This window comes from Calliopsis andreniformis, unplaced genomic scaffold (genome assembly GCF_051401765.1).
Source record: "Calliopsis andreniformis isolate RMS-2024a unplaced genomic scaffold, iyCalAndr_principal scaffold0004, whole genome shotgun sequence".
Lineage (NCBI taxonomy): Eukaryota > Metazoa > Arthropoda > Insecta > Hymenoptera > Andrenidae > Calliopsis > Calliopsis andreniformis.
The window spans coordinates 2,756,969-2,901,147 of NW_027480424.1; positions in this window are offsets into that span (position 1 = coordinate 2,756,969).

The following is a 144,179-nucleotide window of genomic DNA, read 5'->3' on the forward strand; positions in this document are numbered from 1 at the left end:
GTATTTTATGCTTCTGCCGTTGACTTCTTAGGCTCTATCTATTCCATCTGGTGGAACAACGCCCTAGGGTGAAGCCTAGGTTGCCCGGAAAGTAGAATTGACCATAACTTTCATACTGGTTGCAATTATTCGTTTTATATGATGGAAAAACTGTTCTATTTATATTGTATTTTATGCTTCTGGCAGTCACTGCTTAGGCCCTAACTATTCGATCTGGTGGAACATCGCCCTAGGGTAAAGACTAGGTTGCCCGGAACGTAGAAATGACCATAACCTTTACACTGGTAACAATTATTCGTTTTATACAATGGAAAAACTGTTCTATTTATTTTGTATTTTATGCTTCGGGCGTTGACTTCTAAGGCCCTAACTATTCGATCTGGTGGAGCAACGCCCTAGAGTGAAGCCTAGGTTGCCCGGAACGTAGAAATGACCGTAACTTTCACACTGGTCGCTATCATTCGTTTTTACGATGGAAAAACTGTTATATTTATATTGTATTTTATGCTTCTGGCGTTGACTTCTGAGGCCCCAACTGTTCGATCTGGTGGAACAACTCCCTAGAGTGAAGACTAGGTTGCCCGGAACGTAGAATTGGCCATTACTTTCACACTGTTTGCAATTATTCCTTTTATACGATGGAAAAGCTGTTGTATTTTTATTACATTCTATGCTTCGGGTGTTGACTTCTAAGGCCCTAACTATTCAATCTGTTGGAGCAGCGCCCTAGGGTGACGCCTAGGTTGCTCGGAAAGTAGAAATGACCATAAGTTTCATACTGGTTGCAATTATTCGTCTTATACGATGGAAAAACTGTTGCATTTATATTGTATTTTATGCTTCTGTCGTTGACTTCTAAGTCCCTAGCTATTCGGTCTAGTGGAGCAACGCCCTAGAGTGAAGCCTAGTTTGCCCGGAACGTAGAAATGACCATCACTTTCAAACTGGTTGCAATTAATCCTGTTATACGATGGAAAAAGTGTTGTATTTTTATTGCATCTTATGCTTCGGGCGTTGACTTCTAACGACCTAACTATTCAATCTGTTGGAGCAACGCCCTAGGGTGAAGCCTAGATTGACCGGAACGTTGAAATGACCATAACTTTCACACTGGTTGCAATTATTCCTTTTATACGATGGAAAAGCTGTTGTATTTATATCGTATTTTATGCTTCAGGCGTTGACTTCTGAGGTCGTAGCTATTCGATATGGTGGAGCACCGCCCTAGAGTGAAGCCTAGGATGCTCGGAACGTAGAAATGACCACCACTTTCACACTGTTTACAATTATTTATTTAATACGATGGAAAAGCTGTTGTATTTATATCGTATTTTATGCTTCGGGCGTTGACTTCTTAGGCCCTAACATTTCGATCTGGTGGAGCAACGCCCTACAGTGAAGCCTAGGTTGTCCGGAACGTAGATATGACCATAACCTTCTCACAGGTTGCAATTATTCGTTTTATACGGTGTAAAGGCTGTTGTATTTATTTTGTATTTTATTCCTCTGGTGTTGACTTCTTAGGGCCTAACTATCCGATCTGGTGGAACAACGCCGTAGAGTGAAGCCTAGGTTGCCCGGAACGTATAAATGACCATTACTTTCACACTGTTTGCAATTATTCCTTTTATACGATGGAAAAGCAGTTGTATTTATATCGTATTTTATGCTTCTGGCGTTGTCTTCTAAGGACCTAACTATTCGATCTGGTGGAGCAACGCCGTAGAGTGAAGCCTAGGTTGCCCGGAACGTAGAAATGACCATTACTTTCACACTGTTTGCAATTATTCCTTTTATACGATGGAAAAGCAGTTGCATTTATATTGTATTTTATGCTTCTGTCGTTGACTTCTAAGGCCCTAGCTATTCGATGTAGTGGAGCAACGCCCTAGAGTGAAGCCTAGTTTGCCCGGAACGTAGAAATGACCATCACTTTCAAACTGGTTGCAATTAATCCTGTTATACGATGGAAAAGCTCTTGTATTTATATCGTATTTTATGCTTCTGGCATTGACTTCTAAGGCTCTAGCTTATCAATCTGTTGGAGCAACGCCCTAGGGTGAAGCCTAGGTAGCCCGGAAAGTAGAAATGACCATAACTTTCATACTGGTTGCAATTATTCGTTTTATATGATGGAAAAACTGTTCTATTTATTTTGTATTTTACGCTTCGGCCGTTGACTTCTAGGGCGCTAACTATTCGATCTGGTGGAGCAGCGCCCTAGAGTGAAGCCTAGGTTGCCCGGTACGTAGAAATGACCATCACTTTCAAACTGGTTGCAATTATTCGTTTTATACGATGGAAAAACTGTTATATTTATGTGGTATTTTATGCTTCTGGCGTTGACTTCTAAGGCCCTAGCTATTCGATCTAGTGGAGCAACGCCCTAGTGTGAAGCCTAGGTTCCCCGGAACGTAGAAATGACCATTACCTTCACACTGTTTGCAATTATTTCTTTTATACGATGGAAAAGCTATTGTATTTATATCGTATTTTATGCTTCTGGCGTTGACTTCGAAGGACCTAACTATTAGATCTGGTGGAGTAACGCCCTAGAGTGAAGCCTAGTTTGCTCGGAATGTAGAAATGACCATAACCTTCACACTGGTTGCAATTATTCGTTTTATGGGATGGAAAAGCTGTTGCATTTATATTGTATTTTATGCTTCGGGCGTTGACTTCTAGGGCCCTAACTATTCGATCTGGTGGAGCAACGCCCTAGAGTGAAGCCTAGGTTGCTCGGAAAGTAGAAATGACCATTACTTTCACACTGTTTGCAATTATTCCTTTTATACGATGGAAAAGCTGTTGTATTTTTATTACATTCTATTCTTCGGGTGTTGACTTCTAAGGCCCTAACTATTCAATCTGTTGGAGCAGCGCCCTAGGGTGACGCCTAGGTTGCTCGGAAAGTAGAAATGACCATAAGTTTCATACTGGTTGCACTTACTCGTTTTATACGATGGAAAAGCTGTTGCATTTATATTGTATTTTATGCTTCGGGCGTTGACTTCTAGGGCCCTAACTATTCGATCTGGTGGAGCAACGCCCTAGAGTGAAGCCTAGGTTGCTCGCAAAGTAGAAATGACCATTACTTTCACACTGTTAGCAATTATTCCTTTTATACGATGGAAAAGCTGTTGTATTTTTATTGCATTCTATGCTTCGGGCGTTGACTTCTAAGGCCCTAACTATTCAATCTGTTGGAGAAGCGCCCTAGGGTGACGCCTAGGTTGCTCGGAAAGTAGAAATGACCATAAGTTTCATACTGGTTGCAATTATTCGTCTTATACGATGGAAAAACTGTTGCATTTATATTGTATTGTATGCTTCTGTCGTTGACTTCTAAGGACCTAACTATTCGATCTGGTGGAGCAGCGCCCTAGAGTGAAGCCTAGGTTTCTCGGAATGTTGAAATGACCATTACTTTCACACTGGTTGCAATCATTCGTTTTATACGATGGAAAAGCTGTTGTATTTATACTGTATTTTATGCCTCTGGCGTTGACTTCTAAGGCCGTAGCTATTAGATGTGGTGGAGCAACGCCCTAGGGTGACGCCTAGGGTGCTCGGAACGTAGAAATGACCATTATTTTCACACTGGTTGCAATTATTCGTTTTATACGATGGAAAAGCTGTTGTACTTATATTGTATTTTATGCTTCTGGCGTTGACTTCTAAGGCCCTAGCTATTCGATCTAGTGGAGCAACGCCCTAGAGTGAAGCCTAGGTTGCCCGGAAAGGTGAAATGACCATCAGTTTCAAACTGGTTGCAATTATTCCTGTTATATGATGGAAACACTGTTGTATTTTTTTTGTGTTTTATGGTTCGGGCGTTGACTTCTAAGGCCCTAACTGTTTGATCTGGTGGAGCAACGCCCTAGAGTGAAGCCTAGCTTGCCCGGAACGTAGAAATGACCATAACTTTCACACTGGTTGCAATTATTCCTTTTATACGATGGAAAAGCTGTTGTATTTTTATTGCATTCTATGCTTCGGGCGTTGACTTCTAAGGCCCTAACTATTCAATCTGTTGGAGCAGCGCCCTAGGGTGACGCCTAGGTTGCTCGGATTGTAGAAATGACCATAACCTTCACACTGGTTGCAATTATTCGTTTTATGGGATGGAAAAGCTGTTGCATTTATATTGTATTTTATGCTTCGGGCGTTGACTCCTAGGGCCCTAGCTATTCGATCTAGAGGAGCAACGCCCTAGAGTGAAGCCTAGGTTGCCCGGAAAGGTGAAATGACCATCACTTTCAAACTGGTTGCAATTATTCCTGTTATACGATGGAAACACTGTTGTATTTTTTTTGTATTTTATGGTTCGGGCGTTGACTTCTAAGGCCCTAACTGTTTGATCTTGTGGAGCAACGCCCTAGAGTGAAGCCTAGCTTGCCCGGAACGTAGAAATGACCATAACTTTCACACTGGTTGCTATTGTTCGTTTTATACGATGGAGAAACTGTTATATTTATATTGTATTTTATGCTTCTGCCGTTGACTTGTTAGGCCCTAACTATTCAATCTGTTGGAGCAACGCCCTAGGGTGAAGCCTAGGTTGCCCGGAAAGTAGAAATGACGGTAGCTTTCATACTGGTTGCAATTATTCCTTTTATACGATGGAAAAGCAGTTGTATTTATATCGTATTTTATGCTTCTGGCGTTGTCTTCTAAGGACCTAACTATTCGATCTGGTGGAGCAACGCCGTAGAGTGAAGCCTAGGTTGCCCGGAACGTATAAATGACCATTACTTTCACACTGTTTGCAATTATTCCTTTTATACGATGGAAAAGCAGTTGCATTTATATTGTATTTTATGCTTCTGTCGTTGACTTCTAAGGCCCTAGCTATTCGATCTAGTGGAGCAACGCCCTAGAGTGAAGCCTAGTTTGCCCGGAACGTAGAAATGACCATCACTTTCAAACTGGTTGCAATTAATCCTGTTATACGATGGAAAAGCTCTTGTATTTATATCGTATTTTATGCTTCTGGCATTGACTTCTAAGGCTCTAGCTTATCAATCTGTTGGAGCAACGCCCTAGGGTGAAGCCTAGGTTGCCCGGAAAGTAGAAATGACCATAACTTTCATACTGGTTGCAATTATTCGTTTTATATGATGGAAAAACTGTTCTATTTATTTTGTATTTTACGCTTCGGCCGTTGACTTCTAGGGCGCTAGCTATTCGATCTGGTGGAGCAACGCCCTAGAGTGAAGCCTAGGTTGCCCGGTACGTAGAAATGACCATCACTTTCAAACTGGTTGCAATTATTCGTTTTATACGATGGAAAAACTGTTATATTTATGTTGTATTTTATGCTTCTGGCGTTGACTTCTAAGGCCCTAGCTATTCGATCTAGTGGAGCAACGCCCTAGTGTGAAGCCTAGGTTCCCCGGAACGTAGAAATGACCATTACCTTCACACTGTTTGCAATTATTTCTTTTATACGATGGAAAAGCTATTGTATTTATATCGTATTTTATGCTTCTGGCGTTGACTTCGAAGGACCTAACTATTAGATCTGGTGGAGTAACGCCCTAGAGTGAAGCCTAGTTTGCTCGGAATGTAGAAATGACAATAACCGTCACACTGGTTGCAATTATTCGTTTTATGGGATGGAAAAGCTGTTGCATTTATATTGTATTTTATGCTTCGGGCGTTGACTTCTAGGGCCCTAACTATTCGATCTGGTGGAGCAACGCCCTAGAGTGAAGCCTAGGTTGCTCGGAAAGTAGAAATGACCATTACTTTCACACTGTTTGCAATTATTCCTTTTATACGATGGAAAAGCTGTTGTATTTTTATTACATTCTATTCTTCGGGTGTTGACTTCTAAGGCCCTAACTATTCAATCTGTTGGAGCAGCGCCCTAGGGTGACGCCTAGGTTGCTCGGAAAGTAGAAATGACCATAAGTTTCATACTGGTTGCACTTATTCGTTTTATACGATGGAAAAGCTGTTGCATTTATATTGTATTTTATGCTTCGGGCGTTGACTTCTAGGGCCCTAACTATTCGATCTGGTGGAGCAACGCCCTAGAGTGAAGCCTAGGTTGCTCGGAAAGTAGAAATGACCATTACTTTCACACTGTTAGCAATTATTCCTTTTATACGATGGAAAAGCTGTTGTATTTTTATTGCATTCTATGCTTCGGGCGTTGACTTCTAAGGCCCTAACTATTCAATCTGTTGGAGAAGCGCCCCAGGGTGACGCCTAGGTTGCTCGGAAAGTAGAAATGACCATAAGTTTCATACTGGTTGCAATTATTCGTCTTATACGATGGAAAAACTGTTGCATTTATATTGTATTGTATGCTTCTGTCGTTGACTTCTAAGGACCTAACTATTCGATCTGGTGGAGCAGCGCCCTAGAGTGAAGCCTAGGTTTCTCGGAATGTTGAAATGACCATTACTTTCACACTGGTTGCAATCATTCGTTTTATACGATGGAAAAGCTGTTGTATTTATACTGTATTTTATGCCTCTGGCGTTGACTTCTAAGGCCGTAGCTATTAGATGTGGTGGAGCAACGCCCTAGGGTGAAGCCTAGGGTGCTCGGAACGTAGAAATGACCATTACTTTCACACTGGTTGCAATTATTCGTTTTATACGATGGAAAAGCTGTTGTATTTATATTGTATTTTATGCTTCTGGCGTTGACTTCTAAGGCCCTAGCTATTCGATCTAGTGGAGCAACGCCCTAGAGTGAAGCCTAGGTTGCCCGGAAAGGTGAAATGACCATCACTTTCAAACTGGTTGCAATTATTCCTGTTATATGATGGAAACACTGTTGTATTTTTTTTGTGTTTTATGGTTCGGGCGTTGACTTCTAAGGCCCTAACTGTTTGATCTGGTGGAGCAACGCCCTAGAGTGAAGCCTAGCTTGCCCGGAACGTAGAAATGACCATAACTTTCACACTGGTTGCAATTATTCCTTTTATACGATGGAAAAGCTGTTGTATTTTTATTGCATTCTATGCTTCGGGCGTTGACTTCTAAGGCCCTAACTATTCAGTCTGTTGGAGCAGCGCCCTAGGGTGACGCCTAGGTTGCTCGGAATGTAGAAATGACCATAACCTTCACACTGGTTGCAATTATTCGTTTTATGGGATGGAAAAGCTGTTGCTTTTATATTGTATTTTATGCTTCGGGCGTTGACTCCTAGGGCCCTAACTATTCGATCTGGTGGAGCAACGCCCTAGAGTGACGCCTAGGTTGCTCGGAAAGTAGAAATGACCATTACTTTCACACTGTTTGCAATTATTCCTTTTATACGATGGAAAAGCTGTTGTATTTTTATTGCATTCTATGCTTCGGGCGTTGACTTCTAAGGCCCTAACTATTCAATCTGTTGGAGAAGCGCCCTAGGGTGACGCCTAGGTTGCTCGGAAAGTAGAAATGACCATTACTTTCATACTGTTTGCAATTATTCCTTTTATACGATGGAAAAGCTGTTGTATTTAAATCGTATTTTATGCTTCTGGCGCTGTCTTCTAAGGACTTAACTATTCGATCTGGTGGAGCCACGCCCTAGAGTGAAGCCTAGGTTGCTCGGAATGTAGAAATGACCATAACTTTCACATTGGTTGCAATTATTCGTTTTATACGATATAAAAGCTGTTGTATTTATATTGTATTTTATGCCTCTGGCGCTGACTTCTAAGGCCGTAGCTATTAGATGTGTTGGAGCAACGCCCTAGAGTAACGCCTAGGGTGCTCGGAACGTAGAAATGACCATTACTTTCACACAGGTTGCAATTACTCGTTTTATACGATGGAAAAGCTGTTGTATTTATATTGTATTTTATGCTTCTGGCGTTGACTTCTAAGGCACTAGCTATTCGATCAAGTGGAGCAACGCCCTAGAGTGAAGCCTAGGTTGCCCGGAAAGGGGAAATGACCATCACTTTCAAACTGGTTGCAATTATTCCTGTTATATGATGGAAACACAGTTGTATCTTTTTTGTATTTTATGGTTCGGGCGTTGACTTCTAAGGCCCTAACTGTTTGATCTGGTGGAGCAACGCCGTAGAGTGAAGCCTAGGTTGCCCGGAACGTAGAAATGACCATTACTTTCACACTGTTTGCAATTATTCCTTTTATACGATGGAAAAGCAGTTGCATTTATATTGTATTTTATGCTTCTGTCGTTGACTTCTAAGGCCCTAGCTATTCGATCTAGTGGAGCAACGCCCTAGAGTGAAGCCTAGTTTGCCCGGAACGTAGAAATGACCATCACTTTCAAACTGGTTGCAATTAATCCTGTTATACGATGGAAAAGCTCTTGTATTTATATCGTATTTTATGCTTCTGGCATTGACTTCTAAGGCTCTAGCTTATCAATCTGTTGGAGCAACGCCCTAGGGTGAAGCCTAGGTTGCCCGGAAAGTAGAAATGACCATAACTTTCATACTGGTTGCAATTATTCGTTTTATATGATGGAAAAACTGTTCTATTTATTTTGTATTATACGCTTCGGCCGTTGACTTCTAGGGCGCTAACTATTCGATCTGGTGGAGCAGCGCCCTAGAGTGAAGCCTAGGTTGCCCGGTACGTAGAAATGACCATCACTTTCAAACTGGTTGCAATTATTCGTTTTATACGATGGAAAAACTGTTATATTTATGTTGTATTTTATGCTTCTGGCGTTGACTTCTAAGGCCCTAGCTATTCGATCTAGTGGAGCAACGCCCTAGTGTGAAGCCTAGGTTCCCCGGAACGTAGAAATGACCATTACCTTCACACTGTTTGCAATTATTTCTTTTATACGATGGAAAAGCTATTGTATTTATATCGTATTTTATGCTTCTGGCGTTGACTTCGAAGGACCTAACTATTACATCTGGTGGAGTAACGCCCTAGAGTGAAGCCTAGTTTGCTCGGAATGTAGAAATGACCATAACCTTCACACTGGTTGCAATTATTCGTTTTATGGGATGGAAAAGCTGTTGCATTTATATTGTATTTTATGCTTCGGGCGTTGACTTCTAGGGCCCTAACTATTCGATCTGGTGGAGCAACGCCCTAGAGTGAAGCCTAGGTTGCTCGGAAAGTAGAAATGACCATTACTTTCACACTGTTTGCAATTATTCCTTTTATACGATGGAAAAGCTGTTGTATTTTTATTACATTCTATTCTTCGGGTGTTGACTTCTAAGGCCCTAACTATTCAATCTGTTGGAGCAGCGCCCTAGGGTGACGCCTAGGTTGCTCGGAAAGTAGAAATGACCATAAGTTTCATACTGGTTGCACTTACTCGTTTTATACGATGGAAAAGCTGTTGCATTTATATTGTATTTTATGCTTCGGGCGTTGACTTCTAGGGCCCTAACTATTCGATCTGGTGGAGCAACGCCCTAGAGTGAAGCCTAGGTTGCTCGCAAAGTAGAAATGACCATTACTTTCACACTGTTAGCAATTATTCCTTTTATACGATGGAAAAGCTGTTGTATTTTTATTGCATTCTATGCTTCGGGCGTTGACTTCTAAGGCCCTAACTATTCAATCTGTTGGAGAAGCGCCCTAGGGTGACGCCTAGGTTGCTCGGAAAGTAGAAATGACCGTAAGTTTCATACTGGTTGCAAATATTCGTCTTATACGATGGAAAAACTGTTGCATTTATATTGTATTGTATGCTTCTGTCGTTGACTTCTAAGGACCTAACTATTCGATCTGGTGGAGCAGCGCCCTAGAGTGAAGCCTAGGTTTCTCGGAATGTTGAAATGACCATTACTTTCACACTGGTTGCAATCATTCGTTTTATACGATGGAAAAGCTGTTCTATTTATACTGTATTTTATGCCTCTGGCGTTGACTTCTAAGGCCGTAGCTATTAGATGTGGTGGAGCAACGCCCTAGGGTGACGCCTAGGGTGCTCGGAACGTAGAAATGACCATTATTTTCACACTGGTTGCAATTATTCGTTTTATACGATGGAAAAGCTGTTGTACTTATATTGTATTTTATGCTTCTGGCGTTGACTTCTAAGGCCCTAGCTATTCGATCTAGTGGAGCAACGCCCTAGAGTGAAGCCTAGGTTGCCCGGAAAGGTGAAATGACCATCAGTTTCAAACTGGTTGCAATTATTCCTGTTATATGATGGAAACACTGTTGTATTTTTTTTGTGTTTTATGGTTCGGGCGTTGACCTCTAAGGCCCTAACTGTTTGATCTGGTGGAGCAACGCCCTAGAGTGAAGCCTAGCTTGCCCGGAACGTAGAAATGACCATAACTTTCACACTGGTTGCAATTATTCCTTTTATACGATGGAAAAGCTGTTGTATTTTTATTGCATTCTATGCTTCGGGCGTTGACTTCTAAGGCCCTAACTATTCAATCTGTTGGAGCAGCGCCCTAGGGTGACGCCTAGGTTGCTCGGATTGTAGAAATGACCATAACCTTCACACTGGTTGCAATTATTCGTTTTATGGGATGGAAAAGCTGTTGCATTTATATTGTATTTTATGCTTCGGGCGTTGACTCCTAGGGCCCTAACTATTCGATCTGGTGGAGCAACGCCCTAGAGTGACGCCTAGGTTGCTCGGAAAGTAGAAATGACCATTACTTTCACACTGTTTGCAATTATTCCTTTTATACGATGGAAAAGCTGTTGTATTTTTATTGCATTCTATGCTTCGGGCGTTGACTTCTAAGGCCCTAACTATTCAATCTGTTGGAGAAGCGCCCTAGGGTGACGCCTAGGTTGCTCGGAAAGTAGAAATGACCATTACTTTCATACTGTTTGCAATTATTCCTTTTATACGATGGAAAAGCTGTTGTATTTAAATCGTATTTTATGCTTCTGGCGCTGTCTTCTAAGGACTTAACTATTCGATCTGGTGGAGCCACGCCCTAGAGTGAAGCCTAGGTTGCTCGGAATGTAGAAATGACCATAACTTTCACATTGGTTGCAATTATTCGTTTTATACGATATAAAAGCTGTTGTATTTATATTGTATTTTATGCCTCTGGCGCTGACTTCTAAGGCCGTAGCTATTAGATGTGTAGGAGCAACGCCCTAGAGTAACGCCTAGGGTGCTCGGAACGTAGAAATGACCATTACTTTCACACAGGTTGCAATTACTCGTTTTATACGATGGAAAAGCTGTTGTATTTATATTGTATTTTATGCTTCTGGCGTTGACTTCTAAGGCACTAGCTATTCGATCAAGTGGAGCAACGCCCTAGAGTGAAGCCTAGGTTGCCCGGAAAGGGGAAATGACCATCACTTTCAAACTGGTTGCAATTATTCCTGTTATATGATGGAAACACTGTTGTATCTTTTTTGTATTTTATGGTTCGGGCGTTGACTTCTAAGGCCCTAACTGTTTGATCTGGTGGAGCAACGCCCTAGAGTGAAGCCTAGCTTGCCCGGAACGTTGAAATGACCATAACTTTAACACTGGTTTCTATTATTCGTTTTATACGATGGAAAAACTGTTATATTTATATTGCATTTTATGCTTCTGGCGTACACTTCTTAGGCCCTAACTATTCGATCTGGTGGAACAACACCGTAGAGTGAAGCCTAGGTTGCCGGGAACGTAGAAATGACCATTACTTTCACACTGTTTGCAATTATTTCTATTATACAATGGAAAAGCTGTTGTATTTATATCGTATTTTATGCTTCTGGCATTGACATCTAAGGACCTAACTATGCGATCTGGTGGAGCAGCGCCCTAGAGTGAAGCCTAGGTTTCTCGGAATGTAGAAATGACCATTACTTTCACACTGGTTCCAATCATTCGTTTTATACGATGGAAAAGCTGTTGTATTTATACTGTATTTCATGCCTCTGGCGTTGACTTATAAGGCCGTAGCTATTAGATGTGGTGGAGCAACGCCCTAGGGTGACGCCTAGGGTGCTTGGAACGTAGAAATGACCATTACTTTCACACTGGTTGCAATTATTCGTTTTATACGATGGAAAAGCTGTTGTATTTATATTGTATTTTATGCTTCTGGCGATGACTTCTAAGGCCCTAGCTATTCGATCTAGAGGAGCAACGCCCTAGAGTGAAGCATAGGTTGCCCGGAAAGGTGAAATGACCATCACTTTCAAACTGGTTGCAATTATTCCGGTTATACGATGGAAACACTGTTGTATTTTTTTTGTATTTTATGGTTCGGGCGTTGACTTCTAAGGCCCTAACTGTTTGATCTTGTGGAGCAACGCCCTAGAGTGAAGCCTAGCTTGCCCGGAACGTAGAAATGACCATAACTTTCACACTGGTTGCTATTGTTCGTTTTATACGATGGAGAAACTGTTATATTTATATTGTATTTTATGCTTCTGCCGTTGACTTGTTAGGCCCTAACTATTCAATCTGTTGGAGCAACGCCCTAGGGTGAAGCCTAGGTTGCCCGGAAAGTAGAAATGACGGTAGCTTTCATACTGGTTGCAATTATTCCTTTTATACGATGGAAAAGCAGTTGTATTCATATCGTATTTTATGCTTCTGGCGTTGTCTTCTAAGGACCTAACTATTCGATCTGGTGGAGCAACGCCGTAGAGTGAAGCCTAGGTTGCCCGGAACGTATAAATGACCATTACTTTCACACTGTTTGCAATTATTCCTTTTATACGATGGAAAAGCAGTTGCATTTATATTGTATTTTATGCTTCTGTCGTTGACTTCTAAGGCCCTAGCTATTCGATCTAGTGGAGCAACGCCCTAGAGTGAAGCCTAGTTTGCCCGGAACGTAGAAATGACCATCACTTTCAAACTGGTTGCAATTAATCCTGTTATACGATGGAAAAGCTCTTGTATTTATATCGTATTTTATGCTTCTGGCATTGACTTCTAAGGCTCTAGCTTATCAATCTGTTGGAGCAACGCCCTAGGGTGAAGCCTAGGTTGCCCGGAAAGTAGAAATGACCATAACTTTCATACTGGTTGCAATTATTCGTTTTATATGATGGAAAAACTGTTCTATTTATTTTGTATTTTACGCTTCGGCCGTTGACTTCTAGGGCGCTAGCTATTCGATCTGGTGGAGCAACGCCCTAGAGTGAAGCCTAGGTTGCCCGGTACGTAGAAATGACCATCACTTTCAAACTGGTTGCAATTATTCGTTTTATACGATGGAAAAACTGTTATATTTATGTTGTATTTTATGCTTCTGGCGTTGACTTCTAAGGCCCTAGCTATTCGATCTAGTGGAGCAACGCCCTAGTGTGAAGCCTAGGTTCCCCGGAACGTAGAAATGACCATTACCTTCACACTGTTTGCAATTATTTCTTTTATACGATGGAAAAGCTATTGTATTTATATCGTATTTTATGCTTCTGGCGTTGACTTCGAAGGACCTAACTATTAGATCTGGTGGAGTAACGCCCTAGAGTGAAGCCTAGTTTGCTCGGAATGTAGAAATGACAATAACCGTCACACTGGTTGCAATTATTCGTTTTATGGGATGGAAAAGCTGTTGCATTTATATTGTATTTTATGCTTCGGGCGTTGACTTCTAGGGCCCTAACTATTCGATCTGGTGGAGCAACGCCCTAGAGTGAAGCCTAGGTTGCTCGGAAAGTAGAAATGACCATTACTTTCACACTGTTAGCAATTATTCCTTTTATACGATGGAAAAGCTGTTGTATTTTTATTGCATTCTATGCTTCGGGCGTTGACTTCTAAGGCCCTAACTATTCAATCTGTTGGAGAAGCGCCCCAGGGTGACGCCTAGGTTGCTCGGAAAGTAGAAATGACCATAAGTTTCATACTGGTTGCAATTATTCGTCTTATACGATGGAAAAACTGTTGCATTTATATTGTATTGTATGCTTCTGTCGTTGACTTCTAAGGACCTAACTATTCGATCTGGTGGAGCAGCGCCCTAGAGTGAAGCCTAGGTTTCTCGGAATGTTGAAATGACCATTACTTTCACACTGGTTGCAATCATTCGTTTTATACGATGGAAAAGCTGTTGTATTTATACTGTATTTTATGCCTCTGGCGTTGACTTCTAAGGCCGTAGCTATTAGATGTGGTGGAGCAACGCCCTAGGGTGAAGCCTAGGGTGCTCGGAACGTAGAAATTACCATTACTTTCACACTGGTTGCAATTATTCGTTTTATACGATGGAAAAGCTGTTGTATTTATATTGTATTTTATGCTTCTGGCGTTGACTTCTAAGGCCCTAGCTATTCGATCTAGTGGAGCAACGCCCTAGAGTGAAGCCTAGGTTGCCCGGAAAGGTGAAATGACCATCACTTTCAAACTGGTTGCAATTATTCCTGTTATATGATGGAAACACTGTTGTATTTTTTTTGTGTTTTATGGTTCGGGCGTTGACTTCTAAGGCCCTAACTGTTTGATCTGGTGGAGCAACGCCCTAGAGTGAAGCCTAGCTTGCCCGGAACGTAGAAATGACCATAACTTTCACACTGGTTGCAATTATTCCTTTTATACGATGGAAAAGCTGTTGTATTTTTATTGCATTCTATGCTTCGGGCGTTGACTTCTAAGGCCCTAACTATTCAATCTGTTGGAGCAGCGCCCTAGGGTGACGCCTAGGTTGCTCGGAATGTAGAAATGACCATAAACTTCACACTGGTTGCAATTATTCGTTTTATGGGATGGAAAAGCTGTTGCATTTATATTGTATTTTATGCTTCGGGCGTTGACTCCTAGGGCCCTAACTATTCGATCTGGTGGAGCAACGCCCTAGAGTGACGCCTAGGTTGCTCGGAAAGTAGAAATGACCATTACTTTCACACTGTTTGCAATTATTCCTTTTATACGATGGAAAAGCTGTTGTATTTTTATTGCATTCTATGCTTCGGGCGTTGACTTCTAAGGCCCTAACTATTCAATCTGTTGGAGAAGCGCCCTAGGGTGACGCCTAGGTTGCTCGGAAAGTAGAAATGACCATTACTTTCATACTGTTTGCAATTATTCCTTTTATACGATGGAAAAGCTGTTGTATTTAAATCGTATTTTATGCTTCTGGCGCTGTCTTCTAAGGACTTAACTATTCGATCTGGTGGAGCCACGCCCTAGAGTGAAGCCTAGGTTGCTCGGAATGTAGAAATGACCATAACTTTCACATTGGTTGCAATTATTCGTTTTATACGATATAAAAGCTGTTGTATTTATATTGTATTTTATGCCTCTGGCGCTGACTTCTAAGGCCGTAGCTATTAGATGTGTTGGAGCAACGCCCTAGAGTAACGCCTAGGGTGCTCGGAACGTAGAAATGACCATTACTTTCACACAGGTTGCAATTACTCGTTTTATACGATGGAAAAGCTGTTGTATTTATATTGTATTTTATGCTTCTGGCGTTGACTTCTAAGGCACTAGCTATTCGATCAAGTGGAGCAACGCCCTAGAGTGAAGCCTAGGTTGCCCGGAAAGGGGAAATGACCATCACTTTCAAACTGGTTGCAATTATTCCTGTTATATGATGGAAACACAGTTGTATCTTTTTTGTATTTTATGGTTCGGGCGTTGACTTCTAAGGCCCTAACTGTTTGATCTGGTGGAGCAACGCCCTAGAGTGAAGCCTAGCTTGCCCGGAACGTTGAAATGACCATAACTTTAACACTGGTTTCTATTATTCGTTTTATACGATGGAAAAACTGTTATATTTATATTGCATTTTATGCTTCTCGCGTACACTTCTTAGGCCCTAACTATTCGATCTGGTGGAACAACACCGTAGAGTGAAGCCTAGGTTGCCCGGAACGTAGAAATGACCATTACTTTCACACTGTTTGCAATTATTTCTTTTATACAATGAAAAAGCTGTTGTATTTATATCGTATTTTATGCTTCTGGCATTGACATCTAAGGACCTAACTATGCGATCTGGTGGAGCAGCGCCCTAGAGTGAAGCCTAGGTTTCTCGGAATGTAGAAATGACCATTACTTTCACACTGGTTGCAATCATTCGTTTTATACGATGGAAAAGCTGTTGTATTTATACTGTATTTCATGCCTCTGGCGTTGACTTATAAGGCCGTAGCTATTAGATGTGGTGGAGCAACGCCCTAGGGTGACGCCTAGGGTGCTTGGAACGTAGAAATGACCATTACTTTCACACTGGTTGCAATTATTCGTTTTATACGATGGAAAAGCTGTTGTATTTATATTGTATTTTATGCTTCTGGCGATGACTTCTAAGGCCCTAGCTATTCGATCTAGAGGAGCAACGCCCTAGAGTGAAGCATAGGTTGCCCGGAAAGGTGAAATGACCATCACTTTCAAACTGGTTGCAATTATTCCGGTTATACGATGGAAACACTGTTGTATTTTTTTTGTATTTTATGGTTCGGGCGTTGACTTCTGAGGCCCTAACTGTTTGATCTTGTGGAGCAACGCCCTAGAGTGAAGCCTAGCTTGCCCGGAACGTAGAAATGACCATAACTTTCACACTGGTTGCTATTGTTCGTTTTATACGATGGAAAAACTGTTATATTTATATTGTATTTTATGCTTCTGCCGTTGACTTGTTAGGCCCTAACTATTCAATCTGTTGGAGCAACGCCCTAGGGTGAAGCCTAGGTTGCCCGGAAAGTAGAAATGACGGTAGCTTTCATACTGGTTGCAATTATTCGTTTTATACGATGGAAAAACTGTTGTATTTATATTGTATTTTATGCTTCTGGCGTACACTTCTTAGGCCCTAACTATTCGATCTGGTGGAACAACACCGTAGAGTGAAGCCTAGGTTGCCCGGAACGTAGAAATGACCATTACTTTCACACTGTTTGCAATTATTTCTTTTATACAATGGAAAAGCTGTTGTATTTATATCGTATTTTATGCTTCTGGCATTGACATCTAAGGACCTAACTATGCGATCTGGTGGAGCAGCGCCCTAGAGTGAAGCCTAGGTTTCTCGGAATGTAGAAATGACCATTACTTTCACACTGGTTGCAATCATTCGTTTTATACGATGGAAAAGCTGTTGTATTTATACTGTATTTTATGCCTCTGGCGTTGACTTCTAAGGCCGTAGCTATTAGATGTGGTGGAGCAACGCCCTAGGGTGACGCCTAGGGTGCTCGGAACGTAGAAATGACCATTACTTTCACACTGGCTGCAATTATTCGTTTAATACGATGGAAAAGCTGTTGTATTTATATTGTATTTTATGCTTCTGGCGATGACTTCTAAGGCCCTTGCTATTCGATCTAGAGGAGCAACGCCCTAGAGTGAAGCCTAGGTTGCCCGGAAAGGTGAAATGACCATCACTTTCAAACTGGTTGCAATTATTCCTGTTATACGATGGAAACACTGTTGTATTTTTTTTGTATTTTATGGTTCGGGCGTTGACTTCTAAGGCCCTAACTGTTTGATCTTGTGGAGCAACGCCCTAGAGTGAAGCCTAGCTTGCCCGGAACGTAGAAATGACCATTACTTTCACACTGTTTGCAATTATTCCTTTTATACAATGGAAAAGCTGTTGTATTTATATCGTATTTTATGCTTCTAGCATTGACATCTAAGGACCTAACTATGCGATCTGGTGGAGCAGCGCCCTAGAGTGAAGCCTAGGTTTCTCGGAATGTAGAAATGACCATTACTTTCACACTGGTTGCAATCATTCGTTTTATACGATGGAAAAGCTGTTGTATTTATACTGTATTTTATGCCTCTGGCGTTGACTTATTAGGCCGTAGCTATTAGATGTGGTGGAGCAACGCCCTAGGGTGACGCCTAGGGTGCTTGGAACGTAGAAATGACCATTACTTTCACACTGGTTGCAATTATTCGTTTTATACGATGGAAAAGCTGTTGTATTTATATTGTATTTTATGCTTCTGGCGATGACTTCTAAGGCCCTAGCTATTCGATCTAGAGGAGCAACGCCCTAGAGTGAAGCCTAGGTTGCCCGGAAAGGTGAAATGACCATCACTTTCAAACTGGTTGCAATTATTCCTGTTATACGATGGAAACACTGTTGTATTTTTTTTGTATTTTATGGTTCGGGCGTTGACTTCTAAGGCCCTAACTGTTTGATCTTGTGGAGCAACGCCCTAGAGTGAAGCCTAGCTTGCCCGCAACGTAGAAATGACCATAACTTTCACACTGGTTGCTATTGTTCGTTTTATACGATGGAAAAACTGTTATATTTATATTGTATTTTATGCTTCTGCCGTTGACTTGTTAGGCCCTAACTATTCAATCTGTTGGAGCAACGCCCTAGGGTGAAGCCTAGGTTGCCCGGAAAGTAGAAATGACGGTAGCTTTCATACTGGTTGCAATTATTCGTTTTATACGATGGAAAAACTGTTGTATTCATATTGTATTTTATGCTTCTGGCGTACACTTCTTAGGCCCTAACTATTCGATCTGGTGGAACAACACCGTAGAGTGAAGCCTAGGTTGCCCGGAACGTAGAAATGACCATTACTTTCACACTGTTTGCAATTATTTCTTTTATACAATGGAAAAGCTGTTGTATTTATATCGTATTTTATGCTTCGGGCGTTGACTCCTAGGGCCCTAACTATTCGATCTGGTGGAGCAACGCCCTAGAGTGACGCCTAGGTTGCTCGGAAAGTAGAAATGACCATTACTTTCACACTGTTTGCAATTATTCCTTTTATACGATGGAAAAGCTGTTGTATTTTTATTGCATTCTATGCTTCGGGCGTTGACTTCTAAGGCCCTAACTATTCAATCTGTTGGAGAAGCGCCCTAGGGTGACGCCTAGGTTGCTCGGAAAGTAGAAATGACCATTACTTTCATACTGTTTGCAATTATTCCTTTTATACGATGGAAAAGCTGTTGTATTTAAATCGTATTTTATGCTTCTGGCGCTGTCTTCTAAGGACTTAACTATTCGATCTGGTGGAGCCACGCCCTAGAGTGAAGCCTAGGTTGCTCGGAATGTAGAAATGACCATAACTTTCACATTGGTTGCAATTATTCGTTTTATACGATATAAAAGCTGTTGTATTTATATTGTATTTTATGCCTCTGGCGCTGACTTCTAAGGCCGTAGCTATTAGATGTGTTGGAGCAACGCCCTAGTGTAACGCCTAGGGTGCTCGGAACGTAGAAATGACCATTACTTTCACACAGGTTGCAATTACTCGTTTTATACGATGGAAAAGCTGTTGTATTTATATTGTATTTTATGCTTCTGGCGTTGACTTCTAAGGCACTAGCTATTCGATCAAGTGGAGCAACGCCCTAGAGTGAAGCCTAGGTTGCCCGGAAAGGGGAAATGACCATCACTTTCAAACTGGTTGCAATTATTCCTGTTATATGATGGAAACACAGTTGTATCTTTTTTGTATTTTATGGTTCGGGCGTTGACTTCTAAGGCCCTAACTGTTTGATCTGGTGGAGCAACGCCCTAGAGTGAAGCCTAGCTTGCCCGGAACGTTGAAATGACCATAACTTTAACACTGGTTTCTATTATTCGTTTTATACGATGGAAAAACTGTTATATTTATATTGCATTTTATGCTTCTCGCGTACACTTCTTAGGCCCTAACTATTCGATCTGGTGGAACAACACCGTAGAGTGAAGCCTAGGTTGCCCGGAACGTAGAAATGACCATTACTTTCACACTGTTTGCAATTATTTCTTTTATACAATGAAAAAGCTGTTGTATTTATATCGTATTTTATGCTTCTGGCATTGACATCTAAGGACCTAACTATGCGATCTGGTGGAGCAGCGCCCTAGAGTGAAGCCTAGGTTTCTCGGAATGTAGAAATGACCATTACTTTCACACTGGTTGCAATCATTCGTTTTATACGATGGAAAAGCTGTTGTATTTATACTGTATTTCATGCCTCTGGCGTTGACTTATAAGGCCGTAGCTATTAGATGTGGTGGAGCAACGCCCTAGGGTGACGCCTAGGGTGCTTGGAACGTAGAAATGACCATTACTTTCACACTGGTTGCAATTATTCGTTTTATACGATGGAAAAGCTGTTGTATTTATATTGTATTTTATGCTTCTGGCGATGACTTCTAAGGCCCTAGCTATTCGATCTAGAGGAGCAACGCCCTAGAGTGAAGCATAGGTTGCCCGGAAAGGTGAAATGACCATCACTTTCAAACTGGTTGCAATTATTCCTGTTATACGATGGAAACACTGTTGTATTTTTTTTGTATTTTATGGTTCGGGCGTTGACTTCTAAGGCCCTAACTGTTTGATCTTGTGGAGCAACGCCCTAGAGTGAAGCCTAGCTTGCCCGGAACGTAGAAATGACCATAACTTTCACACTGGTTGCTATTGTTCGTTTTATACGATGGAAAAACTGTTATATTTATATTGTATTTTATGCTTCTGCCGTTGACTTGTTAGGCCCTAACTATTCAATCTGTTGGAGCAACGCCCTAGGGTGAAGCCTAGGTTGCCCGGAAAGTAGAAATGACGGTAGCTTTCATACTGGTTGCAATTATTCGTTTTATACGATGGAAAAACTGTTGTATTTATATTGTATTTTATGCTTCTGGCGTACACTTCTTAGGCCCTAACTATTCGATCTGGTGGAACAACACCGTAGAGTGAAGCCTAGGTTGCCCGGAACGTAGAAATGACCATTACTTTCACACTGTTTGCAATTATTTCTTTTATACAATGGAAAAGCTGTTGTATTTATATCGTATTTTATGCTTCTGGCATTGACATCTAAGGACCTAACTATGCGATCTGGTGGAGCAGCGCCCTAGAGTGAAGCCTAGGTTTCTCGGAATGTAGAAATGACCATTACTTTCACACTGGTTGCAATCATTCGTTTTATACGATGGAAAAGCTGTTGTATTTATACTGTATTTTATGCCTCTGGCGTTGACTTCTAAGGCCGTAGCTATTAGATGTGGTGGAGCAACGCCCTAGGGTGACGCCTAGGGTGCTCGGAACGTAGAAATGACCATTACTTTCACACTGGTGGCAATTATTCGTTTAATACGATGGAAAAGCTGTTGTATTTATATTGTATATTATGCTTCTGCCGATGACTTCTAAGGCCCTTGCTATTCGATCTAGAGGAGCAACGCCCTAGAGTGAAGCCTAGGTTGCCCGGAAAGGTGAAATGACCATCACTTTCAAACTGGTTGCAATTATTCCTGTTATACGATGGAAACACTGTTGTATTTTTTTTGTATTTTATGGTTCGGGCGTTGACTTCTAAGGCCCTAACTGTTTGATCTTGTGGAGCAACGCCCTAGAGTGAAGCCTAGCTTGCCCGGAACGTAGAAATGACCATTACTTTCACACTGTTTGCAATTATTCCTTTTATACAATGGAAAAGCTGTTGTATTTATATCGTATTTTATGCTTCTAGCATTGACATCTAAGGACCTAACTATGCGATCTGGTGGAGCAGCGCCCTAGAGTGAAGCCTAGGTTTCTCGGAATGTAGAAATGACCATTACTTTCACACTGGTTGCAATCATTCGTTTTATACGATGGAAAAGCTGTTGTATTTATACTGTATTTTATGCCTCTGGCGTTGACTTATTAGGCCGTAGCTATTAGATGTGGTGGAGCAACGCCCTAGGGTGACGCCTAGGGTGCTTGGAACGTAGAAATGACCATTACTTTCACACTGGTTGCAATTATTCGTTTTATACGATGGAAAAGCTGTTGTATTTATATTGTATTTTATGCTTCTGGCGATGACTTCTAAGGCCCTAGCTATTCGATCTAGAGGAGCAACGCCCTAGAGTGAAGCCTAGGTTGCCCGGAAAGGTGAAATGACCATCACTTTCAAACTGGTTGCAATTATTCCTGTTATACGATGGAAACACTGTTGTATTTTTTTTGTATTTTATGGTTCGGGCGTTGACTTCTAAGGCCCTAACTGTTTGATCTTGTGGAGCAACGCCCTAGAGTGAAGCCTAGCTTGCCCGCAACGTAGAAATGACCATAACTTTCACACTGGTTGCTATTGTTCGTTTTATACGATGGAAAAACTGTTATATTTATATTGTATTTTATGCTTCTGCCGTTGACTTGTTAGGCCCTAACTATTCAATCTGTTGGAGCATCGCCCTAGGGTGAAGCCTAGGTTGCCCGGAAAGTAGAAATGACGGTAGCTTTCATACTGGTTGCAATTATTCGTTTTATACGATGGAAAAACTGTTGTATTCATATTGTATTTTATGCTTCTGGCGTACACTTCTTAGGCCCTAACTATTCGATCTGGTGGAACAACACCGTAGAGTGAAGCCTAGGTTGCCCGGAACGTAGAAATGACCATTACTTTCACACTGTTTGCAATTATTTCTTTTATACAATGGAAAAGCTGTTGTATTTATATCGTATTTTATGCTTCTGGCATTGACATCTAAGGACCTAACTATGCGATCTGGTGGAGCAGCGCCCTAGAGTGAAGCCTAGGTTTCTCGGAATGTAGAAATGACCATTACTTTCACACTGGTTGCAATCATTCGTTTTATACGATGGAAAAGCTGTTGTATTTATACTGTATTTTATGCCTCTGGCGTTGACTTCTAAGGCCGTAGCTATTAGATGTGGTGGAGCAACGCCATAGGGTGACGCCTAGGGTGCTCGGAACGTAGAAATGACCATTACTTTCACACTGGTTGCAATTATTCGTTTTATACGATGGAAAAGCTGTTGTATTTATATTGTATTTTATGCTTCTGGCGATGACTTCTAAGGCCCTTGCTATTCGATCTAGAGGAGCAACGCCCTAGAGTGAAGCCTAGGTTGCCCGGAAAGGTGAAATGACCATCACTTTCAAACTGGTTGCAATTATTCCTGTTATACGATGGAAACACTGTTGTATTTTTTTTGTATTTTATGGTTCGGGCGTTGACTTCTAAGGACCTAACTATGCGAGCTGGTGGAGCAGCGCCCTAGAGTGAAGCCTAGGTTTCTCGGAATGTAGAAATGACCATTACTTTCACACTGGTTGCAATCATTCGTTTTATACGATGGAAAAGCTGTTGTATTTATACTGTATTTTATGCCTCTGGCGTTGACTTATTAGGCCGTAGCTATTAGATGTGGTGGAGCAACGCCCTAGGGTGACGCCTAGGGTGCTTGGAACGTAGAAATGACCATTACTTTCACACTGGTTGCAATTATTCGTTTTATACGATGGAAAAGCTGTTGTATTTATATTGTATTTTATGCTTCTGGCGATGACTTCTAAGGCCCTAGCTATTCGATCTAGAGGAGCAACGCCCTAGAGTGAAGCCTAGGTTGCCCGGAAAGGTGAAATGACCATCACTTTCAAACTGGTTGCAATTATTCCTGTTATACGATGGAAACACTGTTGTATTTTTTTTGTATTTTATGGTTCGGGCGTTGACTTCTAAGGCCCTAACTGTTTGATCTTGTGGAGCAACGCCCTAGAGTGAAGCCTAGCTTGCCCGCAACGTAGAAATGACCATAACTTTCACACTGGTTGCTATTGTTCGTTTTATACGATGGAAAAACTGTTATATTTATATTGTATTTTATGCTTCTGCCGTTGACTTGTTAGGCCCTAACTATTCAATCTGTTGGAGCAACGCCCTAGGGTGAAGCCTAGGTTGCCCGGAAAGTAGAAATGACGGTAGCTTTCATACTGGTTGCAATTATTCGTTTTATACGATGGAAAAACTGTTGTATTTATATTGTATTTTATGCTTCTGGCGTACACTTCTTAGGCCCTAACTATTCGATCTGGTGGAACAACACCGTAGAGTGAAGCCTAGGTTGCCCGGAACGTAGAAATGACCATTACTTTCACACTGTTTGCAATTATTTCTTTTATACAATGGAAAAGCTGTTGTATTTATATCGTATTTTATGCTTCTGGCATTGACATCTAAGGACCTAACTATGCGATCTGGTGGAATAGCGCCCTAGAGTGAAGCCTAGGTTTCTCGGAATGTAGAAATGACCATTACTTTCACACTGGTTGCAATCATTCGTTTTATACGATGGAAAAGCTGTTGTATTTATACTGTATTTTATGCCTCTGGCGTTGACTTCTAAGGCCGTAGCTATTAGATGTGGTGGAGCAACGCCCTAGGGTGACGCCTAGGGTGCTCGGAACGTAGAAATGACCATTACTTTCACACTGGTTGCAATTATTCGTTTAATACGATGGAAAAGCTGTTGTATTTATATTGTATTTTATGCTTCTGCCGATGACTTCTAAGGCCCTTGCTATTCGATCTAGAGGAGCAACGCCCTAGAGTGAAGCCTAGGTTGCCCGGAAAGGTGAAATGACCATCACTTTCAAACTGGTTGCAATTATTCCTGTTATACGATGGAAACACTGTTGTATTTTTTTTGTATTTTATGGTTCGGGCGTTGACTTCTAAGGCCCTAACTGTTTGATCTTGTGGAGCAACGCCCTAGAGTGAAGCCTAGCTTGCCCGGAACGTAGAAATGACCATTACTTTCACACTGTTTGCAATTATTCCTTTTATACAATGGAAAAGCTGTTGTATTTATATCGTATTTTATGCTTCTAGCATTGACATCTAAGGACCTAACTATGCGATCTGGTGGAGCAGCGCCCTAGAGTGAAGCCTAGGTTTCTCGGAATGTAGAAATGACCATTACTTTCACACTGGTTGCAATCATTCGTTTTATACGATGGAAAAGCTGTTGTATTTATACTGTATTTTATGCCTCTGGCGTTGACTTATTAGGCCGTAGCTATTAGATGTGGTGGAGCAACGCCCTAGGGTGACGCCTAGGGTGCTTGGAACGTAGAAATGACCATTACTTTCACACTGGTTGCAATTATTCGTTTTATACGATGGAAAAGCTGTTGTATTTATATTGTATTTTATGCTTCTGGCGATGACTTCTAAGGCCCTAGCTATTCGATCTAGAGGAGCAACGCCCTAGAGTGAAGCCTAGGTTGCCCGGAAAGGTGAAATGACCATCACTTTCAAACTGGTTGCAATTATTCCTGTTATACGATGGAAACACTGTTGTATTTTTTTTGTATTTTATGGTTCGGGCGTTGACTTCTAAGGCCCTAACTGTTTGATCTTGTGGAGCAACGCCCTAGAGTGAAGCCTAGCTTGCCCGCAACGTAGAAATGACCATAACTTTCACACTGGTTGCTATTGTTCGTTTTATACGATGGAAAAACTGTTATATTTATATTGTATTTTATGCTTCTGCCGTTGACTTGTTAGGCCCTAACTATTCAATCTGTTGGAGCATCGCCCTAGGGTGAAGCCTAGGTTGCCCGGAAAGTAGAAATGACGGTAGCTTTCATACTGGTTGCAATTATTCGTTTTATACGATGGAAAAACTGTTGTATTCATATTGTATTTTATGCTTCTGGCGTACACTTCTTAGGCCCTAACTATTCGATCTGGTGGAACAACACCGTAGAGTGAAGCCTAGGTTGCCCGGAACGTAGAAATGACCATTACTTTCACACTGTTTGCAATTATTTCTTTTATACAATGGAAAAGCTGTTGTATTTATATCGTATTTTATGCTTCTGGCATTGACATCTAAGGACCTAACTATGCGATCTGGTGGAGCAGCGCCCTAGAGTGAAGCCTAGGTTTCTCGGAATGTAGAAATGACCATTACTTTCACACTGGTTGCAATCATTCGTTTTATACGATGGAAAAGCTGTTGTATTTATACTGTATTTTATGCCTCTGGCGTTGACTTCTAAGGCCGTAGCTATTAGATGTGGTGGAGCAACGCCCTAGGGTGACGCCTAGGGTGCTCGGAACGTAGAAATGACCATTACTTTCACACTGGTTGCAATTATTCGTTTTATACGATGGAAAAGCTGTTGTATTTATATTGTATTTTATGCTTCTGGCGATGACTTCTAAGGCCCTTGCTATTCGATCTAGAGGAGCAACGCCCTAGAGTGAAGCCTAGGTTGCCCGGAAAGGTGAAATGACCATCACTTTCAAACTGGTTGCAATTATTCCTGTTATACGATGGAAACACTGTTGTATTTTTTTTGTATTTTATGGTTCGGGCGTTGACTTCTAAGGACCTAACTATGCGATCTGGTGGAGCAGCGCCCTAGAGTGAAGCCTAGGTTTCTCGGAATGTAGAAATGACCATTACTTTCACACTGGTTGCAATCATTCGTTTTATACGATGGAAAAGCTGTTGTATTTATACTGTATTTTATGCCTCTGGCGTTGACTTATTAGGCCGTAGCTATTAGATGTGGTGGAGCAACGCCCTAGGGTGACGCCTAGGGTGCTTGGAACGTAGAAATGACCATTACTTTCACACTGGTTGCAATTATTCGTTTTATACGATGGAAAAGCTGTTGTATTTATATTGTATTTTATGCTTCTGGCGATGACTTCTAAGGCCCTAGCTATTCGATCTAGAGGAGCAACGCCCTAGAGTGAAGCCTAGGTTGCCCGGAAAGGTGAAATGACCATCACTTTCAAACTGGTTGCAATTATTCCTGTTATACGATGGAAACACTGTTGTATTTTTTTTGTATTTTATGGTTCGGGCGTTGACTTCTAAGGCCCTAACTGTTTGATCTTGTGGAGCAACGCCCTAGAGTGAAGCCGAGCTTGCCCGCAACGTAGAAATGACCATAACTTTCACACTGGTTGCTATTGTTCGTTTTATACGATGGAAAAACTGTTATATTTATATTGTATTTTATGCTTCTGCCGTTGACTTGTTAGGCCCTAACTATTCAATCTGTTGGAGCAACGCCCTAGGGTGAAGCCTAGGTTGCCCGGAAAGTAGAAATGACGGTAGCTTTCATACTGGTTGCAATTATTCGTTTTATACGATGGAAAAACTGTTGTATTCATATTGTATTTTATGCTTCTGGCGTACACTTCTTAGGCCCTAACTATTCGATCTGGTGGAACAACACCGTAGAGTGAAGCCTAGGTTGCCCGGAACGTAGAAATGACCATTACTTTCACACTGTTTGCAATTATTTCTTTTATACAATGGAAAAGCTGTTGTATTTATATCGTATTTTATGCTTCTGGCATTGACATCTAAGGACCTAACTATGCGATCTGGTGGAGCAGCGCCCTAGAGTGAAGCCTAGGTTTCTCGGAATGTAGAAATGACCATTACTTTCACACTGGTTGCAATCATTCGTTTTATACGATGGAAAAGCTGTTGTATTTATACTGTATTTTATGCCTCTGGCGTTGACTTCTAAGGCCGTAGCTATTAGATGTGGTGGAGCAACGCCCTAGGGTGACGCCTAGGGTGCTCGGAACGTAGAAATGACCATTACTTTCACACTGGTTGCAATTATTCGTTTTATACGATGGAAAAGCTGTTGTATTTATATTGTATTTTATGCTTCTGGCGATGACTTCTAAGGCCCTTGCTATTCGATCTAGAGGAGCAACGCCCTAGAGTGAAGCCTAGGTTGCCCGGAAAGGTGAAATGACCATCACTTTCAAACTGGTTGCAATTATTCCTGTTATACGATGGAAACACTGTTGTATTTTTTTTGTATTTTATGGTTCGGGCGTTGACTTCTAAGGCCCTAACTGTTTGATCTTGTGGAGCAACGCCCTAGAGTGAAGCCTAGCTTGCCCGGAACGTAGAAATGACCATTACTTTCACACTGTTTGCAATTATTCCTTTTATACAATGGAAAAGCTGTTGTATTTATATCGTATTTTATGCTTCTAGCATTGACATCTAAGGACCTAACTATTCGATCTGGTGGAGCAGCGCCCTAGAGTGAAGCCTAGGTTGCTCGGAATGTAGAAATGACCATTACTTTCACACTGGTTGCAATCATTCGTTTTATACGATGGAAAAGCTGTTGTATTTATACTGTATTTTATGCCTCTGGCGTTGACTTCTAAGGCCGTAGCTATTAGATGTGGTGGAGCAACGCCCTAGGGTGACGCCTAGGGTGCTCGGAACGTAGAAATGACCATTACTTTCACACTGGTTGCAATTATTCGTTTTATACGATGGAAAAGCTGTTGTATTTATATTGTATTTTATGCTTCTGGCGATGACTTCTAAGGCCCTTGCTATTCGATCTAGAGGAGCAACGCCCTAGAGTGAAGCCTAGGTTGCCCGGAAAGGTGAAATGACCATCACTTTCAAACTGGTTGCAATTATTCCTGTTATACGATGGAAACACTGTTGTATTTTTTTTGTATTTTATGGTTCGGGCGTTGACTTCTAAGGACCTAACTATGCGATCTGGTGGAGCAGCGCCCTAGAGTGAAGCCTAGGTTTCTCGGAATGTAGAAATGACCATTACTTTCACACTGGTTGCAATCATTCGTTTTATACGATGGAAAAGCTGTTGTATTTATACTGTATTTTATGCCTCTGGCGTTGACTTATTAGGCCGTAGCTATTAGATGTGGTGGAGCAACGCCCTAGGGTGACGCCTAGGGTGCTTGGAACGTAGAAATGACCATTACTTTCACACTGGTTGCAATTATTCGTTTTATACGATGGAAAAGCTGTTGTATTTATATTGTATTTTATGCTTCTGGCGATGACTTCTAAGGCCCTAGCTATTCGATCTAGAGGAGCAACGCCCTAGAGTGAAGCCTAGGTTGCCCGGAAAGGTGAAATGACCATCACTTTCAAACTGGTTGCAATTATTCCTGTTATACGATGGAAACACTGTTGTATTTTTTTTGTATTTTATGGTTCGGGCGTTGACTTCTAAGGCCCTAACTGTTTGATCTTGTGGAGCAACGCCCTAGAGTGAAGCCGAGCTTGCCCGCAACGTAGAAATGACCATAACTTTCACACTGGTTGCTATTGTTCGTTTTATACGATGGAAAAACTGTTATATTTATATTGTATTTTATGCTTCTGCCGTTGACTTGTTAGGCCCTAACTATTCAATCTGTTGGAGCAACGCCCTAGGGTGAAGCCTAGGTTGCCCGGAAAGTAGAAATGACGGTAGCTTTCATACTGGTTGCAATTATTCGTTTTATACGATGGAAAAACTGTTGTATTCATATTGTATTTTATGCTTCTGGCGTACACTTCTTAGGCCCTAACTATTCGATCTGGTGGAACAACACCGTAGAGTGAAGCCTAGGTTGCCCGGAACGTAGAAATGACCATTACTTTCACACTGTTTGCAATTATTTCTTTTATACAATGGAAAAGCTGTTGTATTTATATCGTATTTTATGCTTCTGGCATTGACATCTAAGGACCTAACTATGCGATCTGGTGGAGCAGCGCCCTAGAGTGAAGCCTAGGTTTCTCGGAATGTAGAAATGACCATTACTTTCACACTGGTTGCAATCATTCGTTTTATACGATGGAAAAGCTGTTGTATTTATACTGTATTTTATGCCTCTGGCGTTGACTTCTAAGGCCGTAGCTATTAGATGTGGTGGAGCAACGCCCTAGGGTGACGCCTAGGGTGCTCGGAACGTAGAAATGACCATTACTTTCACACTGGTTGCAATTATTCGTTTTATACGATGGAAAAGCTGTTGTATTTATATTGTATTTTATGCTTCTGGCGATGACTTCTAAGGCCCTTGCTATTCGATCTAGAGGAGCAACGCCCTAGAGTGAAGCCTAGGTTGCCCGGAAAGGTGAAATGACCATCACTTTCAAACTGGTTGCAATTATTCCTGTTATACGATGGAAACACTGTTGTATTTTTTTTGTATTTTATGGTTCGGGCGTTGACTTCTAAGGCCCTAACTGTTTGATCTTGTGGAGCAACGCCCTAGAGTGAAGCCTAGCTTGCCCGGAACGTAGAAATGACCATTACTTTCACACTGTTTGCAATTATTCCTTTTATACAATGGAAAAGCTGTTGTATTTATATCGTATTTTATGCTTCTAGCATTGACATCTAAGGACCTAACTATTCGATCTGGTGGAGCAGCGCCCTAGAGTGAAGCCTAGGTTGCTCGGAATGTAGAAATGACCATAACTTTCACATTGGTTGCAATTATTCGTTTTATACGACGGAAAAGCTGTTGTATTTATATTGTATTTTATGCCTCTGGCGTTGACTTCTGAGGTCGTAGCTATTAGATGTGGTGGAGCAACGCCCTAGAGTAACGCCTAGGGTGCTCGGAACGTAGAAATGACCATTACTTTCACACTGGTTGCAATTATTCGTTTTATACGATGGAAAAACTGTTGTATTTATATTGTATTTTATGCTTCTGGCGTACACTTCTTAGGCCCTAACTATTCGATCTGGTGGAACAACACCGTAGAGTGAAGCCTAGGTTGCCCGGAACGTAGAAATGACCATTAATTTCACACTATTTGCAATTATTTCTTTTATACAATGGAAAAGCTGTTGTATTTATATCGTATTTTATGCTTCTGGCATTGACATCTAAGGACCTAACTATGCGATCTGGTGGAGCAGCGCCCTAGAGTGAAGCCTAGGTTTCTCGGAATGTAGAAATGACCATTACTTTCACACTGGTTGCAATCATTCGTTTTATACGATGGAAAAGCTGTTGTATTTATACTGTATTTTATGCCTCTGGCGTTGACTTCTAAGGCCGTAGCTATTAGATGTGGTGGAGCAACGCCCTAGGGTGACGCCTAGGGTGCTCGGAACGTAGAAATGACCATTACTTTCACACTGGTTGCAATTATTCGTTTTATACGATGGAAAAGCTGTTGTATTTATATTGTATTTTATGCTTCTGGCGATGACTTCTAAGGCCCTTGCTATTCGATCTAGAGGAGCAACGCCCTAGAGTGAAGCCTAGGTTGCCCGGAAAGGTGAAATGACCATCACTTTCAAACTGGTTGCAATTATTCCTGTTATACGATGGAAACACTGTTGTATTTTTTTTGTATTTTATGGTTCGGGCGTTGGCTTCTAAGGCCCTAACTGTTTGATCTTGTGGAGCAACGCCCTAGAGTGAAGCCTAGCTTGCCCGGAACGTAGAAATGACCATCACTTTCACACTGTTTGCAATTATTCCTTTTATACAATGGAAAAGCTGTTGTATTTATATCGTATTTTATGCTTCTAGCATTGACATCTAAGGACCTAACTATTCGATCTGGTGGAGCAGCGCCCTAGAGTGAAGCCTAGGTTGCTCGGAATGTAGAAATGACCATAACTTTCACACTGGTTGCTATTGCTCGTTTTATACGATGGAAAAACTGTTATATTTATATTGTATTTTATGCTTCTGCCGTTGACTTGTTAGGCCCTAACTATTCAATCTGTTGGAGCAACGCCCTAGGGTGAAGCCTAGGTTGCCCGGAAAGTAGAAATGACGGTAGCTTTCATACTGGTTGCAATTATTCGTTTTATACGATGGAAAAACTGTTATATTTATATTGTATTTTATGCTTCTGGCGTTCACTTCTTAGGCCCTAACTATTCGATCTGGTGGAACAACACCGTAGAGTGAAGCCTAGGTTGCCCGGAATGTAGAAATGACCATTACTTTCACACTGTTTGCAATTATTCCTTTTATACAATGCAAAAGCTGTTGTATTTATATCGTATTTTATGCTTCGGGCGTTGACTTCTTAGGCCCTAACATTTCGATCTGGTGGAGCAACGCCCTACAGTGAAGCCTAGGCTGCCCGGAACGTAGATATGACCATAACCTTCACACAGGTTGAAATTATTCGTTTTATACGGTGTAAAGGCTGTTGTATTTATTTTGTATTTTATTCTTCTGGTGTTGACTTCTTAGGCCCTAACTATCCGATCTGGTGGAACAACGCTGTAGAGTGAAGCCTAGGTTGCCCGGAACGTAGAAATGACCATTACTTTCACACTGGTTTCTATTATTCGTTTTATACGATGGAAAGACTGTTATATTTATATTGTATTTTATGCTTCTGGCGTTCACTTCTTAGGCCCTAACTATTCGATCTGGTGGAACAACACCGTAGAGTGAAGCCTAGGCTGCCCGGAACGTAGATATGACCATAAGTTTCATACTGGTTGCAATTATTCGTCTTATACGATGGAAAAACTGTTGCATTTCTATTGTATTTTATGCTTCTGTCGTTGACTTCTAAGGCCCTAGCTATTCGATCTAGTGGAGCAACGCACTAGAGTGAAGCCTAGGTTGCCCGGAAAGGAGAAATGACCATCACTTTCAAACTGGTTGCAATTATTCCTATTATATGATGGAAACGCTGTTGTATTTTTTTTTGTATTTTATGGTTCGGGCGTTGACTTCTAAGGCCCTAACTGTTTGATCTGGTGGAGCAACGCCCTAGAGTGAAGCCAAGCTTGCCCGGAACGTAGAAATGACCATAACTTTAACACTGGTTTCTATTATTCGTTTTATACGATGGAAAGACTGTTATATTTATATTGTATTTTATGCTTCTGGCGTTCACTTCTTAGGCCCTAACTATTCGATCTGGTGGAACAACACCGTAGAGTGAAGCCTAGGCTGCCCGGAACGTAGAAATGACCATTACTTTCACACTGTTTGCAATTATTCCTTTTATACAATGGAAAAGCTGTTGTATTTATATCGTATTTTATGCTTCTGGCGTTGACATCTAAGGACCTAACTATTCGATCTGGTGGAGCAGCGACCTAGAGTGAAGCCTAGGTTGCTCGGAATGTAGAAATGACCATAACATTAACACTGGTTGCTATTATTCGTTTTATACGATGGAAAATCTGTTATATTTATATTGCATTTTATGCTTCTGGCGTTCACTTCTTAGGCCCTAGCTATTCGATCTGGTGGAGCAACGTCTCAGAGTTAAGTCTAGGATGCTCGAAACGCCGAAATGATCATTACTTTCACATTGGTTGCAATTATACGTTTTATACGATGGAAAAGCTGTTGTATTTATATCGTATTTTATGCTTCTGGCGTTGACATCTAAGGACCTAACTATTCGATCTGGTGGAGCAGCGCCCTAGAGTGAAGCCTAGGTTGCCCGGAATGTAGAAATGACCATTACTTTCACACTGGTTGCAATTATTCATTTAATACGATGGAAAAGCTGTTGTATTTATATCGTATTTTATGCTTCGGGCGTTGACTTCTTAGGCCCTAACATTTCGATCTGGTGGAGCAACGCCCTACAGTGAAGCCTAGGTTGCCCGGAACGTAGATATGACCATAACCTTCACACAGGTTGAAATTATTCGTTTTATACGGTGTAAAGGCTGTTGTATTTATTTTGTATTTTATTCTTCTGGTGTTGACTTCTTAGGCCCTAACTATCCGATCTGGTGGAACAACGCTGTAGAGTGAAGCCTAGGTTGCCCGGAACGTAGAAATGACCATTACTTTCACACTGGTTTCTATTATTCGTTTTATACGATGGAAAGACTGTTATATTTATATTGTATTTTATGCTTCTGGCGTTCACTTCTTAGGCCCTAACTATTCGATCTGGTGGAACAACACCGTAGAGTGAAGCCTAGGCTGCCCGGAACGTAGATATGACCATAAGTTTCATACTGGTTGCAATTATTCGTCTTATACGATGGAAAAACTGTTGCATTTCTATTGTATTTTATGCTTCTGTCGTTGACTTCTAAGGCCCTAGCTATTCGATCTAGTGGAGCAACGCACTAGAGTGAAGCCTAGGTTGCCCGGAAAGGAGAAATGACCATCACTTTCAAACTGGTTGCAATTATTCCTATTATATGATGGAAACGCTGTTGTATTTTTTTTTGTATTTTATGGTTCGGGCGTTGACTTCTAAGGCCCTAACTGTTTGATCTGGTGGAGCAACGCCCTAGAGTGAAGCCAAGCTTGCCCGGAACGTAGAAATGACCATAACTTTAACACTGGTTTCTATTATTCGTTTTATACGATGGAAAGACTGTTATATTTATATTGTATTTTATGCTTCTGGCGTTCACTTCTTAGGCCCTAACTATTCGATCTGGTGGAACAACACCGTAGAGTGAAGCCTAGGCTGCCCGGAACGTAGAAATGACCATTACTTTCACACTGTTTGCAATTATTCCTTTTATACAATGGAAAAGCTGTTGTATTTATATCGTATTTTATGCTTCTGGCGTTGACATCTAAGGACCTAACTATTCGATCTGGTGGAGCAGCGACCTAGAGTGAAGCCTAGGTTGCTCGGAATGTAGAAATGACCATAACATTAACACTGGTTGCTATTATTCGTTTTATACGATGGAAAATCTGTTATATTTATATTGCATTTTATGCTTCTGGCGTTCACTTCTTAGGCCCTAGCTATTCGATCTGGTGGAGCAACGTCTCAGAGTTAAGTCTAGGATGCTCGAAACGCCGAAATGATCATTACTTTCACATTGGTTGCAATTATACGTTTTATACGATGGAAAAGCTGTTGTATTTATATCGTATTTTATGCTTCTGGCGTTGACATCTAAGGACCTAACTATTCGATCTGGTGGAGCAGCGCCCTAGAGTGAAGCCTAGGTTGCCCGGAATGTAGAAATGACCATTACTTTCACACTGGTTGCAATTATTCATTTAATACGATGGAAAAGCTGTTGTATTTATATCGTATTTTATGCTTCGGGCGTTGACTTCTTAGGCCCTAACATTTCGATCTGGTGGAGCAACGCCCTACAGTGAAGCCTAGGTTGCCCGGAACGTAGATATGACCATAACCTTCACACAGGTTGAAATTATTCGTTTTATACGGTGTAAAGGCTGTTGTATTTATTTTGTATTTTATTCTTCTGGTGTTGACTTCTTAGGCCCTAACTATCCGATCTGGTGGAACAACGCTGTAGAGTGAAGCCTAGGTTGCCCGGAACGTAGAAATGACCATTACTTTCACACTGTTTGCAATTATTCCTTTTATACGATGGAAAAGCTGTTGTATTTATATCGTATTTTATGCTTCTGGCGTTGTCTTGTAGGGACCTAACTATTCGATCTGGCGGAGCAACGCCCTAGAGTGAAGCCTAGGTTGCTCGGAATGTAGAAGTGACCACAACTTTCACATTGGTTGCAATTATTCCTTGTATACGATGGAAAAGCTGTTGTATTTTTATTGCATTCTATGCTTCGGGCGTTGACTTCTAAGGCCCTAACTATTCAATCTGTTGGAGCCGCGCCCTAGGGTGACGCCTAGGTTGCTCGGAAAGTAGAAATGACCATAAGATTCATACTGGTTGCAATTATTCGTCTTATACGATGGAAAAACTGTTGCATTTCTATTGTATTTTATGCTTCTGTCGTTGACTTCTAAGGCCCTAGCTATTCGATCTAGTGGAGCAACGCCCCAGAGTGAAGCCTAGTTTGCCCGGAACGTAGAAATGACCATCACTTTCAAACTGGTTGCAATTAATCCTGTTATACAATGGAAAAACTGTTGTATTTTTATTGCATCTTATGCTTCGGGCGTTGACTTCTAACGACCTAACTATTCAATCTGTTGGAGCAACGCCCTAGGGTGAAGCCTAGATTGACCGGAACGTTGAAATGACCATAACTTTCACACTGGTTGCAATTATTCCTTTTATACGATGGAAAAGCTGTTGTCTTTATATCGTATTTTATGCTTCTGGCGTTGTCTTCTAAGGACCTAACTATTCGATCTGGTGGAGCAACGCCCTAGACTGAAGCCTAGGTTGCTCGGAATGTAGAAATGACCATAACTTTCAGATTGGTTGCAATTATTCCTTTTATACGATGGAAAAGCTGTTGTATCTTTATTGCATTCTATGCTTCGGGCGTTGACTTCTAAGGCCCTAACTATTCAATCTGTTGGAGCAGCGCCCTAGGGTGACGCCTAGGTTGCCGGGAACGTAGAAATGACCATAACTTTCACACTGGTTGATATTGTTCGTTTTATACGCTGGAAAAACTGTTTTATTTATATTGTATTTTATGCTTCTGCCGTTGACTTCTTAGGCCCTAACTATTCGTTCTGGTGGAACAACGCCGTAGAGTGAAGCCTAGGTTGCCCGGAACGTAGCAGTGACCATTACTTTCACACTGTTTGCAATTATTCCTTTTATACGATGGAAAAGCTGTTGTATTTATATCGCATTTTATGCTTCAGGCGTTGACTTCTGAGGTCGTAGCTATTCGATATGGTGGAGCACCGCCCTAGACTGAAGCCTAGGATGCTCGGAACGTAGAAATGACCACTACTTTCACACTGTTTGCAATTATTCATTTAATGCGATGGAAAAGCTGTTGTATTTATATCGTATTTTATGCTTCGGGCGTTGACTTCTTAGGCCCTAACATTTCGATCTGGTGGAGCAACGCCCTACAGTGTAGCCTAGGTTACCCGGAACGTAGATATGACCATAACCCTCACACAGGTTGCAATTATTCGTTTTATACGGTGTAAAGGCTGTTGTATTTATTTTGTATTTTATTCTTCTGGTGTTGACTTCTTAGGCCCTAACTATCCGATCTGGTGGAACAACGCCGTAGAGTGAAGCCTAGGTTGCCCGGAACGTAGAAATGACCATTACTTTCACACAGGTTGCAATTATTCGTTTTATACGATGGAAAAGCTGTTGTATTTATATTGTATTTTATGCTTCTGGCGTTGACTTCTAAGGCCCTAGCTATTCGATCTAGTGGAGCAACGGCCTAGAGTGAAGCCTAGGTTGCCCGGAAAGGGGAACTGACCATCACTTTCAAACTGGTTGCAATTATTCCTGTTATATGATGGAAACACTGTTGTATTTTTTTTGTATTTTATGGTTCGGGCGTTGACTTCTAAGGCCCTAACTGTTTGATCTGGTGGAGCAACGCCCTAGAGTGAAGCCTAGCTTGCCCGGAACGTTGAAATGACCATAACTTTAACACTGGTTTCTATTATTCGTTTTATACGATGGAAAAGCTGTTATATTTATATTGCATTTTATGCTTCTGGCGTTGACTTCTGAGGCCCCAGCTGTTCGATCTGGTGGAACAACTCCCTAGAGTGATGCCTAGGTTGCCCGGAACGTAGAATTGGCCATCACTTTCAAACTGGTTGCAATTATTCCTGTTATATGATGGAAACACTGCTGTATTTTTTTTGCACTTTGTGGTTCGGGCGTTGACTTCTAAGGCCCTAGCCATTCGATCTAGTGGAGCAACGCCCTAGAGTGAAGCCTAGGTGGCCCGGAACGTAGAAATGACCATCACTTACAATCTGGTTGCAATTAATCCTGTTATACGATGGAAAAACTGTTGTATTTTTATTGCATTATATGCTTCTGGCATTGACTTCTAAGGCCCTAACTATTCAATCTGTTGTAGCAACGCCCTAGGGTGAAGCCTAGGTTGCCCGGAAAGTAGAAATGACCATAAGTTTCATACTGGTTGCTCTTATTCGTTTCATACGGTGGAAAAACTGTTATATTTATATTGTATTTTATGCTTCTGGCGTTGACTTCTAAGGCGCTAGCTATTCGATCTAGTGGAGCAACGTCCTATAGTGAAGCCTAGGTTCCCCGGAACGTATATATGACCATTACCTTCACACTGTTTGCAATTATTTCTTTTATACGATGGAAAAGCTATTGTATTTATATCGTATTTTATGCTTCTGGCGTTGACTTCGAAGGACCTAACTATTAGATCTGGTGGAGTAACGCCCTAGAGTGAAGCCTAGGTTGCTCGGAATGTAGAAATGACCATAACTTTCACATTGGTTGCAATTATTCCTTTTATACGATGGAAAAGCTGTTGTATCTTTATTGCATTCTATGCTTCGGGCGTTGACTTCTAAGGCCCTAACTATTCAATCTGTTGGAGCAGCGCCCTAGGGTGACGCCTAGGTTGCCGGGAACGTAGAAATGACCATGACTTTCACACTGGTTGATATTGTTCGTTTTATACGATGGAAAAACTGTTATATTTATATTGTATTTTATGCTTCTGCCGTTGACTTCTTAGGCCCTAACTATTCGTTCTGGTGGAACAACGCCGTAGAGTGAAGCCTAGGTTGCCCGGAACGTAGCAGTGACCATTACTTTCACACTGTTTGCAATTATTCCTTTTATACGATGGAAAAGCTGTTGTATTTATATCGCATTTTATGCTTCAGGCGTTGACTTCTGAGGTCGTAGCTATTCGATATGGTGGAGCACCGCCCTAGACTGAAGCCTAGGATGCTCGGAACGTAGAAATGACCACTACTTTCACACTGTTTGCAATTATTCATTTAATACGATGGAAAAGCTGTTGTATTTATATCGTATTTTATGCTTCGGGCGTTGACTTCTTAGGCCCTAACATTTCGATCTGGTGGAGCAACGCCCTACAGTGTAGCCTAGGTTACCCGGAACGTAGATATGACCATAACCTTCACACAGGTTGCAATTATTCGTTTTATACGGTGTAAAGGCTGTTGTATTTATTTTGTATTTTATTCTTCTGGTGTTGACTTCTTAGGCCCTAACTATCCGATCTGGTGGAACAACGCCGTAGAGTGAAGCCTAGGTTGCCCGGAACGTAGAAATGACCATTACTTTCACACTGTTTGCAATTATTCCTTTTATACGATGGAAAAGCTGTTGTATTTATATCGTATTTTATGCTTCTGGCGCTGTCTTCTAAGGACCTAACTATTCGATCTGGTGGAGCCACGCCCTAGAGTGAAGCCTAGGTTGCTCGGAATGTAGAAATGACCATAACTTTCACATTGGTTGCAATTATTCGTTTTATACGATGTAAAAGCTGTTGTATTTATATTGTATTTTATGCCTCTGGCGTTGACTTCTAAGGCCGTAGCTATTAGATGTGTTGGAACAACGCCCTAGAGTAACGCCTAGGGTGCTCGGAACGTAGAAATGACCATTACTTTCACACAGGTTGCAATTATTCGTTTTATACGATGGAAAAGCTGTTGTATTTATATTGTATTTTACGCTTCGGGCGTTGACTTCTAACGACCTAACTATTCAATCTGTTGGAGCAACGCCCTAGGGTGAAGCCTAGATTGACCGGAACGTTGAAATGACCATAACTTTCACACTGGTTGCAATTATTCCTTTTATACGATGGAAAAGCTGTTGTATTTATATCGTATTTTATGCTTCAGGCGTTGACTTCTGAGGTCGTAGCTATTCGATATGTTGGGGCACGGCCCTAGAGTGAAGCCTAGGATGCTCGGAACGTAGAAATGACCACTACCTTCACACTGTTTGCAATTACTCATTTAATACGATGGAAAAGCTGTTGTATTTATATCGTATTTTATGCTTCGGGCGTTGACTTCTTAGGCCCTAACATTTCGATCTGGTGGAGCAACGCCCTACAGTGAAGCCTAGGTAACCCGGAACGTAGATATGACCATAACCTTCACACAGGTTGCAATTATTCGTTTTATACGGTGTAAAGGCTGTTGTATTTATTTTGTATTTTATTCGTCTGGTGTTGACTTCTTTGGCCCGCACTATCCGATCTGGTGGAACAACGCCCTAGAGTGAAGCCTAGGTTGCTCGGAATGTAGAAATGACCATAAGTTTCACATTGGTTGCAATTATTCCTTTTATACGATGGAAAAGCTGTTGTATCTTTATTGCATTATATGCTTCGGGCGTTGACTTCTAAGGCCCTAACTATTCAATCTGTTGGAGCAGCGCCCTAGGGTGACGCCTAGGTTGCCGGGAACGTAGAAATGACCATAACTTTCACACTGGTTGATATTGTTCGTTTTATACGATGGAAAAACTGTTATATTTATATTGTATTTTATGCTTCTGCCGTTGACTTCTTAGGCCCTAACTATTCGTTCTGGTGGAACAACGCCGTAGAGTGAAGCCTAGGTTGCCCGGAACGTAGCAGCGACCATTACTTTCACACTGTTTGCAATTATTCCTTTTATACGATGGAAAAGCTGTTGTATTTATATCGCATTTTATGCTTCAGGCGTTGACTCCTGAGGTCGTAGATATTCGATATGGTGGAGCACCGCCCTAGACTGAAGCCTAGGATGCTCGGAACGTAGAAATGACCACTACTTTCACACTGTTTGCAATTATTCATTTAATACGATGGAAAAGCTGTTGTATTTATATCGTATTTTATGCTTCGGGCGTTGACTTCTAAGGCCGTAGCTATTAGATGTGGTGGAGCAACGCCCTAGAGTAACGCCTAGGGTGCTCGGAACGTAGAAATGACCATTACTTTCACACAGGTTGCAATTATTCGTTTTATACGATGGAAAAGCTGTTGTATTTATATTGTATTTTATGCTTCTGGCCTTGACTTCTAAGGCCCTAGCTATTCGATCTAGTGGAGCAACGCCCTAGAGTGAAGCCTAGGTTGCCTGGAAAGGAGAAATGACCATCACTTTCAAACTGGTTGCAATTATTCCAGTTATAGGATGGAAACACTGTTGTATTTTTTTTGTATTTTATGGTTCGGGCGTTGACTTCTAAGGCCCTAACTGTTTGATCTGGTGGAGCAACGCCCTAGAGTGAAGCCTAGCTTGCCCGGAACGTAGAAATGACCGTAACTTTAACACTGGTTTCTATTATTCGTTTTATACGATGGAAAAACTGTTATATTTATATTGTATTTTATTCTTCTGGCGTTCACTTCTTAGGCCCTAACTATTCGATCTGGTGGAACAACACCGTAGAGTGAAGCCTAGGTTGCCCGGAACGTAGAAATGACCATTACTTTCACACTGTTTGCAATTATTCCTTTTATACAATGGAAAAGCTGTTGTATTTATATCGTATTTTTTGCTTCTGGCATTGACATCTAAGGACCTATCTATTCGATCTGGTGTAGCAGCGCCCTAGAGTGAAGCCTAGGTTTCTCGGAATGTAGAAATGACCATTACTTTCACACTGGTTGCAATCATTCGTTTTATACGATGGAAAAGCTGTTGTATTTATACTGTATTTTATGCCTCTGGCGTTGACTTCTAAGGCCGTAGCTATTAGATGTGGTGGAGCAACGCCCTAGAGTGACGCCTAGGGTGCTCGGAACGTAGAAATGACCATTACTTTCACACTGGTTGCAATTATTCGTTTTATACGATGGAAAAGCTGTTGTATTTATATTGTATTTTATGCTTCTGGCGTTGACTTCTAAGGCCCTAACTATTCAATCTGTCGGAGCAACGCCCTAGGGTGAAGCCTAGGTTGCCCGGAAAGTAGAAATGACCATAACTTTCATACTGGTTGCAATTATTCGTTTTATATGATGGAAAAACTGTTGTATTTATATTGTATTTTATGCTTCTGGCGTTCACTTCTTAGGCCCTAACTATTCGATCCGGTGGAACAACGGCCTAGGGTGAAGCCTAGGTTGCCCGGAACGTAGAAATGACCATCACTTTGAAACTGGTTGCAATTAATCCTGTTATACGATGGAAAAACTGTTGTATTTTTATTGCATTTTATGCTTCGGGCATAGACTTCTAAGGCCCTAATTATTCAATCTGCCGGAGCAACGCCCTAGGGTGAAGCCTAGGTTGCCCGGAAAGTAGAAATGACCATAACTTTCATACTGGTTGCAATTATTCGTTTTATATGATGGAAAAGCTGTTGTATTTATATTGTATTTTATGCTTCTGGCGTTCACTTCTTAGGCCCTAACTATTCGATCTGGTGGAACAACGGCCTAGGGTGAAGCCTAGGTTGCCCGGAACGTAGAAATGACCATCACTTTGAAACTGGTTGCAATTAATCCTGCTATACGATGGAAAAACTGTTGTATTTTTATTGCATTTTATGCTTCGGGCATTGACTCGTAAGGCCCTAACTATTCAATCTGTCGGAGCAACGCCCTAGGGTGAAGCCTAGGTTGCCCGGAAAGTAGAAATGACCATAACTTTCATACCGGTTGCAATTATTCGTTTTATATGATGGAAAAACTGTTGTATTTTTTTTGTATTTTATGGTTCGGGCGTTGACTTCTAAGGCCCTAACTGTTTGATCTGGTGGAGCAACGCGCTAGAGTGAAGCCTAGCTTGCCCGGAACGTAGAAATGACCATAACTTTAACACTGGTTTCTATTATTCGTTTTATACGATGGAAAAACTGTTATATTTATATTGTATTTTATGCTTCTGGCGTTAACTTCTTAGGCCCTAACTATTCGATCTGGTGGAACAACACCGTAGAGTGAAGCCTAGGTTGCCCGGAATGTAGAAATGACCATTACGTTCACACTGTTTGCAATTATTCCTTTTATACAATGCAAAAGCTGTTGTATTTATATCGTATTTTGTGCTTCTGGCGTTGACATCTAAGGACCTAACTATTCGATCTGGTGGAGCAGCGCCCTAGAGTGAAGCCTAGGTTTCTCGGAATGTAGAAATGACCATTACTTTCACACTGGTTGCAATCATTCGTTTTATACGATGGAAAAGCTGTTGTATTTATATTGTATTTTATGCCTCTGGCGTTGACTTCTAAGGCCGTAGCTATTAGATGTGGTGGAGCAACGCCCTAGAGTGACGCCTAGGGTGCTCGGAACGTAGAAGTGACCATTTCTTTCACACTGATTGCAATTATTCGTTTTATACGATGGAAAAGCTGTTGTATTTATATTGTATTTTATGCTTCTGGCGTTGACTTCTAAGGCCCTAGCTATTCGATCTAGTGGAGCAACTCCCTAGAGTGAAGCCTAGGTTGCCCGGAAAGGAGAAATGACCATCACTTTCAAACTGGTTGCAATTATTCCAGTTATAGGATGGAAACACTGTTGTATTTTTTTTGTATTTTATGGTTCGGGCGTTGACTTCTAAGGCCCTAACTGTTTGATCTGGTGGAGCAACGCCCTACAGTGTAGGCTAGGTTACCCGGAACGTAGATATGACCATAACCTTCACACAGGTTGCAATTATTCGTTTTATACGGTGTAAAGGCTGTTGTATTTATTTTGTATTTTATTCTTCTGGTGTTGACTTCTTAGGCCCTAACTATCCGATCTGGTGGAACAACGCCGTAGAGTGAAGCCTAGGTTGCCCGGAACGTAGAAATGACCATTACTTTCACACTGTTTGCAATTATTCCTTTTATACGATGGAAAAGCTGTTGTATTTATATCGTATTTTATGCTTCTGGCGCTGTCTTCTAAGGACCTAACTATTCGATCTGGTGGAGCCACGCCCTAGAGTGAAGCCTAGGTTGCTCGGAATGTAGAAATGACCATAACTTTCACATTGGTTGCAATTATTCGTTTTATACGATGTCAAAGCTGTTGTATTTATATTGTATTTTATGCCTCTGGCGTTGACTTCTAAGGCCGTAGCTATTAGATGTGTTGGAACAACGCCCTAGAGTAACGCCTAGGGTGCTCGGAACGTAGAAATGACCATTACTTTCACACAGGTTGCAATTATTCGTTTTATACGATGGAAAAGCTGTTGTATTTATATTGTATTTTACGCTTCGGGCGTTGACTTCTAACGACCTAACTATTCAATCTGTTGGAGCAACGCCCTAGGGTGAAGCCTAGATTGACCGGAACGTTGAAATGACCATAACTTTCACACTGGTTGCAATTATTCCTTTTATACGATGGAAAAGCTGTTGTATTTATATCGTATTTTATGCTTCAGGCGTTGACTTCTGAGGTCGTAGCTATTCGATATGTTGGGGCACGGCCCTAGAGTGAAGCCTAGGATGCTCGGAACGTAGAAATGACCACTACCTTCACACTGTTTGCAATTACTCATTTAATACGATGGAAAAGCTGTTGTATTTATATCGTATTTTATGCTTCGGGCGTTGACTTCTTAGGCCCTAACATTTCGATCTGGTGGAGCAACGCCCTAGAGTGAAGCCTAGGTTGCTCGGAATGTAGAAATGACCATAACTTTCACATTGGTTGCAATTATTCCTTTTATACGATGGAAAAGCTGTTGTATCTTTATTGCATTATATGCTTCGGGCGTTGACTTCTAAGGCCCTAACTATTCAATCTGTTGGAGCAGCGCCCTAGGGTGACGCCTAGGTTGCCGGGAACGTAGAAATGACCATAACTTTCACACTGGTTGATATTGTTCGTTTTATACGATGGAAAAACTGTTATATTTATATTGTATTTTATGCTTCTGCCGTTGACTTCTTAGGCCCTAACTATTCGTTCTGGTGGAACAACGCCGTAGAGTGAAGCCTAGGTTGCCCGGAACGTAGCAGTGACCATTACTTTCACACTGTTTGCAATTATTCCTTTTATACGATGGAAAAGCTGTTGTATTTATATCGCATTTTATGCTTCAGGCGTTGACTTCTGAGGTCGTAGCTATTCGATATGGTGGAGCACCGCCCTAGACTGAAGCCTAGGATGCTCGGAACGTAGAAATGACCACTACTTTCACACTGTTTGCAATTATTCATTTAATACGATGGAAAAGCTGTTGTATTTATATCGTATTTTATGCTTCGGGCGTTGACTTCTAAGGCCGTAGCTATTAGATGTGGTGGAGCAACGCCCTAGAGTAACGCCTAGGGTGCTCGGAACGTAGAAATGACCATTACTTTCACACAGGTTGCAATTATTCGTTTTATACGATGGAAAAGCTGTTGTATTTATATTGTATTTTATGCTTCTGGCCTTGACTTCTAAGGCCCTAGCTATTCGATCTAGTGGAGCAACGCCCTAGAGTGAAGCCTAGGTTGCCTGGAAAGGAGAAATGACCATCACATTCAAACTGGTTGCAATTATTCCAGTTATAGGATGGAAACACTGTTGTATTTTTTTTGTATTTTATGGTTCGGGCGTTGACTTCTAAGGCCCTAACTGTTTGATCTGGTGGAGCAACGCCCTAGAGTGAAGCCTAGCTTGCCCGGAACGTAGAAATGACCATAACTTTAACACTGGTTTCTATTATTCGTTTTATACGATGGAAAAACTGTTATATTTATATTGTATTTTATTCTTCTGGCGTTCACTTCTTAGGCCCTAACTATTCGATCTGGTGGAACAACACCGTAGAGTGAAGCCTAGGTTGCCCGGAACGTAGAAATGACCATTACTTTCACACTGTTTGCAATTATTCCTTTTATACAATGGAAAAGCTGTTGTATTTATATCGTATTTTATGCTTCTGGCATTGACATCAAAGGACCTAACTATTCGATCTGGTGGAGCAGCGCCCTAGAGTGAAGCCTAGGTTTCTCGGAATGTAGAAATGACCATTACTTTCACACTGGTTGCAATCATTCGTTTTATACGATGGAAAAGCTGTTGTATTTATTCTGTATTTTATGCCTCTGGCGTTGACTTCTGAGGCCGTAGCTATTAGATGTGGTGGAGCAACGCCCTAGAGTGACGCCTATGGTGCTCGGAACGTAGAAATGACCATTACTTTCACACTGGTTGCAATTATTCGTTTTATACGATGGAAAAGCTGTTGTATTTATATTGTATTTTATGCTTCTGGCGTTGACTTCTAAGGCCCTAGCTATTCGATCTAGTGGAGCAACGCCCTAGAGTGAAGCCTAGCTTGCCCGGAACATAGAAATGACCATAACATTAACACTGGTTGCTATTATTCGTTTTATACGATGGAAAAACTGTTATATTTATATTGTATTTTATGCTTCTGGCGTTCACTTCTTAGGCCCTAACAATTCGATCTGGTGGAGCAACGTCTCAGAGTTAAGTCTAGGATGCACGAAACGCCGAAATGATCATTACTTTCACATTGGTTGCAATTATACGTTTTATACGATGGAAAAGCTGTTGTATTTATATCGTATTTTATGCTTCTGGCGTTGACATCTAAGGACCTAACTATTCGACCTGGTGGAGCAGCGCCCTAGAGTGAAGCCTAGGTTGCCCGGAAAGGAGAAATGACCATCACTTTCAAACTGGTTGCAATTATTCCAGTTATAGGATGGAAACACTGTTGTATTTTTTTTGTATTTTATGGTTCGGGCGTGGACTTCTAAGGCCCTAACTGTTTGATCTGGTGGAGCAACGCCCTAGAGTGAAGCCTAGCTTGCCCGGAACGTAGAAATGACCATAACTTTAACACTGGTTTCTATTATTCGTTTTATACGATGGAAAAACTGTTATATTTATATTGTATTTTATGCTTCTGGCGTTCACTTCTTAGGCCCTAACTATTCGATCTGGTGGAACAACACCGTAGGGTGAAGCCTAGGTTGCCCGGAACGTAGAAATGACCATTACTTTCACACTGTGTGCAATTATTCCTTTTATACAATGGATAAGCTGTTGTATTTATATCGTATTTTATGCTTCTGGCATTGACATCTAAGGACCTATCTATTCGATCTGGTGGAGCAGCGCCCTAGAGTGAAGCCTAGGTTTCTCGGAATGTAGAAATGACCATTACTTTCACACTGGTTGCAATCATTCGTTTTATACGATGGAAAAGCTGTTGTATTTATACTGTATTTTATGCCTCTGGCGTTGACTTCTAAGGCCGTAGCTATTAGATGTGGTGGAGCAACGCCCTAGAGTGACGCCTAGGTTTCTCGGAATGTAGAAATGACCATTACTTTCACACTGGTTGCAATCATTCGTTTTATACGATGGAAAAGCTGTTGTATTTATTCTGTATTTTATGCCTCTGGCGTTGACTTCTGAGGCCGTAGCTATTAGATGTGGTGGAGCAACGCCCTAGGGTGAAGCCTAGGTTGCCCGGAAAGTAGAAATGGCCATAACTTTCATACTGGTTGCAATTATTCGTTTTATATGATGGAAAAACTGTTGTATTTATATTGTATTTTATGCTTCTGGCGTTCACTTCTTAGGCCCTAACTATTCGATCTGGTGGAACAACGGCCTAGGGTGAAGCCTAGGTTGCCCGGAACGTAGAAATGACCATCACTTTGAAACTGGTTGCAATTAATCCTGTTATACGATGGAAAAACTGTTGTATTTTTATTGCATTTTATGCTTCGGGCATTGACTTCTAAGGCCCTAATTATTCAATCTCCCGGAGCAACGCCCTAGGGTGAAGCCTAGGTTGCCCGGAAAGTAGAAATGACCATAACTTTCATACTGGTTGCAATTATTCGTTTTATATGATGGAAAAACTGTTGTATTTATATTGTATTTTATGCTTCTGGCGTTCACTTCTTAGGCCCTAACTATTCGATCTGGTGGAATAACGGCCTAGGGTGAAGCCTAGGTTGCCCGGAACGTAGAAATGACCATCACTTTGAAACTGGTTGCAATTAATCCTGCTATACGATGGAAAAACTGTTGTATTTTTATTGCATTTTATGCTTCGGGCATTGACTCGTAAGGCCCTAACTATTCAATCTGTCGGAGCAACGCCCTAGGGTGAAGCCTAGGTTGCCCGGAAAGTAGAAATGACCATAACTTTAACACTGGTTTCTATTATTCGTTTTATACGATGGAAAAACTGTTATATTTATATTGTATTTTATGCTTCTGGCGTTAACTTCTTAGGCCCTAACTATTCGATCTGGTGGAACAACACCGTAGAGTGAAGCCTAGGTTGCCCGGAATGTAGAAATGACCATTACGTTCACACTGTTTGCAATTATTCCTTTTATACAATGCAAAAGCTGTTGTATTTATATCGTATTTTGTGCTTCTGGCGTTGACATCTAAGGACCTAACTATTCGATCTGGTGGAGCACCGCCCTAGAGTGAAGCCTAGGTTTCTCGGAATGTAGAAATGACCATTACTTTCACACTGGTTGCAATCATTCGTTTTATACGATGGAAAAGCTGTTGTATTTATATTGTATTTTATGCCTCTGGCGTTGACTTCTAAGGCCGTAGCTATTAGATGTGGTGGAGCAACGCCCTAGAGTGACGCCTAGGGTGCTCGGAACGTAGAAGTGTCCATTACTTTCACACTGATTGCAATTATTCGTTTTATACGATGGAAAAGCTGTTGTATTTATATTGTATTTTATGCTTCTGGCGTTGACTTCTAAGGCCCTAGCTATTCGATCTAGTGGAGCAACTCCCTAGAGTGAAGCCTAGGTTGCCCGGAAAGGAGAAATGACCATCACTTACAATCTGGTTGCAATTAATCCTGTTATACGATGGAAAAACTGTTGTATTTTTATTGCATTATATGCTTCTGGCATTGACTTCTAAGGCACTAACTATTCAATCTGTTGTAGCAACGCCCTAGGGTGAAGCCTAGGTTGCCCGGAAAGTAGAAATGACCATAAGTTTCATACTGGTTGCTCTTATTCGTTTCATACGATGGAAAAACTGTTATATTTATATTGTATTTTATGCTTCTGGCGTTGACTTCTAAGGCCCTAGCTATTCGATCTAGTGGAGCAACGCCCTATAGTGAAGCCTAGGTTCCCCGGAACGTATATATGACCATTACCTTCACACTGTTTGCAATTATTTCTTTTATACGATGGAAAAGCTATTGTATTTATATCGTATTTTATGCTTCTGGCGTTGACTTCGAAGGACCTAACTATTAGATCTGGTGGAGTAACGCCCTAGAGTGAAGCCTAGGTTGCTCGGAATGTAGAAATGACCATAACCTTCACACTGGTTGCAATTATTCGTTTTATGGGATGGAACAGCTGTTGCATTTATATTGTATTTTATGCTTCGGGCGTTGACTTCTAGGGCCCTAACTATTCGATCTGGTGGAGCAACGCCATAGAGTGAAGCCTAGGTTGCTCGGAAAATAGAAATGACCATTACTTTCACACTGTTTGCAATTATTCCTTTTATACGATGGAAAAGCTGTTGTATTTTTATTGCATTCTATGCTTCGGGCGTTGACTTCTAAGGTCCTAACTATTCAATCTGTTGGAGCAGCGCCCTAGGGTGACGCCTAGGTTGCTCGGAAAGTAGAGATGACCATAAGTTTCATACTGGTTGCAATTATTCGTCTTATACGAAGGAAAAACTGTTGCATTTATATTGTATTTTATGCTTCTGTCGTTGACTTCTAAGGCCCTAGCTATTCGATCTAGTGGAGCAACGCCCTAGAGTGAAGCCTAGGTGGCCCGGAACGTAGAAATGACCATCACTTACAATCTGGTTGCAATTAATCCTGTTATACGATGGAAAAACTGTTGTATTTTTATTGCATTATATGCTTCTGGCATTGACTTCTAAGGCACTAACTATTCAATCTGTTGTAGCAACGCCCTAGGGTGAAGCCTAGGTTGCCCGGAAAGTAGAAATGACCATAAGTTTCATACTGGTTGCTCCTATTCGTTTCATACGATGGAAAAACTGTTATATTTATATTGTATTTTATGCTTCTGGCGTTGACTTCTAAGGCCCTAGCTATTCGATCTAGTGGAGCAACGCCCTATAGTGAAGCCTAGGTTCCCCGGAACGTATATATGACCATTACCTTCACAGTGTTTGCAATTATTTCTTTTATACGATGGAAAAGCTATTGTATTTATATCGTATTTTATGCTTCTGGCGTTGACTTCGAAGGACCTAACTATTAGATCTGGTGGAGTAACGCCCTAAAGTGAAGCCTAGGTTGCTCGGAATGTAGAAATGACCATTACTTTCACACTGTGTGCAATTATTCCTTTTATACAATGGAAAAGCTGTTGTATTTATATCGTATTTTATGCTTCTGGCATTGACATCTAAGGACCTATCTATTCGATCTGGTGGAGCAGCGCCCTAGAGTGAAGCCCAGGTTTCTCGGAATGTAGAAATGACCATTACTTTCACACTGGTTGCAATCATTCGTTTTATACGATGGAAAAGCTGTTGTATTTATACTGTATTTTATGCCTCTGGCGTTGACTTCTAAGGCCGTAGCTATTAGATGTGGTGGAGCAACGCCCTAGAGTGACGCCTAGGTTTCTCGGAATGTAGAAATGACCATTACTTTCACACTGGTTGCAATCATTCGTTTTATACGATGGAAAAGCTGTTGTATTTATTCTGTATTTTATGCCTCTGGCGTTGACTTCTGAGGCCGTAGCTATTAGATGTGGTGGAGCAACGCCCTAGGGTGAAGCCTAGGTTGCCCGGAAAGTAGAAATGGCCATAACTTTCATACTGGTTGCAATTATTCGTTTTATATGATGGAAAAACTGTTGTATTTATATTGTATTTTATGCTTCTGGCGTTCACTTCTTAGGCCCTAACTATTCGATCTGGTGGAACAACGGCCTAGGGTGAAGCCTAGGTTGCCCGGAACGTAGAAATGACCATCACTTTGAAACTGGTTGCAATTAATCCTGTTATACGATGGAAAAACTGTTGTATTTTTATTGCATTTTATGCTTCGGGCATTGACTTCTAAGGCCCTAATTATTCAATCTGCCGGAGCAACGCCCTAGGGTGAAGCCTAGGTTGCCCGGAAAGTAGAAATGACCATAACTTTCATACTGGTTGCAATTATTCGTTTTATATGATGGAAAAACTGTTGTATTTATATTGTATTTTATGCTTCTGGCGTTCACTTCTTAGGCCCTAACTATTCGATCTGGTGGAACAACGGCCTAGGGTGAAGTCTAGGTTGCCCGGAACGTAGAAATGACCATCACTTTGAAACTGGTTGCAATTAATCCTGCTATACGATGGAAAAACTGTTGTATTTTTATTGCATTTTATGCTTCGGGCATTGACTCGTAAGGCCCTAACTATTCAATCTGTCGGAGCAACGCCCTAGGGTGAAGCCTAGGTTGCCCGGAAAGTAGAAATGACCATAACTTTCATACCGGTTGCAATTATTCGTTTTATATGATGGAAAAACTGTTGTATTTTTTTTGTATTTTATGGTTCGGGCGTTGACTTCTAAGGCCCTAACTGTTTGATCTGGTGGAGCAACGCGCTAGAGTGAAGCCTAGCTTGCCCGGAACGTAGAAATGACCATAACTTTAACACTGGTTTCTATTATTCGTTTTATACGATGGAAAAACTGTTATATTTATATTGTATTTTATGCTTCTGGCGTTAACTTCTTAGGCCCTAACTATTCGATCTGGTGGAACAACACCGTAGAGTGAAGCCTAGGTTGCCCGGAATGTAGAAATGACCATTACGTTCACACTGTTTGCAATTATTCCTTTTATACAATGCAAAAGCTGTTGTATTTATATCGTATTTTGTGCTTCTGGCGTTGACATCTAAGGACCTAACTATTCGATCTGGTGGAGCAGCGCCCTAGAGTGAAGCCTAGGTTTCTCGGAATGTAGAAATGACCATTACTTTCACACTGGTTGCAATCATTCGTTTTATACGATGGAAAAGCTGTTGTATTTATATTGTATTTTATGCCTCTGGCGTTGACTTCTAAGGCCGTAGCTATTAGATGTGGTGGAGCAACGCCCTAGAGTGACGCCTAGGGTGCTCAGAACGTAGAAGTGTCCATTACTTTCACACTGATTGCAATTATTCGTTTTATACGATGGAAAAGCTGTTGTATTTATATTGTATTTTATGCTTCTGGCGTTGACTTCTAAGGCCCTAGCTATTCGATCTAGTGGAGCAACTCCCTAGAGTGAAGCCTAGGTTGCCCGGAAAGGAGAAATGACCATCACTTTCAAACTGGTTGCAATTATTCCAGTTATAGGATGGAAACACTGTTGTATTTTTTTTGTATTTTATGGTTCGGGCGTTGACTTCTAAGGCCCTAACTGTTTGATCTGGTGGAGCAACGCCCTAGAGTGAAGCCTAGCTTGCTCGGAACGTAGAAATGACCATAACTTTAACACTGGTTTCTATTATTCGTTTTATACGATGGAAAAACTGTTATATTTATATTGTATTTTATTCTTCTGGCGTTCACTTCTTAGGCCCTAACTATTCGATCTGGTGGAACAACACCGTAGAGTGAAGCCTAGGTTGCCCGGAACGTAGAAATGACCATTACTTTCACACTGTTTGCAATTATTCCTTTTATACAATGGAAAAGCTGTTGTATTTATATCGTATTTTATGCTTCTGGCATTGACATCAAAGGACCTAACTATTCGATCTGGTGGAGCAGCGCCCTAGAGTGAAGCCTAGGTTTCTCGGAATGTAGAAATGACCATTACTTTCACACTGGTTGCAATCATTCGTTTTATACGATGGAAAAGCTGTTGTATTTATTCTGTATTTTATGCCTCTGGCGTTGACTTCTGAGGCCGTAGCTATTAGATGTGGTGGAGCAACGCCCTAGAGTGACGCCTATGGTGCTCGGAACGTAGAAATGACCATTACTTTCACACTGGTTGCAATTATTCGTTTTATACGATGGAAAAGCTGTTGTATTTATATTGTATTTTATGCTTCTGGCGTTGACTTCTAAGGCCCTAGCTATTCGATCTAGTGGAGCAACGCCCTAGAGTGAAGCCTAGGTTGCCCGGAAAGGTGAAATGACCATCACTTTCAAACTGGTTGCAATTATTCCTGTTATATGATGGAAACACTGTTGTATTGTTTTTATATTTTATGGTTCGGGCGGTGACTTCTAAGGCCCTAACTGTTTGATCTGGTGGAGCAACGCCCTAGAGTGAAGCCTAGCTTGCCCGGAACATAGAAATGACCATAACATTAACACTGGTTGCTATTATTCGTTTTATACGATGGAAAAACTGTTATATTTATATTGTATTTTATGCTTCTGGCGTTCACTTCTTAGGCCCTAACTATTCGATCTGGTGGAACAACACCGTAGAGTGAAGCCTAGGTTGCCCGGAACGTAGAAATGACCATTACTTTCACACTGTTTGCAATTATTCCTTTTATACAATGGAAAAGCTGTTGTATTTATATCGTATTTTATGCTTCTGGCATTGACATCTAAGGACCTATCTATTCGATCTGGTGGAGCAGCGCCCTAGAGTGAAGCCTAGGTTTCTCGGAATGTAGAAATGACCATTACTTTCACACTGGTTGCAATCATTCGTTTTATACGATGGAAAAGCTGTTGTATTTATACTGTATTTTATGCCTCTGGCGTTGACTTCTAAGGCCGTAGCTATTAGATGTGGTGGAGCAACGCCCTAGAGTGACGCCTAGGGTGCTCGGAACGTAGAAATGACCATTACTTTCACACTGGTTGCAATTATTCGTTTTATACGATGGAAAAGCTGTTGTATTTATATTGTATATTATGCTTCTGGCGTTGACTTCTAAGGCCCTAACTATTCAATCTGTCGGAGCAACGCCCTAGGGTGAAGCCTAGGTTGCCCGGAAAGTAGAAATGACCATAACTTTCATACTGGTTGCAATTATTCGTTTTATATGATGGAAAAACTGTTGTATTTATATTGTATTTTATGCTTCTGGCGTTCACTTCTTAGGCCCTAACTATTCGATCTGGTGGAACAACGGCCTAGGGTGAAGCCTAGGTTGCCCGGAGCGTAGAAATGACCATCACTTTGAAACTGGTTGCAATTATTCCTGTTATATGATGGAAACACTGTTGTATTTTTATTGCATTCTATGCTTCGGGCGTTGACTTCTAAGGCCCTAACTATTCAATCTGTTAGAGCAGCGCCCTAGGGTGACGCCTAGGTTGCTCGGAAAGTAGAAATGGCCATAAGTTTCATACTGGTTTCAATTATTCGTCTTATACGATGGAAAAACTGTTGCATTTATATTGTATTTTATGCTTCTGTCGTTGACTTCTAAGGTCCTAGCTATTCGATCTAGTGGAGCAACGCCCTAGAGTGAAGCCTAGGTGGCCCGGAACGTAGAAATGGCCATCACTTACAATCTGGTTGCAATTAATCCTGTTATACGATGGAAAAACTGTTGTATTTTTATTGCATTATATGCTTCTGGCATTGACTTCTAAGGCACTAACTATTCAATCTGTTGTAGCAACGCCCTAGGGTGAAGCCTAGGTTGCCCGGAAAGTAGAAATGACCATAAGTTTCATACTGGTTGCTCTTATTCGTTTCATACGATGGAAAAACTGTTATATTTATATTGTATTTTATGCTTCTGGCGTTGACTTCTAAGGCCCTAGCTATTCGATCTAGTGGAGCAACGCCCTATAGTGAAGCCTAGGTTCCCCGGAACGTATATATGACCATTACCTTCACACTGTTTGCAATTATTTCTTTTATACGATGGAAAAGCTATTGTATTTATATCGTATTTTATGCTTCTGGCGTTGACTTCGAAGGACCTAACTATTAGATCTGGTGGAGTAACGCCCTAGAGTGAAGCCTAGGTTGCTCGGAATGTAGAAATGACCATAACCTTCACACTGGTTGCAATTATTCGTTTTATGGGATGGAACAGCTGTTGCATTTATATTGTATTTTATGCTTCGGGCGTTGACTTCTAGGGCCCTAACTATTCGATCTGGTGGAGCAACGCCATAGAGTGAAGCCTAGGTTGCTCGGAAAATAGAAATGACCATTACTTTCACACTGTTTGCAATTATTCCTTTTATACGATGGAAAAGCTGTTGTATTTTTATTGCATTCTATGCTTCGGGCGTTGACTTCTAAGGTCCTAACTATTCAATCTGTTGGAGCAGCGCCCTAGGGTGACGCCTAGGTTGCTCGGAAAGTAGAGATGACCATAAGTTTCATACTGGTTGCAATTATTCGTCTTATACGAAGGAAAAACTGTTGCATTTATATTGTATTTTATGCTTCTGTCGTTGACTTCTAAGGCCCTAGCTATTCGATCTAGTAGAGCAACGCCCTAGAGTGAAGCCTAGTTTGCCCGGAACGTAGAAATGACCATTACTTTCAAACTGGTTGCAATTAATCCTGTTATACGATGGAAAAACTGTTGTATTTTTATTGCATCTTATGCTTCGGGCGTTGACTTCTAACGACCTAACTATTCAATCTGTTGGAGCAACGCCCTAGGGTGAAGCCTAGATTGACCGGAACGTTGAAATGACCATAACTTTCACACTGGTTGCAATTATTCCTTTTATACGATGGAAAAGCTGTTGTATTTATATCGTATTTTATGCTTCAGGCGTTGACTTCTGAGGTCGTAGCTATTCGATATGTTGGGGCACGGCCCTAGAGTGAAGCCTAGGATGCTCGGAACGTAGAAATGACCACTACCGTCACACTGTTTGCAATTATTCATTTAATACGATGGAAAAGCTGTTGTATTTATATCGTATTTTATGCTTCGGGCGTTGACTTCTTAGGCCCTAACATTTCGATCTGTTGGAGCAACGCCCTACAGTGAAGCCTAGGTTGCTCGGAAAGTAGAGATGACCATAAGTTTCATACTGGTTGCTCTTATTCGTTTCATACGATGGAAAAACTGTTATATTTATATTGTATTTTATGCTTCTGGCGTTGACTTCTAAGGCCCTAGCTATTCGATCTAGTGGAGCAACGCCCTATAGTGAAGCCTAGGTTCCCCGGAACGTATATATGACCATTACCTTCACACTGTTTGCAATTATTTCTTTTATACGATGGAAAAGCTATTGTATTTATATCGTATTTTATGCTTCTGGCGATGACTTCGAAGGACCTAACTATTAGATCTGGTGGAGTAACGCCCTAGAGTGAAGCCTAGGTTGCTCGGAATGTAGAAATGACCATAACCTTCACACTGGTTGCAATTATTCGTTTTATGGGATGGAACAGCTGTTGCATTTATATTGTATTTTATGCTTCGGGCGTTGACTTCTAGGGCCCTAACTATTCGATCTGGTGGAGCAACGCCATAGAGTGAAGCCTAGGTTGCTCGGAAAATAGAAATGACCATTACTTTCACACTGTTTGCAATTATTCCTTTTATACGATGGAAAAGCTGTTGTATTTTTATTGCATTCTATGCTTCGGGCGTTGACTTCTAAGGCCCTAACTATTCAATCTGTTGGAGCAGCGCCCTAGGGTGACGCCTAGGTTGCTCGGAAAGTAGAGATGACCATAAGTTTCATACTGGTTGCAATTATTCGTCTTATACGAAGGAAAAACTGTTGCATTTATATTGTATTTTATGCTTCTGTCGTTGACTTCTAAGGCCCTAGCTATTCGATCTAGTGGAGCAACGCCCTAGAGTGAAGCCTAGTTTGCCCGGAACGTAGAAATGACCATTACTTTCAAACTGGTTGCAATTAATCCTGTTATACGATGGAAAAACTGTTGTATTTTTATTGCATCTTATGCTTCGGGCGTTGACTTCTAACGACCTAACTATTCAATCTGTTGGAGCAACGCCCTAGGGTGAAGCCTAGATTGACCGGAACGTTGAAATGACCATAACTTTCACACTGGTTGCAATTATTCCTTTTATACGATGGAAAAGCTGTTGTATTTATATCGTATTTTATGCTTCAGGCGTTGACTTCTGAGGTCGTAGCTATTCGATATGTTGGGGCACGGCCCTAGAGTGAAGCCTAGGATGCTCGGAACGTAGAAATGACCACTACCTTCACACTGTTTGCAATTATTCATTTAATACGATGGAAAAGCTGTTGTATTTATATCGTATTTTATGCTTCGGGCGTTGACTTCTTAGGCCCTAACATTTCGATCTGTTGGAGCAACGCCCTACAGTGAAGCCTAGGTTGCCCGGAACGTAGATATGACCATAACCTTCACACAGGTTGCAATTATTCGTTTTATACGGTGTAAAGGCTGTTGTATTTATTTTGTATTTTATTCTTCTGGTGTTGACATCTTAGGCCCGAACTATCCGATTTGGTGGAACAACGCCGTAGAGTGAAGCCTAGGTTGCCCGGAACGTAGAAATGACCATTACTTTCACACTGTTTGCAATTATTCCTTTTATAGGATGGAAAAGCTGTTGTATTTATATCGCATTTTATGCTTCTGGCGTTGTCTTCTAAGGACCTAACTATTCGATCTGGTGGAGCAACGCCCTAGAGTGAAGCCTAGGTTGCTCGGAATGTAGAAATGACCATAACTTTCACATTGGTTGCAATTATTCCTTTTATACGATGGAAAAGCTGTTGTATTTTTATTGCATTCTATGCTTCGGGCGTTGACTTCTAAGGCCCTAACTATTCAATCTGTTGGAGCAGCGCCCTAGGGTGACGCCTAGGTTGCCGGGAACGTAGAAATGACCATAACTTTCGCACTGGTTGATATTGTTCGTTTTATACGATGGAAAAACTGTTATATTTATATTGTATTTTATGCTTCTGCCGTTGACTTCTTAGGCCCTAACTATTCGTTCTGGTGGAACAACGCCGTAGAGTGAAGCCTAGGTTGCCCGGAACGTAGCAGTGAACATTACTTTCACACTGTTTGCAATTATTCCTTTTATACGGTGGAAAAGCTGTTGTATTTATATCGCATTTTATGCTTCAGGCGTTGACTTCTGAGGTCGTAGCTATTCGATATGGTGGAGCACCGCCCTAGTCTGAAGCCTAGGATGCTCGGAACGTAGAAATGACCACTACTTTCACACTGTTTGCAATTATTCATTTAATACGATGGAAAAGCTGTTGTATTTATATCGTATTTTATGCTTCGGGCGTTGACTTCTTATGCCCTAACACTTCGATCTGGTGGAGCAACGCCCTACAGTGTAGCCTAGGTTACCCGGAACGTAGATATGACCATAACCTTCACACAGGTTGCAATTATTCGTTTTATACGGTGTAAAGGCTGTTGTATTTATTTTGTATTTTATTCTTCTGGTGTTGTCTTCTTAGGCCCTAGCTATTCGATCTAGTGGAGCAACGCCCTAGAGTGAAGTCTAGTTTGCCCGGAACGTAGAAATGACCATTACTTTCAAACTGGTTGCAATTAATCCTGTTATACGATGGAAAAACTGTTGTATTTTTATTGCATCTTATGCTTCGGGCGTTGACTTCTAACGACCTAACTATTCAATCTGTTGGAGCAACGCCCTAGGGTGAAGCCTAGATTGACCGGAACGTTGAAATGACCATAACTTTCACACTGGTTGCAATTATTCCTTTTATACGATGGAAAAGCTGTTGTATTTATATCGTATTTTATGCTTCAGGCGTTGACTTCTGAGGTCGTAGCTATTCGATATGTTGGGGCACGGCCCTAGAGTGAAGCCTAGGATGCTCGGAACGTAGAAATGACCACTACCTTCACACTGTTTGCAATTATTCATTTAATACGATGGAAAAGCTGTTGTATTTATATCGTATTTTATGCTTCGGGCGTTGACTTCTTAGGCCCTAACATTTCGATCTGTTGGAGCAACGCCCTACAGTGAAGCCTAGGTTGCTCGGAAAGTAGAGATGACCATAAGTTTCATACTGGTTGCTCTTATTCGTTTCAAACGATGGAAAAACTGTTATATTTATATTGTATTTTATGCTTCTGGCGTTGACTTCTAAGGCCCTAGCTATTCGATCTAGTGGAGCAACGCCCTATAGTGAAGCCTAGGTTCCCCGGAACGTATATATGACCATTACCTTCACACTGTTTGCAATTATTTCTTTTATACGATGGAAAAGCTATTGTATTTATATCGTATTTTATGCTTCTGGCGTTGACTTCGAAGGACCTAACTATTAGATCTGGTGGAGTAACGCCCTAGAGTGAAGCCTAGGTTGCTCGGAATGTAGAAATGACCATAACCTTCACACTGGTTGCAATTATTCGTTTTATGGGATGGAACAGCTGTTGCATTTATATTGTATTTTATGCTTCGGGCGTTGACTTCTAGGGCTCTAACTATTCGATCTGGTGGAGCAACGCCATAGAGTGAAGCCTAGGTTGCTCGGAAAATAGAAATGACCATTACTTTCACACTGTTTGCAATTATTCCTTTTATACGATGGAAAAGCTGTTGTATTTTTATTGCATTCTATGCTTCGGGCGTTGACTTCTAAGGCCCTAACTATTCAATCTGTTGGAGCAGCGCCCTAGGGTGACGCCTAGGTTGCTCGGAAAGTAGAGATGACCATAAGTTTCATACTGGTTGCAATTATTCGTCTTATACGAAGGAAAAACTGTTGCATTTATATTGTATTTTATGCTTCTGTCGTTGACTTCTAAGGCCCTAGCTATTCGATCTAGTGGAGCAACGCCCTAGAGTGAAGCCTAGTTTGCCCGGAACGTAGAAATGACCATTACTTTCAAACTGGTTGCAATTAATCCTGTTATACGATGGAAAAACTGTTGTATTTTTATTGCATCTTATGCTTCGGGCGTTGACTTCTAACGACCTAACTATTCAATCTGTTGGAGCAACGCCCTAGGGTGAAGCCTAGATTGACCGGAACGTTGAAATGACCATAACTTTCACACTGGTTGCAATTATTCCTTTTATACGATGGAAAAGCTGTTGTATTTATATCGTATTTTATGCTTCAGGCGTTGACTTCTGAGGTCGTAGCTATTCGATATGTTGGGGCACGGCCCTAGAGTGAAGCCTAGGATGCTCGGAACGTAGAAATGACCACTACCTTCACACTGTTTGCAATTATTCATTTAATACGATGGAAAAGCTGTTGTATTTATATCGTATTTTATGCTTCGGGCGTTGACTTCTTAGGCCCTAACATTTCGATCTGTTGGAGCAACGCCCTACAGTGAAGCCTAGGTTGCCCGGAACGTAGATATGACCATAACCTTCACACAGGTTGCAATTATTCGTTTTATACGGTGTAAAGGCTGTTGTATTTATTTTGTATTTTATTCTTCTGGTCTTGACTTCTTAGGCCCGAACTATCCGATTTGGTGGAACAACGCCGTAGAGTGAAGCCTAGGTTGCCCGGAACGTAGAAATGACCATTACTTTCACACTGTTTGCAATTATTCCTTTTATAGGATGGAAAAGCTGTTGTATTTATATCGTATTTTATGCTTCTGGCGTTGTCTTCTAAGGACCTAACTATTCGATCTGGTGGAGCAACGCCCTAGAGTGAAGCCTAGGTTGCTCGGAATGTAGAAATGACCATAACTTTCACATTGGTTGCAATTATTCCTTTTATACGATGGAAAAGCTGTTGTATTTTTATTGCATTCTATGCTTCGGGCGTTGACTTCTAAGGCCCTAACTATTCAATCTGTTGGAGCAGCGCCCTAGGGTGACGCCTAGGTTGCTCGGAAAGTAGAGATGACCATAAGTTTCATACTGGTTGCAATTATTCGTCTTATACGAAGGAAAAACTGTTGCATTTATATTGTATTTTATGCTTCTGTCGTTGACTTCTAAGGCCCTAGCTATTCGATCTAGTGGAGCAACGCCCTAGAGTGAAGCCTAGTTTGCCCGGAACGTAGAAATGACCATTACTTTCAAACTGGTTGCAATTAATCCTGTTATACGATGGAAAAACTGTTGTATTTTTATTGCATCTTATGCTTCGGGCGTTGACTTCTAACGACCTAACTATTCAATCTGTTGGAGCAACGCCCTAGGGTGAAGCCTAGATTGACCGGAACGTTGAAATGACCATAACTTTCACACTGGTTGCAATTATTCCTTTTATACGATGGAAAAGCTGTTGTATTTATATCGTATTTTATGCTTCAGGCGTTGACTTCTGAGGTCGTAGCTATTCGATATGTTGGGGCACGGCCCTAGAGTGAAGCCTAGGATGCTCGGAACGTAGAAATGACCACTACCTTCACACTGTTTGCAATTATTCATTTAATACGATGGAAAAGCTGTTGTATTTATATCGTATTTTATGCTTCGGGCGTTGACTTCTTAGGCCCTAACATTTCGATCTGTTGGAGCAACGCCCTACAGTGAAGCCTAGGTTGCCCGGAACGTAGATATGACCATAACCTTCACACAGGTTGCAATTATTCGTTTTATACGGTGTAAAGGCTGTTGTATTTATTTTGTATTTTATTCTTCTGGTGTTGACTTCTTAGGCCCGAACTATCCGATTTGGTGGAACAACGCCGTAGAGTGAAGCCTAGGTTGCCCGGAACGTAGAAATGACCATTACTTTCACACTGTTTGCAATTATTCCTTTTATAGGATGGAAAAGCTGTTGTATTTATATCGTATTTTATGCTTCTGGCGTTGTCTTCTAAGGACCTAACTATTCGATCTGGTGGAGCAACGCCCTAGAGTGAAGCCTAGGTTGCTCGGAATGTAGAAATGACCATAACTTTCACATTGGTTGCAATTATTCCTTTTATACGATGGAAAAGCTGTTGTATTTTTATTGCATTCTATGCTTCGGGCGTTGACTTCTAAGGCCCTAACTATTCAATCTGTTGGAGCAGCGCCCTAGGGTGACGCCTAGGTTGCCGGGAACGTAGAAATGACCATAACTTTCGCACTGGTTGATATTGTTCGTTTTATACGATGGAAAAACTGTTATATTTATATTGTATTTTATGCTTCTGCCGTTGACTTCTTAGGCCCTAACTATTCGTTCTGGTGGAACAACGCCGTAGAGTGAAGCCTAGGTTGCCCGGAACGTAGCAGTGACCATTACTTTCACACTGTTTGCAATTATTCCTTTTATACGATGGAAAAGCTGTTGTATTTATATCGCATTTTATGCTTCAGGCGTTGACTTCTGAGGTCGTAGCTATTCGATATGGTGGAGCACCGCCCTAGTCTGAAGCCTAGGATGCTCGGAACGTAGAAATGACCACTACTTTCACACTGTTTGCAATTATTCATTTAATACGATGGAAAAGCTGTTGTATTTATATCGTATTTTATGCTTCGGGCGTTGACTTCTTAGGCCCTAACACTTCGATCTGGTGGAGCAACGCCCTACAGTGAAGCGTAGGTTACCCGGAACGTAGATATGACCATAACCTTCACACAGGTTGCAATTATTCGTTTTATACGGTGTAAAGGCTGTTGTATTTATTTTGTATTTTATTCTTCTGGTGTTGTCTTCTTAGGCCCTAGCTATTCGATCTAGTGGAGCAACGCCCTAGAGTGAAGTCTAGTTTGCCCGGAACGTAGAAATGACCATTACTTTCAAACTGGTTGCAATTAATCCTGTTATACGATGGAAAAACTGTTGTATTTTTATTGCATCTTATGCTTCGGGCGTTGACTTCTAACGACCTAACTATTCAATCTGTTGGAGCAACGCCCTAGGGTGAAGCCTAGATTGACCGGAACGTTGAAATGACCATAACTTTCACACTGGTTGCAATTATTCCTTTTATACGATGGAAAAGCTGTTGTATTTATATCGTATTTTATGCTTCAGGCGTTGACTTCTGAGGTCGTAGCTATTCGATATGTTGGGGCACGGCCCTAGAGTGAAGCCTAGGATGCTCGGAACGTAGAAATGACCACTACCTTCACACTGTTTGCAATTATTCATTTAATACGATGGAAAAGCTGTTGTATTTATATCGTATTTTATGCTTCGGGCGTTGACTTCTTAGGCCCTAACATTTCGATCTGTTGGAGCAACGCCCTACAGTGAAGCCTAGGTTGCTCGGAAAGTAGAGATGACCATAAGTTTCATACTGGTTGCTCTTATTCGTTTCAAACGATGGAAAAACTGTTATATTTATATTGTATTTTATGCTTCTGGCGTTGACTTCTAAGGCCCTAGCTATTCGATCTAGTGGAGCAACGCCCTATAGTGAAGCCTAGGTTCCCCGGAACGTATATATGACCATTACCTTCACACTGTTTGCAATTATTTCTTTTATACGATGGAAAAGCTATTGTATTTATATCGTATTTTATGCTTCTGGCGTTGACTTCGAAGGACCTAACTATTAGATCTGGTGGAGTAACGCCCTAGAGTGAAGCCTAGGTTGCTCGGAATGTAGAAATGACCATAACCTTCACACTGGTTGCAATTATTCGTTTTATGGGATGGAACAGCTGTTGCATTTATATTGTATTTTATGCTTCGGGCGTTGACTTCTAGGGCCCTAACTATTCGATCTGGTGGAGCAACGCCATAGAGTGAAGCCTAGGTTGCTCGGAAAATAGAAATGACCATTACTTTCACACTGTTTGCAATTATTCCTTTTATACGATGGAAAAGCTGTTGTATTTTTATTGCATTCTATGCTTCGGGCGTTGACTTCTAAGGCCCTAACTATTCAATCTGTTGGAGCAGCGCCCTAGGGTGACGCCTAGGTTGCTCGGAAAGTAGAGATGACCATAAGTTTCATACTGGTTGCAATTATTCGTCTTATACGAAGGAAAAACTGTTGCATTTATATTGTATTTTATGCTTCTGTCGTTGACTTCTAAGGCCCTAGCTATTCGATCTAGTGGAGCAACGCCCTAGAGTGAAGCCTAGTTTGCCCGGAACGTAGAAATGACCATTACTTTCAAACTGGTTGCAATTAATCCTGTTATACGATGGAAAAACTGTTGTATTTTTATTGCATCTTATGCTTCGGGCGTTGACTTCTAACGACCTAACTATTCAATCTGTTGGAGCAACGCCCTAGGGTGAAGCCTAGATTGACCGGAACGTTGAAATGACCATAACTTTCACACTGGTTGCAATTATTCCTTTTATACGATGGAAAAGCTGTTGTATTTATATCGTATTTTATGCTTCAGGCGTTGACTTCTGAGGTCGTAGCTATTCGATATGTTGGGGCACGGCCCTAGAGTGAAGCCTAGGATGCTCGGAACGTAGAAATGACCACTACCTTCACACTGTTTGCAATTATTCATTTAATACGATGGAAAAGCTGTTGTATTTATATCGTATTTTATGCTTCGGGCGTTGACTTCTTAGGCCCTAACATTTCGATCTCTTGGAGCAACGCCCTACAGTGAAGCCTAGGTTGCCCGGAACGTAGATATGACCATAACCTTCACACAGGTTGCAATTATTCGTTTTATACGGTGTAAAGGCTGTTGTATTTATTTTGTATTTTATTCTTCTGGTGTTGACTTCTTAGGCCCGAACTATCCGATTTGGTGGAACAACGCCGTAGAGTGAAGCCTAGGTTGCCCGGAACGTAGAAATGACCATTACTTTCACACTGTTTGCAATTATTCCTTTTATAGGATGGAAAAGCTGATGTATTTATATCGTATTTTATGCTTCTGGCGTTGTCTTCTAAGGACCTAACTATTCGATCTGGTGGAGCAACGCCCTAGAGTGAAGCCTAGGTTGCTCGGAATGTAGAAATGACCATAGCTTTCACATTGGTTGCAATTATTCCTTTTATACGATGGAAAAGCTGTTGTATTTTTATTGCATTCTATGCTTCGGGCGTTGACTTCTAAGGCCCTAACTATTCAATCTGTTGGAGCAGCGCCCTAGGGTGACGCCTAGGTTGCCGGGAACGTAGAAATGACCATAACTTTCGCACTGGTTGATATTGTTCGTTTTATACGATGGAAAAACTGTTATATTTATATTGTATTTTATGCTTCTGCCGTTGACTTCTTAGGCCCTAACTATTCGTTCTGGTGGAACAACGCCGTAGAGTGAAGCCTAGGTTGCCCGGAACGTAGCAGTGACCATTACTTTCACACTGTTTGCAATTATTCCTTTTATACGATGGAAAAGCTGTTGTATTTATATCGCATTTTATGCTTCAGGCGTTGACTTCTGAGGTCGTAGCTATTCGATATGGTGGAGCACCGCCCTAGACTGAAGCCTAGGATGCTCGGAACGTAGAAATGACCACTACTTTCACACTGTTTGCAATTATTCATTTAATACGATGGAAAAGCTGTTGTATTTATATCGTATTTTATGCTTCGGGCGTTGACTTCTTAGGCCCTAACACTTCGATCTGGTGGAGCAACGCCCTACAGTGTAGCCTAGGTTACCCGGAACGTAGATATGACCATAACCTTCACACAGGTTGCAATTATTCGTTTTATACGGTGTAAAGGCTGTTGTATTTATTTTGTATTTTATTCTTCTGGTGTTGTCTTCTTAGGCCCTAGCTATTCGATCTAGTGGAGCAACGCCCTAGAGTGAAGTCTAGTTTGCCCGGAACGTAGAAATGACCATTACTTTCAAACTGGTTGCAATTAATCCTGTTATACGATGGAAAAACTGTTGTATTTTTATTGCATCTTATGCTTCGGGCGTTGACTTCTAACGACCTAACTATTCAATCTGTTGGAGCAACGCCCTAGGGTGAAGCCTAGATTGACCGGAACGTTGAAATGACCATAACTTTCACACTGGTTGCAATTATTCCTTTTATACGATGGAAAAGCTGTTGTATTTATATCGTATTTTATGCTTCAGGCGTTGACTTCTGAGGTCGTAGCTATTCGATATGTTGGGGCACGGCCCTAGAGTGAAGCCTAGGATGCTCGGAACGTAGAAATGACCACTACCTTCACACTGTTTGCAATTATTCATTTAATACGATGGAAAAGCTGTTGTATTTATATCGTATTTTATGCTTCGGGCGTTGACTTCTAAGGCCCTAACATTTCGATCTGTTGGAGCAACGCCCTACAGTGAAGCCTAGGTTGCTCGGAAAGTAGAGATGACCATAAGTTTCATACTGGTTGCTCTTATTCGTTTCAAACGATGGAAAAACTGTTATATTTATATTGTATTTTATGCTTCTGGCGTTGACTTCTAAGGCCCTAGCTATTCGATCTAGTGGAGCAACGCCCTATAGTGAAGCCTAGGTTCCCCGGAACGTATATATGACCATTACCTTCACACTGTTTGCAATTATTTCTTTTATACGATGGAAAAGCTATTGTATTTATATCGTATTTTATGCTTCTGGCGTTGACTTCGAAGGACCTAACTATTAGATCTGGTGGAGTAACGCCCTAGAGTGAAGCCTAGGTTGCTCGGAATGTAGAAATGACCATAACCTTCACACTGGTTGCAATTATTCGTTTTATGGGATGGAACAGCTGTTGCATTTATATTGTATTTTATGCTTCGGGCGTTGACTTCTAGGGCCCTAACTATTCGATCTGGTGGAGCAACGCCATAGAGTGAAGCCTAGGTTGCTCGGAAAATAGAAATGACCATTACTTTCACACTGTTTGCAATTATTCCTTTTATACGATGGAAAAGCTGTTGTATTTTTATTGCATTCTATGCTTCGGGCGTTGACTTCTAAGGCCCTAACTATTCAATCTGTTGGAGCAGCGCCCTAGGGTGACGCCTAGGATGCTCGGAAAGTAGAGATGACCATAAGTTTCATACTGGTTGCAATTATTCGTCTTATACGAAGGAAAAACTGTTGCATTTATATTGTATTTTATGCTTCTGTCGTTGACTTCTAAGGCCCTAGCTATTCGATCTAGTGGAGCAACGCCCTAGAGTGAAGCCTAGTTTGCCCGGAACGTAGAAATGACCATTACTTTCAAACTGGTTGCAATTAATCCTGTTATACGATGGAAAAACTGTTGTATTTTTATTGCATCTTATGCTTCGGGCGTTGACTTCTAACGACCTAACTATTCAATCTGTTGGAGCAACGCCCTAGGGTGAAGCCTAGATTGACCGGAACGTTGAAATGACCATAACTTTCACACTGGTTGCAATTATTCCTTTTATACGATGGAAAAGCTGTTGTATTTATATCGTATTTTATGCTTCAGGCGTTGACTTCTGAGGTCGTAGCTATTCGATATGTTGGGGCACGGCCCTAGAGTGAAGCCTAGGATGCTCGGAACGTAGAAATGACCACTACCTTCACACTGTTTGCAATTATTCATTTAATACGATGGAAAAGCTGTTGTATTTATATCGTATTTTATGCTTCGGGCGTTGACTTCTTAGGCCCTAACATTTCGATCTGTTGGAGCAACGCCCTACAGTGAAGCCTAGGTTGCCCGGAACGTAGATATGACCATAACCTTCACACAGGTTGCAATTATTCGTTTTATACGGTGTAAAGGCTGTTGTATTTATTTTGTATTTTATTCATCTGGTGTTGACTTCTTAGGCCCGAACTATCCGATTTGGTGGAACAACGCCGTAGAGCGAAGCCTAGGTTGCCCGGAACGTAGAAATGACCATTACTTTCACACTGTTGCAATTATTCCTTTTATAGGATGGAAAAGCTGTTGTATTTATATCGTATTTTATGCTTCTGGCGTTGTCTTCTAAGGACCTAACTATTATATCTGGTGGAGCAACGCCCTAGAGTGAAGCCTAGGTTGCTCGGAATGTAGAAATGACCATAACTTTCACATTGGTTGCAATTATTCCTTTTATACGATGGAAAAGCTGTTGTATTTTTATTGCATTCTATGCTTCGGGCGTTGACTTCTAAGGCCCTAACTATTCAATCTGTTGGAGCAGCGCCCTAGGGTGACGCCTAGGTTGCCGGGAACGTAGAAATGACCATAACTTTCGCACTGGTTGATATTGTTCGTTTTATACGATGGAAAAACTGTTATATTTATATTGTATTTTATGCTTCTGCCGTTGACTTCTTAGGCCCTAACTATTCGTTCTGGTGGAACAATGCCGTAGAGTGAAGCCTAGGTTGCCCGGAACGTAGCAGTGACCATTACTTTCACACTGTTTGCAATTATTCCTTTTATACGATGGAAAAGCTGTTGTATTTATATCGCATTTTATGCTTCAGGCGTTGACTTCTGAGGTCGTAGCTATTCGATATGGTGGAGCACCGCCCTAGACTGAAGCCTAGGATGCTCGGAACGTAGAAATGACCACTACTTTCACACTGTTTGCAATTATTCATTTAATACGATGGAAAAGCTGTTGTATTTATATCGTATTTTATGCTTCGGGCGTTGACTTCTTAGGCCCTAACATTTCGATCTGGTGGAGCAACGCCCTACAGTGTAGCCTAGGTTACCCGGAACGTAGATATGACCATAACCTTCACACAGGTTGCAATTATTCGTTTTATACGGTGTAAAGGCTGTTGTATTTATTTTGTATTTTATTCTTCTGGTGTTGACTTCTTAGGCCCTAACTATCCGATCTGGTGGAACAACGCCGTAGAGTGAAGCCTAGGTTGCCCGGAACGTAGCAGTGACCATTACTTTCACACTGTTTGCAATTATTCCTTTTATACGATGGAAAAGCTGTTGTATTTATATCGTATTTTATGCTTCTGGCGCTGTCTTCTAAGGACCTAACTATTCGATCTGGTGGAGCCACGCCCTAGAGTGAAGCCTAGGTTTCCCGGAACGTTGAAATGACCATAACTTTAACACTGGTTTCTATTATTCGTTTTATACGATGGAAAAGCTGTTATATTTATATTGCATTTTATGCTTCTGGCGTTGACTTCTTAGGCCCTAGCCATTCGATCTAGTGGAGCAACGCCCTATAGTGAAGCCTGGGTTCCCCGGAACGTATATATGACCATTACCTTCACACTGTTTGCAATCATTTCTTTTATACGATGGAAAAGCTATTGTATTTATATCGTATTTTATGCTTCTGGCGTTGACTTCGAAGGACCTAACTATTACATCTGGTGGAGTAACGCCCTAGAGTGAAGCCTAGGTTGCTCGGAATGTAGAAATGACCATAACCTTCACATTGGTTGCAATTATTCGTTTTATGGGATGGAAAAGCTGTTGCATTTATATTGTATTTTATGCTTCGGGCGTTGACTTCTAGGGCCCTAACTATTCGATCTGGTGGAGCAACGCCCTAGAGTGAAGCCTAGGTTGCTCGGAAAATAGAAATGACCATTACTTTCACACTGTTTGCAATTATTCCTTTTATACGATGGAAAAGCTGTTGTATTTTTATTGCATTCTATGCTTCGGGCGTTGACTTCTAAGGCCCTAACTATTCAATCTGTTGGAGCAGCGCCCTAGGGTGACGCCTAGGTTGCTCGGAAAGTAGAAATGACCATAAGTTTCATACTGGTTGCAATTATTCGTCTTATACGAAGGAAAAACTGTTGCATTTATATTGTGTTTTATGCTTCTGTCGTTGACTTCTAAGGCCCTAACTGTTTGATCTGGTGGAGCAACGCCCTAGAGTGAAGCCTAGCTTGCCCGGAACGTAGAAATGACCATAACTTTAACACTGGTTTCTATTATTCGTTTTATACGATGGAAAAACTGTTATATTTATATTGTATCTTATGCTTCTGGCGTTCACTTCTTAGGCCCTAACTATTCGATCTGGTGGAACAACACCGTAGAGTGAAGCCTAGGTTTCTCGGAATGTAGAAATGACCATTACTTTCACACTGGATGCAATCATTCGTTTTATACGATGGAAAAGCTGTTGTATTTATACTGTATTTTATGCCTCTGGCGTTGACATCTAAGGCCGTAGCTATTAGATGTGGTGGAGCAACGCCCTAGAGTGACGGCTATGGTGCTCGGAACGTAGAAATGACCATTACTTTCACACTGGTTGCAATTATTCGTTTTATACGATGGAAAAGCTGTTGTATTTATACTGTATTTTATGCTTCTGGCGTTGACGTCTAAGGCCCTAGCTATTCGATGTAGTGGAACAACGCCCTAGAGTGAAGCCTAGGTTGCCCGGAAAGGAGAAATGACCATCACTTTCAAACTGGTTGCAATTATTCCTGTTATATGATGGAAACACTGTTGTATTTTTTTTGTATTTTATGGTTCGGACGTTGACTTCTAAGGCCCTAACTGTTTGATCTGGTGGAGCAACGCCCTAGAGTGAAGCCTAGCTTGCCCGGAACGTAGAAATGACCATAACATTAACACTGGTTGCTATTATTCGTTTTATACGATGGAAAAACTGTTATATTTATATTGTATTTTATGCTTCTGGCGTTCACTTCTTAGGCCCTAACTATTCGATCTGGTGGAGCAACGTCTCAGAGTTAAGTCTAGGATGCACGAAACGCCGAAATGATCATTACTTTCACATTGGCTGCAATTATACGTTTTATACGATGGAAAAGCTGTTGTATTTATATCGTATTTTATGCTTCTGGCGTTGACATCTAAGGACCTAACTATTCGACCTGGTGGAGCAGCGCCCTAGAGTGAAGCCTAGGTTGCCCGGAAAGGAGAAATGACCATCACTTTCAAACTGGTTGCAATTATTCCAATTATAGGAAGGAAACACTGTTGTATTTTTTTTGTATTTTATGGTTCGGGCGTGGACTTCTAAGGCCCTAACTGTTTGATCTGGTGGAGCAACGCCCTAGAGTGAAGCCTAGCTTGCCCGGAACGTAGAAATGACCATAACTTTAACACTGGTTTCTATTATTCGTTTTATACGATGGAAAAACTGTTATATTTGTATTGTATTTTATGCTTCTGGCGTTCACTTCTTAGGCCCTAACTATTCGATCTGGTGGAACCACACCGTAGAGTGAAGCCTAGGTTGCCCGGAACGTAGAAATGACCATTACTTTCACACTGTTTGCAATTATTCCTTTTATACAATGGAAAAGCTGTTGTATTTATATCGTATTTTATGCTTCTGGCATTGACATCTAAGGACCTAACTATTCGATCTGGTGGAGCAGCGCCCTAGAGTGAAGCCTAGGTTTCTCGGAATGTAGAAATGACCATTACTTTCACACTGGTTGCAATCATTCGTTTTATACGATGGAAAAGCTGTTGTATTTATACTGTATTTTATGCCTCTGGCGTTGACTTCTAAGGCCGTAGCTATTATATGTGGTGGAGCAACGCCCTAGAGTGACGCCTAGGGTGCTCGGAACGTAGAAATGACCATTACTTTCACACTGGTTGCAATTATTCGTTTTATACGATGGAAAAGCTGTTGTATTTATATTGTATTTTATGCTTCTGGCGTTGACTTCTAAGGCACTAATTATTCAATCTGTCGGAGCAACGCCCTAGGGTGAAGCCTAGGTTACCCGGAAAGTAGAAATGACCATAACTTTCATACTGGTTGCAATTATTCGTTTTATATGATGGAAAAACTGTTGTATTTTTATTGCATTCTATGCTTCGGGCGTTGACTTCTAAGGCCCTAACTATTCAATCTGTTGGAGCAGCGCCCTAGGGTGACGCCTAGGTTGCCGGGAACGTAGAAATGACCATAACTTTCGCACTGGTTGATATTGTTCGTTTTATACGATGGAAAAACTGTTATATTTATATTGTATTTTATGCTTCTGCCGTTGACTTCTTAGGCCCTAACTATTCGTTCTGGTGGAACAATGCCGTAGAGTGAAGCCTAGGTTGCCCGGAACGTAGCAGTGACCATTACTTTCACACTGTTTGCAATTATTCCTTTTATACGATGGAAAAGCTGTTGTATTTATATCGCATTTTATGCTTCAGGCGTTGACTTCTGAGGTCGTAGCTATTCGATATGGTGGAGCACCGCCCTAGACTGAAGCCTAGGATGCTCGGAACGTAGAAATGACCACTACTTTCACACTGTTTGCAATTATTCATTTAATACGATGGAAAAGCTGTTGTATTTATATCGTATTTTATGCTTCGGGCGTTGACTTCTTAGGCCCTAACATTTCGATCTGGTGGAGCAACGCCCTACAGTGTAGCCTAGGTTACCCGGAACGTAGATATGACCATAACCTTCACACAGGTTGCAATTATTCGTTTTATACGGTGTAAAGGCTGTTGTATTTATTTTGTATTTTATTCTTCTGGTGTTGACTTCTTAGGCCCTAACTATCCGATCTGGTGGAACAACGCCGTAGAGTGAAGCCTAGGTTGCCCGGAACGTAGCAGTGACCATTACTTTCACACTGTTTGCAATTATTCCTTTTATACGATGGAAAAGCTGTTGTATTTATATCGTATTTTATGCTTCTGGCGCTGTCTTCTAAGGACCTAACTATTCGATCTGGTGGAGCCACGCCCTAGAGTGAAGCCTAGGTTTCCCGGAACGTTGAAATGACCATAACTTTAACACTGGTTTCTATTATTCGTTTTATACGATGGAAAAGCTGTTATATTTATATTGCATTTTATGCTTCTGGCGTTGACTTCTTAGGCCCTAGCCATTCGATCTAGTGGAGCAACGCCCTATAGTGAAGCCTGGGTTCCCCGGAACGTATATATGACCATTACCTTCACACTGTTTGCAATCATTTCTTTTATACGATGGAAAAGCTATTGTATTTATATCGTATTTTATGCTTCTGGCGTTGACTTCGAAGGACCTAACTATTACATCTGGTGGAGTAACGCCCTAGAGTGAAGCCTAGGTTGCTCGGAATGTAGAAATGACCATAACCTTCACATTGGTTGCAATTATTCGTTTTATGGGATGGAAAAGCTGTTGCATTTATATTGTATTTTATGCTTCGGGCGTTGACTTCTAGGGCCCTAACTATTCGATCTGGTGGAGCAACGCCCTAGAGTGAAGCCTAGGTTGCTCGGAAAATAGAAATGACCATTACTTTCACACTGTTTGCAATTATTCCTTTTATACGATGGAAAAGCTGTTGTATTTTTATTGCATTCTATGCTTCGGGCGTTGACTTCTAAGGCCCTAACTATTCAATCTGTTGGAGCAGCGCCCTAGGGTGACGCCTAGGTTGCTCGGAAAGTAGAAATGACCATAAGTTTCATACTGGTTGCAATTATTCGTCTTATACGAAGGAAAAACTGTTGCATTTATATTGTGTTTTATGCTTCTGTCGTTGACTTCTAAGGCCCTAACTGTTTGATCTGGTGGAGCAACGCCCTAGAGTGAAGCCTAGCTTGCCCGGAACGTAGAAATGACCATAACTTTAACACTGGTTTCTATTATTCGTTTTATACGATGGAAAAACTGTTATATTTATATTGTATCTTATGCTTCTGGCGTTCACTTCTTAGGCCCTAACTATTCGATCTGGTGGAACAACACCGTAGAGTGAAGCCTAGGTTTCTCGGAATGTAGAAATGACCATTACTTTCACACTGGATGCAATCATTCGTTTTATACGATGGAAAAGCTGTTGTATTTATACTGTATTTTATGCCTCTGGCGTTGACATCTAAGGCCGTAGCTATTAGATGTGGTGGAGCAACGCCCTAGAGTGACGGCTATGGTGCTCGGAACGTAGAAATGACCATTACTTTCACACTGGTTGCAATTATTCGTTTTATACGATGGAAAAGCTGTTGTATTTATACTGTATTTTATGCTTCTGGCGTTGACGTCTAAGGCCCTAGCTATTCGATGTAGTGGAACAACGCCCTAGAGTGAAGCCTAGGTTGCCCGGAAAGGAGAAATGACCATCACTTTCAAACTGGTTGCAATTATTCCTGTTATATGATGGAAACACTGTTGTATTTTTTTTGTATTTTATGGTTCGGACGTTGACTTCTAAGGCCCTAACTGTTTGATCTGGTGGAGCAACGCCCTAGAGTGAAGCCTAGCTTGCCCGGAACGTAGAAATGACCATAACATTAACACTGGTTGCTATTATTCGTTTTATACGATGGAAAAACTGTTATATTTATATTGTATTTTATGCTTCTGGCGTTCACTTCTTAGGCCCTAACTATTCGATCTGGTGGAGCAACGTCTCAGAGTTAAGTCTAGGATGCACGAAACGCCGAAATGATCATTACTTTCACATTGGCTGCAATTATACGTTTTATACGATGGAAAAGCTGTTGTATTTATATCGTATTTTATGCTTCTGGCGTTGACATCTAAGGACCTAACTATTCGACCTGGTGGAGCAGCGCCCTAGAGTGAAGCCTAGGTTGCCCGGAAAGGAGAAATGACCATCACTTTCAAACTGGTTGCAATTATTCCAATTATAGGAAGGAAACACTGTTGTATTTTTTTTGTATTTTATGGTTCGGGCGTGGACTTCTAAGGCCCTAACTGTTTGATCTGGTGGAGCAACGCCCTAGAGTGAAGCCTAGCTTGCCCGGAACGTAGAAATGACCATAACTTTAACACTGGTTTCTATTATTCGTTTTATACGATGGAAAAACTGTTATATTTGTATTGTATTTTATGCTTCTGGCGTTCACTTCTTAGGCCCTAACTATTCGATCTGGTGGAACCACACCGTAGAGTGAAGCCTAGGTTGCCCGGAACGTAGAAATGACCATTACTTTCACACTGTTTGCAATTATTCCTTTTATACAATGGAAAAGCTGTTGTATTTATATCGTATTTTATGCTTCTGGCATTGACATCTAAGGACCTAACTATTCGATCTGGTGGAGCAGCGCCCTAGAGTGAAGCCTAGGTTTCTCGGAATGTAGAAATGACCATTACTTTCACACTGGTTGCAATCATTCGTTTTATACGATGGAAAAGCTGTTGTATTTATACTGTATTTTATGCCTCTGGCGTTGACTTCTAAGGCCGTAGCTATTATATGTGGTGGAGCAACGCCCTAGAGTGACGCCTAGGGTGCTCGGAACGTAGAAATGACCATTACTTTCACACTGGTTGCAATTATTCGTTTTATACGATGGAAAAGCTGTTGTATTTATATTGTATTTTATGCTTCTGGCGTTGACTTCTAAGGCACTAATTATTCAATCTGTCGGAGCAACGCCCTAGGGTGAAGCCTAGGTTACCCGGAAAGTAGAAATGACCATAACTTTCATACTGGTTGCAATTATTCGTTTTATATGATGGAAAAACTGTTGTATTTATATTGTATTTTATGCTTCTGGCGTTCACTTCTTAGGCCCTAACTATTCGATCTGGTGGAACAACGGCCTAGGGTGAAGCCTAGGTTGCCCGGAACGTAGAAATGACCATCACTTTCAAACTGGTTGCAATTAATCCTGTTATACGATGAAAAAACTGTTGTATTTTTATTGCATTATATGCTTCTGGCATTGACTTCTAAGGCCCTAACTATTCAATCTGTTGTAGCAACGCCCTAGGGTGAAGCCTAGGTTCCCCGGAACGTAGAAATGACCATTACCTTCACACTGTTTGCAATTATTTCTTTTATACGATGGAAAAGCTATTGTATTTATATCGTATTTTATGCTTCTGGCGTTGACTTTGAAGGACCTAACTATTAGATCTGGTGGAGTAACGCCCTAGAGTGAAGCCTAGGTTGCTCGGAATGTAGAAATGACCATAACCTTCACACTGGTTGCAATTATTCGTTTTATGGGATGGAAAAGCTGTTGCATTTATATTGTATTTTATGCTTCGGGCGTTGACTTCTAGGGCCCTAACTATTCGTTCTGGTGGAGCAACGCCCTAGAGTGAAGCCTAGTTTGCCCGGAACGTAGAAATGACCATCACCTTCAAACTGGTTGCAATTAATCCTGTTATACGATGGAAAAACTGTTGTATTTTTATTGCATCTTATGCTTCGGGCGTTGACTTCTAACGACCTAACCATTCAATCTGTTGGAGCAACGCCCTAGGGTGAAGCCTAGATTGACCGGAACGTTGAAATGACCATAACTTTCACACTGGTTGCAATTATTCCTTTTAAACGATGGAAAAGCTGTTGTATTTATATCGTATTTTATGCTTCAGGCGTTGACTTCTGAGGTCGTAGCTATTCGATATGGTGGAGCACCGCCCTAGAGTGAAGCCTAGGATGCTCGGAACGTAGAAATGACCACTACTTTCACACTGTTTGCAATTATTCATTTATTACGATGGAAAAGCTGTTGTATTTATATCGTATTTTATGCTTCGGGCGTTGACTTCTTAGGCCCTAACATTTCGATCTGGTGGAGCAACGCCCTACAGTGAAGCCTAGGTTGCCCGGAACGTAGATATGACCATAACCTTCACACAGGTTGCAATTATTCGTTTTATACGGTGTAAAGGCTGTTGTATTTATTTTGTATTTTATTCTTCTGGTGTTGACTTCTTAGAGCCTAACTATCCCATCTGGTGGAACAACGCCGTAGAGTGAAGCCTAGGTTGCCCGGAACGTATAAATGACCATTACTTTCACACTGTTTGCAATTATTCCTTTTATACGATGGAAAAGCTGTTGTATTTATATCGTATTTTATGCTTCTGGTGTTGTCTTCTAAGGACCTAACTATTCGATCTGGTGGAGCAACGCCCTAGAGTGAAGCCTAGGTTGCTCGGAATGTAGAAATGACCATAACTTTCACATTGGTTGCAATTATTCCTTTTATACGATGGAAAAGCTGTTGTATTTTCATTGCATTCTATGCTTCGGGCGTTGACTTCTAAGGCCCTAACTATTCAATCTGTTGGAGCAGCGCCCTAAGGTGACGCCTAGGTTGCTCGGAAAGTAGAAATGACCATAAGTTTCATACTGGTTGCAATTATTCGTCTTATACGATGGAAAAACTGCTGCATTTATATTGTATTTTATGCTTCTGTCGTTGACTTCTAAGGCCCTAGCTATTCGATCTAGTGGAGCAACGCCCTAGAGTGAAGCCTAGTTTGCCCGGAACGTAGAAATGACCATCACTTTCAAACTGGTTGCAATTAAACCTGTTATACGATGGAAAAACTGTTGTATTTTTATTGCATCTTATGCTTCGGGCGTTGACTTCTAACGACCTAACTATTCAATCTGTTGGAGCAACGCCCTAGAGTGAAGCCTAGGTTTCCCGGATCGTAGAAATGACCATCACTTTCAAACTGCTTGCAATTATTCCTGTTATATGATGGAAGAACTGTTTTATTTATTTTGTATTTTATGCTTCTGGCGTTGACTTCTAAGGCCCTAACTATTCGACCTGGTGGAGCAACGCCCTAGTGTGAAGCCTAGGTTGCCCGGAACGGAGAAATGACCATAACTTTCACACTGGTAGCAATTATTCGTTTTATACGATGGAAAAACTGTTCTATTTATTTTGTATTTTATGCTTCGGGCGTTGACTTCTAAGGCCCTAACTATTCAATCTGTTGGTGCGACGCCCAATGGTGAAGCCTATGTTGCCCGGAAAGTAGAAATGACGTTAACTTTCATACTGGTTGCAATTATTCGTTTTATACGCTGGAAAAACTGTTTTAGTTATTTTGTATTTTATGCTTCGGGCGTTGACTTCTAAGTCCCTAACTATTCGATCTGGTGGCGTAACGCCGTAGAGTGAAGCCTAGGTTGCCCGGAACGTAGAAATGACCATAACTTTCACACTGGCTGCTATCATTCGTTTTATACGATGGAAAAACTGTTATATTTAGATTGTATTTTATGCTTCTGGCGTTGACATCTTAGGCCCTAACTGTTCGATCTGGTGGAACAACGCCCTAGGTTGAAGCCTAGGTTGCCCGGAAAGTAGAAATGACTTTAACTTTCATACTGGTTGCAATTATTCGTTTTATACGATGGAAAAGCTGTGGCACCTTTATTGTATTTTATTCATCTGGGGTTGACTTCTAAGGCCGTAGCTATTAGATGTGGTGGAGCAACGCCCTAGAGTGTCGCCTAGGTAGCCCGGAACGTAGAAAAGACCATTACCTTCACACTGGTTGCAATTATTCCTGTTTTACGGTGGGAAAAATGTTGCACCTTTATTGTATTTTATGCTTCTGGCGTTGACTTCTTAGGCCCTAACTATTCGATCCGGTGGAACAACACCGTAGAGTGAAGCCTAGGTTGCCCGGAACGTAGAAATGACCATAACTTTCACACTGGTTGCTATTATTCGTTTTATACGATGGAAAAACTGTTATATTTATAGTGTATTTTATGCTTCTGGCGTTCACTTCTAAGGCCCTAACTATTCGATTTGGTGGAACAACACCGCAGAGTGAAGCTTAGGTTGCCCGGAACGTAGAAATGACCATAACTTTTACACTGGTAGCAATTATTCGTTTTATACAATGGAATATCTGTTCTATTTATTTTGTATTTTATGCTTCGGGCGTTGACTTCTAAGGCCCTAACTGTTTGATCTGGTGGAGGAACGCCCTAGAGTGAAGCCTATGTTGCTGGGAATGTAGAAATGACCATAACTTTCACACTGGATGCAATTATTGGTTTTATACGATGGAAACGCTGTTGTATTTATATTGTATTTTATGCCTCTGGCGTTGACTTCTAAGGCCGTAGCTATTAGATGTGGTGGAGCAACGCCCTAGAGTGACGCCTAGGGTGCTCGGAACGTAGAATTGACCATCACTTTCAAACTGGTTGCAATTATTCCTTTTATACAATGCAAAAGCTGTTGTATTTATATCGTATTTTGTGCTTCTGGCGTTGACATCTAAGGACCTAACTATTCGATCTGGTGGAGCAGCGCCCTAGAGTGAAGCCTAGGTGGCCCGGAACGTAGAAATGACCATCACTTTCAATCTGGTTGCAATTAATCCTGTTATACGATGGAAAAACTGTTGTATTTTTATTGCATTATATGCTTCTGGCATTGACTTCTAAGGCCCTAACTATTCAATCTGTTGTAGCAACGCCCTAGGGTGAAGCCTAGGTTGCCCGGAAAGTAGAAATGACCATAAGTTTCATACTGGTTGCTCTTATTCGTTTCATACGATGGAAAAACTGTTATATTTATATTGTATTTTATGCTTCTGGCGTTGACTTCTAAGGCCCTAGCTATTCGATCTAGTGGAGCAACGCCCTATAGTGAAGCCTAGGTTCCCCGGAACGTATAAATGACCATTACCTTCACACTGTTTGCAATTATTTCTTTTATACGTTGGAAAAGCTATTGTATTTATATCGTATTTTATGCTTCTGGCGTTGACTTCGAAGGACCTAACTATTAGATCTGGTGGAGTAACGCCCTAGAGTGAAGCCTAGGTTGCTCGGAATGTAGAAATGTCCATAACCTTCACACTGGTTGCAATTATTCGTTTTATGGGATGGAAAAGCTGTTGCATTTATATTGTATTTTATGCTTCGGGCGTTGACTTCTAGGGCCCTAACTATTCGATCTGGTGGAGCAACGCCCTAGAGTGAAGCCTAGGTTGCTCGGAATGTAGAAATGACCATAACTTTCACACTGGTTGCAATTATTCCTTTTATACGATGGAAAAGCTGTTGTATTTTCATTGCATTCTATGCTTCGGGCGTTGACTTCTAAGGCCCTAACTATTCAATCTGCTGGAGCAGCGCCCTAGGGTGACGCCTAGGTTGCTCGGAAAGTAGAAATGGCCATAAGTTTCATACTGGTTGCAATTATTCGTCTTATACGATGGAAAAACTGCTGCATTTATATTGTATTTTATGCTTCGGGCGTTGACTTCTAAGGCCCTAACTATTCAATCTGTTGGTGCGACGCCCAATGGTGAAGCCTATGTTGCCCGGAAAGTAGAAATGACGTTAACTTTCATACTGGTTGCAATTATTCGTTTTATACGATGGAAGAGCTGTGGCACCTTTATTGTATTTTATTCATCTGGGGTTGACTTCTTAGGCCCTAACTATTCGATCCGGTGGAACAACACCGTAGAGTGAAGCCTAGGTTGCCCGGAACGTAGAAATGACCATAACTTTCACACTGGTTGCTATTATTCGTTTTATACGATGGAAAAACTGTTATATTTATAGTGTATTTTATGCTTCTGGCGTTCACTTCTAAGGCCCTAACTATTCGATTTGGTGGAACAACACCGTAGAGTGAAGCTTAGGTTGCCCGGAACGTAGAAATGACCATAACTTTTACACTGGTAGCAATTATTCGTTTTATACAATGGAATATCTGTTCTATTTATTTTGTATTTTATGCTTCGGGCGTTGACTTCTAAGGCCCTAACTGTTTGATCTGGTGGAGCAACGACCTAGAGTGAAGCCTAGGTTGCCCGGAACGTAGAAATGACCATAACTTTCACACTGCTTGCAATTATTCCTGTTATATGATGGAAGAACTGTTTTATTTATTTTGTATTTTATGCTTCTGGCGTTGACTTCTAAGGCCCTAACTATTCGACCTGGTGGAGCAACGCCCTAGTGTGAAGCCTAGGTTGCCCGGAACGGAGAAATGACCATTACTTTCACACTGGTTGCAATTATTCGTTTTATACGATGGAAAAGCTGTTGTATTTATATCGTATTTTATGCTTCTGGCGTTGACTTCTTAGGCCGTAACTATTCGATCTGGTGGAGCAACGCCCTGGAGTGAAACTTAGGTTGCCCGGAACGTAGAATTGGCCATCACTTTCAAACTGGTTGCAATTATTCCTGTTATATGATGGAAACACTGTCGTATTTTTTTTGCATTTTATGGTTGGGGCGTTGACTTCTAAGTCCATAACTATTCAATCTGTTGGAGCAACGCCCTAGAGTGAAGCCAAGGTTGCCCGGAACATAGAAATGACCATTACTTTCAAACTGGTTGCTATGATTCGTTTTATACGATGGAAAAACTGTTATATTTATATTGTATTTTATGCTTCTGGCGTTCACTTCTTAGGCTCTAACCATTCGATCTGGTGGAACAACACCGTAGAGTGAAGCCTAGGTTGCCCGGAACGTAGATATGACCATTACTTTCACACTGTTTGCAATTATTCCTTCTATACGATGGAAAAGCTGTTGTATTTGTATCGTATTTTATGCTTCTGGCGTTTACTTCTAAGGACCTAACTATTCGATCTGGTGGAGGAACGCCCTAGAGTGAAGCCTATGTTGCTGGGAATGTAGAAATGACCATAACTTTCACACTGGATGCAATTATTGGTTTTATACGATGGAAACGCTGTTGTATTTATATTGTATTTTATGCCTCTGGCGTTGACTTCTAAGGCCGTAGCTATTAGATGTGGTGGAGCAACGCCCTAGAGTGACGCCTAGGGTGCTCGGAACGTAGAATTGACCATTACTTTCACACTGATTGCAATTACTCGCTTTATACGATGGAAAAGCTGTTGTATTTATATCGTATTTTATGCTTCTGGCCTTGACTTCTTAGGCCGTAACTATTAGATGTGGTGGAGCAATGCCCTAGAGTGAAGCCTAGCTTGCCCGGAACGTTGAAATGGCCATAACTTTAACACTGGTTTCTATTATTCGTTTTATACGATGGAAAAGCTGTTATATTTATATTGCATTTTATGCTTCTGGCGTTGACTTCTGAGGCCCCAGCTGTTCGATCTGGTGGAACAACTCCCTAGAGTGAAGCCTAGGTTGCCCGGAACGTAGAATTGGCCATCACTTTCAAACTGGTTGCAATTATTCCTTTTATACAATGCAAAAGCTGTTGTATTTATATCGTATTTTGTGCTTCTGGCGTTGACATCTAAGGACCTAACTATTCGATCTGGTGGAGCAGCGCCCTAAAGTGAAGCCTAGGTGGCCCGGAACGTAGAAATGACCATCACTTTCAATCTGGTTGCAATTAATCCTGTTGTACGATGGAAAAACTGTTGTATTTTTATTGCATTATATGCTTCTGGCATTGACTTCTAAGGCCCTAACTATTCGATCTGGTGGAGCAACGCCCTAGAGTGAAGCCTAGGTTGCTCGGAATGTAGAAATGACCATAACCTTCACACTGGTTGCAATTATTCGTTTTATGGGATGGAAAAGCTGTTGCATTTATATTGTATTTTATGCTTCGGGCGTTGACTTCTAGGGCCCTAACTATTCTATCTGGTGGAGCAACGCCCTAGAGTGAAGCCTAGGTTGCTCGGAATGTAGAAATGACCATAACTTTCACATTGGTTGCAATTATTCCTTTTATACGATGGAAAAGCTGTTGTATTTTCATTGCATTCTATGCTTCGGGCGTTGACCTCTAAGGCCCTAACTATTCAATCTGCTGGAGCAGCGCCCTAGGGTGACGCCTAGGTTGCTCGGAAAGTAGAAATGACCATAAGTTTCATACTGGTTGCAATTATTCGTCTTATACGATGGAAAAACTGCTGCACTTATATTGTATTTTATGCTTCTGTCGTTGACTTCTAAGGCCCTAGCTATTCGATCTAGTGGAGCAACGCCCTAGAGTGAAGCCTAGTTTGCCCGGAACGTAGAAATGACCATCACTTTCAAACTGGTTGCAATTAATCCTGTTATACGATGGAAAAACTGTTGTATTTTTATTGCATCTTATGCTTCGGGCGTTGACTTCTAACGACCTAACTATTCAATCTGTTGGAGCATCGCCCTAGAGTGAAGCCTAGGTTGCCCGGTTCGTAGAAATGACCATCACTTTCAAACTGCTTGCAATTATTCCTGTTATATGATGGAAGAACTGTTTTATTTATTTTGTATTTTATGCTTCTGGCGTTGACTTCTAAGGCCCTAACTATTCGACCTGGTGGAGCAACGCCCTAGTGTGAAGCCTAGGCTGCCCGGAACGGAGAAATGACCATAACTTTCACACTGGTAGCAATTATTCGTTTTATACGATGGAAAAACTGTTCTATTTATTTTGTATTTTATGCTTCGGGCGTTGACTTCTAAGGCCCTAACTATTCAATCTGTTGGAGCAGCGCCCTAGGGTGACGCCTAGGTTGCCGGGAACGTAGAAATGACCATAACTTTCGCACTGGTTGATATTGTTCGTTTTATACGATGGAAAAACTGTTATATTTATATTGTATTTTATGCTTCTGCCGTTGACTTCTTAGGCCCTAACTATTCGTTCTGGTGGAACAACGCCGTAGAGTGAAGCCTAGGTTGCCCGGAACGTAGCAGTGACCATTACTTTCACACTGTTTGCAATTATTCCTTTTATACGATGGAAAAGCTGTTGTATTTATATCGCATTTTATGCTTCAGGCGTTGACTTCTGAGGTCGTAGCTATTCGATATGGTGGAGCACCGCCCTAGACTGAAGCCTAGGATGCTCGGAACGTAGAAATGACCACTACTTTCACACTGTTTGCAATTATTCATTTAATACGATGGAAAAGCTGTTGTATTTATATCGTATTTTATGCTTCGGGCGTTGACTTCTTAGGCCCTAACACTTCGATCTGGTGGAGCAACGCCCTACAGTGTAGCCTAGGTTACCCGGAACGTAGATATGACCATAACCTTCACACAGGTTGCAATTATTCGTTTTATACGGTGTAAAGGCTGTTGTATTTATTTTGTATTTTATTCTTCTGGTGTTGTCTTCTTAGGCCCTAGCTATTCGATCTAGTGGAGCAACGCCCTAGAGTGAAGTCTAGTTTGCCCGGAACGTAGAAATGACCATTACTTTCAAACTGGTTGCAATTAATCCTGTTATACGATGGAAAAACTGTTGTATTTTTATTGCATCTTATGCTTCGGGCGTTGACTTCTAACGACCTAACTATTCAATCTGTTGGAGCAACGCCCTAGGGTGAAGCCTAGATTGACCGGAACGTTGAAATGACCATAACTTTCACACTGGTTGCAATTATTCCTTTTATACGATGGAAAAGCTGTTGTATTTATATCGTATTTTATGCTTCAGGCGTTGACTTCTGAGGTCGTAGCTATTCGATATGTTGGGGCACGGCCCTAGAGTGAAGCCTAGGATGCTCGGAACGTAGAAATGACCACTACCTTCACACTGTTTGCAATTATTCATTTAATACGATGGAAAAGCTGTTGTATTTATATCGTATTTTATGCTTCGGGCGTTGACTTCTTAGGCCCTAACATTTCGATCTGTTGGAGCAACGCCCTACAGTGAAGCCTAGGTTGCTCGGAAAGTAGAGATGACCATAAGTTTCATACTGGTTGCTCTTATTCGTTTCAAACGATGGAAAAACTGTTATATTTATATTGTATTTTATGCTTCTGGCGTTGACTTCTAAGGCCCTAGCTATTCGATCTAGTGGAGCAACGCCCTATAGTGAAGCCTAGGTTCCCCGGAACGTATATATGACCATTACCTTCACACTGTTTGCAATTATTTCTTTTATACGATGGAAAAGCTATTGTATTTATATCGTATTTTATGCTTCTGGCGTTGACTTCGAAGGACCTAACTATTAGATCTGGTGGAGTAACGCCCTAGAGTGAAGCCTAGGTTGCTCGGAATGTAGAAATGACCATAACCTTCACACTGGTTGCAATTATTCGTTTTATGGGATGGAACAGCTGTTGCATTTATATTGTATTTTATGCTTCGGGCGTTGACTTCTAGGGCCCTAACTATTCGATCTGGTGGAGCAACGCCATAGAGTGAAGCCTAGGTTGCTCGGAAAATAGAAATGACCATTACTTTCACACTGTTTGCAATTATTCCTTTTATACGATGGAAAAGCTGTTGTATTTTTATTGCATTCTATGCTTCGGGCGTTGACTTCTAAGGCCCTAACTATTCAATCTGTTGGAGCAGCGCCCTAGGGTGACGCCTAGGATGCTCGGAAAGTAGAGATGACCATAAGTTTCATACTGGTTGCAATTATTCGTCTTATACGAAGGAAAAACTGTTGCATTTATATTGTATTTTATGCTTCTGTCGTTGACTTCTAAGGCCCTAGCTATTCGATCTAGTGGAGCAACGCCCTAGAGTGAAGCCTAGTTTGCCCGGAACGTAGAAATGACCATTACTTTCAAACTGGTTGCAATTAATCCTGTTATACGATGGAAAAACTGTTGTATTTTTATTGCATCTTATGCTTCGGGCGTTGACTTCTAACGACCTAACTATTCAATCTGTTGGAGCAACGCCCTAGGGTGAAGCCTAGATTGACCGGAACGTTGAAATGACCATAACTTTCACACTGGTTGCAATTATTCCTTTTATACGATGGAAAAGCTGTTGTATTTATATCGTATTTTATGCTTCAGGCGTTGACTTCTGAGGTCGTAGCTATTCGATATGTTGGGGCACGGCCCTAGAGTGAAGCCTAGGATGCTCGGAACGTAGAAATGACCACTACCTTCACACTGTTTGCAATTATTCATTTAATACGATGGAAAAGCTGTTGTATTTATATCGTATTTTATGCTTCGGGCGTTGACTTCTTAGGCCCTAACATTTCGATCTGTTGGAGCAACGCCCTACAGTGAAGCCTAGGTTGCCCGGAACGTAGATATGACCATAACCTTCACACAGGTTGCAATTATTCGTTTTATACGGTGTAAAGGCTGTTGTATTTATTTTGTATTTTATTCATCTGGTGTTGACTTCTTAGGCCCGAACTATCCGATTTGGTGGAACAACGCCGTAGAGCGAAGCCTAGGTTGCCCGGAACGTAGAAATGACCATTACTTTCACACTGTTGCAATTATTCCTTTTATAGGATGGAAAAGCTGTTGTATTTATATCGTATTTTATGCTTCTGGCGTTGTCTTCTAAGGACCTAACTATTATATCTGGTGGAGCAACGCCCTAGAGTGAAGCCTAGGTTGCTCGGAATGTAGAAATGACCATAACTTTCACATTGGTTGCAATTATTCCTTTTATACGATGGAAAAGCTGTTGTATTTTTATTGCATTCTATGCTTCGGGCGTTGACTTCTAAGGCCCTAACTATTCAATCTGTTGGAGCAGCGCCCTAGGGTGACGCCTAGGTTGCCGGGAACGTAGAAATGACCATAACTTTCGCACTGGTTGATATTGTTCGTTTTATACGATGGAAAAACTGTTATATTTATATTGTATTTTATGCTTCTGCCGTTGACTTCTTAGGCCCTAACTATTCGTTCTGGTGGAACAATGCCGTAGAGTGAAGCCTAGGTTGCCCGGAACGTAGCAGTGACCATTACTTTCACACTGTTTGCAATTATTCCTTTTATACGATGGAAAAGCTGTTGTATTTATATCGCATTTTATGCTTCAGGCGTTGACTTCTGAGGTCGTAGCTATTCGATATGGTGGAGCACCGCCCTAGACTGAAGCCTAGGATGCTCGGAACGTAGAAATGACCACTACTTTCACACTGTTTGCAATTATTCATTTAATACGATGGAAAAGCTGTTGTATTTATATCGTATTTTATGCTTCGGGCGTTGACTTCTTAGGCCCTAACATTTCGATCTGGTGGAGCAACGCCCTACAGTGTAGCCTAGGTTACCCGGAACGTAGATATGACCATAACCTTCACACAGGTTGCAATTATTCGTTTTATACGGTGTAAAGGCTGTTGTATTTATTTTGTATTTTATTCTTCTGGTGTTGACTTCTTAGGCCCTAACTATCCGATCTGGTGGAACAACGCCGTAGAGTGAAGCCTAGGTTGCCCGGAACGTAGAAATGACCATTACTTTCACACTGTTTGCAATTATTCCTTTTATACGATGGAAAAGCTGTTGTATTTATATCGTATTTTATGCTTCTGGCGCTGTCTTCTAAGGACCTAACTATTCGATCTGGTGGAGCCACGCCCTAGAGTGAAGCCTAGGTTTCCCGGAACGTTGAAATGACCATAACTTTAACACTGGTTTCTATTATTCGTTTTATACGATGGAAAAGCTGTTATATTTATATTGCATTTTATGCTTCTGGCGTTGACTTCTTAGGCCCTAGCCATTCGATCTAGTGGAGCAACGCCCTATAGTGAAGCCTGGGTTCCCCGGAACGTATATATGACCATTACCTTCACACTGTTTGCAATCATTTCTTTTATACGATGGAAAAGCTATTGTATTTATATCGTATTTTATGCTTCTGGCGTTGACTTCGAAGGACCTAACTATTACATCTGGTGGAGTAACGCCCTAGAGTGAAGCCTAGGTTGCTCGGAATGTAGAAATGACCATAACCTTCACATTGGTTGCAATTATTCGTTTTATGGGATGGAAAAGCTGTTGCATTTATATTGTATTTTATGCTTCGGGCGTTGACTTCTAGGGCCCTAACTATTCGATCTGGTGGAGCAACGCCCTAGAGTGAAGCCTAGGTTGCTCGGAAAATAGAAATGACCATTACTTTCACACTGTTTGCAATTATTCCTTTTATACGATGGAAAAGCTGTTGTATTTTTATTGCATTCTATGCTTCGGGCGTTGACTTCTAAGGCCCTAACTATTCAATCTGTTGGAGCAGCGCCCTAGGGTGACGCCTAGGTTGCTCGGAAAGTAGAAATGACCATAAGTTTCATACTGGTTGCAATTATTCGTCTTATACGAAGGAAAAACTGTTGCATTTATATTGTGTTTTATGCTTCTGTCGTTGACTTCTAAGGCCCTAACTGTTTGATCTGGTGGAGCAACGCCCTAGAGTGAAGCCTAGCTTGCCCGGAACGTAGAAATGACCATAACTTTAACACTGGTTTCTATTATTCGTTTTATACGATGGAAAAACTGTTATATTTATATTGTATCTTATGCTTCTGGCGTTCACTTCTTAGGCCCTAACTATTCGATCTGGTGGAACAACACCGTAGAGTGAAGCCTAGGTTGCCCGGAACGTAGAAATGACCATTACTTTCACACTGTTTGCAATTATTCCTTTTATACAATGGAAAAGCTGTTGTATTTATATCGTATTTTATGCTTCTGGCATTGACATCTAAGGACCTAACTATTCGATCTGGTGGAGCAGCGCCCTAGAGTGAAGCCTAGGTTTCTCGGAATGTAGAAATGACCATTACTTTCACACTGGATGCAATCATTCGTTTTATACGATGGAAAAGCTGTTGTATTTATACTGTATTTTATGCCTCTGGCGTTGACATCTAAGGCCGTAGCTATTAGATGTGGTGGAGCAACGCCCTAGAGTGACGGCTATGGTGCTCGGAACGTAGAAATGACCATTACTTTCACACTGGTTGCAATTATTCGTTTTATACGATGGAAAAGCTGTTGTATTTATATTGTATTTTATGCTTCTGGCGTTGACGTCTAAGGCCCTAGCTATTCGATGTAGTGGAACAACGCCCTAGAGTGAAGCCTAGGTTGCCCGGAAAGGAGAAATGACCATCACTTTCAAACTGGTTGCAATTATTCCTGTTATATGATGGAAACACTGTTGTATTTTTTTTGTATTTTATGGTTCGGACGTTGACTTCTAAGGCCCTAACTGTTTGATCTGGTGGAGCAACGCCCTAGAGTGAAGCCTAGCTTGCCCGGAACGTAGAAATGACCATAACATTAACACTGGTTGCTATTATTCGTTTTATACGATGGAAAAACTGTTATATTTATATTGTATTTTATGCTTCTGGCGTTCACTTCTTAGGCCCTAACTATTCGATCTGGTGGAGCAACGTCTCAGAGTTAAGTCTAGGATGCACGAAACGCCGAAATGATCATTACTTTCACATTGGCTGCAATTATACGTTTTATACGATGGAAAAGCTGTTGTATTTATATCGTATTTTATGCTTCTGGCGTTGACATCTAAGGACCTAACTATTCGACCTGGTGGAGCAGCGCCCTAGAGTGAAGCCTAGGTTGCCCGGAAAGGAGAAATGACCATCACTTTCAAACTGGTTGCAATTATTCCAATTATAGGAAGGAAACACTGTTGTATTTTTTTTGTATTTTATGGTTCGGGCGTGGACTTCTAAGGCCCTAACTGTTTGATCTGGTGGAGCAACGCCCTAGAGTGAAGCCTAGCTTGCCCGGAACGTAGAAATGACCATAACTTTAACACTGGTTTCTATTATTCGTTTTATACGATGGAAAAACTGTTATATTTGTATTGTATTTTATGCTTCTGGCGTTCACTTCTTAGGCCCTAACTATTCGATCTGGTGGAACCACACCGTAGAGTGAAGCCTAGGTTGCCCGGAACGTAGAAATGACCATTACTTTCACACTGTTTGCAATTATTCCTTTTATACAATGGAAAAGCTGTTGTATTTATATCGTATTTTATGCTTCTGGCATTGACATCTAAGGACCTAACTATTCGATCTGGTGGAGCAGCGCCCTAGAGTGAAGCCTAGGTTTCTCGGAATGTAGAAATGACCATTACTTTCACACTGGTTGCAATCATTCGTTTTATACGATGGAAAAGCTGTTGTATTTATACTGTATTTTATGCCTCTGGCGTTGACTTCTAAGGCCGTAGCTATTATATGTGGTGGAGCAACGCCCTAGAGTGACGCCTAGGGTGCTCGGAACGTAGAAATGACCATTACTTTCACACTGGTTGCAATTATTCGTTTTATACGATGGAAAAGCTGTTGTATTTATATTGTATTTTATGCTTCTGGCGTTGACTTCTAAGGCACTAATTATTCAATCTGTCGGAGCAACGCCCTAGGGTGAAGCCTAGGTTACCCGGAAAGTAGAAATGACCATAACTTTCATACTGGTTGCAATTATTCGTTTTATATGATGGAAAAACTGTTGTATTTATATTGTATTTTATGCTTCTGGCGTTCACTTCTTAGGCCCTAACTATTCGATCTGGTGGAACAACGGCCTAGGGTGAAGCCTAGGTTGCCCGGAACGTAGAAATGACCATCACTTTCAAACTGGTTGCAATTAATCCTGTTATACGATGAAAAAACTGTTGTATTTTTATTGCATTATATGCTTCTGGCATTGACTTCTAAGGCCCTAACTATTCAATCTGTTGTAGCAACGCCCTAGGGTGAAGCCTAGGTTCCCCGGAACGTAGAAATGACCATTACCTTCACACTGTTTGCAATTATTTCTTTTATACGATGGAAAAGCTATTGTATTTATATCGTATTTTATGCTTCTGGCGTTGACTTTGAAGGACCTAACTATTAGATCTGGTGGAGTAACGCCCTAGAGTGAAGCCTAGGTTGCTCGGAATGTAGAAATGACCATAACCTTCACACTGGTTGCAATTATTCGTTTTATGGGATGGAAAAGCTGTTGCATTTATATTGTATTTTATGCTTCGGGCGTTGACTTCTAGGGCCCTAACTATTCGTTCTGGTGGAGCAACGCCCTAGAGTGAAGCCTAGTTTGCCCGGAACGTAGAAATGACCATCACCTTCAAACTGGTTGCAATTAATCCTGTTATACGATGGAAAAACTGTTGTATTTTTATTGCATCTTATGCTTCGGGCGTTGACTTCTAACGACCTAACCATTCAATCTGTTGGAGCAACGCCCTAGGGTGAAGCCTAGATTGACCGGAACGTTGAAATGACCATAACTTTCACACTGGTTGCAATTATTCCTTTTAAACGATGGAAAAGCTGTTGTATTTATATCGTATTTTATGCTTCAGGCGTTGACTTCTGAGGTCGTAGCTATTCGATATGGTGGAGCACCGCCCTAGAGTGAAGCCTAGCATGCTCGGAACGTAGAAATGACCACTACTTTCACACTGTTTGCAATTATTCATTTATTACGATGGAAAAGCTGTTGTATTTATATCGTATTTTATGCTTCGGGCGTTGACTTCTTAGGCCCTAACATTTCGATCTGGTGGAGCAACGCCCTACAGTGAAGCCTAGGTTGCCCGGAACGTAGATATGACCATAACCTTCACACAGGTTGCAATTATTCGTTTTATACGGTGTAAAGGCTGTTGTATTTATTTTGTATTTTATTCTTCTGGTGTTGACTTCTTAGAGCCTAACTATCCCATCTGGTGGAACAACGCCGTAGAGTGAAGCCTAGGTTGCCCGGAACGGAGAAATGACCATAACTTTCACACTGGTAGCAATTATTCGTTTTATACGATGGAAAAACTGTTCTATTTATTTTGTATTTTATGCTTCGGGCGTTGACTTCTAAGGCCCTAACTATTCAATCTGTTGGTGCGACGCCCAATGGTGAAGCCTATGTTGCCCGGAAAGTAGAAATGACGTTAACTTTCATACTGGTTGCAATTATTCGTTTTATACGCTGGAAAAACTGTTTTAGTTATTTTGTATTTTATGCTTCGGGCGTTGACTTCTAAGTCCCTAACTATTCGATCTGGTGGCGTAACGCCGTAGAGTGAAGCCTAGGTTGCCCGGAACGTAGAAATGACCATAACTTTCACACTGGCTGCTATCATTCGTTTTATACGATGGAAAAACTGTTATATTTAGATTGTATTTTATGCTTCTGGCGTTGACATCTTAGGCCCTAACTGTTCGATCTGGTGGAACAACGCCCTAGGTTGAAGCCTAGGTTGCCCGGAAAGTAGAAATGACTTTAACTTTCATACTGGTTGCAATTATTCGTTTTATACGATGGAAAAGCTGTGGCACCTTTATTGTATTTTATTCATCTGGGGTTGACTTCTAAGGCCGTAGCTATTAGATGTGGTGGAGCAACGCCCTAGAGTGTCGCCTAGGTAGCCCGGAACGTAGAAAAGACCATTACCTTCACACTGGTTGCAATTATTCCTGTTTTACGGTGGGAAAAATGTTGCACCTTTATTGTATTTTATGCTTCTGGCGTTGACTTCTTAGGCCCTAACTATTCGATCCGGTGGAACAACACCGTAGAGTGAAGCCTAGGTTGCCCGGAACGTAGAAATGACCATAACTTTCACACTGGTTGCTATTATTCGTTTTATACGATGGAAAAACTGTTATATTTATAGTGTATTTTATGCTTCTGGCGTTCACTTCTAAGGCCCTAACTATTCGATTTGGTGGAACAACACCGCAGAGTGAAGCTTAGGTTGCCCGGAACGTAGAAATGACCATAACTTTTACACTGGTAGCAATTATTCGTTTTATACAATGGAATATCTGTTCTATTTATTTTGTATTTTATGCTTCGGGCGTTGACTTCTAAGGCCCTAACTGTTTGATCTGGTGGAGGAACGCCCTAGAGTGAAGCCTATGTTGCTGGGAATGTAGAAATGACCATAACTTTCACACTGGATGCAATTATTGGTTTTATACGATGGAAACGCTGTTGTATTTATATTGTATTTTATGCCTCTGGCGTTGACTTCTAAGGCCGTAGCTATTAGATGTGGTGGAGCAACGCCCTAGAGTGACGCCTAGGGTGCTCGGAACGTAGAATTGACCATCACTTTCAAACTGGTTGCAATTATTCCTTTTATACAATGCAAAAGCTGTTGTATTTATATCGTATTTTGTGCTTCTGGCGTTGACATCTAAGGACCTAACTATTCGATCTGGTGGAGCAGCGCCCTAGAGTGAAGCCTAGGTGGCCCGGAACGTAGAAATGACCATCACTTTCAATCTGGTTGCAATTAATCCTGTTATACGATGGAAAAACTGTTGTATTTTTATTGCATTATATGCTTCTGGCATTGACTTCTAAGGCCCTAACTAATCAATCTGTTGTAGCAACGCCCTAGGGTGAAGCCTAGGTTGCCCGGAAAGTAGAAATGACCATAAGTTTCATACTGGTTGCTCTTATTCGTTTCATACGATGGAAAAACTGTTATATTTATATTGTATTTTATGCTTCTGGCGTTGACTTCTAAGGCCCTAGCTATTCGATCTAGTGGAGCAACGCCCTATAGTGAAGCCTAGGTTCCCCGGAACGTATAAATGACCATTACCTTCACACTGTTTGCAATTATTTCTTTTATACGATGGAAAAGCTATTGTATTTATATCGTATTTTATGCTTCTGGCGTTGACTTCGAAGGACCTAACTATTAGATCTGGTGGAGTAACGCCCTAGAGTGAAGCCTAGGTTGCTCGGAATGTAGAAATGTCCATAACCTTCACACTGGTTGCAATTATTCGTTTTATGGGATGGAAAAGCTGTTGCATTTATATTGTATTTTATGCTTCGGGCGTTGACTTCTAGGGCCCTAACTATTCGATCTGGTGGAGCAACGCCCTAGAGTGAAGCCTAGGTTGCTCGGAATGTAGAAATGACCATAACTTTCACATTGGTTGCAATTATTCCTTTTATACGATGGAAAAGCTGTTGTATTTTCATTGCATTCTATGCTTCGGGCGTTGACTTCTAAGGCCCTAACTATTCAATCTGCTGGAGCAGCGCCCTAGGGTGACGCCTAGGTTGCTCGGAAAGTAGAAATGACCATAAGTTTCATACTGGTTGCAATTATTCGTCTTATACGATGGAAAAACTGCTGCATTTATATTGTATTTTATGCTTCGGGCGTTGACTTCTAAGGCCCTAACTATTCAATCTGTTGGTGCGACGCCCAATGGTGAAGCCTATGTTGCCCGGAAAGTAGAAATGACGTTAACTTTCATACTGGTTGCAATTATTCGTTTTATACGATGGAAGAGCTGTGGCACCTTTATTGTATTTTATTCATCTGGGGTTGACTTCTTAGGCCCTAACTATTCGATCCGGTGGAACAACACCGTAGAGTGAAGCCTAGGTTGCCCGGAACGTAGAAATGACCATAACTTTCACACTGGTTGCTATTATTCGTTTTATACGATGGAAAAACTGTTATATTTATAGTGTATTTTATGCTTCTGGCGTTCACTTCTAAGGCCCTAACTATTCGATTTGGTGGAACAACACCGTAGAGTGAAGCTTAGGTTGCCCGGAACGTAGAAATGACCATAACTTTTACACTGGTAGCAATTATTCGTTTTATACAATGGAATATCTGTTCTATTTATTTTGTATTTTATGCTTCGGGCGTTGACTTCTAAGGCCCTAACTGTTTGATCTGGTGGAGCAACGACCTAGAGTGAAGCCTAGGTTGCCCGGAACGTAGAAATGACCATAACTTTCACACTGCTTGCAATTATTCCTGTTATATGATGGAAGAACTGTTTTATTTATTTTGTATTTTATGCTTCTGGCGTTGACTTCTAAGGCCCTAACTATTCGACCTGGTGGAGCAACGCCCTAGTGTGAAGCCTAGGTTGCCCGGAACGGAGAAATGACCATTACTTTCACACTGGTTGCAATTATTCGTTTTATACGATGGAAAAGCTGTTGTATTTATATCGTATTTTATGCTTCTGGCGTTGACTTCTTAGGCCGTAACTATTCGATCTGGTGGAGCAACGCCCTGGAGTGAAACTTAGGTTGCCCGGAACGTAGAATTGGCCATCACTTTCAAACTGGTTGCAATTATTCCTGTTATATGATGGAAACACTGTCGTATTTTTTTTGCATTTTATGGTTGGGGCGTTGACTTCTAAGTCCATAACTATTCAATCTGTTGGAGCAACGCCCTAGAGTGAAGCCAAGGTTGCCCGGAACGTAGAAATGACCATTACTTTCAAACTGGTTGCTATGATTCGTTTTATACGATGGAAAAACTGTTATATTTATATTGTATTTTATGCTTCTGGCGTTCACTTCTTAGGCTCTAACCATTCGATCTGGTGGAACAACACCGTAGAGTGAAGCCTAGGTTGCCCGGAACGTAGATATGACCATTACTTTCACACTGTTTGCAATTATTCCTCCTATACGATGGAAAAGCTGTTGTATTTGTATCGTATTTTATGCTTCTGGCGTTTACTTCTAAGGACCTAACTATTCGATCTGGTGGAGGAACGCCCTAGAGTGAAGCCTATGTTGCTGGGAATGTAGAAATGACCATAACTTTCACACTGGATGCAATTATTGGTTTTATACGATGGAAACGCTGTTGTATTTATATTGTATTTTATGCCTCTGGCGTTGACTTCTAAGGCCGTAGCTATTAGATGTGGTGGAGCAACGCCCTAGAGTGACGCCTAGGGTGCTCGGAACGTAGAATTGACCATTACTTTCACACTGATTGCAATTACTCGCTTTATACGATGGAAAAGCTGTTGTATTTATATCGTATTTTATGCTTCTGGCCTTGACTTCTTAGGCCGTAACTATTAGATGTGGTGGAGCAATGCCCTAGAGTGAAGCCTAGCTTGCCCGGAACGTTGAAATGGCCATAACTTTAACACTGGTTTCTATTATTCGTTTTATACGATGGAAAAGCTGTTATATTTATATTGCATTTTATGCTTCTGGCGTTGACTTCTGAGGCCCCAGCTGTTCGATCTGGTGGAACAACTCCCTAGAGTGAAGCCTAGGTTGCCCGGAACGTAGAATTGGCCATCACTTTCAAACTGGTTGCAATTATTCCTTTTATACAATGCAAAAGCTGTTGTATTTATATCGTATTTTGTGCTTCTGGCGTTGACATCTAAGGACCTAACTATTCGATCTGGTGGAGCAGCGCCCTAAAGTGAAGCCTAGGTGGCCCGGAACGTAGAAATGACCATCACTTTCAATCTGGTTGCAATTAATCCTGTTGTACGATGGAAAAACTGTTGTATTTTTATTGCATTATATGCTTCTGGCATTGACTTCTAAGGCCCTAACTATTCAATCTGTTGTAGCAACGCCCTAGGGTGAAGCCTAGGTTGCCCGGAAAGTAGAAATGACCATAAGTTTCATACTGGTTGCTCTTATTCGTTTCATACGATGGAAAAACTGTTATATTTATATTTTATTTTATGCTTCTGGCGTTGACTTCTAAGGCCCTAGCTATTCGATCTAGTGGAGCAACGCCCTATAGTGAAGCCTAGGTTCCCCGGAACGTATAAATGGCCATTACCTTCACACTGTTTGCAATTATTTCTTTTATACGATGGAAAAGCTATTGTATTTATATCGTATTTTATGCTTCTGGCGTTGACTTCGAAGGACCTAACTATTAGATCTGGTGGAGTAACGCCCTAGAGTGAAGCCTAGGTTGCTCGGAATGTAGAAATGACCATAACCTTCACACTGGTTGCAATTATTCGTTTTATGGGATGGAAAAGCTGTTGCATTTATATTGTATTTTATGCTTCGGGCGTTGACTTCTAGGGCCCTAACTATTCGATCTGGTGGAGCAACGCCCTAGAGTGAAGCCTAGGTTGCTCGGAATGTAGAAATGACCATAACTTTCACATTGGTTGCAATTATTCCTTTTATACGATGGAAAAGCTGTTGTATTTTCATTGCATTCTATGCTTCGGGCGTTGACCTCTAAGGCCCTAACTATTCAATCTGCTGGAGCAGCGCCCTAGGGTGACGCCTAGGTTGCTCGGAAAGTAGAAATGACCATAAGTTTCATACTGGTTGCAATTATTCGTCTTATACGATGGAAAAACTGCTGCACTTATATTGTATTTTATGCTTCTGTCGTTGACTTCTAAGGCCCTAGCTATTCGATCTAGTGGAGCAACGCCCTAGAGTGAAGCCTAGTTTGCCCGGAACGTAGAAATGACCATCACTTTCAAACTGGTTGCAATTAATCCTGTTATACGATGGAAAAACTGTTGTATTTTTATTGCATCTTATGCTTCGGGCGTTGACTTCTAACGACCTAACTATTCAATCTGTTGGAGCATCGCCCTAGAGTGAAGCCTAGGTTGCCCGGTTCGTAGAAATGACCATCACTTTCAAACTGCTTGCAATTATTCCTGTTATATGATGGAAGAACTGTTTTATTTATTTTGTATTTTATGCTTCTGGCGTTGACTTCTAAGGCCCTAACTATTCGACCTGGTGGAGCAACGCCCTAGTGTGAAGCCTAGGCTGCCCGGAACGGAGAAATGACCATAACTTTCACACTGGTAGCAATTATTCGTTTTATACGATGGAAAAACTGTTCTATTTATTTTGTATTTTATGCTTCGGGCGTTGACTTCTAAGGCCCTAACTATTCAATCTGTTGGTGCGACGCCCAATGGTGAAGCCTATGTTGCCCGGAAAGTAGAAATGACGTTAACTTTCATACTGGTTGCAATTATTCGTTTTATACGCTGGAAAAACTGTTTTAGTTATTTTGTATTTTATGCTTCGGGCGTTGACTTCTAAGTCCCTAACTATTCGATCTGGTGGCGCAACGCCCTAGAGTGAAGCCTAGGTTGCCCGGAACGTAGAAATGACCGTAACTTTCACACTGGTCAATATCATTCGTTTTTACTATGGAAAAACTGTTATATTTATATTGTATTTTATGCTTCTGGCGTTGACTTCTGAGGCCCCAACTGTTCGATCTGGTGGAACAACACCGTAGAGTGAAGCCTAGGTTGCCCAGAACGTAGAAATGACCATAACTTTCACACTGGTTGCTATTATTCGTTTTATACGATGGAAAAACTCTTATATTTATAGTGCATTTTATGCTTCTGGCGTTCACTTCTAAGGCCCTAACTATTCGATTTGGTGGAACAACACCGTAGAGTGAAGCCTAGGTTGCCCGGAACGTAGAAATGACCATAACTTTTACACTGGTAGCAATTATTCGTTTTATACAATGGAAAATCTGTTCTATTTATTTTGTATTTTATGCTTCGGGCGTTGACTTCTAAGGCCCTAACTGTTTGATCTGGTGGAGCAACGACCTAGAGTGAAGCCTAGGTTGCCCGGAACGTAGAAATGACCATAACTTTCACACTGCTTGCAATTATTCCTGTTATATGATGGAAGAACTGTTTTATTTATTTTGTATTTTATGCTTCTGGCGTTGACTTCTTAGGCCGTAACTATTCGATCTGGTGGAGCAACGCCCTGGAGTGAAACCTAGGTTGCCCGGAACGTAGAATTGGCCATCACTTTCAAACTGGTTGCAACTATTCCTGTCATATGATGGAAACACTGTTGTATTTTTTTTGCATTTTATGGTTCGGGCGTTGACTTCTAAGGCCCTAACTATTCAATCTGTTGGAGCAACGCCCTAGGGTGAAGCCTAGGTTGCTCGGAAAGTAGAAATGACCATAAGTTTCATACTGGTTGCAATTATTCGTTTTATACGATGGAAAAACTGTTGTATTTTTATTGTATCTTATGCTTCTGGCGTTGACTTCCAAGGCACTAACTATTCGATCTGGTGGAGCAACGCCCTAGAGTGAAGCCTAGGCTGCCGGGAACGTAGAATTGGCCATCACTTTCAAACTGGTTGCAATTATTCCTGTTATATGATGGAAACACTGTTGATTTTTTTTGCATTTTATGGTTCGGGCGCTGACTTCTAAGGCCCTAACTATTCAATCTGTTGGAGTAACGCCCTAGGGTGATGCCTAGGTTGCTCGGAACGTAGAAATAACCATAACTTTTACACTGGTAGCAATTATTCGTTTTATACAATGGAAAAACTGTTCTATTTATTTTGTATTTTATGCTTCGCGCGTTGACTTCTAAAGCCCTAACTGTTTGATCTGGTGGAGCAACGCCCTAGAGTGAAGCCTAGGTTGCCCGGAACGTAGAAATGACCATAACTTTCACACTGGTTGCTATTATTCCTGTTATATGATGGAAACACTGTCGTATTTTTTTTGCATTTTATGGTTGGGGCGTTGACTTCTAAGTCCCTAACTATTCAGTCTGTTGGAGCAACGCCCTAGGGTGAAGCCTAGGTTGCTTGGATCGTAGAAATGACCATAACTTTTACACTGGTACCAATTACTCGTTTTATACAATTTAAAAACTGTTCTATTTATTTTGTATTTTATGCTTCGGGCGTTGACTTCTAAAGCCCTAACTGTTCGATCTGGTGGAGCAACGCCCTGGAGTGAAGCCTAGGTGGCCCGCAATGTAGAAATGACCATAACTTTCACACTGGATGCAATTATTCGTTTTATACGATGGAAACGCTGTTGTATTTATATTGTATTTTATGCTTCTGGCGTTGGCTTCTAAGGCCGTAGCTATTAGATGTGGTGGAGCAACGTCCTAGAGTGACGCCTAGGGTGCTCGGAACGTAGAATTGACCATTACTTTCACACTGATTGCAATCACTCGCTTTATACGATGGAAAAGCTGTTGTATTTATATCGTATTTTATGCTTCTGGCGTTGACTACTTAGGCCGTAACTATTCGGTCTGGTGGAGCAACGCCCTGGAGTGAAACCTAGGTTGCCCGGAACGTAGAATTGGCCATCACTTTCAAACTGGTTGCAATTATTCCTGTTAAATGATGGAAACACTGTTGTATTTTTTTTGCATTTTATGGTTCGGGCGTTGACTTCTAAGGCCCTAACTATTCAATCTGTTGGAGCAACGCCCTAGGGTGAAGCCTAGGTTGCCCGGAAAGTAGAAATGACCATAACTTTCATACTGGTTGCAATTATTCGTTTTATATGATGGAAAAACTGTTGTATTTATATTGTATTTTATACTTCTGGCGTTCACTTCTTAGGCCCTAACTATTCGATCTGGCGGAACAACGCCCTAGGGTGAAGCCTAGGTTGCCCGGACCGTTGTAATGACCATAACTTTTACACTGGTAGCAATTATTCGTTTTATACAATGGAAAAACTGTTCTATTTATTTTGCATCTTATGCTTCGCGCGTTGACTTCTAAGGCCCTAACTGATTGAGAAGACTGGTGGAGAATCGCCCTAGAGTTAAGCCTAGATTGACCGGAACGTTGAAATGACCATAACTTTCACACTGGTTGCTATTATTCGTTTTATACGATGGAAAAACTGTTATATATATATTGTATTTTATTCTTATGGCCTTCAATTCTAAGTCCCTAGCTATTCGATCTGGTGGAGCAACGCCCTAGAGTGAAACCTAGGTTACCCGGAACGTAGAAATGACCAGTACTTTCACAATGTTTGCAGTTATTCCTGTGATACGACGGAAAAACTTTTGCATCTTTATTGTATTTTATGCTTCTGGCGTTGACTTCTAAGGCCCTAGCTATTGGGTAGGATGGAGCAACGCCCTAGAGTAAAGCCTAGGTTGCCCGGAACGTAGAAATGACCATAACTTCCACACTGGTAGCAATTATTCGTTTTATACGATGGAAAAAGTGTTTTATTTATTTTGTATTTTATGCTTCGGGCGTTGATTTCTAAGGCCCTAACTATTCGATCTGGTGGAGTAACGCCCTAGAGTGAAGCCTAGGTTGCCCGGAACGTAGAAATGACCATAACTTTCACACTGGTTGCTATCACTCGTTTTATATGATGGAAAAACTGTTGTATTTATATTGCATTTTATGCTTCTGGCGATGACTTCTAAGGCCCTAACTATTCGATCTGGTGGAGCAACGCCCTAGAGTGAGGTCTGGGTTGCCCAGAAAGTACAAGTGACCATAACTTTCACACTGGTTGCTAATATTCGTTTTACACGATGGAAAAACAGTTATACTTATATTGTATTTTATTCTTATGGCGTTGAATTCTAAGTCCCTAGCTGTTCGATCTGGTGGAGCAACGCCCTAGAGTGAAACCTAGGTTACCCGGAACGTAGAAATGACCAATGCTTTCACACTGTTTGCAGTTATTCCTGTTATACGATGGAAAAACTGTTGCATCTTTATTCTATTTTATGCATCTGGCGTTGACTTCTAAGGCCCTAACTATTCGATCAGGTGGAGCAACGCCCTAGAGTGAAGCCTAGGTTGCTCGAAATGTAGAAATGACCATAACTTTCATACTGGTTGCAATTATTCGTTTTATATGATGGAAAAACTGTTGTATTTTTTTTGCATTTTATGGTTCGGGCGTTGACTTCTAAGGCCCTAACTATTCAATCTGTTGGAGCAACGCCCTAGGGTGAAGCCTAGGTTGCTCGGAACGTAGAAATGACCATAACTTTCACACTGCTTGCAATTATTCCTGTTATATGATGGAAGAACTGTTTTATTTATTTTGTATTTTATGCTTCTGGCGTTGACTTCTTAGGCCGTAACTATTCGATCTGGTGGAGCAACGCCCTGGAGTGAAACCTAGGTTGCCCGGAACGTAGAATTGGCCATCACTTTCAAACTGGTTGCAACTATTCCTGTCATATGATGGAAACACTGTTGTATTTTTTTTGCATTTTATGGTTCGGGCGTTGACTTCTAAGGCCCTAACTATTCAATCTGTTGGTGCGACGCCCAATGGTGAAGCCTATGTTGCCCGGAAAGTAGAAATGACGTTAACTTTCATACTGGTTGCAATTATTCGTTTTATACGCTGGAAAAACTGTTTTAGTTATTTTGTATTTTATGCTTCGGGCGTTGACTTCTAAGTCCCTAACTATTCGATCTGGTGGCGCAACGCCCTAGAGTGAAGCCTAGGTTGCCCGGAACGTAGAAATGACCGTAACTTTCACACTGGTCAATATCATTCGTTTTTACTATGGAAAAACTGTTATATTTATATTGTATTTTATGCTTCTGGCGTTGACTTCTGAGGCCCCAACTGTTCGATCTGGTGGAACAACACCGTAGAGTGAAGCCTAGGTTGCCCAGAACGTAGAAATGACCATAACTTTCACACTGGTTGCTATTATTCGTTTTATACGATGGAAAAACTCTTATATTTATAGTGCATTTTATGCTTCTGGCGTTCACTTCTAAGGCCCTAACTATTCGATTTGGTGGAACAACACCGTAGAGTGAAGCCTAGGTTGCCCGGAACGTAGAAATGACCATAACTTTTACACTGGTAGCAATTATTCGTTTTATACAATGGAAAATCTGTTCTATTTATTTTGTATTTTATGCTTCGGGCGTTGACTTCTAAGGCCCTAACTGTTTGATCTGGTGGAGCAACGACCTAGGGTGAAGCCTAGGTTGCTCGGAAAGTAGAAATGACCATAAGTTTCATACTGGTTGCAATTATTCGTTTTATACGATGGAAAAACTGTTGTATTTTTATTGTATCTTATGCTTCTGGCGTTGACTTCCAAGGCACTAACTATTCGATCTGGTGGAGCAACGCCCTAGAGTGAAGCCTAGGCTGCCGGGAACGTAGAATTGGCCATCACTTTCAAACTGGTTGCAATTATTCCTGTTATATGATGGAAACACTGTTGATTTTTTTTGCATTTTATGGTTCGGGCGCTGACTTCTAAGGCCCTAACTATTCAATCTGTTGGAGCAACGCCCTAGGGTGAAGCCTAGGTTGCCCGGAAAGTAGAAATGACCATAACTTTCATACTGGTTGCAATTATTCGTTTTATATGATGGAAAAACTGTTGTATTTATATTGTATTTTATGCTTCTGGCGTTCACTTCTTAGGCCCTAACTATTCGATCTGGCGGAACAACGCCCTAGGGTGAAGCCTAGGTTGCCCGGACCGTTGTAATGACCATAACTTTTACACTGGTAGCAATTATTCGTTTTATACAATGGAAAAACTGTTCTATTTATTTTGCATCTTATGCTTCGCGCGTTGACTTCTAAGGCCCTAACTGATTGAGAAGACTGGTGGAGAATCGCCCTAGAGTTAAGCCTAGATTGACCGGAACGTTGAAATGACCATAACTTTCACACTGGTTGCTATTATTCGTTTTATACGATGGAAAAACTGTTATATATATATTGTATTTTATTCTTATGGCCTTCAATTCTAAGTCCCTAGCTATTCGATCTGGTGGAGCAACGCCCTAGAGTGAAACCTAGGTTACCCGGAACGTAGAAATGACCAGTACTTTCACAATGTTTGCAGTTATTCCTGTGATACGACGGAAAAACTTTTGCATCTTTATTGTATTTTATGCTTCTGGCGTTGACTTCTAAGGCCCTAGCTATTGGGTAGGATGGAGCAACGCCCTAGAGTAAAGCCTAGGTTGCCCGGAACGTAGAAATGACCATAACTTCCACACTGGTAGCAATTATTCGTTTTATACGATGGAAAAAGTGTTTTATTTATTTTGTATTTTATGCTTCGGGCGTTGATTTCTAAGGCCCTAACTATTCGATCTGGTGGAGTAACGCCCTAGAGTGAAGCCTAGGTTGCCCGGAACGTAGAAATGACCATAACTTTCACACTGGTTGCTATCACTCGTTTTATATGATGGAAAAACTGTTGTATTTATATTGCATTTTATGCTTCTGGCGATGACTTCTAAGGCCCTAACTATTCGATCTGGTGGAGCAACGCCCTAGAGTGAGGTCTAGGTTGCCCAGAAAGTACAAGTGACCATAACTTTCACACTGGTTGCTAATATTCGTTTTACACGATGGAAAAACAGTTATACTTATATTGTATTTTATTCTTATGGCGTTGAATTCTAAGTCCCTAGCTGTTCGATCTGGTGGAGCAACGCCCTAGAGTGAAACCTAGGTTACCCGGAACGTAGAAATGACCAATGCTTTCACACTGTTTGCAGTTATTCCTGTTATACGATGGAAAAACTGTTGCATCTTTATTCTATTTTATGCATCTGGCGTTGACTTCTAAGGCCCTAACTATTCGATCTGGCGGAACAACGCCCTAGGGTGAAGCCTAGGTTGCCCGGACCGTTGTAATGACCATAACTTTTACACTGGTAGCAATTATTCGGTTTATACAATGGGAAAACTGTTCTATTTATTTTGCATCTTATGCTTCGGGCGTTGACTTCTAAGGCCCTAACTGATTGATCTGGTGCAGCATCGCCCTAGAGTTAAGCCTAGATTGACCGGAACGTTGAAATGACCATAACTTTCACACTTGTTGCTATTATTCGTTTTATACGATGGAAAAACTGTTATATATATATTGTATTTTATTCTTATGGCGTTCAATTCTAAGTCCCTAGCTATTCGATCTGGTGGACCAACGCCCTAGAGTGAAACCTAGGTTACCCGGAACGTAGAAATGACCAGTACTTTCACACTGTTTGCAGTTATTCCTGTTATACGACGGAAAAACTTTTGCATCTTTTTGTATTTTATGCTTCTGGCGTTGACTTCTAAGGCCCTAGCTATTGGGTTGGATGGAGCAACGCCCTAGAGTAAAGCCTAGGTTGCCCGGAACGTAGAAATGACCATAACTTCCACACTGGTAGCAATTATTCGTTTTATACGATGGAAAAAGTGTTTTATTTATTTTGTATTTTATGCTTCGGGCGTTGATTTCTAAGGCCCTAGCTATTCGATCTGGTGGAGCAACGCCCTAGAGTGAAATCTAGGTTACCCGGAACGTAGAAATGACCAATGCTTTCACACTGTTTGCAGTTATTCCTGTTATACGATGGAAAAACTGTTGCATCTTTATTGTATTTTATGCATCTGGCGTTGACTTCTAAGGCTCTAACTATTCGATCAGGTGGAGCAACGCCCTAGAGTGAAGCCTAGGTTGCTCGAAATGTAGAAATGACCATAACTTTCACACTGTTTGCAAATATACATTATATACGATGGAAAATCTGTTGTATTTATGTTGTATTTTATGCTTCTGGCGGTGACTTCTTAGGCCCTAACTATTTGATCTGGTGGAGCACCGCCCTAGAGTGAAGCCTAGGTTGCCCGGAACGTAGTAATGACCATAACTTCCACACTGGTTGCAATTATTCGTTTTATACGATGGAAAAGCTGTTGTATTTATATCGTATTTTATGCTTCTGGCGTTGACTTCTTCGGCCCTAACTATTCCATCTGGTGGAACAACGCCCTAGGATAAAGCCTAGGTTGCGCGGAACGTAGAATTGGCCATCACTTTCAAACTGGTTGCAATTATTCCTGTTATATGATGGAAACACTGTTGATTTTTTTTGCATTTTATGGTTCGGGCGCTGACTTCTAAGGCCCTAACTATTCAATCTGTTGGAGTAACGCCCTAGGGTGATGCCTAGGTTGCTCGGAACGTAGAAATAACCATAACTTTTACACTGGTAGCAATTATTCGTTTTATACAATGGAAAAACTGTTCTATTTATTTTGTATTTTATGCTTCGCGCGTTGACTTCTAAAGCCCTAACTGTTTGATCTGGTGGAGCAACGCCCTAGAGTGAAGCCTAGGTTGCCCGGAACGTAGAAATGACCATAACTTTCACACTGGTTGCTATTATTCCTGTTATATGATGGAAACACTGTCGTATTTTTTTTGCATTTTATGGTTGGGGCGTTGACTTCTAAGTCCCTAACTATTCAGTCTGTTGGAGCAACGCCCTAGGGTGAAGCCTAGGTTGCTTGGATCGTAGAAATGACCATAACTTTTACACTGGTACCAATTACTCGTTTTATACAATTTAAAAACTGTTCTATTTATTTTGTATTTTATGCTTCGGGCGTTGACTTCTAAAGCCCTAACTGTTCGATCTGGTGGAGCAACGCCCTGGAGTGAAGCCTAGGTGGCCCGCAATGTAGAAATGACCATAACTTTCACACTGGATGCAATTATTCGTTTTATACGATGGAAACGCTGTTGTATTTATATTGTATTTTATGCTTCTGGCGTTGGCTTCTAAGGCCGTAGCTATTAGATGTGGTGGAGCAACGTCCTAGAGTGACGCCTAGGGTGCTCGGAACGTAGAATTGACCATTACTTTCACACTGATTGCAATCACTCGCTTTATACGATGGAAAAGCTGTTGTATTTATATCGTATTTTATGCTTCTGGCGTTGACTACTTAGGCCGTAACTATTCGGTCTGGTGGAGCAACGCCCTGGAGTGAAACCTAGGTTGCCCGGAACGTAGAATTGGCCATCACTTTCAAACTGGTTGCAATTATTCCTGTTAAATGATGGAAACACTGTTGTATTTTTTTTGCATTTTATGGTTCGGGCGTTGACTTCTAAGGCCCTAACTATTCAATCTGTTGGAGCAACGCCCTAGGGTGAAGCCTAGGTTGCCCGGAAAGTAGAAATGACCATAACTTTCATACTGGTTGCAATTATTCGTTTTATATGATGGAAAAACTGTTGTATTTATATTGTATTTTATGCTTCTGGCGTTCACTTCTTAGGCCCTAACTATTCGATCTGGCGGAACAACGCCCTAGGGTGAAGCCTAGGTTGCCCGGACCGTTGTAATGACCATAACTTTTACACTGGTAGCAATTATTCGTTTTATACAATGCAAAAACTGTTCTATTTATTTTGCATCTTATGCTTCGCGCGTTGACTTCTAAGGCCCTAACTGATTGAGAAGACTGGTGGAGAATCGCCCTAGAGTTAAGCCTAGATTGACCGGAACGTTGAAATGACCATAACTTTCACACTGGTTGCTATTATTCGTTTTATACGATGGAAAAACTGTTATATATATATTGTATTTTATTCTTATGGCCTTTAATTCTAAGTCCCTAGCTATTCGATCTGGTGGAGCAACGCCCTAGAGTGAAACCTAGGTTACCCGGAACGTAGAAATGACCAGTACTTTCACAATGTTTGCAGTTATTCCTGTGATACGACGGAAAAACTTTTGCATCTTTATTGTATTTTATGCTTCTGGCGTTGACTTCTAAGGCCCTAGCTATTGGGTAGGATGGAGCAACGCCCTAGAGTAAAGCCTAGGTTGCCCGGAACGTAGAAATGACCATAACTTCCACACTGGTAGCAATTATTCGTTTTATACGATGGAAAAAGTGTTTTATTTATTTTGTATTTTATGCTTCGGGCGTTGATTTCTAAGGCCCTAACTATTCGATCTGGTGGAGTAACGCCCTAGAGTGAAGCCTAGGTTGCCCGGAACGTAGAAATGACCATAACTTTCACACTGGTTGCTATCACTCGTTTTATATGATGGAAAAACTGTTGTATTTATATTGCATTTTATGCTTCTGGCGATGACTTCTAAGGCCCTAACTATTCGATCTGGTGGAGCAACGCCCTAGAGTGAGGTCTAGGTTGCCCAGAAAGTACAAGTGACCATAACTTTCACACTGGTTGCTAATATTCGTTTTACACGATGGAAAAACAGTTATACTTATATTGTATTTTATTCTTATGGCGTTGAATTCTAAGTCCCTAGCTGTTCGATCTGGTGGAGCAACGCCCTAGAGTGAAACCTAGGTTACCCGGAACGTAGAAATGACCAATGCTTTCACACTGTTTGCAGTTATTCCTGTTATACGATGGAAAAACTGTTGCATCTTTATTCTATTTTATGCATCTGGCGTTGACTTCTAAGGCCCTAACTATTCGATCTGGCGGAACAACGCCCTAGGGTGAAGCCTAGGTTGCCCGGACCGTTGTAATGACCATAACTTTTACACTGGTAGCAATTATTCGGTTTATACAATGGGAAAACTGTTCTATTTATTTTGCATCTTATGCTTCGGGCGTTGACTTCTAAGGCCCTAACTGATTGATCTGGTGCAGCATCGCCCTAGAGTTAAGCCTAGATTGACCGGAACGTTGAAATGACCATAACTTTCACACTTGTTGCTATTATTCGTTTTATACGATGGAAAAACTGTTATATATATATTGTATTTTATTCTTATGGCGTTCAATTCTAAGTCCCTAGCTATTCGATCTGGTGGACCAACGCCCTAGAGTGAAACCTAGGTTACCCGGAACGTAGAAATGACCAGTACTTTCACACTGTTTGCAGTTATTCCTGTTATACGACGGAAAAACTTTTGCATCTTTTTGTATTTTATGCTTCTGGCGTTGACTTCTAAGGCCCTAGCTATTGGGTTGGATGGAGCAACGCCCTAGAGTAAAGCCTAGGTTGCCCGGAACGTAGAAATGACCATAACTTCCACACTGGTAGCAATTATTCGTTTTATACGATGGAAAAAGTGTTTTATTTATTTTGTATTTTATGCTTCGGGCGTTGATTTCTAAGGCCCTAGCTATTCGATCTGGTGGAGCAACGCCCTAGAGTGAAACCTAGGTTACCCGGAACGTAGAAATGACCAATGCTTTCACACTGTTTGCAGTTATTCCTGTTATACGATGGAAAAACTGTTGCATCTTTATTGTATTTTATGCATCTGGCGTTGACTTCTAAGGCTCTAACTATTCGATCAGGTGGAGCAACGCCCTAGAGTGAAGCCTAGGTTGCTCGAAATGTAGAAATGACCATAACTTTCACACTGTTTGCAAATATACATTATATACGATGGAAAATCTGTTGTATTTATGTTGTATTTTATGCTTCTGGCGGTGACTTCTTAGGCCCTAACTATTTGATCTGGTGGAGCACCGCCCTAGAGTGAAGCCTAGGTTGCCCGGAACGTAGTAATGACCATAACTTCCACACTGGTTGCAATTATTCGTTTTATACGATGGAAAAGCTGTTGTATTTATATCGTATTTTATGCTTCTGGCGTTGACTTCTTCGGCCCTAACTATTCCATCTGGTGGAACAACGCCCTAGGATAAAGCCTAGGTTGCGCGGAACGTAGAAATGACCATAGCTTTCACACTGGTAGCAATTATTCGATTTATACGATGGAAAAACTGTTTTATTTATTTTGTATTTTATGCTTCGGGCGTTGACTTCTAACGCCGTAACTATTCTATCTGGTGGAGTAACGCCCTAGAGTGAAGCCTAGGTTGCCCGGAACGTAGAAATGACCATAACTTTCACACTGGTTGCTATCACTCGTTTTATATGATGGAAAAACTGTTGTATTTATATTGTATTTTATGCTTCTGGCGTTCACTTCTTAGGCCCTAACTATTCGATCTGGTGGAACAACGGCCTATGGTGAAGCCTAGGTTGCCCGGAACGTTGAAACGACCATAACTTTTACACTGGTAGCAATTATTCGTTTTATACAATGGAAAAACTGTTCTATTTATTTTGTATGTTATGCTTCGGGCGTTGACTTCTAAGGCCCTAACTATTCGATCTGGTGGAGCAACGCCCTAGAGTGAAGCCTAGGTTGCCCGGAACGTAGAAATGACCGTAACTTTCACACTGGTCGCTATCATTCGTTTTTACGATGGAAAAACTGTTATATTTATATTGTATTTTATGCTTCTGGCGTTGACTTCTGAGGCCCCAACTGTTCGATCTGGTGGAACAACTCCCTAGAGTGAAGCCTAGCTTGCCCGGAACGTAGAATTGGTCATCACTTTCAAACTGGTTGCAATTATTCCTGTTATATGATGGAAACACTGTTGTATTTTTTTTGCATTTTGTGGTTCGGGCGTTGACTTCTAAGGCCCTAGCTATTCGATCTAGTGGAGCAACGCCCTAGAGTGAAGCCTAGGTGGCCCGGAACGTAGGAATGACCATCACTTTCAAACTGGTTGCAATTAATCCTGTTATACGATGAAAAAACTGTTGTATTTTTATTGCATTATATGCATCTGGCATTGACTTCTAAGGCCCTAACTATTCAATCTGTTGTAGCAACGCCCTAGGGTGAAGCCTAGGTTGCCCGGAAAGTAGAAATGACCATAAGTTTCATACTGGTTGCACTTATTCGTTTTATACGATGGAAAAACTGTTATATTTATATTGTATTTTATGCTTCTGGCGTTGACTTCTAAGGCCCTAGCTATTCGATCTAGTGGAGCAACGCCCTAGAGTGAAGCCTAGGTTCCCCGGAACGTAGAAATGACCATTACCTTCACACTGTTTGCAATTATTTCTTTTATACGATGGAAAAGCTATTGTATTTATATCGTATTTTATGCTTCTGGCGTTGTCTTCTAAGGACCTAACTATTCGATCTGGTGGAGCAACGCCCTAGAGTGAAGCTTAGGTTGCTCGGAATGTAGAAATGACCATAACTTTCACATTGGTTGCAATTATTCCTTTTATACGATGGAAAAGCTGTTGTATTTTCATTGCATTCTATGCTTAGGGCGTTGACTTCTAAGGCCCTAACTATTCAATCTGTTGGAGCAGCGCCCTAGGGTGACGCCTAGGTTGCTCGTAAAGTAGAAATGACCATAAGTTTCATACTGGTTGCAATTATTCGTCTTATACGATGGAAAAACTGCTGCATTTATATTGTATTTTATGCTTCTGTCGTTGACTTCTAAGGCCCTAGCTATTCGATCTAGTGGAGCAACGCCCTAGAGTGAAGCCTAGTTTGCCCGGAACGAAGAAATGACCATCACTTTCAAACTGGTTGCAATTAATCCTGTTATACGATGGAAAAACTGTTGTATTTTTATTGCATCTTATGCTTCGGGCGTTGACTTCTAACGACCTAACTATTCAATCTGTTGGAGCAACGCCCTAGGGTGAAGCCTAGGTTGCCCGGAAAGTAGAAATGACGTTAGCTTTCATACTGGTTGCAATTATTCGTTTTATACGATGGAAAAACTGTTGTATTTATATTGTATTTTATGCATCGGGCGTTGACTTCTAAGGCCCCAGCTGTTTGATCTGGTGGAGCATCACCCTAGAGTGAAGCCTAGGTTGCCCGGAACGTAGAAATGACCATAACATTCACACTGGTTGCTATTGTTCGTTTTATACGATGGAAAAACTGTTATATTTATATTGTATTTTATGCTTCTGCCGTTGACATCTTAGGCCCTAACTATTCGTTCTGGTGGAACAACGCCGTACAGTGAAGCCTAGGTTGCCCGGAACGTAGCAGTGACCATTGCTTTCACACTGTTTGCAATTATTCCTTTTATACGATGGAAAAGCTGTTGTATTTATATCGTATTTTATGCTTCAGGCGTTGACTTCTGATGTCGTAGCTATTAGATGTGGTGGAGCAACGCCCTAGAGTAACGCCTAGGGTGCTCGGAACGTAGAAATGACCATTACTTTCACACAGGTTGCAATTATTCGTTTTATACGATGGAAAAGCTGTTGTGTTTATATTGTATTTTATGCTTCTGGCGTTGACATCTAAGGCCCTAGCTATTCGATCTAGTGGAGCAACGCCCTAGAGTGAAGCCTAGGTTGCCCGGAAAGGGGAAATGACAATCACTTTCAAACTGGTTGCAATTATTCCTGTTATATGATGGAAACACTGTTGTATTTTTTTTGTATTTTATGGTTCGGGCGTTGACTTCTAAGGCCCTAACTGTTTGATCTGGTGGAGCAACGCCCTAGAGTGAAGCCTCGCTTGCCCGGAACGTTGAAATGACCATAACTTTAACACTGGTTTCTATTATTCGTTTTATACGATGGAAAAACTGTTCTATTTATTTTGTATTTTATGCTTCGGCCTTTGACTTCTAGGGCCCTAACTATTCGATCTGGTGGAGCAACGCCCTAGAGTGAAGCCTAGGTTGCCCGGTACGTAGAAATGACCATCACTTTCAAACTGGTAGCAATTATTCGTTTTATACGATGGAAAAACTGTTCTATTTATTTTGTATTTTACGCTTCGGCCGTTGACTTCTAGGGCCCTAACTATTCGATCTGGTGGAGCAACGACCTAGAGTGAAGCCTAGGTTGCCCGGTACGTCGAAATGACCATCACTTTCAAACTGGTTGCAGTTATTCGTTTTATACGATGGAAAAGCTGTTGTATTTATATCGTATTTTATGCTTCTGGCATTGACTTCTAAGGCCCTAACTTATCAATCTGTTGGAGCAACGCCCTAGTGTGAAGCCTAGGTTGCCCGGATAGTAGAAATGACCATAACTTTCATACTGGTTGCAATTATCCGTTTTATACGATGGAAAAACTGTTCTATTTATTTTGTATTTTACGCTTCGGCCGTTGACTTCTAGGGCGCTAACTATTCGATCTGGTGGAGCAACGCCCTAGAGTGAAGCCTAGGTTGCCCGGTACGTAGAAATGACCATCACTTTCAAACTGGTTGCAATTATTCGTTTTATACGATGGAAAAACTGTTATATATATATTGTATTTTATTCTTATGGCGTTGAATTCTAAGTCCCTAGCTATTCGATCTGGTGGAGCAACGCCCTAGAGTGAAACCTAGGTTACCCGGAACGTAGAAATGACCAGTACTTTCACACTGTTTGCAGTTATTCCTGTTATACGACGGAAAAACTTTTGCATCTTTATTGTATTTTATGCTTCTGGCGTTGACTTCTAAGGCCCTAGCTATCGGGTTGGATGGAGCAACGCCCTAGAGTAAAGCCTAGGTTGCCCGGAACGTAGAAATGACCATAACTTCCACACTGGTAGCAATTATTCGTTTTATACGATGGAAAAAGTGTTTTATTTATTTTGTATTTTATGCTTCTGGCGTTGACTTCTTAGGCCTTAACTATTTGATCTGGTGGAGCACCGCCCTAGAGTGAAGCCTAGGTTGCCCGGAACGTAGTAATGACCATAACTTCCACACTGGTTGCAATTATTCGTTTTATACGATGGAAAAGCTGTTGTATTTATATCGTATTTTATGCTTCTGGCGTTGACTTCTTAGGCCCTAACTATTCCATCTGGTGGAACAACGCCCTAGGATAAAGCCTAGGTTGCGCGGAACGTAGAAATGACCATAGCTTTCACACTGGTAGCAATTATTCGTTTTATACGATGGAAAAACTGTTTTATTTATTTTGTATTTTATGCTTCGGGCGTTGACTTCTAACGCCGTAACTATTCTATCTGGTGGAGTAACGCCCTAGAGTGAAGCCTAGGTTGCCCGGAACGTAGAAATGACCATAACTTTCACACTGGTTGCTATCACTCGTTTTATATGATGGAAAAACTGTTGTATTTATATTGTATTTTATGCTTCTGGCGTTCACTTCTTAGGCCCTAACTATTCGATCTGGTGGAACAACGGCCTATGGTGAAGCCTAGGTTGCCCGGAACGTTGAAACGACCATAACTTTTACACTGGTAGCAATTATTCGTTTTATACAATGGAAAAACTGTTCTATTTATTTTGTATTTTATGCTTCGGGCGTTGACTTCTAAGGCCCTAACTATTCGATCTGGTGGAGCAACGCCCTAGAGTGAAGCCTAGGTTGCCCGGAACGTAGAAATGACCGTAACTTTCACACTGGTCGCTATCATTCGTTTTTACGATGGAAAAACTGTTATATTTATATTGTATTTTATGCTTCTGGCGTTGACTTCTGAGGCCCCAACTGTTCGATCTGGTGGAACAACTCCCTAGAGTGAAGCCTAGCTTGCCCAGAACGTAGAATTGGTCATCACTTTCAAACTGGTTGCAATTATTCCTGTTATATGATGGAAACACTGTTGTATTTTTTTTGCATTTTGTGGTTCGGGCGTAGACTTCTAAGGCCCTAGCTATTCGATCTAGTGGAGCAACGCCCTAGAGTGAAGCCTAGGTGGCCCGGAACGTAGGAATGACCATCACTTTCAAACTGGTTGCAATTAATCCTGTTATACGATGAAAAAACTGTTGTATTTTTATTGCATTATATGCTTCTGGCATTGACTTCTAAGGCCCTAACTATTCAATCTGTTGTAGCAACTCCCTAGGGTGAAGCCTAGTTTGCCCGGAAAGTAGAAATGACCATAAGTTTCATACTGGTTGCACTTATTCGTTTTATACGATGGAAAAACTGTTATATTTATATTGTATTTTATGCTTCTGGCGTTGACTTCTAAGGCCCTAGCTATTCGATCTAGTGGAGCAACGCCCTAGAGTGAAGCCTAGGTTCCCCGGAACGTAGAAATGACCATTACCTTCACACTGTTTGCAATTATTTCTTTTATACGATGGAAAAGCTATTGTATTTATATCGTATTTTATGCTTCTGGCGTTGTCTTCTAAGGACCTAACTATTCGATCTGGTGGAGCAACGCCCTAGAGTGAAGCTTAGGTTGCTCGGAATGTAGAAATGACCATAACTTTCACATTGGTTGCAATTATTCCTTTTATACGATGGAAAAGCTGTTGTATTTTCATTGCATTCTATGCTTAGGGCGTTGACTTCTAAGGCCCTAACTATTCAATCTGTTGGAGCAGCGCCCTAGGGTGACGCCTAGGTTGCTCGTAAAGTAGAAATGACCATAAGTTTCATACTGGTTGCAATTATTCGTCTTATACGATGGAAAAACTGCTGCATTTATATTGTATTTTATGCTTCTGTCGTTGACTTCTAAGGCCCTAGCTATTCGATCTAGTGGAGCAACGCCCTAGAGTGAAGCCTAGTTTGCCCGGAACGTAGAAATGACCATCACTTTCAAACTGGTTGCAATTAATCCTGTTATACGATGGAAAAACTGTTGTATTTTTATTGCATCTTATGCTTCGGGCGTTGACTTCTAACGACCTAACTATTCAATCTGTTGGAGCAACGCCCTAGGGTGAAGCCTAGGTTGCCCGGAAAGTAGAAATGACGTTAGCTTTCATACTGGTTGCAATTATTCGTTTTATACGATGGAAAAACTGTTGTATTTATATTGTATTTTATGCATCGGGCGTTGACTTCTAAGGCCCCAGCTGTTTGATCTGGTGGAGCAACACCCTAGAGTGAAGCCTAGGTTGCCCGGAACGTAGAAATGACCATAACATTCACACTGGTTGCTATTGTTCGTTTTATACGATGGAAAAACTGTTATATTTATATTGTATTTTATGCTTCTGCCGTTGACATCTTAGGCCCTAACTATTCGTTCTGGTGGAACAACGCCGTAGAGTGAAGCCTAGGTTGCCCGGAACGTAGCAGTGACCATTGCTTTCACACTGTTTGCAATTATTCCTTTTATACGATGGAAAAGCTGTTGTATTTATATCGTATTTTATGCTTCAGGCGTTGACTTCTGATGTCGTAGCTATTAGATGTGGTGGAGCAACGCCCTAGAGTAACGCCTAGGGTGCTCGGAACGTAGAAATGACCATTACTTTCACACAGGTTGCAATTATTCGTTTTATACGATGGAAAAGCTGTTGTGTTTATATTGTATTTTATGCTTCTGGCGTTGACATCTAAGGCCCTAGCTATTCGATCTAGTGGAGCAACGCCCTAGAGTGAAGCCTAGGTTGCCCGGAAAGGGGAAATGACCATCACTTTCAAACTGGTTGCAATTATTCCTGTTATATGATGGAAACACTGTTGTATTTTTTTTGTATTTTATGGTTCGGGCGTTGACTTCTAAGGCCCTAACTGTTTGATCTGGTGGAGCAACGCCCTAGAGTGAAGCCTCGCTTGCCCGGAACGTTGAAATGACCATAACTTTAACACTGGTTTCTATTATTCGTTTTATACGATGGAAAAACTGTTCTATTTATTTTGTATTTTATGCTTCGGCCATAGACTTCTAGGGCCCTAACTATTCGATCTGGTGGAGCAACGACCTAGAGTGAAGCCTAGGTTGCCCGGTACGTCGAAATGACCATCACTTTCAAACTGGTTGCAATTATTCGTTTTATACGATGGAAAAGCTGTTGTATTTATATCGTATTTTATGCTTCTGGCATTGACTTCTAAGGCCCTAACTTATCAATCTGTTGGAGCAACGCCCTAGTGTGAAGCCTAGGTTGCCCGGATAGTAGAAATGACCATAACTTTCATACTGGTTGCAATTATCCGTTTTATACGATGGAAAAACTGTTCTATTTATTTTGTATTTTACGCTTCGGCCGTTGACTTCTAGGGCGCTAACTATTCGATCTGGTGGAGCAACGCCCTAGAGTGAAGCCTAGGTTGCCCGGTACGTAGAAATGACCATCACTTTCAAACTGGTTGCAATTATTCGTTTTATACGATGGAAAAACTGTTATATATATATTGTATTTTATTCTTATGGCGTTGAATTCTAAGTCCCTAGCTATTCGATCTGGTGGAGCAACGCCCTAGAGTGAAACCTAGGTTACCCGGAACGTAGAAATGACCAGTACTTTCACACTGTTTGCAGTTATTCCTGTTATACGACGGAAAAACTTTTGCATCTTTATTGTATTTTATGCTTCTGGCGTTGACTTCTAAGGCCCTAGCTATCGGGTTGGATGGAGCAACGCCCTAGAGTAAAGCCTAGGTTGCCCGGAACGTAGAAATGACCATAACTTCCACACTGGTAGCAATTATTCGTTTTATACGATGGAAAAAGTGTTTTATTTATTTTGTATTTTATGCTTCTGGCGTTGACTTCTTAGGCCTTAACTATTTGATCTGGTGGAGCACCGCCCTAGAGTGAAGCCTAGGTTGCCCGGAACGTAGTAATGACCATAACTTCCACACTGGTTGCAATTATTCGTTTTATACGATGGAAAAGCTGTTGTATTTATATCGTATTTTATGCTTCTGGCGTTGACTTCTTAGGCCCTAACTATTCCATCTGGTGGAACAACGCCCTAGGATAAAGCCTAGGTTGCGCGGAACGTAGAAATGACCATAGCTTTCACACTGGTAGCAATTATTCGTTTTATACGATGGAAAAACTGTTTTATTTATTTTGTATTTTATGCTTCGGGCGTTGACTTCTAACGCCGTAACTATTCTATCTGGTGGAGTAACGCCCTAGAGTGAAGCCTAGGTTGCCCGGAACGTAGAAATGACCATAACTTTCACACTGGTTGCTATCACTCGTTTTATATGATGGAAAAACTGTTGTATTTATATTGTATTTTATGCTTCTGGCGTTCACTTCTTAGGCCCTAACTATTCGATCTGGTGGAACAACGGCCTATGGTGAAGCCTAGGTTGCCCGGAACGTTGAAACGACCATAACTTTTACACTGGTAGCAATTATTCGTTTTATACAATGGAAAAACTGTTCTATTTATTTTGTATTTTATGCTTCGGGCGTTGACTTCTAAGGCCCTAACTATTCGATCTGGTGGAGCAACGCCCTAGAGTGAAGCCTAGGTTGCCCGGAACGTAGAAATGACCGTAACTTTCACACTGGTCGCTATCATTCGTTTTTACGATGGAAAAACTGTTATATTTATATTGTATTTTATGCTTCTGGCGTTGACTTCTGAGGCCCCAACTGTTCGATCTGGTGGAACAACTCCCTAGAGTGAAGCCTAGCTTGCCCAGAACGTAGAATTGGTCATCACTTTCAAACTGGTTGCAATTATTCCTGTTATATGATGGAAACACTGTTGTATTTTTTTTGCATTTTGTGGTTCGGGCGTAGACTTCTAAGGCCCTAGCTATTCGATCTAGTGGAGCAACGCCCTAGAGTGAAGCCTAGGTGGCCCGGAACGTAGGAATGACCATCACTTTCAAACTGGTTGCAATTAATCCTGTTATACGATGAAAAAACTGTTGTATTTTTATTGCATTATATGCTTCTGGCATTGACTTCTAAGGCCCTAACTATTCAATCTGTTGTAGCAACTCCCTAGGGTGAAGCCTAGTTTGCCCGGAAAGTAGAAATGACCATAAGTTTCATACTGGTTGCACTTATTCGTTTTATACGATGGAAAAACTGTTATATTTATATTGTATTTTATGCTTCTGGCGTTGACTTCTAAGGCCCTAGCTATTCGATCTAGTGGAGCAACGCCCTAGAGTGAAGCCTAGGTTCCCCGGAACGTAGAAATGACCATTACCTTCACACTGTTTGCAATTATTTCTTTTATACGATGGAAAAGCTATTGTATTTATATCGTATTTTATGCTTCTGGCGTTGTCTTCTAAGGACCTAACTATTCGATCTGGTGGAGCAACGCCCTAGAGTGAAGCTTAGGTTGCTCGGAATGTAGAAATGACCATAACTTTCACATTGGTTGCAATTATTCCTTTTATACGATGGAAAAGCTGTTGTATTTTCATTGCATTCTATGCTTAGGGCGTTGACTTCTAAGGCCCTAACTATTCAATCTGTTGGAGCAGCGCCCTAGGGTGACGCCTAGGTTGCTCGTAAAGTAGAAATGACCATAAGTTTCATACTGGTTGCAATTATTCGTCTTATACGATGGAAAAACTGCTGCATTTATATTGTATTTTATGCTTCTGTCGTTGACTTCTAAGGCCCTAGCTATTCGATCTAGTGGAGCAACGCCCTAGAGTGAAGCCTAGTTTGCCCGGAACGTAGAAATGACCATCACTTTCAAACTGGTTGCAATTAATCCTGTTATACGATGGAAAAACTGTTGTATTTTTATTGCATCTTATGCTTCGGGCGTTGACTTCTAACGACCTAACTATTCAATCTGTTGGAGCAACGCCCTAGGGTGAAGCCTAGGTTGCCCGGAAAGTAGAAATGACGTTAGCTTTCATACTGGTTGCAATTATTCGTTTTATACGATGGAAAAACTGTTGTATTTATATTGTATTTTATGCATCGGGCGTTGACTTCTAAGGCCCCAGCTGTTTGATCTGGTGGAGCAACACCCTAGAGTGAAGCCTAGGTTGCCCGGAACGTAGAAATGACCATAACATTCACACTGGTTGCTATTGTTCGTTTTATACGATGGAAAAACTGTTATATTTATATTGTATTTTATGCTTCTGCCGTTGACATCTTAGGCCCTAACTATTCGTTCTGGTGGAACAACGCCGTAGAGTGAAGCCTAGGTTGCCCGGAACGTAGCAGTGACCATTGCTTTCACACTGTTTGCAATTATTCCTTTTATACGATGGAAAAGCTGTTGTATTTATATCGTATTTTATGCTTCAGGCGTTGACTTCTGATGTCGTAGCTATTAGATGTGGTGGAGCAACGCCCTAGAGTAACGCCTAGGGTGCTCGGAACGTAGAAATGACCATTACTTTCACACAGGTTGCAATTATTCGTTTTATACGATGGAAAAGCTGTTGTGTTTATATTGTATTTTATGCTTCTGGCGTTGACATCTAAGGCCCTAGCTATTCGATCTAGTGGAGCAACGCCCTAGAGTGAAGCCTAGGTTGCCCGGAAAGGGGAAATGACCATCACTTTCAAACTGGTTGCAATTATTCCTGTTATATGATGGAAACACTGTTGTATTTTTTTTGTATTTTATGGTTCGGGCGTTGACTTCTAAGGCCCTAACTGTTTGATCTGGTGGAGCAACGCCCTAGAGTGAAGCCTCGCTTGCCCGGAACGTTGAAATGACCATAACTTTAACACTGGTTTCTATTATTCGTTTTATACGATGGAAAAACTGTTCTATTTATTTTGTATTTTATGCTTCGGCCATAGACTTCTAGGGCCCTAACTATTCGATCTGGTGGAGCAACGACCTAGAGTGAAGCCTAGGTTGCCCGGTACGTCGAAATGACCATCACTTTCAAACTGGTTGCAATTATCCGTTTTATACGATGGAAAAGCTGTTGTATTTATATCGTATTTTATGCTTCTGGCATTGACTTCTAAGGCCCTAACTTATCAATCTGTTGGAGCAACGCCCTAGTGTGAAGCCTAGGTTGCCCGGATAGTAGAAATGACCATAACTTTCATACTGGTTGCAATTATCCGTTTTATACGATGGAAAAACTGTTCTATTTATTTTGTATTTTACGCTTCGGCCGTTGACTTCTAGGGCGCTAACTATTCGATCTGGTGGAGCAACGCCCTAGAGTGAAGCCTAGGTTGCCCGGTACGTAGAAATGACCATCACTTTCAAACTGGTTGCAATTATTCGTTTTATACGATGGAAAAACTGTTATATATATATTGTATTTTATTCTTATGGCGTTGAATTCTAAGTCCCTAGCTATTCGATCTGGTGGAGCAACGCCCTAGAGTGAAACCTAGGTTTCCCGGAACGTAGAAATGACCAGTACTTTCACACTGTTTGCAGTTATTCCTGTTATACGACGGAAAAGCTTTTGCATCTTTATTGTATTTTATGCTTCTGGCGTTGACTTCTAAGGCCCTAGCTATCGGGTTGGATGGAGCAACGCCCTAGAGTAAAGCCTAGGTTGCCCGGAACGTAGAAATGACCATAACTTCCACACTGGTAGCAATTATTCGTTTTATACGATGGAAAAAGTGTTTTATTTATTTTGTATTTTATGCTTCTGGCGTTGACTTCTTAGGCCTTAACTATTTGATCTGGTGGAGCACCGCCCTAGAGTGAAGCCTAGGTTGCCCGGAACGTAGTAATGACCATAACTTCCACACTGGTTGCAATTATTCGTTTTATACGATGGAAAAGCTGTTGTATTTATATCGTATTTTATGCTTCTGGCGTTGACTTCTTAGGCCCTAACTATTCCATCTGGTGGAACAACGCCCTAGGATAAAGCCTAGGTTGCGCGGAACGTAGAAATGACCATAGCTTTCACACTGGTAGCAATTATTCGTTTTATACGATGGAAAAACTGTTTTATTTATTTTGTATTTTATGCTTCGGGCGTTGACTTCTAACGCCGTAACTATTCTATCTGGTGGAGTAACGCCCTAGAGTGAAGCCTAGGTTGCCCGGAACGTAGAAATGACCATAAGTTTCACACTGGTTGCTATCACTCGTTTTATATGATGGAAAAACTGTTGTATTTATATTGTATTTTATGCTTCTGGCGTTCACTTCTTAGGCCCTAACTATTCGATCTGGTGGAACAACGGCCTATGGTGAAGCCTAGGTTGCCCGGAACGTTGAAACGACCATAACTTTTACACTGGTAGCAATTATTCGTTTTATACAATGGAAAAACTGTTCTATTTATTTTGTATTTTATGCTTCGGGCGTTGACTTCTAAGGCCCTAACTATTCGATCTGGTGGAGCAACGCCCTAGAGTGAAGCCTAGGTTGCCCGGAACGTAGAAATGACCGTAACTTTCACACTGGTCGCTATCATTCGTTTTTACGATGGAAAAACTGTTATATTTATATTGTATTTTATGCTTCTGGCGTTGACTTCTGAGGCCCCAACTGTTCGATCTGGTGGAACAACTCCCTAGAGTGAAGCCTAGCTTGCCCGGAACGTAGAATTGGTCATCACTTTCAAACTGGTTGCAATTATTCCTGTTATATGATGGAAACACTGTTGTATTTTTTTTGCATTTTGTGGTTCGGGCGTTGACTTCTAAGGCCCTAGCTATTCGATCTAGTGGAGCAACGCCCTAGAGTGAAGCCTAGGTTCCCCGGAACGTAGAAATGACCATTACCTTCACACTGTTTGCAATTATTTCTTTTATACGATGGAAAAGCTATTGTATTTATATCGTATTTTATGCTTCTGGCGTTGACTTCGAAGGACCTAACTATTAGATCTGGTGGAGTAACGCCCTAAAGTGAAGCCTAGGTTGCTCGGAATGTAGAAATGACCATAACCTTCACACTGGTTGCAATTATTCGTTTTATGGGATGGAAAAGCTGTTGCATTTATATTGTATTTTATGCTTCGGGCGTTGACATCTAGGGACCTAACTATTCGATCTGGTGGTGCAACGCGCTAGAGTGAAGCCTAGGTTGCTCGGAAAGTAGAAATGACCATTACTTTCACACTGTTTGCAATTATTCCTTTTATACGATGGAAAAGCTGTTGTATTTTTATTACATTCTATGCTTCGGGTGTTGACTTCTAAGGCCCTACCTATTCAATCTGTTGGAGCAGCGCCCTAGGGTGACGCCTAGGTTGCTCGGAAAGTAGAAATGACCATAAGTTTCATACTGGTTGCAATTATTCGTCTTATACGATGGAAAAACTGTTGCATTTATATTGTATTTTATGCTTCTGTCGTTGACTTCTAAGTCCCTAGCTATTCGATCTAGTGGAGCAACGCCCTAGAGTGAAGACTAGTTTGCCCGGAACGTAGAAATGACCATCACTTTCAAACTGGTTGCAATTATTCCTTTTATACGATGGAAAAGCTGTTGTATTTATATCGTATTTTATGCTTCAGGCGTTGACTTCTGAGGTCGTAGCTATTCGATATGGTGGAGCACCGCCCCAGAGTGAAGCCTAGGATGCTCGGAACGTAGAAATGACCACTACTTTCACACTGTTTGCAATTATTCATTTAATACGATGGAAAAGCTGTTGTATTTATATCGTATTTTATGCTTCGGGCGTTGACTTCTTAGGCCCTAACATTTCAATCTGGTGGAGCAACGCCCTACAGTGAAGCCTAGGTTGCCCGGAACGTAGATATGACCATCACCTTCACACAGGTTGCAATTATTCGTTTTATACGGTGTAAAGGCTGTTGTATTTATTTTGTATTTTATTCTTCTGGTGTTGACTTCTTAGGGCCTAACTATCCGATCTGGTGGAGTAACGCCCTAGAGTGAAGCCTAGGTTGCTCGGAATGTAGAAATGACCATAACCTTCACACTGGTTGCAATTATTCGTTTTATGGGATGGAAAAGCTGTTGCATTTATATTGTATTTTATGCTTCGGGCGTTGACTTCTGGGGCCCTAACTATTCGATCTGGTGGAGCAACGCAATAGAGTGAAGCCTAGGTTGCTCGGAAAGTAGAAATGACCATTACTTTCACACTGTTTGCAATTATTCCTTTTATACGATGGAAAAGCTGTTGTATTTTTATTACATTCTATGCTTCGGGTGTTGACTTCTAAGGCCCTAACTATTCAATCTGTTGGAGCAGTGCCCTAGGGTGACGCCTAGGTTGCTCGGAAAGTAGAAATGACCATAAGTTTCATACTGGTTGCAATTATTCGTCTTATACGATGGAAAAACTGTTGCATTTATATTGTATTTTATGCTTCTGTCGTTGACTTCTAAGGCCCTAGCTATTCGATCTAGTGGAGCAACGCCCTAGAGTGAAGCCTAGTTTGCCCGGAACGTAGAAATGACCATCACTTTCAAACTGGTTGCAATTAATCCTGTTACACGATGGAAAAACTGTTGAATTTTTATTGCATCTTATGCTTCGGGCGTTGACTTCTAACGACCTAACTATTCAATCTGTTGGAGCAACGCCCTAGGGTGAAGCCTAGATTGACCGGAACGTTGAAATGACCATAACTTTCACATTGGTTGCAATTATTCGTTTTATACGATGGAAAAGCTGTTGTATTTATAGTGTATTTTATGCCTCTGGCGCTGACTTCCAAGGCCGTAGCTATTAGATGTGGTGGAGCAACGCCCTAGAGTAACGCCTAGGGTGCTCGGAACGTAGAAATGACCATTACTTTCACACAGGTTGCAATTATTCCTGTTATATGATGGAAACACTGTTGTATGTTTTTTGTATTTTATGGTTCGGGCGTTGACTTCAAAGGCCCTAACTGTTTGATCTGGTGGAGCAACGCCCTAGAGTGAAGCCTAGCTTGCCCGGAACGTAGAAATGACCATAACTTTAACACTGGTTTCTATTATTCGTTTTATACGATGGAAAAACTGTTATATTTATATTGTATTTTATGCTCCTGGCGTTCACTTCTTAGGCCCTAACTATTCGATCTGGTGGAACAACACCGTAGAGTGAAGCCTAGGTTGCCCGGAACGTAGAAATGACCATTACTTTCACACTGTTTGCAATTATTCCTTTTATACAATGGAAAAGCTGTTGTATTTATATCGAATTTTATGCTTCTGGCATTGACATCTAAGGACCTAACTATTCGATCTGGTGGAGCAGCGCCCTAGAGTGAAGCCTAGGTTTCTCGGAATCTAGAAATGACCATTACTTTCACACTGGTTGCAATCATTCGTTTTATACGATGGAAAAGCTGTTGTATTTATACTGTATTTTATGCCTCTGGCGTTCACTTCTAAGGCCCTAGCTATTAGATGTGGTGGAGCAATGCCCTAGAGTGAAGCCTAGGTTGCCCGGAAAGGTGAAATGACCATCACTTTCAAACTGGTTGCAATTATTCCTGTTATATGATGGAAACACTGTTGTATTTTTTTTGTATTTTATGGTTCGGACGTTGACTTCTAAGGCCCTAACTGTTTGATCTGGTGGAGCAACGCCCTAGAGTGAAGCCTAGGTTGCCCGGAACGTAGAAATGCCCATAACATTAACACTGGTTGCTATTATTCGTTTTATACGATGGAAAATCTGTTATATTTATATTGTATTTTGTGCTTCTGGCGTTCACTTCTTAGGCCGTAACTATTCGATCTGGTGGAGCAACGTCTCAGAGTTAAGTCTAGGATGCACGAAACGCCGAAATGATCATTACTTTCACATTGGTTGCAATTATACGTTTTATACGATGGAAAAGCTGTTGTATTTATATCGTATTTTATGCTTCTGGCGTTGACATCTAAGGACCTAACTATTCGATCTGGTGGAGCAGCGCTCTAGAGTGAAGCGTAGGTTTCTCGGAATGTAGAAATGACCATTACTTTCACACTGGTTGCAATCATTCGTTTTATACGAGGGAAAAGCTGTTGTATTTATATCGTATTTTATGCTTCGGGCGTTGACTTCTTAGGCCCTAACATTTCGATCTGGTGGAGCAACGCCCTAGAGTGAAGCCTAGGTTGCCCGGAAAGGGGAAATGACCATCACTTTCAAACTGGTTGCAATTATTCCTGTTATATGATGGAAACACTGTTGTACATTTTTTGTATTTTATGGTTCGGGCGTTGACTTCTAAGGCCCTAACTGTTTGATCTGGTGGAGCAACGCCCTAGAGTGAAGCCTAGCTTGCCCGGAACGTTGAAATGACCATAACTTTAACACTGGTTTCTATTATTCGTTTTATATGATGGAAAAACTGTTATATTTATATTGCATTTTATGCTTCTGGCGTTCACTTCTTAGGCCCTAACTATTCGATCTGGTGGAACAACACCGTAGAGTGAAGCCTAGGTTGCCCGGAACGTAGAAATGACCATTACTTTCACACTGTTTGCAATTATTTCTTTTATACAATGGAAAAGCTGTTGTATTTATATCGTATTTTATGCTTCTGGCATTGACATCTAAGGACCTAACTATGCGATCTGGTGGAGCAGCGCCCTAGAGTGAAGCCTAGGTTTCTCGGAATGTAGAAATGACCATTACATTCACACTGGTTGCAATCATTCGTTTTATACGATGGAAAGGCTGTTGTATTTATACTGTATTTTATGCCTCTGGCGTTGACTTCTAAGGCCGTAGCTATTAGATGTGGTGGAGCAACGCCCTAGGGTGACGCCTAGGGTGCTCGGAACGTAGAAATGACCATTACTTTCACACTGGTTGCAATTATTCGTTTTATACGATGGAAAAGCTGTTGTATTTATATTGTATTTTATGCTTCTGGCGATGACTTCTAAGGCCCTAGCTATTCGATCTAGAGGAGCAACGCCCTAGAGTGAAGCCTAGGTTGCCCGGAAAGGTGAAATGACCATCACTTTCAAACTGGTTGCAATTATTCCTGTTATACGATGGAAACACTGTTGTATTTTTTTTGTATTTTATGGTTCGGGCGTTGACTTCTAAGGCCCTAACTGTTTGATCTTGTGGAGCAACGCCCTAGAGTGAAGCCTAGCTTGCCCGGAACGTAGAAATGACCATAACTTTCACACTGGTTGCTATTGTTCGTTTTATACGATGGAAAAACTGTTATACTTATATTGTATTTTATGCCTCTGGCGCTGACTTCTAAGGCCGTAGCTATTAGATGTGTTGGAGCAACGCCCTAGAGTAACGCCTAGGGTGCTCGGAACGTAGAAATGACCATTGCTTTCACACAGGTTGCAATTACTCGTTTTATACGATGGAAAAGCTGTTGTATTTATATTGTATTTTATGCTTCTGGCGTTGACTTCTAAGGCCCTAGCTATTCGATCTAGTGGAGCAACGCCCTAGAGTGAAGTCTAGGTTGCCCGGAAAGGGGAAATGACCATCACTTTCAAACTGGTTGCAATTATTCCTGTTATATGATGGAAACACTGTTGTACCTTTTTTGTATTTTATGGTTCGGGCGTTGACTTCTAAGGCCCTAACTGTTTGATCTGGTGGAGCAACGCCCTAGAGTGAAGCCTAGCTTGCCCGGAACGTTGAAATGACCATAACTTTAACACTGGTTTCTATTATTCGTTTTATACGATGGAAAAACTGTTATATTTATATTGCATTTTATGCTTCTGGCGTTCACTTCTTAGGCCCTAACTATTCGATCTGGTGGAACAACACCGTAGAGTGAAGCCTAGGTTGCCCGGAACGTAGAAATGACCATTACTTTCACACCGTTTGCAATTATTTCTTTTATACAATGGAAAAGCTGTTGTATTTATACTGTATTTTATGCCTCTGGCGTTGACTTCTAAGGCCGTAGCTATTAGATGTGGTGGAGCAACGCCCTAGAGTGAAGCCTAGCTTGCCCGGAACGTAGAAATGACCTTAACTTTAACACTGGTTTCTATTATTCGTTTTATACGATGGAAAAACTGTTATATTTATATTGTATTTTATGCTTCTGGCGTTCACTTCTTAGGCCCTAACCATTCGATCTGGTGGAACAACACCGTAGAGTGAAGCCTAGGTTGCCCGGAATGTAGAAATGACCATTACGTTCACACTGTTTGCAATTATTCCTTTTATACAATGCAAAAGCTATTGTATTTATATCGTATTTTGTGCTTCTGGCGTTGACATCTAAGGACCTAACTATTCGATCTGATGGAGCGGCACCCTAGAGTGAAGCCTAGGTTTCTCGGAATGTAGAAATGACCATTACTTTCACACTGGTTGCAATCATTCGCTTTATCCGATGGAAAAGCTGTTGTATTTATATTGTATTTTATGCCTCTGGCGTTGACTTCTAAGGCCGTAGCTATTAGATGTGGTGGAGCAACGCCCTAGAGTGACGCCTAGGGTGCTCGGAACGTAGAAGTGACCATTACTTTCAAACTGGTTGCAATTATTCCTTTTATACAATGCAAAAGCTGTTGTATTTATATCGTATTTTGTGCTTCTGGCGTTGACATCTAAGGACCTAACTATTCGATCTGGTGGAGCAGCGCCGTAGAGTGAAGCCGAGGTGGCCCGGAACGTAGAAATGACCATCACTTTCAATCTGGTTGCAATTAATCCTGTTATACGATGGAAAAACTGTTGTATTTTTATTGCATTATATGCTTCTGGCATTGACTTCTAAGGCCCTAACTATTCAATCTGTTGTAGCAACGCCCTAGGGTGAAGCCTAGGTTGCCCGGAAAGTAGAAATGACCATAAGTTTCATACTGGTTGCTCTTATTCGTTTCATACGATGGAAAAACTGTTATATTTATATTGCATTTTATGCTTCTGGCGTTGACTTCTTAGGCCGTAGCTGTTCGATCTAGTGGAGCAACGCCCTATAGTGAAGCCTAGGTTCCCCGGAACGTATAAATGGCCATTACCTTCACACTGTTTGCAATTATTTCTTTTATACGTTGGAAAAGCTATTGTATTTATATCGTATTTTATGCTTCTGGCGTTGACTTCGAAGGACCTAACTGTTTGATCTGGTGGAGCAACGCCCTAGAGTGAAGCCTAGGTTGCTCGGAATGTAGAAATGACCATAACCTTCACACTGGTTGCAATTATTCGTTTTATGGGATGGAAAAGCTGTTGCATTTATATTGTATTTTATGCTTCTGGCGTTGACTTCTACGGCCCTAGCTATTCGATCTAGTGGAGCAACGCCCTAGAGTGAAGCCTAGGTTGCCCGGAAAGGAGAAATGACCATCACTTTCAAACTGGTTGCAATTATTCCAGTTATAGGATGGAAACACTGTTGTATTTTTTTTGTGTTTTATGGTTCGGGCGTTGACTTCTAAGGCCCTAACTGTTTGATCTGGTGGAGCAACGCCCTAGAGTGAAGCCTAGCTTGCCCGGAAAGTAGAAATGACCATAACTTTAACACTGGTTTCTATTATTCGTTTTATACGATGGAAAAACTGTTATATTTATATTGTATTTTATGCTTCTGGCGTTCACTTCTTAGGCCCTAACTATTCGATCTGGTGGAACAACACCGTAGAGTGAAGCCTAGGTTGCCCGGAACGTAGAAATGACCATTACTTTCACACTGTTTGCAATTATTCCTTCTATACGATGGAAAAGCTGTTGTATTTATATCGTTTTTTATGCTTCTGGCGTTGTCTTCTAAGGACCTAACTATACGATCTGGTGGAGCAACGCCCTAGAGTGAAGCCTAGGTTGCTCGGAATGTAGAAATGACCATAACTTTCACATTGGTTGCAATTATTCGTTGTATACGATGGAAAAGCTGTTGTATTTATATTGTATTATATGCCTCTGGCGCTGACTTCTCAGGCCGTAGCTATTAGATGTGGTGGAGCAACGCCCTAGAGTAACGCCTAGGGTGCTCGGAACGTAGAAATGACCATTACTTTCACACAGGTTGCAATTATTCGTTTTATACGATGGAAAAGCTGTTGTATTTATATTGTATTTTATGCTTCTGGCGTTGACTTCTAAGGCCCTAGCTATTCGATCTAGTGGAGCAACGCCCTAGCGTGAAGCCTAGGTTGCCCGGAAAGGAGAAATGACCATCACTTTCAAACTGGTTGCAATTATTCCAGTTATAGGATGGAAACACTGTTGTATTTTTTTTGTATTTTATGGTTCGGGCGTTGACTTGTAAGGCCCTAACTGTTTGATCTGGTGGAGCAACGCCCTAGAGTGAAGCCTAGCTTGCCCGGAACGTAGAAATGACCATAACTTTAACACTGGTTTCTATTATTCGTTTTATACGATGGAAAAACTGTTATATTTATATTGTATTTTATGCTTCCGGCGTTCACTTCTTAAGCCCTAACTATTCGATCTGGTGGAACAACACCGTAGAGTGAAGCCTAGGTTGCCCGGAACGTAGAAATGACCATTACTTTCACACTGTTTGCAATTATTCCTTTTATACAATGGAAAAGCTGTTGTATTTATATCGTATTTTATGCTTCTGGCATTGACATATAAGGACCTAACTATTCGATCTGGTGGAGCAGCGCCCTAGAGTGAAGCCTAGGTTACCCGGAACGTAGAAATGACCAGTACTTTCATACTGTTAGCAGTTATTCCTGTTATACGATGGAAGAACTGTTGCATCTTTATTGTATTTTATGCTTCTGGCGTTGATTTCTAAGGCCCTAACTATTCGATCTGGTGGAGCAACGCCCTAGGGTGGAGCCGAGGATGAACGGAACATGGAAATGACCATTACTTTCACACTGGTTGCAATTATTCCTGTTATATGATGGAAGAACTGTTGTACTTTTATTGCATTATATGCTTCGGGCATTGAGTTCTAAGGCCCTAACTATTCAATCTGTTGGAGCAGCGCCCTAGGGTGAAGCCTAGGTTGATCGGAAAGTAGAAATGACCATAACTTTAACACTGGTTGCTATTATTCGTTTTATACGATGGAAAAGCGGTTGCATCTTTATTGTATTTTATTCATCTGGGGTTGACTTCTATGGCCGTAGCTATTAGATGTGGTGGAGCAACGCCCTAGAGTGAAACCTAGGTTACCCGGAACGAAGAAATGACCAGTACTTTCATACTGTTTGCAGTTATTCCTGTTATACGATGGAAAAACTGTTGCATCTTTATTGTATTTTATGCTTCTGGCATTGATTTCTAAGGCCCTAACTATTCGATCAGGTGGAGCAACGCCCTAGAGTGAAGCCTAGGCTTCTCGGAATGTAGAAATGACCATAACTTTCACACTGGTTGCAATTATTCATTTTATACGATGGAAAAACTGTTGTACTTATATTGTATTTTATTCTTATTGCGTTGAATTCTAAGTCCCTAGCTATACGATCTGGTGGAGCAACGCCCTAGAGTGAAACCTGGGTTACCCGGAACGTAGAAATGACCAGTACTTTCATACTGTTAGCAGTTATTCCTGTTATACGATGGAAGACCTGTTGCATCTTTATTGTATTTTATGCTTCTGGCGTTGATTTCTAAGGCCCTAACCATTCGATCTGGTGGAGCAACGCCCTAGGGTGGTGCCGAGGATGAACGGAACATGGAAATGACCATTACTTTCACACTGGTTGCAATTATTCCTGTTATATGATGGAAGATCTGTTGTACTTTTATTGCATTATATGCTTCGGGCATTGAGTTCTAAGGCCCTAACTATTCAATCTGTTGGAGCAGCGCCCTAGGGTGAAGCCTAGGTTGACCGGAAAGTAGAAATGACCATAACTTTCACAATGTTTGCAATTATTCATTTTATACGATGGAAAAACTGTTGTACTTATATTGTGATTTATTCTTCTGTCGTTGACTTCTCAGGCCCTAACTATTCGATCTGGTGTAACAACGCCCTGGAGTGAAGCCTAGGTTGCCCGGAACGTAGAAATGACCACTACTTTCACACTGTTTGCAATTATTCATTTAATACGATGGAAATGCTGTTGTATTTATATCGTATTTTATGCTTCGGGCGTTGACTTCTTAGGCCCTAACATTTCGATCTGGTGGAGCAACGCCCTACAGTGAAGCCTAGGTTGCCCGGAACGTAGATATGACCATAACCATCACACAGGTTGCAATTATTCGTCTTATACGATGGAAAAGCTGTTGCATGTATATCGTATTTTATGCTTCTGGCGTTGACTTCTTAGGCCCTAGCTATTCGATCTGGTGGAACAACGGCCTAGGGTGAAGCCTAGGTGGCCCGGAACGTACAAATGACCATAACTTTTACACTGGTAGCAATTATTCGTTTTATACAATGGAAAAACTGTTCTATTTGTTTTGTATTTAATGCTTCGGTCGTTGACTTCTAAGGCCCTAACTGTTTGATCTGGTGGAGCAACGCCCTAGAGTGAAACCTGGGTTGCCCGGAACGTAGAAATGACCACAACTTTCACACTGGTTGCTATTATTCGTTTTATACGATGGAAAAACTGTTATATTTATATTGTATTTTATTCTTCTGGCGTTCACTTCTTAGGCCCGAACTATTCGCTCTGGTGGAACAACGCCCTAGGGTGAAGCCTAGGTTGCCCGGAACGTAGAATTGACCATAACTTCTACACTGGTAGCAATTATTCGTTTTATACAATGGAAAAACTGTTCAATTTATTTTGTATTTTATGCTTCTGGCGTTGACTTCTGAGGCCGTTGCTATTCGATGTGGTGGAAGAACGCCATAGGGCGAAGCCTAGGTAGCCCGGAACGTACAAATGTCCATATCTTTCGCACTGTTTGCAATTATTCATTTTATACGATGGCAAAGCTGTTGCATTTATATTGTATTTTATGCTTCTGGCGTTGACTTCTTAGGCCCTAACTATTCGATCTGGTGGAGCAATGCCTCAGAGATATGTCTAGGATGCCCGAAACGCCGATATGATCATTACTGTCACGCTTGTTGTAATTATTCCTGTTATACGATGAAAAGACTGTTGTATTTTTATTGTATTTTATGCTTCAGTCGTAGACTTCTAAGGCCGTAGCTATTCGATATATTGGAGCACCGCCCTAGAGTGAAGCCTAGGTTGCTCGGAACGTAGAAATGACCACTACTTTCACACTGTTTGCAATTATTCATTTAATACGATGGAAATGCTGTTGTATTTATATCGTATTTTATGCTTCGGGCGTTGACTTCTTAGGCCCTAACATTTCGATCTGGTGGAGCAACGCCCTACAGTGAAGCCTAGGTTGCCCGGAACGTAGAAATGACCATCACTTTCAAACTGGATGCAATTAATCCTGTTATACGATGGAAAAACTGTTGTATTTTTTTGCATCTTATGCTTCGGGCGTTGACTTCTAACGCCCTAACTATTCAATCTGTTGGAGCAACGCCCTAGGGTGAAGCCTAGGTTGCCCGGAAAGTAGAAACGACCATAACTTTCACACTGGTAGCAATTATTCGTTTTATACAATAGAAAAACTGTTCTATTTGTATTGTATTTTATTCTTCTGGCGTTCACTTCTTAGGCCCGAACTATTCGATCTGGTGGAACAACGGCCTAGGGTGAAGCCTAGGTTTCTCGGAAAGTAGAAATGACCATTACTTTCACACTGGTTGCAATTATTCGTTTTATACGATGGAAAAACTGTTGTATTTATATTGTATTTTATGCTTCTGGCGTTCACTTCTTAGGCCCTAACTATTCGATCTGGTGGAGCAACGCCCTCGAGTGAAGCCTAGGTTGCCCGGAACGTAGAAATGACCATCACTTTCAAACTGGTTGCAATTAATCCTGTTATACGAGGGAAAACTGTTATATTTTTATTGCATTTTATGCTTCGACCATTGACTTCTAAGGCCCTAACTATTCAATCTGTTGGAGCAACGCCCTACGGTGAAGCCTAGGTTGCCCGGAAAGTAGTAATGACCATAACTTTCATACTGGCTGCAATTATTCGTTTTATATGATGGAAAAACTGTTGTATTTATATTGTATTTTATGCTTCGGGCGTTGACTTCTAAGGCCCTAACTATTCGATCTGGTGGAGCTACGCCCTCGAGTGAAGCGTAGGTTGCCCGGTACGTAGAAATGACCATCACTTTCAAACTGGTTGCAATTATTCGTTTTATACAATGGAAAAACTGTTCAATTTATTTTGTATTTTATGCTTCTGGCGTTGACTTCTGAGGCCGTTGCTATTCGATGTGGTGGAAGAACGCCATAGGGCGAAGCCTAGGTAGCCCGGAACGTACAAATGTCCATATCTTTCGCACTGTTTGCAATTATTCATTTTATACGATGGCAAAGCTGTTGCATTTATATTGTATTTTATGCTTCTGGCGTTGACTTCTTAGGCCCTAACTATTCGATCTGGTGGAGCAATGCCTCAGAGATATGTCTAGGATGCCCGAAACGCCGATATGATCATTACTGTCACGCTTGTTGTAATTATTCCTGTTATACGATGAAAAGACTGTTGTATTTTTATTGTATTTTATGCTTCAGTCGTAGACTTCTAAGGCCCTAACTATTCAATCTGTTGGAGCAACGCCCTAGGGTGAAGCCTAGGTTGCCCGGAATGTAGAAATGACCATAACTTTCACACTGGTAGCGATTATTCGTTTTATACAATGGAAAAACTGTTCTATTTGTATTGTATTTTATTCTTCTGGCGTTCACATCTTAGGCCCGAACTATTCGATCTGGTGGAACAACGCCCTAGGGTGAAGCCTAGGTTGCTCGGAAAGTAGAAATGACCATAAGTTTCATACTGGTTGCATTAATTCGTCTTATACGATGGAAAAACTGTTGTATTTATATTGTATTTTATGCTTCTGGCGTTCACTTCTTAGGCCCTGACTATTCGATCTGGTGGAGCAACGCCCTAGAGTGAAGCCTAGGTTGCCCGGAACGTAGAAATGACCATCACCTTCAAACTGGTTGCAATTAATCCTGTTATACGATGGAAAACTGTTGTATTTTTATTGCATTTTATGCTTCGACCATTGACTTCTAAGGCCCTAACTATTCAATCTGTTGGAGCAACGCCCTAGGGTGAAGCCTAGGTTGCCCGGAAAGTAGTAATGACCATAACTTTCATACTGGCTGCAATTACTCGTTTTATATGAAGGAAAAACTGTTGTATTTATATTGTATTTTATGCTTCTGGCGTTCACTTCTTAGGCCCTAACTATTCGATCTGGTGGAACAACGGCCTAGGGTGAAGCCTAGGTTGCCCGCAACGGAGAAATGACCATAACTTTTACACTGGTAGCAATTATGCGTTTTATACAATGGAAAAACTGTTCTATTTCCTTTGTATTTAATGCTTCGGGCGTTGGCTTCTAAGGCCCTAACTGTTTGATCTGGTGGAGCAACGCCCTAGAGTGAAACCTGGGTTGCCCGGAACGTGGAAATGACCACAACTTTCACACTGGTTGCTATTATTCGTTTTATACGATGGAAAAACTGTTATATTTATATTGTATTTTATTCTTCTGGCGTTCACTTCTTAGGCCCGAACCATTCGCTCCGGTGGAACAACGCCCTAGGGTGAAGCCTAGGTTGCCCGGAACGTAGAATTGACCATAACTTCTACACTGGTAGCAATTATTCGTTTTATACAATGGAAAAACTGTTCAATTTATTTTGTATTTTATGCTTCGGGCGTTGACTTCTAAGGCCCTAACTGTTTGATCTGGTGGAGCAACGCCCTAGAGTGAAGGCTAGGTTGCCCGGTCCGTAGAAATGACCGTCACTTTCAAACTAGTTGCAATTATTCGTTTTATACGATGGAAAAGCTGTTCTATTTATCTTCTATTTTATGCTTCGGGCGTTGACTTCTAAGGCCCTAACTATTCGATCTGGTGGAGCTACGCCCTCGAGTGAAGCGTAGGTTGCCCGGTACCTAGAAATGACCATCACTTTCAAACTGGTTGCAATTATTCCTGTTATATGATGGAAAAACTGTTGTATTTTTATTGCATTTTATGCTTCGGGCATTGACTTCTAAGGCCCTAGCAATTCAATCTGTTGGAGCAACGCCCTAGGGTGAGGCCTAGGTTGCCCGGTAAGTAGAAATAACAATAACCTTCATACTGGTTGCAATTATTCGTTTTAGTTGATGGAAAAACTGTTGTATTTATATTGTATTTTATGCTTCGGGTATTGACTTCTAAGGCCCTAACTATTCAATCTGCTGGAGCAACGCCCTAGGGTGAAGCCTAGGTTGCCCGGAAAGTAGAAATGACCATAACTTTCACACTGGTAGCGATTATTCGTTTTATACAATGGAAAAACTGTTCTATTTGTATTGTATTTTATTCTTCTGGCGTTCACTTCTTAGGCCCGAACTATTCGATCTGGTGGAACAACGCCCTAGGGTGAAGCCTAGGTTGCTCGGAAAGTATAAATGACCATAAGTTTCATACTGGTTGCATTTATTCGTCTTATACGATGGAAAAACTGTTGCATTTATATTGTATTTTATGCTTCTGTCGTTGACTTCTAAGGCCCTAGCTATTCGATCTAGTGGAGCAACGCCCTAGAGTGAAGCCTAGGTTGCCCGGAACGTAGAAATGACCATCACTTTCAAACTGGATGCAATTAATCCTGTTATACGATGGAAAAACTGTTGTATTTTTTTGCATCTTATGCTTCGGGCGTTGACTTCTAACGCCCTAACTATTCAATCTGTTGGAGCAACGCCCTAGGGTGAAGCCTAGGTTGCCCGGAAAGTAGAAACGACCATAACTTTCACACTGGTAGCAATTATTCGTTTTATACAATAGAAAAACTGTTCTATTTGTATTGTATTTTATTCTTCTTGCGTTCACTTCTTAGGCCCGAACTATTCGATCTGGTGGAACAACGGCCTAGGGTGAAGCCTAGGTTTCTCGGAAAGTAGAAATGACCATTACTTTCACACTGGTTGCAATTATTCGTTTTATACGATGGAAAAACTGTTGTATTTATATTGTATTTTATGCTTCTGGCGTTCACTTCTTAGGCCCTAACTATTCGATCTGGTGGAGCAACGCCCTCGAGTGAAGCCTAGGTTGCCCGGAACGTAGAAATGACCATCACTTTCAAACTGGTTGCAATTAATCCTGTTATACGAGGGAAAACTGTTATATTTTTATTGCATTTTATGCTTCGACCATTGACTTCTAAGGCCCTAACTATTCAATCTGTTGGAGCAACGCCCTACGGTGAAGCCTAGGTTGCCCGGAAAGTAGTAATGACCATAACTTTCATACTGGCTGCAATTATTCGTTTTATATGATGGAAAAACTGTTGTATTTATATTGTATTTTATGCTTCGGGCGTTGACTTCTAAGGCCCTAACTATTCGATCTGGTGGAGCTACGCCCTCGAGTGAAGCGTAGGTTGCCCGGTACGTAGAAATGACCATCACTTTCAAACTGGTTGCAATTATTCCTGTTATATGATGGAAAAACTGTTGTATTTTTATTGCATTTTATGCTTCGGGCATTGACTTCTAAGGCCCTAGCAATTCAATCTGTTGGAGCAACGCCCTAGGGTGAGGCCTAGGTTGCCCGGCAAGTAGAAATAACAATAACCTTCATACTGGTTGCAATTATTCGTTTTAGTTGATGGAAAAACTGTTGTATTTATATTGTATTTTATGCTTCGGGTATTGACTTCTAAGGCCCTAACTATTCAATCTGTTCGAGCAACGCCCTAGGGTGAAGCCTAGGTTGCCCGGAAAGTAGAAATGACCATAACTTTCACACTGGTAGCGATTATTCGTTTTATACAATGGAAAAACTGTTCTATTTGTATTGTATTTTATTCTTCTGGCGTTCACTTCTTAGGCCCGAACTATTCGATCTGGTGGAACAACGCCCTAGGGTGAAGCCTAGGTTGCTCGGAAAGTAGAAATGACCATAAGTTTCATACTGGTTGCATTTATTCGTCTTATACGATGGAAAAACTGTTGCATTTATATTGTATTTTATGCTTCTGTCGTTGACTTCTAAGGCCCTAGCTATTCGGTCTAGTGGAGCAACGCCCTAGAGTGAAGCCTAGGTTGCCCGGAACGTAGAAATGACCATCACTTTCAAACTGGATGCAATTAATCCTGTTATACGATGGAAAAACTGTTGTATTTTTTTGCATCTTATGCTTCGGGCGTTGACTTCTAACGCCCTAACTATTCAATCTGTTGGAGCAACGCCCTAGGGTGAAGCCTAGGTTGCCCGGAAAGTAGAAACGACCATAAATATTCACACTGGTAGCAATTATTCGTTTTATACAATAGAAAAACTGTTCTATTTGTATTGTATTTTATTCTTCTGGCGTTCACTTCTTAGGCCCGAACTATTCGATCTGGTGGAACAACGGCCTAGGGTGAAGCCTAGGTTGCTCGGAAAGTAGAAATGACCATAAGTTTCATACTGGTTGCATTTATTCGTCTTATACGATGGAAAAACTGTTGTATTTTTTTGCATCTTATGCTTCGGGCGTTGACTTCTAACGCCCTAACTATTCAATCTGTTGGAGCAACGCCCTAGGGTGAAGCCTAGGTTGCCCGGAAAGTAGAAACGACCATAACTTTCACACTGGTAGCAATTATTCGTTTTATACAATAGAAAAACTGTTCTATTTGTATTGTATTTTATTCTTCTGGCGTTCACTTCTTAGGCCCTAACTATACGATCTTGTGGAACAACACACTAGAGTGAAGCCTAGGTTGCCCGGAACGTAGAAATGACCATAACTTTCACACTGGTTGCTATTATTCGTTTTATACGATGGAAAAACTGTTATATTTATATTGTATTTTATGCTTCTGGCGTTGACTTCTGAGGCCGTTGCTATTCGATGTGGTGCAAGAACGCCATAGAGTGAAGCCTGGGTAGCCCGGAACGTAGAAATGTGCATATCTTTCGCACTGTTTGCAATTATTCATTTTATACGATGGCAAAGCTGTTGTATTTATATTGTATTTTATGCTTCTGGCGTTGACTTCTTAGGCCGTAACTATTCGATCTGGTGGAACAACGCCCTAGAGTGAAGCCTAGGTTACCCGGAACGTAGAAATGGCCATCACTTTCAAACTGTTTGCAGTTATTCCTGTTATATGATGGAAAAACTGTTGTATTTTTATTGCATTTTATGCTTCGGTCATTGACTTTTAAGGACCTAACTATTCAATCTGTTGGAGCAACGCTCTAGAGTGAATCCTAGGTTGCCCGGAACGTAGAAATGACCATTACATTCACACTGGTTGCAATTATTCCTGTTATACGATGGAAAAACTGTTGTATTTTTATTTTATTCTATGCTTCTGTCGTTCAGTTCTAAGTCGCTAGCTATTTGATCAGGTGGAGCAACGCCCTAGAGTGCTGCCTAGATTGCCCGGAACGTTGAAATAACCATAACTTTCACACTCGTTGTTATTATTCGTTTTATACGATGGAAAAACTGTTATATTTGTATTGTATTTTATTCTTATGGCGTTGAATTCTAAGTCCCTAGCTATTCGATCTGGTGGAGCACCGCCCTAGTGTGATACCTAGGTTACCCGGAACATAGAAATGACCCGTACTGTCACACTGTTTGCAGTTATTCGTTTTATACAATGGAAATACTGTTCTATTTATTTTGTATTTAATGCTTCGGGCGTTGGCTTCTAAGGCCCTAACTATTCGATCTGGTGGAACAACGGCCTAGGGTGAAGCCTAGGTTGCCCGGAACGTAGAAATGACCATAACTTTTACACTGGTAGCAATTATTCGTTTTATACAATGGAAATACTGTTCTATTTATTTTGTATTTAATGCTTCGGGCGTTGGCTTCTAAGGCCCTAACTGTTTGATCTGGTGGAGCAACGCCCTAGAGTGAAACCTGGGTTGCCCGGAACGTAGAAATGACCACAACTTTCACACTGGTTGCTATTATTCGTTTTATACGATGGAAAAACTGTTATATTTATATTGTATTTTATTCTTCTGGCGTTCACTTCTTGGGCCCGAACTATTCGCTCTGGTGGAACAACGCCCTAGGGTGAAGCCTAGGTTGCCCGGAACGTAGAATTGACCATAACTTCTACACTGGTAGCAATTATTCGTTTTATACAATGGAAAATCTGTTCAATTTATTTTGTATTTTATGCTTCGGGCGTTGACTTCTAAGGCCATAACTGTTTGATCTGGTGGAGCAACGCCCTAGAGTGAAGGCTAGGTTGCCCGGTCCGTAGAAATGACCGTCACTTTCAAACTGGTTGCAATTATTCGTTTTATACGATGGAAAAGCTGTTGTATTTATATCGTATTTTATGCTTCTGGCGTTGACTTCTTAAGCCCTAACTATGCCATCAGGTGGAACAACGCCCTACAGTGAAGCCTAGGTTGCCCGGAAAGTAGAAATGACCATAACTTTCACACTGGCAGCAATTATTCGTTTTATACGATGGAAAAGCTGTTCTATTTATCTTGTATTTTATGCTTCGGGCGTTGACTTCTAAGGCCCTAACTATTCGATCTGGTGGAGCTACGCCCTCGAGTGAAGCGTAGGTTGCCCGGTACCTAGAAATGACCATCACTTTCAAACTGGTTGCAATTATTCCTGTTATATGATGGAAAAACTGTTGTATTTATATTGTATTTTATGCTTCGGGCATTGACTTCTAAGGCCCTAACTATTCAATCTGTTGGAGCAACGCCCTAGGGTGGAGCCTAGGTTGCCCGGAAAGTAGAAACGACCATAACTTTCACACTGGTAGCAATTATTCGTTTTATACAATGGAAAAACTGTTGTATTTTTATTGCATCTTATGCTTCGGGCGTTGACTTCTAACGCCCTAACTATTCAATCTGTTGGAGCAACGCCCTAAGGTGAAGCCTAGGTTGCCCGGAAAGTAGAAATGACGTTAACTTTCGTACTGGTTGCAATTATTCGTTTTATACGATGGAAAAACTGTTGTATTTATATTGTATTTTATGCATCTGGCGTTGACTTCTAAGGCACTAACAATTCGATCTAGTGGATCAACGCCCTAGAGTGAAACCTAGGTTGCCCGGAACGTAGAAATGACCATAACTTTCACACTGGTTGCTATTATTCGTTTTATACGATGGAAAAACTGTTATATTTATATTGTATTTTATTCTTCTGGCGTTCACATCTTAGGCGCGAACTATTCGATCTGGTGGAACAACGCCCTAGGGTGAAGCCTAGCTTGCCCGGAACGTAGAAATGACCATAACTTTAACACTGCTTGCTATTATTCCTTTTATAGGATGGAAAAACTGTTATATTTATGTTGTATTTTATACTTCTGGCGTTCACTTCTTAGGCCCTAACTATTCGATCTAGTGGAACAACACCCTAGAGTGAAGCCTAGGTTGCCCTGAACGTAGAAATGACCATAACTTTCACACTGGTTGCTATTATTCGTTTTATACGCTGGAAAAACTGTTATATTTATATTGTATTTTATTCTTCTGGCGTTCACATCTTAGGCCCGAACTATTCGATCTGGTGGAACAACGCCCTAGGGTGAAGCCTATGTTGCCCGGAACGTAGAAATGACCATAACTTTTACACTGGTAGCAATTATTCGTTTTATACAATGGAAAAACTGTTCAATTTATTTTGTATTTTATGCTTCGGGCGTTAACTTCTAAGGCCCTAACTATTCGATCTGGTGGAGCAACGCCCTAGAGTGAAGGCTAGGTTGCCTGGAACGCAGAAGTGACCATCACCTTCACACGGGTTGCAATTATTCCTGTCATAGGATGGAAAGACTGTTTTATTTTTATTGTATTTTAGACTTCAGGTGTTGACTTCTGAGGCCGTAGCTATTCGGTGTGGTGGAAGAACGCCATTGACTGAAGCCTAGGTTGCCCGGAACGTAGAAATGACCATAAGTTTCATACTGGTTGCAATTATTCGTTTTACACGATGGAAAAACTGTTGCATCTTTATTGTATTTTATGCTTCTGGCGCTGACTTCTAAGGCCCTAACTATTCGATCTGGCAGAGCAACGCCCTAGAGTGATGTCTAGGTTGCCCGCTACGTAGAAATGACCATAACTTTCACACTGGTTGCTATTATTCGTTTTATACGATGGAAAAACTGTTGTATTTATATTGTATTTTATGCTTCGGGCATTGACTTCTAAGGCCCTAACTATTCAATCTGTTGGAGCAGCGCCCTAGGGTGAAGCCTAGGTTGCCCGGAAAGTAGAAACGACCATAACTTTCACACTGGTAGCAATTATTCGTTTTATAGAATGGAAAAACTGTTCTATTTGTATTGTATTTTATTCTTCTGGCGTTCACTTCTTAGGCCCGAACTATTCGATCTGGTGGAACAACGCCCTAGGGTGAAGCCTAGGTTGCTCGGAAAGTAGAAATGACCATAAGTTTCATACTGGTTGCAATTATTCGTCTTATACGATGGAAAAACTGTTGCATTTATATTGTATTTTATGCTTCTGTCGTTGACTTCTAAGGCCCTAGCTATTCGATCTAGTGGAGGAACGCCCTAGAGTGAAACCTAGGTTGCCCGGAACGAAGAAATGATCATCACTTTCAAACTGGATGCAATTAATCCTGTTATACGATGGAAAAACTGTTGTATTTTTATTGCATCTTATGCTTCGGGCGTTGACTTCTAACGCCCTAACTATTCAATCTGTTGGAGCAACGCCCTAAGGTGAAGCCTAGGTTGCCCGGAAAGTAGAAATGACGTTAACTTTCATACTGGTTGCAATTATTCGTTTTATACGATGGAAAAACTGTTGTATTTATATTGTATTTTATGCATCTGGCGTTGACTTCTAAGGCACTAACTATTCGATCTAGTGGATCAACGCCCTAGAGTGAAACCTAGGTTGCCCGGAACGTAGAAATGACCATAACTTTCACACTGGTTGCTATTATTCGTTTTATACGATGGAAAAACTGTTATATTTATATTGTATTTTATCCTTCTGGCGTTCACATCTTAGGCGCGAACTATTCGATCTGGTGGAACAACGCCCTAGGGTGAAGCCTAGCTTGCCCGGAACGTAGAAATGACCATAACTTCAACACTGCTTGCTATTATTCCTTTTACAGGATGGAAAAACTGTTATATTTATGTTGTATTTTATACTTCTGGCGTTCACTTCTTAGGCCCTAACTATTCGATCTAGTGGAACAACACCCTAGAGTGAAGCCTAGGTTGCCCTGAACGTAGAAATGACCATAACTTTCACACTGGTTGCTATTATTCGTTTTATACGCTGGAAAAACTGTTATATTTATATTGTATTTTATTCTTCTGGCGTTCACATCTTAGGCCCGAACTATTCGATCTGGTGGAACAACGCCCTAGGGTGAAGCCTAGGTTGCCCGGAACGTAGAAATGACCATAACTTTTACACTGGTAGCAATTATTCGTTTTATACGATGGAAAAGCTGTGGCATCTTTATTGTATTTTATTCATCTGGGGTTGACTTCTAAGGCCCTAGCTATTAGGTGTGGTGGAGCAACGCCCTAGAGTGACGCCTAGGTTGCCCGGAACGTAGAAATGACCATTACTTTCACAATGTTTGCAATTATTCGTTTTATACGATGGAAAAACTGTTATATTTATATTGTATTTTATTCTTCTGGCGTTCACATCTTAGGCCCGAACTATTCGATCTGGTGGAACCACGCCCTAGGGTGAAGCCTATGTTGCCCGGAACGTAGAAATGACCATAACTTTTACACTGGTAGCAATTATTCGTTTTATACAATGGAAAAACTGTTCAATTTATTTTGTATTTTATGCTACGGGCGTTAACTTCTAAGGCCCTAACTATTCGATCTGGTGGAGCAACGCCCTAGAGTGAAGGCTAGGTTGCCTGGAACGCAGAAGTCACCATCACCTTCACACGGGTTGCAATTATTCCTGTCATAGGATGGAAAGACTGTTTTATTTTTATTGTATTTTAGACTTCAGGTGTTGACTTCTGAGGCCGTAGCTATTCGGTGTGGTGGAAGAACGCCATTGACTGAAGCCTAGGTTGCCCGGAACGTAGAAATGACCATAAGTTTCATACTGGTTGCAATTATTCGTTTTACACGATGGAAAAACTGTTGCATCTTTATTGTATTTTATGCTTCTGGCGCTGACTTCTAAGGCCCTAACTATTCGATCTGGCAGAGCAACGCCCTAGAGTGATGTCTAGGTTGCCCGGAACGTAGAAGTGACCATAAATTTCACACTGATTGCTATCATTCGTTTTATACGATAGAAAAACTGTTATATTTATATTGTATTTTATGCTTCTGGCGTTGACTTCTTAGGCCCTAACTGTTCGATCTGGTGGAACAACGCCCTAGAGTGAAGCCTAGGTTGCCCGGAAAGTAGAAATGACCATTACTTTCACACTGGTTGCAATTATTCCTGTTTTACGAAGAAAAAACTGTTGCATCTTTATTGTATTTTATGCTTCTGGCGCTGACTTCTAAGGCCCTAGCTGTTTGATTTGGTGGAGCAACGCCGAGAGTGGAGCCTAGGTTGCCCGCTACGTAGAAATGACCATAACTTTCACACTGGTTGCTATTATTCGTTTTATACGATGGAAAAACTGTTGTATTTATATTGTATTTTATGCTTCGGGCATTGACTTCTAAGGCCCTAACTATTCAATCTGTTGGAGCAGCGCCCTAGGGTGAAGCCTAGGTTGCCCGGAAAGTAGAAACGACCATAACTTTCACACTGGTAGCAATTATTCGTTTTATACAATGGAAAAACTGTTCTATTTATTTTGTATTTTATGCTTCGGGCGTTGACTTCTAAAGCCCTAACTGCTTGATCTGGAGGAGCAACGCCTTAGAGTGAAGCCTAGGTTGCCCGGAACGTAGAAATGGCCATAACTTTCACACTGGTTGCTATTATTCGTTTTATACGATGGAAAAACTGTTATATTTATATTGTATTTTATGCTTCTGGCGTTCACTTCTTAGGCCCTAACTATTCGATCTGGTGGAGCAACGCCCTAGAGTGAAGCCTAGGTTGCTCGGAATGTAGAAATGACCATAACTTTCACACTGGTTGCAATTATTCGTTTTATACGATGGAAAAGCTGTTGCATCTTTATCGTATTTTATGCTTCTGGCGTTGACTTCTTAGGCCGTAACTATTCGATCTGGTGGAGCAACGCCCTGGAGTGAAACCTAGGTTGCCCGGTACGTAGAAATGACCACTACTATCACACTGGTTGCAAAATATTCCTGCTATACGATGGAAAAACTGTTGCATCTTTATTGTATTTTATGCTTCTGGCGTTGACTTCTAAGGCCCTAGCCATTCGATCTGGTGGAGCAACGCCCTAGAGTGACGCCTAGGTTGCTCGGAACGTAGAAATGACCATTACTTTCACAGTGGTTGCAATTATTCCTGTCATACGATGGAAAAACTGTTGTATTTTAATTGTATTTTATGCTTTTAGCGATGAATTATAAGTCCCTAGCTATTCGATCTGGTGGAGCACCGCCCTAGAGTGACGCCTAGGTTGCTCGGAACGTAGAAATGACCATTACTTACACACTGGTAGCAATTATTCGTTTTATACGATGGAAAAACTGTTCTATTTATTTTGCATTTTATGCTTCCGGCATTGACTTCTTAGGCCGTAACTATTCGATCTGGTGGAGCAACGCCCTGGAGTGAAACCTAGGTTGCCCGGTACGTAGAAATGACCACTACTATCGCACTGGTTGCAAAATATTCCTGCTATACGATGGAAAAACTGTTGCATCTTTATTGTATTTTATGCTTCTGGCGTTGACTTCTAAGGCCCTAACTATTCGATCAGGTGGAGCAACGCCCTAGGGTGGAGCCGAGGTTGAACGGAACATGGAAATGACCATTACTTTCACACTGGTTGCAATTATTCCTGTTATATGATGGAAGAACTGTTGGACTTTTATTGCATTTTATGCTTCGGGCATTGACTTCTAAGGCCCTAACTAATCAACCTGTTGGAGCAGCGCCCTAGGGTGAAGCCTATGTTGCCCGGAAAGTAGAAATGACCATAACTTTCATCCTGGTTGCAATTATTCGATTTATATGATGGAAAAACTGTTGTATTTATATTGTATTTTATGATTCTGGCGTTCACTTCTTAGGCCCTAACTATTCGATCTGGTGGACCAACGCCCTAGGGTGAAGCCTAGGTTGCCCGGAACGTAGAAATGACCATAACTTTCACACTGGTTGCAATTATTCATTTTATACGATGGAAAAACTGTTGTACTTATTTTGTATTTTATTCTTATGGCGTTGAATTCTAAGTCCCTAGCTATTCGATCTGGTGGAGCAACGCCCTAGCGTGAAACCTAGGTTACCCGGAACGTAGAAATGACCAGTAGTTTCATACTGTTTGCAGTCATTCCTGTTATACGATGGAAAAACTTTTGCATCTTTATTTATTTTATGCTTCTGGCGTTGACTTCTAAGGCCCTAGCTATTCGGTTTGGTGGAGCAACGCCCTAGAGTGGAACCTAGGTTGCCCGTTACGTAGAAATGAGCATAACTATCACACTGGTTGCAATGATTCGTTTTATACGATGGAAAAAGTTTTGTATTTTTATTGCATTTTATGCTTCGGGCGTTGACTTCTAAGGCCCTAACTATTCAATCTGTTGGAGCATCGCCCTAGGGTGAAGTCTAGGTTGCTCGGAAAGTAGAAATGACCATATGCTTCATACTGGTTGCAATTATTCGTTTTATACGATGGAAAAAGTGTTGTATTTATATTGTATTTTATGCTTCTGGCGTTGACTTCTAAGGCCCTAGCTATTCGATCTGGTGGAGCAACGCGCTAGAGTGAAGCCTAGGTTGCTCGGAATGTAGAAATGACCATAAATTTCACTGGTTGCAATTATTCATTTTATACGATGGTAAAGCTGTTGTATTTATATCGTATTTTATGCTTCTGGCGTTGACTTCATAGGACATAACTATTCAATCTGGTGAAGCAACACGCTAGAGTGAAACCTAGGTTACCCGTAACGGAGAAATGACCAGTACTTTCATACTGTTTGCAGTTATTCCTGTTATACGATGGAAAAACTTTTGCATCTTTATTTATATTATGCTTCTGGCGTTGACTTCTTAGGCCGTAACTATTCGATCTGGTGGAGCAACGCCCTGGAGTGAAACCTAGGTTGCCCGGTACGTAGAAATGACCACTACTATCACACTGGTTGCAAAATATTCCTGCTACACGATGGAAAAACTGTTGCATCTTTATTGTATTTTATGCTTCTGGCGTTGACTTCTAAGGTCCTAACTATTCGATCAGGTGGAGCAACGCCCTAGGGTAAAGCCCAGGTTGGCCGGAATGTAGAAATGTCCATAACTTTCACACTGGTAGCAATTATTCGTTTTATACGATGGAAAAACTGTTTTATTTATTTTGTATTTTATGCTTCTGGCGTTGACTTCTAAGGCCCTAACTATTCGATCTGGTGGACCAACGCCCTAGGGTGAAGCCCAGGTTGGCCGGAATGTAGAAAT